This window comes from Dendrobates tinctorius, unplaced genomic scaffold (assembly GCF_039654945.1).
Source record: "Dendrobates tinctorius isolate UK_male_01 unplaced genomic scaffold, ASM3965494v1 ptg000022l, whole genome shotgun sequence".
NCBI lineage: Eukaryota > Metazoa > Chordata > Amphibia > Anura > Dendrobatidae > Dendrobates > Dendrobates tinctorius.
The window spans coordinates 96,550,332-96,694,510 of record NW_027361690.1 but is presented as its reverse complement, the minus strand read 5'-3'; the positions used below and the strand labels follow the sequence as shown (position 1 = coordinate 96,694,510).

General features: G+C 47.2%; 1 protein-coding gene across 6 annotated transcripts; it reads left to right on the top strand.

Annotated features, from left to right (window-relative positions):
- Nucleotides 1-60,303: 60,303 nt before the first annotated feature.
- Nucleotides 60,304-143,857, top strand: BLM (BLM RecQ like helicase). Of its 6 annotated transcripts, none has more exons than XM_073569003.1 (23): nucleotides 62,500-62,600; nucleotides 63,400-63,562; nucleotides 63,667-63,765; nucleotides 67,323-67,912; nucleotides 80,940-81,102; nucleotides 81,246-81,334; nucleotides 81,423-81,549; nucleotides 81,630-82,225; nucleotides 92,672-92,860; nucleotides 109,907-110,025; nucleotides 114,212-114,325; nucleotides 115,407-115,505; nucleotides 119,177-119,325; nucleotides 120,605-120,711; nucleotides 121,683-121,843; nucleotides 121,982-122,177; nucleotides 129,107-129,297; nucleotides 133,140-133,275; nucleotides 133,356-133,555; nucleotides 135,216-135,411; nucleotides 142,768-142,890; nucleotides 142,998-143,205; nucleotides 143,582-143,857. In XM_073569003.1, exons 2-23 carry the CDS (start codon nucleotides 63,486-63,488, stop codon nucleotides 143,754-143,756), a joined length of 4,104 nt encoding a protein of 1,367 aa, XP_073425104.1. In that variant the 5' UTR covers nucleotides 62,500-62,600; nucleotides 63,400-63,485; the 3' UTR covers nucleotides 143,757-143,857. The 6 variants fall into 6 exon arrangements, with proteins under 6 accessions (XP_073425106.1, XP_073425105.1, XP_073425107.1 ...); XM_073569002.1 differs by having other exon boundaries at nucleotides 62,502-62,600; nucleotides 143,579-143,857; XM_073569005.1 differs by lacking the exons at nucleotides 62,500-62,600; nucleotides 63,400-63,562 and adding an exon at nucleotides 60,304-60,422 and having other exon boundaries at nucleotides 143,579-143,857.
- The last annotated feature ends 322 nt before the right edge of the window (nucleotides 143,858-144,179 follow it).

The window sequence follows — 144,179 nt, the reverse complement described above, 5'->3', positions numbered from 1 at the left end:
AGGGGTGAGCAGAGAGTAGTCAGGTCACAGGCAATGAGTCATACACAGATAGCTGCAAGGTACATGAGGGGCAAGCAGAGAGTAGTCAGGTCACAGGCAATGAGTCATACACAGATAATAACGCGGTACAAAAACAACAGGCAAACTCACAACAGGAAACAGAATCGGGTCAGAACCATATAAACAAGCTATAGCAACAAACAGGCACACGGGGGTCAGCACACTAGGCCAAAGGCAAAAGTATAACTGGCAGGGATTGAAGCTACCCAGAGGTTTATGAACCTCTCCCAGAACCAGAAAGAGGCCACAATCATTAACCCCAAGTGTACAGGTCAAAACCTGCACAGAGCTCCAGACATTAACCCCCGGTGTGCAGCTCAAAAACCTGCACTGGGATCATGACAGTGGGGGCAGACTTGGTTGCCTGTAGCCTCCACTTCGGCACCCATTAGGAGCATTCCTCTTCCAAAACCCAAAACGGGCGCTCCCAGGACTTGCAGTGCGTGGTCCTTTTTTGACACAGTTGCAGATGGCATTTGCTTTGTCAAATACGAGCTGTGTAATCAGAAAGTCAAAAGAGGGAAAAGTGCCAGCAACCTCAATACCACAAATATGTGGAAACATGTGCGGACCAAGCACGTGGTGGAGTTACAAAGACACACTGAAGACATAGGCCAACCTACAGCACCACCTACCACCTCTTCAGCTCGTGTTGTAGCCTCTTCCTCCAGCTCACACAGCTGGTTTGGCTTCCTCACAGGATCGCCATGGAAGAACCTCTGGCACTGTTGTCCAGAGACCCAGTGACATTCCATCCACAGCACCACGTTCCCTGTCATCCTCACACTCTCAGGCCACTCTACAGCCATCGGTAGCACAGGCATGGGAGAAAAGGCGGCCATACTCGGCAAACCATCCCCGAGCACAGGCTCTGAATGCTGGCATTGCAAAACTACTGGTCCTTGAAATGCTCTTATTCAGGCTGGTGGAGACTTACACCTTCCGTAACTTCATGGCATTGGCAGTCCCACAATACACCGTGCCCAGCCGCTTTTATTTCAGCAGGCAAGCCGTCCCTGCCCTGCAAAAGCATGTGGAGGGAAAAATTAAACATGTGCTACTAAACGCCGTCAGTAGCAAGGTCCACCTGACCACCGATGCGTGGACCAGTAACCATGGACAGGGACGATACCTTTCCCTCACTGCCTATTGGGTCAATGTTGTGGAGCCGGGTACAGATCTTGAAAGTGGCGCTGTACGTGTTCTGCCAACTCCAAGGATTGCAGGAATCCAGTCTGTACACATTGACTCGTCCTCATACTCCAGTTGCTCAGAATCAGCGCTGCAGGAGCCGTCACTGTCTACCGCCACATGGACCCGTGAACGCTTACCCGATATGAGTACAGCCGTGGCCAAACATCAACAGGCCATACTGAAATTAATTTCTTTAGGGAATCGAAGCCACGCAGCGCAGGAGCTTTGGAATGCCATCAAGCAGGAGAGCGACGTGTGGTTTGTACCAGCGAATCTTCAGCCAGGCTTGGTAGTGTGTGACAATGGCCGAAATCTGGTGGCAGCTCTGGGCCTAGGCAACCTCACTCACATCCCATGTCTGGCACATGTGCTCATCTTGGTCTTGGTCGTGCAGAGCTTTCTGAGGGACTATCCGGATCTTGATGCACTGCTGCACAAGGTCCGCATAGAGTACGCTCACTTGCGGCATTCCAGCATGGCTAGATCGCGCATTGAGGCTCTGCAGCGCCGATTCCGCCTTCCGGAACATCGCATCATATGTGACCTACCCACCAGGTGGAATTCAACGTTACATATGTTGGAGCGGTTGTTTGAGCAGCAGGCAGCAGTAATGGAGTACCAGCTGCATCAGGCGCAAACAAGTCGCACTGTGCGCCGTTCACACTTCAGCACCACTGAGTGGGCCTCTATGAAGGACATCTGCCACGTTTTGCGTGCCTTCGATGATTCCACGCAGATGGCGAGTGCAGATGATGCACTAGTCAGCATGACTGTCCCCCTTATCTGCCTGCTTCAAAACACACTGCAAGCACTAAGGGAGGAGGTTTTGGAAGAGGTGGAGGATGAGGAGTCACAAATGCCATCTGCTTTTGGACAGTCTGCGCAACGTGGTTCCTCACAAAGGCCTAGGCAGGGGACACTTTGTGAGGAGGATGAGGAGGAGTCAATGGAGGAGGAAGACATCTCTCCAGAGGAGGAAGGTACACAATGCTCTAGTAGTCAGTATGTAGAGCGAGGGTGGGGTGATGCAGAGCAGGCAGAGATGACGCCTCAAGCAGGGGACAGCGTTTCTTGGGCAGTAGGGAGTCTGCAGCACATGGTTGATTTCATGCTGCAGTGCCTGAGAAATGACCACCGCATCACCCACATTCTCAACACGGCTGATTATTGGGTGTACACCCTCCTAGATCCTCGCTACCGGGACAACTTACAAAGCCTCATAACACCGTTGAACCGGGAGTGTAAAATGCGGGAGTACCAAGACACACTGGTGCATTCCATCATGTTCTCCATTCCACCCGAGAGCAGTGCTGCAAGTGCTTTACAAAGCAGCTCTGTGCGTCGAGGCAGTGGAGGAAGCTCTGCACAAAGAGCGAGCAGAGGCAGCGCCTCAGCACAAGGTAAGACCAGTATGGCTCAAATGTGGCAAAGTTTTGTGTGCCCGCCACAAATGTCTACACCATCACAGACGGCTCCAGTCAGCAGGAGGCAACGTTTCCGTCAGATGGTGACAGACTACATGTCTTGCCCTCTCAGTGTACTCCAAGATGGCTCTTCCCCTTTCAAGTTTTGGGTCTCTAAGCTGGATACATGGCCAGAGCTTAGCCAGCATGCATTGGAGGTGCTGGCTTGCCCTGCTGCTAGTGTATTATCGGAACGCGTCTTTAGTGCCGCAGGTGGTGTACTAACAGACCGTCGCACACGACTATCCTCCAATAACGTTGACCGGCTTACTTTTCTGAAAATGAACAAGGCCTTGATCTCGCCGGAATTTGCCAGTCCTCTTCCAGAATAAATAATTGATTGGCAACAGTATCCAGGTCTCCTGTTGTGTTCATGTTTCTACCACCTGAACTGTAATCCCTGGGCTACAACACCGCCAGTTGTTGCTCAGAAGTGTCGTCTGCACAGAGAAAAACACATGCTCCAGTGTTAGTGGGGTTCAGTAACGCCAGCTGCTCCCCTGCTGTGTGTCCGGCAATATCTCCTGCTCCCTCCACATTCATCCTAACATCAGATATTAAACTTGCTCCAATTCGGCCTTAGCCTACTCCATGAATGACCCTGGGCTCCAACACCGCCAGTTGTTGCTCAGAAGTGCCGTCTGCACAGAGAAAAACACTAGCTCCTGTGTTAGTGGGGTTCAGTAACAACAGCTGCTCCCCTGCTGTGTGTCCAGCAAAGTCTCCTGCTGCCTCCACATTCAAACTACATCAGATATAAAACTTGCTCCAATTAGGCCTCAGCCTAAACCCTGATTGAACCTGGGCTCCAACACCGCCAGTTGCTGCTCAGACGTGCCGTCTGCACAGAGAAAAACACTAGCTCCTGTGTTAGTGGGGTTCAGTAACGCCAGCTGCTCCCCTGCTGTATGTCTGGCAAAGTCTCTTGCTGCCTCCACATTCATCCCAACATCAGATATTAAACTTGCTCCAATTCGGCCTTAGCCTACTGCATGAATGACCCTGGGCTCTAACACCGCCAGTTGTTGCTCAGAAGTGCCGTCTGCACAGAGAAAAACACTAGCTCCTGTGTTAGTGGGGTTCAGTAACGCCAGCTGCTCCCCTGCTGTGTGTCTGGCAAAGTCTCCTGCTGCCTCCACATTCATCCCAACATCAGATATAAAACTTGCTCCAATTAGGCCTCAGCCTAAACCCTGATTGAACCTGGGCTCCAACACCTCCAGTTGCTGCTCAGAAGTGCAGTCTGCACAGAGAAAAACACATGCTCCAGTGTTAGTGGGTTCAGTACCGCCAGTTGCTCCCCTGCTGTGTGTCCGGCAATATCTCCTGCTCCCTCCACATTCATCCCAACATCAGATATAAAACTTGCTCCAATTCGGCCTTAGCCTACTCCATGAATGACCCTGGGCTCCAACACCGCCAGTTGTTGTTCAGAAGTTCCGTCTGCACAGAGAAAAACACTAGCTTCTGTGTTAGTGGAGTTCAGTAACGCCAGCTGCTCCCCTGCTGTGTGTCCGGCAAAGTCTCCTGCTGCCTCCACATTCAAACTACATCAGATATAAAACTTGCTCCAAGTAGGCCTCAGCCTACTCCATGATTGACCCTTGGCTCCAACACTGCCAGTTGCTGCTCAGAAGTGCCGTCTGTACAAGGTGACGGTCTCATACAAGGTGACGGCCGTGCACCATGCACAGCTCCCGGCCCCGGCCTGATAGACTGTGATGCGGGCGGCTGTCAGCTGCCGGCGGCATCACAGCGTCACAGTACAGAGCAGAGGGCACGGCCGCCCACAATTTGCTGTGCGGCCGGCCCTGTACAGGTGCTGGGGGAGCGGCCCGGGGAAAATTTGCCTCTCTGCCACCAGGCCCAGCCCGCCCCTGGTACTTCCCAAGGTTTTATATTATTTTCGTTGCATCCCTGTCCAGATTCCTCTTAGGATAATTAAATCCCTTAAAAAAATAGCTAATGACTTCATTTGGGCATATAAAAAACCAAGAGTGGCTGGTAGGTTACTATATTATCCTTATGAATTTGGGGGGATGGGTGCCCCTAACTTACATGCCTATCATAAAGTGGCGGTATTAAAGGGTATTAGAGACTGGTGGTTATTGGATAAGACACAATAAGTGGCTTCAGATTGAGTCATTTTATTCTAAATTGAACGCGATGTGGCTTACGTTGAAAATGGAAGCTATTAAATTTAGTAACTACACCCCGTGTCTACCTACCGCATCAACGTTATTGGAGAAAATTTGCTTCAAGCCTTCTAAATATTCCTTTAACAAATATTTATCCCCTTTATTAACTTACAACGCTGGTCCACTGCAGGAGTTGAATCCCTCCAGGACCTGATAGATGGCTCTCTTGTCATCCCATTCGATCAACTCTGTTCCAAATTCCCTAGTATTAGGCGTCTTTTTTACCAATACCTACAGATCAGACATCTGCTCCAAACTGTGCCAGATTCCCTCTTCCTTAAACCCCCTGTGAATCACAAAGCCATGAGATTCCTCCTACGACCTGAATCAGGCCCCAAAGGTGCTTCAATCCTCTATAGGGTATTAAATGATCCAGAGGTGGATGCTAAATTATCATATATGCTAAAATGAGGAGGAATTGGGAACAACGTGGGATCCAGAGGAATGGAGGGATAGTTTAAGAGAAATACGTAGAGTGTCATCTTGTATTGGTCACCTAGAACAGTTAAAGAAGATGCATCTTAGGTGGTATAGGTGTCCAAGAAAACTGGTACATTATGGGCCAAACCAGACTTTGGCTTGCTGGAGAGGTTGCGGTGGTTTGGGGTCGTTGAGCCACATATGGTGGTCCTGTCCGGTGGCGATCGGTTTTTGGAATACTATAAATATGTTGTTAAGGGAGGTGACTTGGATTTAGGTTAACTTGACACCATCAATGGGACTGTTGCATATAGGGACAACTGATTTTCCTTTAAATATCAGGGGTATAGTGTCACATATTCTAATTGCGGCTAGGCTCACCTTTGCTGCTAAATGGAAGGGGATGTCTCTTCCCACCATGAGAGAAGTGGGGGACAAAATTAATATACATTGTCAATATGAACAAACTCTGGCGCACTCATCAGTTGCCAAGAAAAAGGTTGATCGAATATGAGAACTGTGGTTACTTAGTCAGAGGTCTGCCCCTTTGCATTGAAGAAATATATCTTTTCATATGATTTATTTTATGCAAGTGTCGATATGTTTTCTGTTTTATACATTATGTCAATCTATGACTATGCGCATTTATGCTTGTTTCCCTTGTTTAAACCCCTACGTTGGGGGTGTTGTTACTTACGTGTTTTCTTTTTCGAAAATATGCAATAAAAATTTATTGAAGTAAAAAAAAAAAACTGATATGAAATCAGCATTTAGACTACTCCTTATTAATCCCAAAGGTTTTAATTCCATTGTATTTCAGTTTATTGGTGAATACTACTTAGAAAATATTTGGCCTTGGGATTTTTGTTATCATGCTATTATTTTGAAGCATTTTCAACATTTAGTCAAATGGATGTTACAATCTTCAGATATTAATGGAGGAATGCTGCACTAGATGTTTTATTGCTTGTGAGTAGCGCTGAAAACAGTTGCGAGGTGTTATTAACCCTGCTATTCTGTTAGGTCAAAAATCAACTAGACTTGAGAGATGAAGTCAAGTTTCTGCAATCTAAAATGACGGACCTGGAAGACAGGAGCTGTCGTAACAACCTTAAACTCAGATGGATCCCAGAAAACATATTACAAGATGACCTCTTTGATTATGCTAAATAAAGCCCTCTTTAAAAAGGCAATCCCCTCATTACCAGGCATCCAATTGACCATCGACACAATCCACAGGCTGCTGCGTCCGAAAGGTATTCCCCCAGACAAACCCAGGGATACCAACTTACGACTGCTCTTTTTTGAGACAAAAGAAAAAATCTTAAAGTATTTGAGAGATAAACATGCTTTCCCAGCTCGCTATGACAATATTAAAGTCTTTTCAGACTTTTCAAAAAATACAATGGAAGCCAGAAAATCGTTCAGGGAGATTACTTCTAAATTGAGACCTAGAAATCACATATAGGTGGGGGTTTCCCACCAGAATTATAGTCTGGTATAAAGGCAAGAATGTCCCACTGTTTAATGTGGAAGAAGGACGGGATTTTCTAGTCTTTCTCCAAAGTGACCTTAAAGACAAAGGTTGAACCGTTATTTTAATATGTTATTGAGGCCTCTCTTTGGAAACATTATCCTATTAATGTTATAGAAGGTATTGATAGTCTTGATAGAACAGTGGTTGGTCATGTGGGACCTTTGCCACTTTTTTTCCCCCGATTTCAGGAGATAACCACTATCGGTGGTTCCCTCCAGGAGATCTTCGCTGAGTATTATTTATTCTTTTCTTTTGTTTCTTTGTTTTTTCTTTGTACTTCCAGACTTCTTGGTGTTCTAATTCCTAGAGTGGGAATAAATGGACATTAAAATTCTTTCATATAATGTTAGAGGCCTCAACAGCCCCTATAAGAGGTATACCACATGGAAAGAGATCAGATTGTATCAGGCTGATATTATTTGCTTGCTGGAAGTGAAATTGACCAAGGATAACCACCCTAATTTTCAAAATAAAAATTACCCTAACATGTTTAAAGCGCTAAAAACAAAAAAGAAAGCGGGAGTTATAACCATTATTAGTAACAGAATTTCATTCAAGTTGATTGGCAAAGAAATAGATCCCAGGGGAAGATTTCATATTTTAGTTTGTAACCTTAATGGCAAAACTTTTACAAATGTCAATATAAATGCCCCGAATAAGAAACAATTTCCATTTTTTAACAAATTTATCAAAAAAATTGACAAGATCAAAAGGGGAGAACTAATGCTTGTGGGAGATTTTAACATTATACCCAATACTAATTTGGACTCATCTTCGAGGGCTCGTTTGTCATCCATATCTTTAGATAAATGGATATCTAACAACGAATTGTACGATGTCTTTAGATGCCTCTAGAGAATACACTCATTGCTCTGAGGTACACAAGTCCTCATCGAGAATAGACCTCTTTCTTACGAATATTTTCTCTCTGTCTAAATTTAGGAAACTTGAAATTCTTAAATCATTCTCTGACCACTCTCCACTTAGAGCAGAATTTATAATAGGTCCTCCATCTCACAGCACTTTCCTCTGGAAAACCAATTTAACTGTACTAACAACGCAGAAATGTATAAACAATAGAAGAGGCAATGAACAATTATTTTAAAGAAAATGCCACAGAAAATATAGACCCAATTATATTGTGGAAAGCCCATAAGGCTGTTATTAAAAAGGGCCACTTCAGCACCAACGATGATGAACGTCCTAAACGACTGAAAGTGGTTGTTTTTCTGGAGATCGTCGATGCTGTGCACAACCTCATACTGGAAAATCTGCGAATTTCAGCTAAAGCAATAGCAGACATCATGGGGATTTCCCGTGAACGTCTTTGTGTAATTATCCATGAACATTAGGACATGAAGAAGCCATCTGCAAAGTGGTTCCCTAAATGTTTGACAACAGATCAGAAAAGCATGCGTGTGAAAACTTCCCAGTCCATTTGTCAGCATTTCCAGACTGATAAGAACTTCCTGGATTGACGGGTCACTCTGGACGAGAACTGGATTTATTTCTATGAGCCTGCAACGAAGGAGCTGTCAAGAGTGAAGGCACAGTGGATCTCCTCGTCCAAAGAAGTTCAGGGTGCAAAAATCAGCCACTAAGGTGATGGCATTTGTTCTGGGATAAGGAGGGTGTGATGCTAGTGGACTACCTTCAAAAGAGTATTATATTGAACTTTTGGACCAATTGAAGCAAGTTCTGAAGGCCAAAAGGCGCAGCATGCTGTCCAAAGGAATCTTGTGGCTGCAAGACAATGCCTCCCCTCACACTGCACAAGTAACCAAGGCAAAACTGGCAGAGCTGGGCTTCCAGCTGGTTGAGCACCTATCTTATTCACCAGATCTGGCTCCCTCCGACTATCATCTGTTTCCAAACATGAAGAAACACCTCAAAGGTACCAAATGTCACACCATTTCTGATGCCATGGCTGTTACGGATGACTGGTTTGAGGCACAACCGAAATCCTTCTTTTTGAAAGGCTTACAGAACTTGGAAAACCGATGTAAGAAGTGTATTGACATCAATGGAGTGTATGTGGAATAAATGTAAAGTTTCATCTTCCTATCTTATCAGCAGCCCCAGAGGTCACTTAATTGCCTATTCAACACAAGGCAATATTGTAATAATGCCGTGTTTTGTAAAATTACTTTAGAATATGGGATGAACTCCCACTCCTTCTTAAAAAAAACTATAACTACAGTAAACCCAGACAATGAAATAAATACATAAAGCACATTATTATGGTTGTCAAAATGGCCACCGTTTTATTTAACCTCTTAGTGACAGAGCCAAATTTTTTAAATCTGACCAATGTCAATTTATCTGGTAATAACTCTGGAACGCTTCAACAAATCCCAGTGATTTTGAGATTGTTTTTTTCATGACACATTATATTTTATGATAATGGTAAATTTAGGTCGATATGTTTTGTGTTTATTTATGAAAAAAAATCAGAAATTTAAAAAAAGTTAAAAAAATAGTAGTTTTCAAACTTTGAATGATTATCCCTTTAATTCAGATAGTCATAGCACAGCAAAACATTAATAAATTACATTTTCCACATGTCTGCCTTACATCAGCACCATTTGTAAAATGTTCTTTTATTTTCTTAGCATTTAAAGAGGTTTAAAAATGTAGCACTAATTTTTCGTATTTTCAAGGAAATTTACAAAATTTATTTTTTTATGGACCTATCCAGGTTTGAAGTGACTTTGGGGGTCCCATATATTAGGAAACCCCCAAAAGTTATACCATTTTAAAAACAGCACCCACTGACATATTGAAAACTGCAGTCAGGTATTTTATTAACCCTTCAGGTAATTTTCAGGAATTAATGCAAAGTGGCATGACAGAAATGAAAATCTGTATTTTTACCACCTAAACGCTGCTAACTTCTGAACAGGTTACAACAGCCATCAGACTCTAATGCCCCTATTCGGCTGTGCATTGCCATGACAAACATCAGGATAACACAATCATGATCTGAGGGCACCAATTGGGATAAAGAGGAAGTCTCCACACTCTGTTAACCATTTATATGATGTAGTCACTATTGACAGCAGCATCTAAGTGATTAAACAGATTTGGACGGTGCAGACACTGATCGTGGCTGATGCAGCAAGTTGTCAGCTATAGTGTACAGCCAACAGCTGCTGGACTGTCACATGTATGAGGCAGCTATTCTCTTATCGCTCAGGTCGATTAAAAGACGTATTGGCTGTCATTAAGGGGTTAAATCACAGGACTAAAACAATCAAAGTAGGAGTCAGATGAGGTGCTAGTACATTGGGATTCACAAGTGCTAATACCCCCAGCTGCCTGACAAACAGCACCAGGAAAGACAGCCATAAAGGGGCAGAGCGCACTGGCTTGTGTTAGGTGTCGGGTTCCGGTCGCTGCACAGCATGAATCCCGAGCCTTGCATTTGGTGGTCTCCCATTCCTCTCCGGCCGCACAGGAGTCTGCTCAGCAGACTCGTCGATCCAGGCACTCTGGTCAGAACAGCTCTGTAGGTTCGGTTGCTCCTGCCACCTCTGGCCCAGCTATAGCAACGCATGATGGTCAGTAACGAGCTACTCCATGGACTAAGTCCTCCTTCCGGTCCACTGAGCATGCCTGTGGGACGATCTCTCATTGGAGATTGGAGGTCACATGCTCAGGTCCTTCTCCAGCTCGGATTGGACCATCAGGAGGGTCAGGAAGGTCACGGAAGGACGCGGCTATAAAAGAGCCGAATGGCCGCACGGCCATGCGCTAGTATAGACTCTTATGCTAAAGGTGTGTATGATGATGGATGCATGTTTCTGGTGACTGACTCATTTGAAACCCCTACCCTCGGTTGTGTATGTGTTAGGGTCTAGTGGTTAGAGTCAGTGCCTGTCAGTGGCTAGGCTATATGCCACACTGCACGGCAGTCCTCTACACTTGCTTGCGTCCAACTGTGCCTCCCTGCTCAGGGCACTGTCGTACCTCGCCAGGTAGCAGTAGCCGCCAGTGCGGCACCGTGAGCATCTCTAGCGCTTTCCTCCCCACTCTGGGTGGTTAGTGGTGTCCGCCAGAGCAGTGCAGTGCACACTGGTGCGTTATCTCTCGTTTAGTCCTCCCGCGGCGCCGAGGGCTGGTGAGTCTAGAGGGACTCCGACCCTGTGTCTTGGGGCAGAGTTCTTTGACTTTACACCAGCGCTCACTTTGCCAAGCTCTGTGAGCATAACAGGCTTCGGCATCTTTATTCAGTGGTAGTGCTGCTCTGTGAGGCAACAGAGTCCACTTCGTTCACACCGGGTGACGTTAACCCGCGTGCGTTCACTTATCATACCGCCATATAGTATCTGCCATTACTTAGCAGCAGTATCCCATCTCTGCACGGTGGACCCCAAGCTGCGAACGCACCCCAATATTATTTTATTATTTGGTGCATTCTGCCAGCCTAACAGCTTGCCATTCAAGCAGAGCCAGTAGTCATTCAGGGCACCAAAGACCCTATCATCCTCACTTCTGTGCTTAACCGTGCCCGCCCCCGACTGACGTTATAATTACAACATCCTTGAAGCTGGCCACCAAAACCAAACCATGAGGTTTTACATCTATTAGTTAAAATGAGTCCACCTTAATTTCCACTTGATTCCTGTGAGCACAACCCCCATCTGTGTACATCGGGCACTCAGACCATCCTCATGGAGTCGGTTTCTGTTTGTACAGACACATGCACATTTGTGGCCTGCTGGAGGTCATTTTTCAGGGCTCTGGCAGAGCTCCTCCTGTTCCTCCTTGCACAAAGGCTGAGGTAGCGGTCCTGCTGCTGGGTTGTTGCCCTCCTACGGCCCTCTCCACGTCTCCTGGTGTACTGGCCTGTCTCCTGGTAGCACCTCCAGCCTCTGGACACAACGCTGACAGACACAGCAAACCTTCTTGCCACAGCTCGCATTGATGTGCCACCCTGGATGAGCTGCACTACCTGAGCCACTTATGTGGGTTGTAGAGTCTGTCTCATGCTACCACGACTATGAAAGCACAACCAACATTCAAAAATGACCAAAACATCAGCCAGAAAGCATTGGTACTGAGATGTGGTCTGTGGTCCCCCCCACCTACAGAACCACTCCTTTATTGAGGGTGTCTTGATAATTGCCAATAATTTCCATCTGCTGTCTATTCCATTTGCACAACAGCATGTGAAATTGATTGTCAAACAGTGAAAAGAAAAAAATGATAAACGTTCTTAGACATGGCACCGCAATCTTCCAACCCATGATGGACACCGCAGACCCCCAGGTGAGAATGGTTACTTGAACTTTGTTTTGGATAGATGTAGGAAGCAGTGCCTCGACCAGATTATAGGAAAACTAAAGTATAATAAAATATTGGTAAAAAAATTAAAAAAATGGAATAAAATTGCTTTATAATTATCACAGAGATAACTCAAACAAGATAGCATTTTAAAAGAAAGCACTGAAGCCTAAATTTTCATTTAACCCCTGTGGTTGCAAGGTGTGTCTATGTTCTAATATACTTTGTTCAATTAATTTAAAGAAATGACTGTTACCGACCAAAGTGTATGATGACTAATATGTCCACAAATAGACCCTGTATATCAGAAACAACGAGTATATATTGGGCAAAACATAAATCACACATTTAAATAACAGTTTTATTTTTAACAAGTGTAAGTTGTATTATAAAAAAGTCATATTAAAATCATATGGCAACTTAGGATAATATTCCATGGAAACATGAAACAAACAATCAAGGACATTACCCATGAAAATACAATTTTTTTTAACAAATTCTAATAGGAAGGTGGAGATGCTGACACCAGCACATCATGACTTGTTTGTTGATTTTGGTTTCTTACATGTTTGGGCCCCTGAGAGGTGGATAAGACAGGATTCTGGGACAATGGAGGGCTCTGTTGTGGGACATGGCATTGGCTAATTGGGTAATGGTATCCATACTCATGTGGATTTGTGTTTGGCATTTGGCTAGCTACCCCCAGAATGACCATATCAACCATACTATTGTTGAAACCAGTCTCCTACAGTGGGTATGTTCAAATGGCCATATTGGGCAGGTGCAGCTGGATTTGAGAAGTGTGCTTGTCGTTGGCGGTGTTGGTATGGGGTTTGATGTGGCTGAGGATATGGGATCCGTGGTGGAGGTGGTTCTGAAAGAACTATAGGGTGGTAATCATGGCTTCCAGGCATGTGTAGGTGATTGTCTGTGGACTTCTGCCATCTTTCATGGAAGTTGAAAACTAGCCTTGGATTGTTAGGTTCTGTGCAGGAATCAATCACAATTTGTAACGGCACCTCTGGCACGTAGCCTCACCTCGCGGGAAATTGTGCGCATATACCGAGCAAGACTCCAACCATATGCCTCCTCATTGTTAACAGCGGGCGATAGATATTCCAAAACACCAGTGTCTACTTGGCGCCTGTTACCGGTGATGGGAAGCTCCCTCTTGTGCCGGCCTCAGTGTTGAATGGCTGCAGCCTGTGGTGAGGTATCCAGGGGGAGCGTAGGACTACTGCTATGTCAACGTTTATCCTCATCTCAGTTGGCGTCATGTCCTGCCGAAGGTCGTGGTGGTGGTGGTTGGTCTGTTGCTGATGGTGCAGAAGAAGGTCCAGCTTCCTCTTCAACATCGACCACAGGTACCAAAGTTGATCTGGGAATCCGAAGCTGTTTCCCTGTTCAGTAATGTTGGATTCAGTTCTGTTATTTGCACAAATTCAAAGGAAACTAAATATTAATTTATATAATTTAAGACCAAGTTTAAACATGTATGTCAAGCATGCCCTTACGAACGGAGATCCAGAAAGGGAGCAAGGAAATTCAAATGGTCATAATATACAGCTCTGGTAATAATTAAGAGACCACTTTCAAATGTTCACTTTGTCTGATTTTTCTCTTTATAGGTATGTTTTTGAGTAAAATGTAAATTGTTCTTTTAGTCTATAAACCTCTGACAACATGTCTACGAATTTCCAAGCAATAAATTTTGTATTTTTTTCTGACAAAGAAAAATGGTCAAAATGTAAAAAACAAACAGTGCTTTCAGACCTCAAATAATGAAAAGAAAACAAGTTCATAACCATTTAGAAACAACAATACTAATGTTTTAACTCAGGAAGAGTTCTGAAATCAATATTTTGTAGAATAACCATGATTTTTTAAAAACAGCTTTCATGCGTCTTGGCATGCTTTCCACCAGTCTTCCACACTGGCGCAAAAATTTAAGCAGTTCTTCTTTGTTTGATGGCTTGTGACTATCCATTATCCTCTTGATTACATTCCAGACGTTTTCAATGAGGTTCAGGTATTGAGAATGGGCTGCCCATGACAGGGTTTTGATGTGGTGGTTTCTTAATTTTTGCCAGGGTTGTATGTGCTTCTGCTTTTTACTGGCTGCTGCACCACACCTGGTCTACTGCTGGTGCTATTGATCCCGTCAGCTGCGCCACCGTCTTGTGACATCAATCACTGCAAAGTGACATAATAAATAAATTAAGTATGATCACCTTGTTTGCGTTTTTATAGATAGGTAACAGTATAAACTTGCTCTCAGTTTTCCAAGTGTGCATTACCAAACATGTCAGATATTCGAAATAATATCATGTGGAATAATGAATTTACACTTTTTTAACTTACTAATGTCCTGCTGCACCTCCAGTGGACTTTCCTCATAATTGGGATTCATACGAGTGTCCAAGCTGCAGCCTTTTTATTGCGGTTCGCATAGCTGGCGTCACGTTGGTTCCAGAATTCAGGCCACTCCTGCACACTTGATTAGTAGTACATGAGCAGCTGTATACACACATGTGGCTAGTAGTATCTGAGCAGCTGTATACACTTGGCTAGTAGTATCTGAGCAGCTGTATACACTGGGCTGGTAGTATCTGAGCAGCTGTATACACTTGGCTGGTAGTATCTGCCCAGCTGTATACACTTGACTATTAGTATCTGAGCAGCTGTATACACACATGTGGCTAGTAGTATCTGAGCAGCTGTATACACTTGGCTAGTAGTATCTGAGCAGCTGTATACACTTGGCTGGTAGTAACTGAGCAACTGTATACACTTGACTATTAGTATCTGAGCAGCTGTATACACACATGTGGCTAGTAGTATCTGAGCAGCTGTATACACTTGGCTAGTAGTATCTGAGCAGCTGTATACACTTGGCTGGTAGTAACTGAGCAACTGTATACACTTGACTGGTAGTATCTGAGCAGCTATATACACATGGCTGGTAGTAGGTGACCATCTGTATTCACTTGGCTGGTAGTACCTGACCAGCTGTATTCACTTGGCTGGTAGTACCTGACCAGCTGTATACACTTGGCTGGTAGTATCTGAGCAGCTGTATACACTTGGCTAGTAATATCTGACCAGCTGTATACACTTGGCTGGTAGTATCTGACCAGCTGTATACACTTGGCTAGTAGTTTCTGAGCAGCTGTATACACACTTGTGGCTGGTAGTATCTGAGAAGCTGTATACACTTGGCTAGTAGTATCTGAGCAGCTGTATACACTGGGCTGGTAGTATCTGACCAGCTGTATACACTTGGCTGGTAGTATCTGACCAGCTGTATACATTTGGCTATTAGTATCTGAGCAGCTGTATACAATTGACTGGTAGTATCTGAGCAGCTGTATTCACTTAGCTGGTAGTATTTGAGCAGCTGTATACACTTGGCTAGTAGTTTCTGAGCTGCAGCATACATTTGGCTGGTAGTATCTGAGCAGCTGTATATACTTGGCTGGTAGTAACTGAGCAGCTGTATACACTTGGCTAGTAGTTTCTGAGCTGCTGCATACATTTGGCTGGAAGTATCTGATCAGCTGTATACACTTGGCTGGTAGTATCTGAGCTGCTCTATACACTTGGCTGGTAATATCTGACCAGCTGTATACACGTGGCTAGTAGTATCTGAGCAGCTGTATACACACACACGTGGCTAGTAGTATTGGTGCTGCTGTATACACTTGGCTAGTAGTATCTGAGCAGCTGTATACACTTGGCTGGTAGTATCTGAGCAGCTGTATACATTTGGCTGGTAGTATCTGAGCAACTGTATACACTTGGCAGGTAGTATCTGAGCTGCTGCATACACACACGTGGCTAGTAGTTTCTGAGCCACTGTATACACTTGGCTAGTAGTATATGAGCAGCTGTATACACTAGGCTAGTATTATTTGAGGAGCTGTATACACTGGGCTGGTAGCATCTGACCATCTGTATACACTTGGCTGGTAGTATCTGACCAGCTGTATACACTTGGCTGGTAGTATCTGACCGGCTGTATACACTTGGCTGGTCGTATCTGATCAGCTGTATACAACTTGGCTGGTAGTATCCGAGCAGCTGTATACACACACGTGGCTAGTAGTACCTGAGCAGCTGTAGACACTTGGCTAGTATTAGTGGTGGACAGCGAGTCGGAGGACACTGCACAGCCACCCATTGGGTCCATGGATCACATTTCGCTGCTGGAAACACAGATGCAGAGGCTGTCACTGGAGGAGCAGGCTCCTACTGTGGAGGACTCTGTACATCTTCATGTAGAGAGTCTTCTTCATCTATAGGCAAAGAAGAAGTCATCCAAGTGTGGGGAGGTTGGTCTGACGGACGGATCTGCCTAAGTACAGAGGCAGAGTAGCAGCGCAGTGTAGGCTGAGATATAGAGCCAGGGGCGACATTTGGCCGTTTGACCATTAGAGAGCAGTGGGGAGTGTAGGAGAGAGTGGTTATGTAACTGCCATGGGTCAAGGTCACTGCCATTGGTTAAAGGTTACTGTCAGGTGATAGTGGGTGGAGCTACTGGGACTGGAGAGTATACTGGGACTGGAGAGTGTAAGAGGTCAGGGAAGGTTCTGGAAGTTCCAGTCAGCCAAGGGAGCTCATTAGAGAGGAGAGTTTGCTGTAGGTAGAAAGACGGAAAAGACCTACAGAGAGCTACTGACAGTGGAAACGGTCACGGGGGGTGACCCAAAAAGGACAGTGGCTGCGGACAGAGACTGACTGTGAGTGTCAGGTGGACGGGGTACTCTAAAGGGTGAAACGCTGTGGTGAAAGTGCTTAGGGCAGCCATAGCGGAGAAGAGCCATAGAGGACACCACGAACGGTGACAAACGAATAAGAGAAGGTACCCGGGTCTGTGTGTAAAAGTGAATTGTGGACTATTCCTGTGAAGAAGTACGGTGGTCGTCCGAAAAGCGGCCAATAAAATCTGAACTGTTGGGCACAACCCTTGTCTCAGTCTCATGTCTGCCGGCGCCACGAAGTGGGTCACCCCCCAGTCCTATTGGATCAGCACCACCTAATCCACTCCCCTCGCCCATCCTACATTTGGCGTAGTTGGCAGGATCGCTGCCGCAAAGACAACATCTTCAGCGACAAGCCTGCCAGCGAGTACCAGAGGACCCCCAAGCTGTACGGGGTGAAGAATTATAATCTCCCTGTGGATTACAATTTGGGACTGAGCTTCGAGTTTCTGGCTGTCAAAAAGTGAAAACCAGAGCAGAAAAGTGGACTGTTAATATGGCTGTGACGTATCAGCGGCAAGAAGAAACACAGGAGTTTGAAGCTGTAACTGACAATCCAGGACTGTGTCACATCCACCCCCGGGGGGAACGGCTTATATCAGGAGGCAGCCGCCCTCCCATGCTGGCCCTTGGAAAACCGAACAACGCCCCACCCTCGAGCGGAAATGGCCCTGGTGAAGAGACAGAGTGTAGCTGTTTGGCCCCATTGAGCCTCGGAAACTTGGGCGAAATGCGGCGTTGCAGCTGTCGTGGCCTCGGACGCCTAGAATGGAGATGGCGTCAGGAAGTTGAAGCCCGCCGGGAGACCTGTTCCTGGGAGCCAGTCTCAGTGCCCCGTGCCCTGATGCAGCTGCCGATGGAAGATCTATGGCGATTGGAGGAAAAGTGGGACAACCTGCTGGGAGCTGCGACGCCGGGGAAGGTGAGCGTTCCCCCGGCCCAATCGGCGGCATCGCTGACAGAGCCTGCCCCCATGCCCAGCGCAACAGACGGGTCCCCGGGTCTGGACATCGGTCCTGAACCTCCCCGGACGACTCCCGGCTCTACAGTGACTACGACCCTGGATGAGCTCACGGCTCTTGCTGACCATTCCGAGCCGCTTCGCCCGGTGGCGCCGGCGCGGAACCAACCCACGACCGCCCCTGCCGTGCTCTGGCGTCCGGTTGCGGCCTGTTCATCAGAACCTGCCGTCATCACGGGCCCGCCACAGAAAACCGCGGCCTACGGACTAACACCCGTGTTGTGAGTTCATTTTCCCCTTCATTACTGAGGCCCGAGGAACTCCCTCTTCTGGTAAAGAAAGGTAGTGAGCCTGATTGTCAGACACCTGAGGCTGATGATTGTGACTGGCTGAGTGGAGTTACGGACTGGATATAATGCTGCCGACGCCCTTCTGCCCTGCGGGTGATTTCTCTGTGGGCTCCTTGGAGACCAGTCTGAATTCTTGCTCCTCCAAAGCTAAGTTTGCTGCTCGGCCTTTTGCTTTTGTGCTTTGACTTTGTTTTTGCTTTGTTTTTCTGGATTTCTGCCATTCCCTGCTGGGGTGTGCTGAATTCATTTAGCTCTGTCTTCTGAAAATACCTGAGTGCTGATTCAGTTTTTGAAGCCTAGCTGCTTCAGGGCCTTTTTCATATCAGCTGGTTGGCTTATGTTTTTGATAGGGTTTTGGCAGATTGCAGACAGCAGCCTTCCTGTCCTTTCCTATCTAGGTAGTTTTGGGGCCCCGTCTTTGCTCAGTCTATCTTTCTGTCTGTGTTAGTATTTTCATCTTGCTTCACCGTCATTATATGTTGGGGGCTGCCTATTGCTTTGGGGTCTGCTCTGGGGCAGTTTAGATTTCCCCTTTCTTTCTTTAGGCCTATGTATCTCTCCGGCTGTGATCGAGGGGTCTAGGGCATCGTAGGAACCCCCAATGGCTACTGCTAGTTGTGTTGATCGGTTCAGGGGTCTGCAATCTGATAGTTGCCAACTTCTCTGGTTTTCTGGACTTAGCTTGTATTTCTGCTTTTGCCTCCTACGGTGACTCATTCATAACAACCCGTGGCTGCCATTGTTGCATCCGCAGCCATGGCTGCGGCCTATTTACCGGAGCCCACGGCCGCCTTGATTCCGGTTGTGACCGACTCCCCAACTTATCTGAAGATGCCCGCGGCCTCCTCAGTCCCGCCTGTTACTTCGGTGGCGGCCTGCTTCCCCTTGTCCGCGGCCGCTTCTGCTCCACCCTGGGCTGCGGGCTGCCCACCGGACTTTGCAGCCTATACAGGACCCTCCGTTTGGGTTGCGGAGATAATGGCAAAGAAAAAGGCCAAAGAGCGGGAGGTGTGGGCGCTGCTCCATAAGAAAGGAGAGGCCGCCATGTCTGTTCCACGATCATACAGGCGGCTGGTACACCTGAACAAGGGAAAAGGATATGGTTTCATTCGGGACCTTGCCACCGGCTATAAGATCTACCTAAATGTAGCCTCCATCCAGAATGAACATGACCTGTGGGAGGGAGGCTTGGTTTCGTATTATAAGGAACACTGTCTCCGTGGCCTCTACGCCATAGCGGTCATTGTTTACCCTGAGGGGTATATGAGCCCCCAAAATAGAGACACTACTGGCATCCCAGAGACTCTACGGCGGTGGAGTCCCCTGTGACCGCAAGCCAACGGCCGCCAGGAGGTGGCCAGGAGGGTCTATACAATGGACTGCCGGGACTGCACTGCATCGCTGCACAAACAGGGGACTGTTCGCGTCCTCATAGAAAGCATACCCTCCTCCTCATGTAACAGGAATCATAGAATCATAGAATCATAGAATCATAGAGTTGGAAGGGACCTCCTGGGCCATCTGGTCCAACCCCCTGCTCAAAGCAGGATTCGCTAAATCATCCCAGTCAGATGTCTGTCCAGCCTCTGTTTGAAGACTTCCATTGAAGGAGAACTCACCACTTCTCGTGGCAGCCTGTTCCACTCATTGATCACTCTAACTGTCAAAAAGTTTTTTCTAATATCTAATCTGTGTCTCTTCCCATTCAGTTTCATCCCATTGCTTCTAGTCTTTCCTTGTGCAAATGAGAATAAAGTTGATCCTTCTACAATGTGACAGCCCTTTAGATATTTGTAGACAGCTATTAAGTCTCCTCTCAGTCTTCTCTTTTGCAAACTAAACATTCCCAAATCCTGCAACCTTTCCTCATAAGACAGGGTTTGCAGACCGGTCACCATTCTGGTCGCTCTTTTCTGAACTTGCTCCAGTTTGTTGATGTCTTTTTTAAAATGTGGTGCCCAAAACTGGACACAATATTCCAGATGAGGTCTGACCAAAGAGGAGTAGAGGGAAATAATGACTTCACGTGATCTAGACTGTATGCTTCTGTTAATACATCCTAGAATTGCATTTGCCTTTTTTGCTGCTGCATCACACTGTTGACTCATATTCAGTCTGTGATCTATTAGTATACCCAAGTCTTTTTCACATGTGCTGTCACTTAGCCCTATTCCTCCCATTCTATATATGCTTTTTTCATTTTTATTGCCTAGATGTAGTACTTTGCATTTCTCCCTGTTAAAAACCATTCTGTTAGTTGCTGCCCACTTCTCCAGTTTATTTAAATCTTTTTGAATCCTCTCTCTCTCCTCTCTAGTATTAGCTATCCCTCCCTGCCAGTGGAGGTGTTGTTCGTAAAGGAAGGGGGAGCACCCCTGTTCTCATGCTGTTAACATTTTATTTTTATTTTTTTTGTTTTGTGCTTGCTTGGTTTGTTTGTTTAAAGAGTATTGTTTTAAAAAGGAAACGTGTTGCAGTAAACCTGTTGAGGTGTGTGATGAAATTGATATGTTGAAATGTTAAAAAAAAAATGTGTATTCAACAGGTTCCGGGTGCATACAGTATGACGACCACGACGTAATTAAGAAGACAGGACGACAAGACAGGAAGAGTGTAGACAGACCGGGGTACATGAGTCAGGCCCCAGTACCACACATCCCTCAGAGTAAGATTGTCGAGGACGACAATAGACAAAGGAAGGGGAATGTGGGGAGGTTCGTCTGACGGACGGATCTGCCTAAGGAGAGGCAGAGTAGCAGAGCAGTGTAGGCTGAGATATAGAGCCAGGGGCGACAGTTGGCCGTTTGACCATTAGAGGGCAGTGGGGAGCATAGGAGAGAGTGGTTATGTAACTGCCATGGGTCAATGTCACTGCCATTGGTTAAAGGTTACTGTCAGGTGATAGTGGACGGAGTTACTGAAATTGGAGAGTATAAGAGGTCAGGGAAGGTTCTGGAAGTTCCAGTCAGCCAAGGGAGCTCATTAGAGAGGAGAGTTTGCTGTAGGTAGAAAAACGGGAAAGGCCTACAGAGAGCTTCTGACAGTGGAGACGGTCACGGGGGGTGGCCCAAAAAGGACAGTGGCTGCGGACAGAGACAGACTGTGAGTGTCAGGTGGACGGCGTACTCTAAAGGGTGAAACGCTGTGGTGAAAGTGCTTAGGGCAGCCACAGCGGAGAAGAGCCATAGAGGACGCCACGAACAGAGACAAACTAAGAAGAGAAGGTACCCGGGTCTGTGTGTAATAGTGAATTGTGGACTATTCCTGTGATGAAGTACGGTGGTCATCCGAAAAGCGGCCAATAAAATCTGAACTGTTGGGCACAACCCTTGACTCAGTCTCATGTCTGCCGGCGTCACGAAGTGGGTCACCCCCCAGTCCTGTTGGATCAGCACCACCTGATCCACTCCCCTCGCCCATCCTACACAAGGAAACTCAGAGATCAGATTCCTTCTGTGAGCCCAATAAGATGTCTTACCAGCCTAAACTTTTCCCAAGGACGAACATACCATGGCTGAAGATTTCTCAGCCCGAATGTAATCCTAGGATAGGATTAGACCAAACATGCGATCCTCATGTAGAGAGTCCTCATCATCCGCAGGCAAAGAAGATGTCATCCAAGCCACCTCATCAAAGATCAGATTCCTTCTGTGAGCTCAATAAGATGTCTTACCAGCGTAAACTGGGGATAAATGTAATGTCATGCACTTGGGTAGAACAAACAAGATGCATAATTATGTGCTTAATTGTAAAACACTGGGCAAAACTGTCACTGAAAAAGACCTGGGTGTATGGGTGGACGACAAACTCACATTTAGTGGCCAGTGTCAGGCAGCTGCTGCAAAGGCAAATAAAATAATGGGATGCATTAAAAGAGGCATAGATGCTCATGAGGAGAACATAATTTTACCTCTATATAAGTCACTAGTGCGATCACACTTAGAATACTGTGTACAGTTCTGGTCTCCGGTGTATAAGAAAGACATAGCTGAAGTGGAGCGGGTGCAGAGAAGAGCAACCAAGGTTATTAGAGAAACTGAGGGGGTCTGCAATACCAAGACAGGTTATTACACTTGTGGTTATTTCGTTTGGAAAATCGAAGGCTTAGGGGTGATCTTATTACAATGTATAAATATATGCGGGGACAGTACAAAGACCTTTCTAATGATCTTTTTACTCTTAGACCTGTGACGGGGACAAGGGGGCATCCTCTACGTCTGGAGGAAAGAAGGTTTAAGCATAATCGCAGACGCGGATTCTTTACTGTAAGAGCAGTGAGACTATGGAACTCTGCCGTATGATGTTGTAATCCGTGACTCCCTACTAAAATTTAAGAGGGGCCTCGATGCCTTTCTTGAAAAATATAATATTACAGGTTATATACACTAGTTTCCTTGATATTGCGTTGATCCAGGGAGCTAGTCTGATTGCCGCATGTGGAGTCGGGAAGGAATTTCTTTCCCCAATGTGAAGCTTACTATTTGACACATGGTTTTTTTTTGCCTTCCTCTGGATCAACATGTTAGGGCAGGTTAGGATAGGATATGGGTTGAACTACATGGACTTAAAGTCTTCCTTCAACCTTAATAACCATGTTACTATGTTACTTGTCCCAAGCACGAACATACCATGGCTGAAGATTTCTCAGCCCAAATGTAATCCTAGGATAGGATTACACTAAACATACGATCTTCATGTAGAGAGTTCTCATCATCCGCAGGCAAAGAACACGTCATCCAAGCCACCTCAAAGATCATATTCCTTCTGTGAGCCCAATAAGATGTCTTACCAGCATAAATTTGTCCCAAGCACGAACATACCATGGCTGAAGATTTCTCAGCCCGAATGTAATCCTAGGATAGGATTAGACCAAACATGCGATCTTCATGTCGAGAGTCCTGATCATCCGCAGGCAAAGAAGACGTCATCCAAGCCACCTCAAAGATCAGTTTTATATTAATCGCATCAAAACGTGCAAAGAACAGTTAATTTTGATGCACCGGACACTTTTACACATGCCATAAAAATCAAAAAAATCAACCAGATTTTGCTTATTTTGTCACAGGGCGGAAGACAGGTGGAGTCTTGCTGGAAGTGGAAGGTTACATAATTGTACATATACTATATATCTAGCCTAGAGTACTTGGTTTCCCCATGCATAACTCGATGACTCAATAATGAACGGATGTACACTGATTCATTCATAAAGAAAGCATTGGATGGGTTTGGTTTGCATTGTATCCTGCAACCAGCACTGTAGATTGAATTGTGTATTTGGAATAAGTATATCTAGAATGATGAATGACTCAAAGGCTTGTTCATGGATGGGTGCCCACGGATTCATTTGGAAAGGAAACGTGAAGATTAGGAACGATACTGTTTCTTGCTGAATTGGGAATTCCCCCATGCAGTCTATATACAGTACTGTGCAGATTGGCTGCTGTAGCTAACTTTTCAGTGGCCCCTAGGCAGATTCCTAGGGACCGCAAATGTACAGGCCAGCAGCCACATTTTTTGATATCTATGCCCCCCTTTCTGAAGAAGACAATTGACGAAATGTCCATCAGAGGGACCAGTGCTGGTGGAAAAATATTATATATATATAATATGTGCTATATTATTAACCATATCTTGATTGGTTCAGATCTGCACTGTATCCTGCAACCAACTTGATTGGATAACAGCTTAGATGACATATACATATAAGCTGGGCAGATTCCCTCTACACCTAATGGTTCTAAAAAGGGCACTGTCATTCTGGGCTCAACCATATAGGAGCAATCCAAGCTCTCATCACCATAAAGCCCTGACACATGTACGTGAAACAGAAAAACCAGGACCCTCGGAACAGCCCACCCAAACCCAACCTGACCAGAACACCAATTACAACAACCGGAATCAGGTAGACAATGGCAAGGAGAGGTATGTCAGTGACTGGAAGAACGACATCATCAGCTCACAGAAACTGACCATGTACCGGAGTCTACATACTGGCCACATACCTGAAGAAACTCCCAGACCCCAGAGACCGCAAGATCCTGAGCCGATATAGACTCGGTGCCCACAGTCTGGCCATTGAATCTGGCCGACACAGGCAAAGCTACAAGCCCAGGGAGGAAAGACTGTGCCAACGAGGTCCTGGAGGACAAAACCCACTTCCTGCTACACATACTCAGCAGTGAGGGACACTCACTTCAGGAGACTCTGTTAGGCGTCGGGTCCCTGTCGCTGCACAGCAGGAATCCCGAGCTTTGCCTTCGGCAGTCTCCCATTCCTCTCCGGCGGCAGTGGAGCCTGCTCAGCGGACTCTTCAATCCCTGCGCTCTGCTCACACCAGCATTGTAGGTTTGGTTGCTGCTGCCACCTCTGGTCCAGCTATAGCAACGCATGCTGGTCAGCAGTGAACGACTCCAGGGACTAAGTCCTCCTTTTGGTCCACTGAGCATGCCCGTGGGACAATCTCATTGGAGATCGGAGATCACATGTTCAGGTCCTTCTCCAGCTTGGATTGGACCATCAGGAGGGTCCCGGAAGGACGCTGCTATAAAAGGTTCGCATGGCCGCCCCACCATGCGCTATAATAGACACTGAGTCTTTTGCTTTAGTGGTGTGTCTGATGATGGATGTATGATTCTGGTGACTGACTCATTAAGATCCCCCTCCTCGGTTGTGTAAGAGTTAGGGCCCTAGAGTTAGTCTCTGCATCTAGCACTAGTACTGCTTAGCGCCGCAGTGCAGTTAGCTCTGGTTCCATTTGCACCAGTGGGCGCCAGACTGTGCAGACACCACAACTCCGCAGTTACCGCAGCGGCTGTCCGTGTGGCGCCGTGCGCAATTATTAGCACTTTCCAGCACTGCTCTCACGCTGGCTAGTGGCAACCGCCAGGGTAGTCGTAGCATCCGCTCTGTGCGGTGTACAACTCCCAGTCGTGTCCTGTGCAGCTTAACAGGGCACGGTTATATGCCAGCTAGTGCGGACTCCGTGAGGTAACAGAGTCCGCTCTTGCAAGCACCGGGTCAGTGGTTACCCACCAGTGCCTGGCTTCCACCTGTTATATCGTATCCGTCATTGTCTAGCAGCAGTTTCCATCGCTGCACGGTGGACCCCAGGCTGCGAACGCACCTCATTAACATCTTTATTATTAGGTGCGTTCAGCCAGCCTAACACTCTCAAATCTCCTCTGGATTTCATCACCATGAAGAAGGAAGAGAAAACATATATCCTGCTGGGGGAAGAAGAGAGAGCAGTGGAGATAGCAGCGTGGTATGTGAGCGAATGTCATAGACTGCGAGAAAGAGAACTATGATATGACATGGACTTCTATAGCCCCCACCTTGGATCTGCCCCCATCCCCCCATCCACATTCCCTATGCCATGGACTTCTATAGACCCCATCCATTGTTCTTACAACGCTCATCTGGATCTGCCCCGATCGACCTTTCCTACAGCCCCTACCCAACATCCCTAGAGTCCCTATCCCTATTCCCTTAGTACACTTGCTTTCGCAAAACTAACGTGTATTTAGTCCAGCCAATAAAGCTTCTATGAATTGAATTGAATTGTATTATCTGAGAAGCTGTATACGCTTGGCTGGTAGTATCTGAGCAGCTGTATACACTTGGCTAGTAGTATCTGAGCAGCTGTAAACAAACATGTGGCTAGTAGTACCTGAACAGCTGTATACCCTTGGCTAGTAGTATCTGAGCAGCTTTATACACTTGGCAGGTAGTATCTGATCAGCTGTATACATTTGGCAGGTAGTATCGGACCAGCTGTATACACTTAGTAGTTTCTGAGCTGCTGTATACACACAAGTGGCTAGTAGTATCTGAACAGCTATATACACACACTTGGCTAGTAGAATCTGAGCAGCTGTATACACTTGGCTAGTAGTATTTGAGCAGCTGTATACACTTGGCTGGTAGTTTCTGAGCAGCTGTATACACTTGGATGGTAGTATCTGAGCAGTAGTATACACACACGTGGCTAGTAGTATCTGAGCAGCTGTATACATTTGGCTGGTAGTATCTGAGCAGCAGTATACACACATGTGGCTAGTAGTATCTGAGCAGCTGTATACACATGGCTGGTAGGATCTGAGCAGTTGTATAAACATGGCTAGTAGTATCTGAGCAGTTGTATAAACATGGCTAGTAGTATCTGAGAAGCTGTATACACACACGAGGTGTTAGGGCTGGTGGAACGCACCAAATAATGAAATGATAGTAAGGTGCGTTCGCAGCCCGAGGTCCACCGTGCAGAGGTGGTAAACTGCTGCTCAGTAATGGCGGATGTATATAGCGGTATACAAAAGGTCACACGCGGGTTGACGTCACCCGGTGTGAACAGGAGCGGACTCTGTTACGTCACAATACCGCGGAACAAAAATGCCGGAGCCTCTTAAAACACACAGCACTCGGCAAGAGAGTGCTCAGTATATGGTCACAGAACTCAGCCCCAAGGACAAGAGGTCTGAGTCCCTCTAGACGTACTGAGCGTGCGGCGTCGCACCTGCGGATGCCTCTAATGAACGCTGACCACCGAGGAGTGCAGACTATGTGTACCGTGGCGTACAGACAAAGCCACCGGTGGATGCTGATGTCAGTCTCTGACTATGCCTCTACCTGGACCTCAGCCTGGGCGCTAGCAGGCTAGGCTACACAACACATGTGTACCAAGGGTAGGGGTTTCATAATGAGTCTTTCACCAGAGACATTCATATGTGCATGCAACACTCACTCCACATAGTCTAATCTTTTTCTATATTAGCGCATGGCCGTGCGATCCTTTTATAGACACAGCCTTCCGGGACCTTCCAGATGGCCCAATCCGTGATGCAATAGGACCTGAACATGCGACCTCCGACCTCCAATGAGAGGTCATCCCACGGGCATGCTCAGTAGGAGAAAAGCAGGACTCGCCGCTGACTCATGCATGGTACAATAGCTGAGCCTGGAGTAGCAACCAGACGACTAACATTAGCCTGGGCAAGATGCTGGGACCGACGTCTCTGCTGAGCAGGAACCTCTGCCGCCATAGAGGAATGGAAGACCGCAGAGGACATGGCTTGAGATTGCCCCTGTGAAGTGGGAGAATCTCGGCGCCTAACACGTGGCTAGTAGTTTCTGAGCTGCTGTATACACGTGGCTGGTAGTACCTGACCAGCTATATACTCTTGGCTCATAGTATCTGAGCAGCTGCATACACTTGGCTGGTAGTTGCTGAGCAGCTGTATACATTTGGCAGGTAGTATCTTACCAGCTCTATACACTTGGCTGGTAGTTTCTGAGCTGCTGTATACACACACGTGGCTAGTGGTATCTGAGCAGCTGTATACACATACATGGCTAGTAGTATCTGAGCAGCTGTATACACTTTGCTAGTAGAATCTGAGCAGCTGTATACACTTTGCTAGTAGTATCTGAGCAGCTGTATACACTTGGCTGGTAGTTTCTGAGCTGCTGTATACACACACGTGGCTAGTTTTATCTGAGCTGCTGTATACACTTGGCTAGCAGTATCTGAGCAGCTGTATACACTTGGCTGGTAGTTTCTGAGCTGCTGTATACACACACGTGGCTAGTTTTATCTGAGCTGCTGTATACACTTGGCTAGTAGTATCTGAGCAGCTGTATACACTTAGCTGTTAGTATCTGAACAGATGTATACAAACACGTGGCTAGTAGTACCTGAGCAGCTACACTTTGCTAGTAGTATCTGAGCAGCTGTATACACTTGGCTATTAGTATTTGAGCAGCTGTATACACTTGGCTGGTAGTATCTGACCAGCTGTATACACTTGGCTAGTAGTATCAGAGAAGATGTATACAAACACTATATTAGTATCTGAGCAGCTGTATACACTTGGCTATTAGTATTTGACCAGCTGTATACACTTGGCTGGTAGTATCTGACCAGCTGTATACATTTGGCTAGTAGTATCAGAGAAGATGTATACAAACACTATATTAGTATCTGAGCAGCTGTATACACTTGGTAGTTTCTGAGCTGCTGTATAGACACATGTGGCTAGTATTATCTGAGCTGCTGTATACACTTGGCTAGTAGTATCTGAGCAGCTGTATACACTTGGATGGTAGTATCTGATCAGATGTATACAAACACGTGGCTAGTAGTACCTGAGCAGCTGTATACAAATACGTGGCTAGTAGTACCTGAGCAGCTGTATACTCTTGGCTGTTAGTTGCTAGTAGTATCTGAGTAGCTGTACACACTGGGCTGGTAGTATCTGACCAGCTGTATACACTTGGCTGGTAGTATCTGATCAGTTGTATACACTTGGCTACTAGTATCTGAGCAGCTGCATACAAACACGTGATTAGTAGTACCTGAGCAGCTGTAGACACGTGGCTAGTAGTATCTGAGCTGCTGTATACACACATGTGGCTAGTAGTACCTGAGCAGCTGTATACACATGTGGCTGGTAGTAGTATTTGAGCAGCTGTATACACTTGGCTAGTAGTATCGGACCAGCTGTATACACCTGGCTAGTAGTATCTGACCAGTTGTGTACACTTGGCTGGTAGTATCTGAGCAGCTGTATACACTTGGCTAGTAGTTTCTGAGCTGCTGTATACACACACATGGTGTTAGGGCTGGCGGAACACACCAAATAATATGAACATGGTAAAAATTTGCGTTCGTAGCCAGGGGTCCACCGTGCAGAGATGTTAACTGTTGCTCCACAAAATGGTGGTATCCCCCTGGACACATGTGGGTTAAATGCCACCCAGTGTGTAGTAGCGATGGGCTCTGTTGCTTCATAGAGCCACGGAAATGCAGAACACAGAGGCCGCACCCTGTTGACTGTCACAGGGCACAGCTGAGTCCGCGCTAGTGTACGGTCACAAGACTTTGCCCAAGGACGCGGGGTAAGAGCCTCTCTAGACCCACTAAGCGCACGGTGTCGCACTTGCGAATGCCACTAATAGACGCTGGCTACCATGGAGTGCAGACCAAGTGCACAGTGGCGTACAGGCAAGCCACTACTTGGCGCTGATGCTAATCCCTGACTCTGCCTCCTACCTGCCCTATCAGCTTAGGCAGTAACTGGCAAGGCTGCACAACACATGCGTACCAAGGGTAGGGGTTTCATAATGAGTCATTCACCAGAGACAATCATACGTGCACACAACACTCACGCCACATGGTGTATACTAGCACGCGGCCATCCGATCCTTTTATAGCCGCAGCCTTCCAGGACCTTGCTGATGGCCCAATCCGAGCTGCTGGAGGACCTGAGCATGTGACCTCCAGCCACCAATGAGTGGTCGTCTCACGGGCATGTTCAGATGGAGAAATGCAGGACATAATCCCAGGAGCGTCTGCTCGCTGCTAATACTGGATGCTATAGCTGAACCTGGGGCGACAGCATTAACCAGACGCATAGCATTAGCCTGAGCAAGATGCTGGGACCGCCGCCTCTGCTGAGCAGGATCCTCTGCGGCTGAAGAATGGAAGACCGCAGAGGACATGGCTTGAGATTCCCCCTGCGCAATGGCGGGAACTCGACGCCTAAGGCCTGTTTCACACTTCAGGTTTTTGACGTCAGTGAAAATCCGCCAATTTCCAAAAAAAAACGGATCCGCCAAAAAAGGGGCGTGTCTGTTTTTTCCCCCATAGACTTACTTTAGTGGCGGATCTTGACTGACAGTCGTCCGTCACACCCGTTTTTTGACGGATCCGCCAAAATTTTACCGTCTCCCGGGCTGATGAGACGGACTCTGCAATATTTTTTTTTGTTGGCGGTCCGCTATTTTGAAATGCGCATATCTCTCTCTCTCTCCTTTTTTCCAGGCAGCGGTCTTTTTTCTAGGCAGCGGTTCCTTTAAAATTCAGCCTTCGCCGGATCCGTCCAAACAACGGTCCGGTGGCACACGTTGGTATGCAGAGACGATCCGTTTTCCACCAGTTTCGCGGATTACAACTGACATCAAAAAACGTATGTGTGAAACAGGCCTAACAAATGGCTACTAGTATCTGAGCAGCTGTATAAACTTGGCTAGTAGTATCTGAGCAGCTGCATACACTTGGCTGGTAGTATCTGAGCAGCTGTATACACTTGGCTGGTAGTATCTGAGCAGCTGTATACACTTGGCTGGTAGTACAGTATCTGAGCAGCTGTATAAACTTGGCTAATAGTATCTGAGCAGCTGTATACACTTGTCTAGTAGTATCTGAGCAGCTCTATACACTTGGCTGGTAGTATCTGAGCAGCTGTATACACTTGGCTGGTAGGATCTGAGTGGCAGTATACACGTGGCTGGTAGTATCTGAGCAGCTGTATACACTTGGCTGGTAGTATTTGACCAGCTGTATACACTCGGCTGGTAGTATCTGACCAACTGTATACACTTGGCTGGTAGTATCTGAGCAGCTAATACACTTGGCTGGTAGTATCTGACCAGCTGTATACACTTGGCTTGTAGTATCTGACCAGCTGTATACATTTGGCTGGTAGTATCTGAGCAGCTGTATACAATTGGCTAGTAGTATTTGAGCAGCTGTATACACTTGACTAGTAGTTTCTGAGCCGCTGTATACACACACGTGGTGTCAGGGCTGGTGGAACACACCAAATAATATGAACATGGTAATAAGGTGCGTTCTCAGCCCGGGGTCCACCGTGCAGAGACGTTAAGGCTAAGTGCACACGTTGCAGAAAATTTCTGCTCAAAAACCTGAATCCCTTCCCAGAAACCGCACCTATTTTTCCGCGGCGGTTTTTGTGCGTTTTTTGCGCGGTTTTGATGCGTTTTTTTCCGCAGCAGTTTCAAACCGCATGGAAGAAGCCAAAACCGCGGAAAAATCTGCAAAATTAATGAGCATGCTGCATTTTTTACCGCGATGCGGTTTTTTCGCGGTAAAAAACGCATCAATGTGCACAAAAAGTGCAAAATGCATAGAAATGACTGGGAAGCTTATTTTTAGCGGTTTTATAGCGGTTTCATAGTGAAAACCGCAGTAAAAACCGCTAAAAAATGCTGTGTGTGAACACAGCCTAACTGTTGCTCGGTAATGGCGGACACAAAATGGCTGTATCGCGCTTGACACACGTGGGCTAAACGCCACCCAGTGTGTAGTAGCGACGGTGTCATGGTTAGGACATGGTTAATGTCCTGTTCTCACAGGGTTAACTTTTGCTAGCCTCTCTTTGGATCTGGGAGGGGTATTTATACTCACTCCAGACTAGCATTCTCTGTCACCTATACTGTTATTCTGGCTGGGTGTCTGACCGACCACCCCTGGTGTGCGTGTACTGCATTGCTTGTTTGATTACCGTGTATGACCCTGCCTGTCCCCTCACTCTGAACTCCGTCTAACGTTTTAGGTACTATTGTCTTCTCTGTGTTAGGAGTCAGATTTCTGCCCGTACTATGCAGGAATCTAGACCCTCACATTCTGCAGTCTCCTGCTCATTGTCTACTGCAGAAGATATTGCAGAGGAGATTGCCTTGCAGCATATCTCTCTGGAGGCTAAGTCCTTCTTTCCATCTTCTGAGCATGCTCGTGGAACGAGCCCCCATTGGTGTTCGGGAGTCAGGTGCTCAGGTCCTGCTCCTAATCCCATTGGTTCAGCTCAGAGTTCTGGAGACTTCCGGAAGGTCCCGTTTGCTATAAAAAGTGCGCATGGCTGTTCCGCCATGCGCTAGTATAGTCATACTTGCTGCTGTGTGTATGTTGATGGATGCATGATCTGGTGAATGACTCATTTGAAACCCCATTCATATGATATTACGTCTGTGTGAGGGAATGAGTTATAGCCAGTATTAACGCCAGCGCGCCATTGCTCCACAAGCACACCTGCTAGCATCCAACATCGCGCCTGCGTTACTGCGGTGTTATCTGGCGGCAAGTACTACGCCGCGCTGCTGTAGCAGCTTTAGTGCACGTTCGCAGTTGCAACGCTGTGCACATGAGTGTTTACGGTAGGTCTTGGCGGATGTAGTGCCGTCATCTTGAACTACTCCGGTGACCATTTGCCGCTGAGTCTCTGTGCCTCTAACAGGCTCAGCGCAATTATATTTATTATTTGTGTTAGCAGCTCTGTGAGTACAACAGAGATTGCTTTTGTGCACCTGGGTGATATCTAGCCCTGTGCACACTACCTACCGCCTGATTGCTCTGCCACCACCTAGCAGCGGTTTAAACATCTACTGCACGGTGGACCCCGAGTGGCGAACGCACTTTATTTATATTTTTTTATTTAGTGCATTCCGCCACTCCTAATACTCTGGTTCTGACCTCCTGGCTTGGCTATTCTTACTCCGCTACCGTTTGCCCCTATTGTACCATCTATTTCCCGTTCTGGTTTTCTGATCTTTTGCTACGCCCTGACTATCCGCTCTGTCTAACCCTTTGGTACTGTCCTGCTATCTCGTGAATTGACCCCGGCTTGATCTGGTTTCCGCCCGTCTATGCGCCTTGGTAACTTGTCCCGTAGTTGCCTTTCTAGGAGTTTCCCTGCAGCTGCTAGCTCTGTGAAGCTTAGGCCACACCCCCAGCTGTCACATGCTTCAGGTCCTGATAGTTTGAAGCACGCATTGTCACCGCTGCTGCCTTGCTCCACAGGTATCTTTGAGCACTGTTATTGTACTCAGGACATGCGCACTGGCTCAGTGAGCGAGTGTAGTGCGGTGTTCCTGACAGATGGGCTCTGTTGCTTCATAGAGACATGGAACCGCAGAACACAGATGCCGCACCCTGTTGACTATCACAGGGCACAGCGGAGTCCGGGTGCATACAGTATGACGACCATGACGTATTTAAGAAGACAGGACGTCAAGACAGGATGAGTGTAGACAGACTGGGGTACATGAGTCAGGCCCCCAGTACCATGCATCCCTCAGAGTAAGGTTGTTGAGGACAACAATAGACAAAGGAAGGGAGAATGTGGGGATGTTCGTCTGACGGACGGATCTGCCTAAGGAGAGAGGCAGAGTAGCAGCGCAGTGTAGGCTGAGATATAGAGCCAGGGGCGACAGTTGGCCGCTTGACCATTAGAGGGCAGTGGGGAGCGTAGGAGAGAGTGGTTATGTGACTGCCATGGGTCAATGTCACTGCCATTGGTTAAAGGTTACTGTCAGGTGATAGTGGGCGGAGCTACTGGGACTGGAGAGTATAAGAGGTCAGGGAAGGTTCTGGAAGTTCCAGTCAGCCAAGGGAGCTCATTAGAGAGGAGAGTTTGCTGTAGGTAGAAAGATGGAAAAGGCCTACAGAGAGCTACTGACAGTGGAGACGGTCACGGGGGGTGGCCCAAAAAGGACAGTGACTGCGGACAGAGACAGACTGTGAGTGTCAGGTGGACGGCGTACTCTAAAGAGTGAAACGCTGTGGTGAAAGTGCTTAGGGCAGCCACAGCGGAGAAGAGCCATAGAGGACGCCACGAACGGTGACAAACTAAGAAGAGAAGGTACCCGGGTCTGTGTGTAAAAGTGAATTGTGGACTATTCCTGTGATGAAGTACGGTGGTCGTCCGAAAAGCGGCCAATAAAATCTGAACTATTAGACACAACCCTTGTCTCAGTCTCATGTCTGCCGGCGTCACGAAGTGGGTCACCCCTCAGTCCTGTTGGATCAGCACCACCTAATCCACTCCCCTCGCCCATCCTACACAAGCAACCTCAAAGATCAGATTTCTTCTGTGAGCCCAATATGATGTCTTACCAGCCTAAACTTTTCCCAAGGACGAACATACCATGGCTGAAGATTTCTCAGCCCGAATGTAATCCTAGGATAGGATTAGACCAAACATGCGATCTTCATGCAGAGAGTCCTTATCATCCGCAGGCAAAGAAGACGTCATCCAAGCCACATCAAAGATCAGATTCCTTCTGTGAGCCCAGTAAGATGTCTTACCAGCGTAAGCTTGTCCCAAGCACGAACATACCATGGCTGAAGATTTCTCAGCCCGAATGTAATCCTAGGATAGGATTAGACCAAACATGCGATCTTCATGTAGAGAGTCCTGATCATCCGCAGGCAAAAAAGATGTCATGCAAGCCACCTCATCAAAGATCAAATTCCTTCTGTGAGCTCAATAAGATGTCTTAACAGCGTAAACTGGGGATAAATGTAATGTCATGCACTTGGGTAGAACAAACAAGATGCATAATTATGTGCTTAATTGTAAAACACTGGGCAAAACTGTCACTGAAAAAGACCTGGGTGTATGGGTGGATGACAAACTCACATTTAGTGGCCACTGTCAGGCAGCTGCTGCAAAAGCAAATAAAATAATGGGATGCATTAAAAGAGGCATATATGCTCATGAGGAGAACATAATTTTACCTCTATATAAGTCACTAGTGCGATCACACTTAGAATACTGTGTGCAGTTCTGGTCTCCGGTGTATAAGAAAGACATAGCTGAAGTGGAGCGGGTGCAGAGAAGAGCAAGCAAGGTTATTAGAGAAACGGGGGGGTCTGCAATACCAAGAAGGTTTAAGCATAATCGCAGATGCGGATTCTTTACTGTAAGAGCAGTGAGACTATGGAACTCTGCCGTATGATGTTGTAATCACTGCTTCCCTACTAAAATTTAAGAGGGGCCTGGATGCGTTTCTTGAAAAATATAATATTACAGGTTATATACACTAGTTTCCTTGATATTGCGTTGATCCAGGGAACTAGTTTGATTGCCGTATGTGGAGTCGGGAAGAAATTTTTTTCCCCAATGTGAAGCTTACTATTTGACACATGGTTTTTTTTTGCCTTCCTCTGGATCAACATGTTAGGGCAGGTTAGGATAGGATATGGGTTGAACTAGATGGACTTAAAGTCTTCTTTCAACCTTAATAACCATGTTACTATGTTACTTGTCGCAAGCACGAACATACCATGGCTGAAGATTTCTCAGCCCAAATGTAATCCTAGGATAGGATTACACTAAACATGCGATCTTCATGTAGAGAGTTCTCATCATCCGCAGGCAAAGAACACGTCATCCAAGCCACCTCAAAGATCAGTTTTATATTAATCGCATCAAAACATGCAAAGAACAGTTACTTTTGATGCACCGGACACTTTTACACATGCCATAAAAATCCAAAAAATCAACCAGATTTTGGCTTATTTTGTCACAGCACAGAAGACAGGTGGAGTCTTGCTGGAAGTGGAAGGTTACATAATTGTACATATACTATATATCTAGCCTAGAGTACTTGGCTTCCCCATGCATAACTCGATGACTCAATAATGAACGGATGTACACTGATTCATTCATAAAGAAAGCATTGGATGGGTTTGGTTTGCATTGTATCCTGCAACCAGCACTGTAGATTGAATTGTGTATTTGGAATAAGTATATCTAGAATGATGAATGACTCAAAGGCTTGTTCATGGATGGGTGACCACGGATTCATTTGGAAAGGAAACGTTAAGATTGGGAACGATGCTGTTTCTTGCTGAATTGGGAATTCCCCCATGCAGTTTATATACAGTACTGTGCAGATTGGCTACTGTAGCTAACTTTTCAGTGGCCCTAGGCAGATTCCTAGGGACCGCAGTGTACAGGCCAGCAGCCACATTTTTTGATATTTATGCCCCCCTTTCTGAAGAAGACAATTGACGAAATGTCCGTCAGAGGGACCAGTGCTGGTGGAAAAAATAGGTATTAGACCTACCGGTAATGATGTTTCCAGGAGTCCATCCTGACAGCACCATGGAGGACGTCCTCCTCCTCCTTACAGGGACAGGAAACACACGAGAGGTTAAAGGTCACGTCCCACCCCCTCTTCCTCAGTGATTTGACAAGTACCGCAAGGTGAATGATGCTAATAACAGTTTAATGAAATAATCATATTACAGCATATGACATGTCGAAATACAACATAGCATAACATAACAGGGAGGGAAGTACCCGTGCTGTCAGGATGGACTCCTGGAAACATCATTACCGGTAGGTCTAATACCTATTTTCCAGGACGTCCACCTGACAGCACCATGGAGAGTACCAAAGCACCTCCTCAGGGTGGGATTACCGCCTGGAGAACTTTTCTCCCGAAAGCGGTCTGCTGACCAGCCAGCACGTCAAGCTTATAGTGCTTGCAGAATGTATTTAGATTGGCCCAGGTTGCTGCTCTACAGATTTGGTCAACCGAGGCCCCCGCCCGTTCCGCCCATGAGGCTGATACCGCCCTTGTAGAGTGGGCTTTTATGGACCCTGGCGGGCTAACGCCTTCGGCTTGGTAGGCGTCAGAGATTACCGAGGTAATCCAGCGCGCGATAGACGCCTTAGAGGCTTTCTTCCCCTTATTTTTACCCCCAAAGAGGATGAACAAGTTTGGGTCGATGCGCCAGCTATTGGTGGCTTCTAGATAGTCTAGCACCGCGCGCCTCACGTCCAGCGAGTGAAGGCGCTGTTCTTTTTTATTACGGGGATTGTCGCAGAACGATGGTAACACTACCTCCTGGTTTAGATTCTTTGAGGAGACTACCTTCGGGGTAAATGCCGGGTCTAACCTTAGGATTATACTATCCTCTCTTATCTGTAAATATGGGTCCTTAGTGGACAGGGCCTGGATCTCCCCTATTCTTTTGGCCGTGGTAATGGCTACTAGGAAGGCCGTTTTACGGGTAAGGGCAGAGATGGTTATTTTCTCGTCTAGAGCATAGGGGTCTGTACAGAGAAACCTGAGTACCAGGCCCAGGTCCCAAGGCGGGGTGAGCTGCCTAATCGTGGGGCGCAGGCGCTGCGTGGCTTTTATAAATCTTATTACCCAGGGATGTGAAGCTAGCTGGTAATCGAAGAAGGCGCTTAAGGCTGAAATCTGGACCTTTAGAGTACTAGGTTTAAGGCCTTTATTAAAACCTGCCTGCAAAAAACTTAGTATGCTAGGGAGGTCAGGGCTGCCTGCCACGAGATCGGACCTGCCGCCTTCCAGACAGAATCTTTTCCATATCCTTCTATAGATTGCGGATGTCACCGGTTTCCTACTGGCCAGTAGGGTGGATATGACCTGGTCCGACAGTCCTTTTGACTTCAGGATGTCCCTCTCAGGATCCAAGCCGATAGATGAAGTCTTGCTGGGTTTGGATGGTAGATCGGGCCCTGGTGGATGATGTCCTTCCACAGGGGTAGCTCGACTGGATTTCCGACTGCCATGGCTCCTAGAAGGGGAAACCAGCTTCTCTTTGGCCAGTATGGAGCGATCAGCATCACTCGCGCGTGGTCCTCGCGTATCTTCCTGAGCACTGCCGGTATGAGGGCCAGTGGCGGGAATGCGTAGGAGAGGGATTCTCCCCAGGTCTGACTCAGGGCATCCACACCCTCTGGGTGGTCCGTCGGATTCAGGGAATAGAACCTGGGGACTTTTGAATTCTTTCGGCTTGCGAAGAGATCTATGCTGGGGGTCCCCCAACGCTGACAGAGATGGTTGAAGATCTCTTCGTTCAGTTCCCATTCCGTCGAGCGGATCCGTTGTCTGCTCAAGTAGTCTGCTACTTCGTTTTGGGAACCCTCTAGGTGTACCGCGGTCACTGATTGGACTGTTCTTTCTGCCCAAGCGAATATTTTTTCCGCTAGGTCCTGTAGTGGTTGATGTCTGGGCCCTCCCTGGTGCTTCAGGAATGCCACTGTCGTCATATTGTCGGATAGAATACGGACGTGACGATTCACTAGTATCGACCGGTTCCGCCGTAGCGCTTCCCAGACCGCGTAGAGTTCTCTGAAATTGGAGGATCTGGTCTTGATGTCTACTGGCCATTTCCCCTGGAAGATTCTCCCTTCTATGTGGGCTCCCCAGCCCCACACACTGGCGTCCGTGGTGACTACCACGTATGGAGAGGCTGTCCAAAGTACGCCCACCTGAAGGTTTCTGGACCGTGTCCACCACCGAAGGGACTCTCTTACTTGTTCTGGCAGCCTTAGGGGTCTGTCTAGCGAGGCCTGACTTCTGTCCCACCTCGCAAGGATCTCTTTCTGCAGTGATCTTGAGTGGAATTGTGCCCATCGGACGCACTGGATGCAGGCCGTCATGAGGCCCAGGACCTCCATCGCCTCTCTTATGGAGCACTGACGTCTCAGCAGGTTTCTGGTTCTGGTCTGAATAATCTTCTGCTTCTGTTCGGGTAGCCAGGATATTCTGTCGGTTGAGTCTAGGAGGACCCCGAGAAATATTTTCCTGGTTTCTGGCCTGATGTTCGACTTCTCCCAATTGATCACCCATCCAAGGAACTCCATTACCGTAGTCGCTCGGTTTCTGTCGCGAACAAGCGCTTCCCTGGATCTTGCCACCAGTAGGAAGTCGTCTAGATAGGGTATGATCACAATACCCTGATCTCTCAGGTAGGCCACTACTTCTCCCACCAGCTTTGTAAAGATTCTGGGAGCGGAGGCCAACCCGAATGGAAGACACTGAAACTGGAAGTGGCAGGTCCGGGCTGGTAAACTGACCGCAAACCTTAGCAGCCTCTGGGATGAAGGATGGATAGGGACCTGGTAGTAGGCCTTCTTTAGGTCTAGGGTGCACATGACGGCGTCCCGATCTATCAGCAGGGTTGCGGATCGGACCGATTCCATCCGGAATCTCTTGTACCTGACCCAGGCATTCAGTGGTTTCAGGTTTATGATGGTACGGGCCTCGCCGGACGGCTTTGTGATCGAGAACAGGGACGAATAGTGCCCTTTCCCTCTTTCTGACGGGGGAACTGGTACTATGACCTTTGATTTTACCATGTCCTGAAGATCCGTCCACATTGCGGAGTCTTCCAGGACGACAGTGGGGGTAATATATCTTTCGGGGGGAGGCGAATAAAGTTCTATGTTGTAGCCTTTCGCGATGGTTTTGAGAACCCACTGATTGTGGGTAACTCGGGACCAGTTTGTTGCGAAGTGGCGAAGTCTCCCCCCAATGCCTATGGCGTCATTGCCTCCCTGATCTAGAGGTTGATGAGAATGGGGGACCTCTGTCCCTTCCGGTCTGGCTGAAGGAGCCTTTATAGGAGCCTCTTCTAGACCTTGCCCGACCCCTGAACTCGGTCTGCCTCCTAGGAAAGGGGCCTCTCCGAAAGGGCTGGGGCCGCCTGGGTTTTTCCTCCGGGAATCCCTTCTTTTTATCGGACACCGACTCTAGAATGTTATCTAGGGCTGGCCCGAATACCCTCAGGCCCGAGAAGGGGATGGCGCATAACTTAGTTTTTGAAGCGTTGTCCCCTGACCAGGATTTGAGCCAGACTGCTCTTCGGGCCGCGTTGGAGAGGGAGCTGTTTCTGGCTGCAAATCTTACCGATTCGGCCGATGTATCGGATAGGAACGCCGTAGCCGATTTCATGAGCGGAAGGGATGCTAGGATGTCTGATCTAGGGGTCTTGTTGGTTAGATGCTCTTCCAACTGCCCCATCCACAAAAACATAGATCTGGCCACCGAGGTGGCTGCTATGTTGGCCCTAATAAGAGCCGCCGACGTCTCCCACGCTCTTTTTAATAAGACGTCTGCCTTCCTATCCATCGGGTCTCGAAGACCTGATGAGTCCTCGAATGGGATAGCCGTCTTTTTGGTAACTTTAGCGACTGGGACGTCTATTTTAGGAATTTCCTCCCATGCCCGGGTTTCCTCAGGATCAAAAGGCAGTCTGCTTCTAAAGTCTCGGGAGAGTGTCAGTCGACGCTCTGCCTCCTTCCACTCCTCCTGGACCATCGTTTTGATGTGTTCACTTACAGGGAACACTACCTGTCTCCGGGCCACCAGTCCTCCGAACATTAAGTCCTGTCTGGACTGTGGTTTAGGGACCTCCTCTATCTGCATAGTATCTCTGACTGCTTGGACCAACCCGTCTGTGTCCTCCAGTCTGAATAGGTATTTCCTGCTCTGATCCTGTCTATCCCCCCGGATCTCGCCTTCTTCTCCCTGATCCGAATCCCGGAATTCGGACTCCTCACTAGGGCTTTCTTCCGACTCTGGGTCCGCTTCCCACCTTGGACGTTTGCGACTCGGCCCTGGGCTGGGAGACTGACGCCGTGCGAGGCTGGATGTAGAGGCCCGAACTTCCTCCCTTATCAGCGATCTCATTTCGGCTAGGAGGGATGGCTGTTCCTCGCCTACGACCCTTGAGGTACAGGGTCCGCATAGGGTCTTGTTATATGCGTCTGGCAGCTTTACCCTGCATACTGGGCACTTGACCGATTTGGAGGTGGCCTTTGCCGGGTCCTTCGTCCCCGAGGGGGATTCTGTCGGGGCTCCCCTCTCCTAATAATACAGAAGGGGCACCTATTCAGATCTGGGTTGGGGTAATGGGCGGGGGAGGGTGGTCTGCGCTATGCGCACTTACCCCTCCACCTGCTGGAGCGACCCCTTCCATCCTGGCGCAGTCACCGAAGCTTTCTCCCTGGTTCTCCAGAAGCGCGCTCTGCCTTAGGAGCACGCGATGTGGACCCCCCAGGCGAGCGGTCTGTGGTTCAGTGGCGAGTCTCGATAGCGAGCGCTGTCTGGCTGTCTGGCCTTCAGGGGCGAGCGCTCAGTGGCTGTCAGAAGCGCGCGCCAGGATCCAGGGGGCGGCGTCTGACGTCACCGGATGTGACGCGCGGCCTCTCGCGCTAGGCCGCCTCCCCCACCTCCTGTTCTGCGCGCGACTATGGCGGCCTCCTCTGTCCTGCGCCGTGGGGAGCCGACCCCCATCTGTCAGCGTCAGACTGCCGCTTCGGCCTCTTTGCCTGCAGTGGCGGACTGCGGGGGCCTCGTTCCTGCCTCCCAGTGCCGCTGCGCCGGTCGCCCGTCGGTGCCCGCCTCGCCTGCAGCCTGCGGGGAGCCGACCATCACCTGCCATGCGGTGAGTCCTTGGAGCCGAGAGCCTCCCATAGGGAGGAACGGTTCCCTCCAGGAGCGTCGTCCTGCTCCTGGCCTTTGGGGCAGAGGGACTCCCCCCTGGAGAGTTTCGGCCCCGGGACCTCTTGACAGGGGAAGGCTTGGACTGGCCGTACGATCCCCTGAGCCCCTCCGGTAGCTTCTCGTGTGTCCCTCCGTGCAGGGACAGGAAAAAACACTGAGGAAGAGGGGGTGGGACGTGACCTTTAACCTCTCGTGTGTTTCCTGTCCCTGTAAGGAGGAGGAGGACGTCCTCCATGGTGCTGTCAGGTGGACGTCCTGGAAATATTATATATATATATAATATGCGCTATATTATTAACCATATCTTGATTGGTTCAGATCTGCACTGTATCCTGCAACCAACTTGATTGGATAACAGCTTAGATGACATATACATATAAGCTGGGCAGATTCCCTCTACACCTAATGGTTCTAAAGAGGGCACTGTCATTCTGGGCTCACCCATATAGGAGCAATCCAAGCTCTCATCACCATAAAGCCCTGACACATGTACGTGAAACAGAAAAACCAGGACCCTCAGAACAGCCCACCCAAACCCAACCAGAACACCAATTACAACAACCTGACAAAAGCCAGAATCAGGTAGACAAAGGCCAGGAGGGGTATGTCAGTGACAGGAAGCATCATCAGCTCACAGAAACTGACCATGTACCGGAGTCTACAGAGAGACTACATACTGGCCCCATACCTGGAGAAACTCCTGGACCCCAGAGACCGCAAGTTCCTGAGCCGATATAGACTCAGTGCCCACAGTCTGGCCATCAAATCCGGCCGACACAGGCAGAGCTACAAGCCCAGGGAGGAAAGACTGTGCCAACACTGTGACCAGGAGGTCCTGGAGGACAAAACCCACTTCCTGCTACACTGCTCCAAATACTCAGCAGTGAGGGACACTCACTTCAGGAGACTCTTGTTAGGCATCGGGTTCCTGTCGCTGTACAGCAGAAATCCCGAGCTTTGCCTTCTGCAGTCTCCCATTCCTCTCCGGCCACAGTGGAGCCTGCTCAACAGACTCGTCGATCCCTGCGCTCTGCTCATACCAGCATTGTAGGTTTGGTTGCTGCTGCCACCTCTGGTCCAGCTATAGCAACGCATGCTGGTCAGCAGAGAACGACTCCAGGGACTAAGTCCTCCTTTTGGTCCATTGAGCATGCCCGTGGGACAATCTCATTGGAGATCGGAGGTCACATGTTCAGGTCCTGCTCCAGCTCGGATTGGACCATCAGGAGGGTCCCGGAAGGACGCTGCTATAAAAGGTTTGCATGGCTGCCCCACCATGCGCTTTGATAGACATTGAGTCTTTTGCTTTAGTGGTGTATCTGATGATGGATGTATGATTCTGGTGACTGACTCATTAAGATCCCCCTCCTCGGTTGTGTATGAGTTAGGGCCGTAGAGTTAGTCTCTGCATCTAGAACTAGTACTGCTTAGCGCCGCAGTGCATTTAGCTCTGGTTCCATTTGCGCCAGTGGGCGCCAGACTGTGCAAACTCCGCAGTTACCGCAGCGGCTATCCGTGCGGCGCTGTGCGCAGTTACTAGCGCTTTCCAGCACTGTTCTCACGCTGGTTAGTGGTGACCGCCAGGGTAGTCGTAGCATCCGCTCTGTGTGGTGTACAACTCCCAGTCGTGTCCTGTGTAGCTTAACAGGGCACGGTTATATGCCGGCTAGTGCGGACTCCGTGAGGTAACAGAGTCCGCTCTCTGGCAAGCACCGGGTCAGTGGTTACCCACCAGTGCCTGGCTTCCACCTGTTATATCGTATCCGTCATTGTCTAGCAGCAGTTTCCATCGCTGCACGGTGGACCCCAGGCTGCGAATGCACCTCATCAACATCTTTATTATTAGGTGCGTTCAGCCAGCCTAACACTCTCAAATCTCCTCCGGATTTCATCACCATGAAGAAGGAAGAGAAAACATATATCCTGCTGGGGGAAGAAGAGAGAGCAGTGGAGATAGCAGCGTGTATGTGAGCGAATGTCATAGACTGCGAGAAAGAGAACTATGATATGACATGGACTTCTATAGCCCCCACCTTGGATCTGCTCCCATCCCCCCATCCACCTTCCCTATGCCATGGATTTCTATAGACCCCATACATTGTTCTTACAATGCTCATCCGGATGTGCCCCGATCCACCTTTCCTACAGCCCCTACCCAACATCCCTAGAGTCCCTATCCCTATTCCCTTAGTACACTTGCTTTCGCAAAACTAACGTGTATTTAGTCCTGCCAATAAAGCTTCTATGAATTGAATTGAATTGTATTATCTGAGCAGCTGTATACACTTGACTAGTAGTATCTGAGCAGCTTTATACACTTGGCAGGTAGTATCGGACCAGCTGTATACACTTGGCTGGTAGTTTCTGAGCAGCTGTATACACTTGGATGGTAGTATCTGAGCAGCTGTAAACAAACATGTGGCTATAGTACCTGAACAGCTGTATACCCTTGGCTAGTAGTATTTGAGCAGCTGTATACACTTGGCTGGTAGTTTCTGAGCAGCTGTATACACTTGGCTGGTAGTTTCTGAGCAGCTGTATACACTTGGATGGTAGTATCTGAGCAGCTGTAAACAAACATGTGGCTAGTAGTACCTGAACAGCTGTATACCCTTAGCTAGTAGTATCTGAGCAGCTTTATACACTTGGCAGGTAGTATCTGATCAGCTGTATACATTTGGCAGGTAGTATCGGACCAGCTGTATACACTTAGTAGTTTATGAACAGCTATATACACACACTTGGCTAGTAGTATCTGAGCAGCTGTATACACTTGGCTAGTAGTATTTGAGCAGCTGTATACACTTTGCTGGTTGTTTCTGAGCAGCTGTATACACTTGGATGGTAGTATCTGAGCAGCAGTATACACACACGTGGCTAGTAGTATCTGAGCAGCTGTATACATTTGGCTGGTAGTATCTGAGCAGTTGTATAAACATGGCTAGTAGTATCTGAGCAGTTGTATAAACATGGCTAGTAGTATCTGAGCAGCTGTATACACACACGAGGTGTTAGGGCTGGCGGAAAGCACCAAATAATAAAATGATAGTAAGGTGCGTTCGCAGCCCGGGGTCCACCGTGCAGAGGTGGTAAACTGCTGCTTAGTAATGGCGGATGTATATAGCGGTATACAAAAGGTCACACGCGGGTTGACGTCACCCGGTGTGAACAGGAGCGGACTCTGTTACATCACAGTACCGCGGAACATAAATCCCGGAGCCTCTTAAAACACACAGCACTCGGCAAGAGAGCGCTGAGTATATGGTCACAGAACTCAGCCCCAAGGACAAGAGGTCTGAGTCCCTCTAGACGTACTGAGTGTGCGGCGTCGCACCTGCGGACGCCTCTAATGAACGCTGACCACCGAGGAGTGCAGACTATGTGTACCGTGGCGTACAGACAAAGCCACCGGTGGATGCTGATGCCAGTCTCTGACTATGCCTCTACCTGGACCTCAGCCTGACTATCCCTCTACCTGGACCTCAGAATGGGCGCTAGCAGGCTAGGCTACACAACACATGCATACCAAGGGTAGGGGTTTCATAATGAGTCTTTCACCAGTGACATTCATACGTGCATGCAACACTCACTCCACATAGTCTAATCTTTTTCTATATTAGCGCACGGCCGTGCGATCCTTTTATAGACACAGCCTTCCAGGACCTTCCCGATGGCCCAATCCGTGATGCAATAGGACCTGAACATGCGACCTCCGACCTCCAATGAGAGGTCATCCCACGGGCATGCTCAGTAGGAGAAAAGCAGGACTCGCCGCCGACTCATGCATGGTACAATAGCTGAGACTGGAGTAGCAACCAGATGACTAACATTAGCCTGGGCAAGATGCTGGGACCGACGTCTCTGCTGAGCAGGAACCTCTGCCGCCATAGAGGAATGGAAGACCGCAGAGGACATGGCTTGAGATTCCCCCGTGAAGTGGGAGAACCTCGGCGCCTAACACGTGGCTAGTAGTTTCTGAGCTGCTGTATACACGTGGCTGGTAGTACCTGACCAGCTATATACGCTTGGCTGGTAGTATCTGAGCAGCTGCATACACTTGGCTGGTAGTTGCTGAGCAGCTCTATATGCTTGGCTAGTAGTTTCTGAGCTGCTGTATACACACACATGGCTAGTAGGATCTGAGCAGCTGTATACACATACATGGCTAGTAGCATCTGAGCAGCTGTATACACTTTGCTAGTAGTATCTGAGCAGCTGTATACACTTGGCTATTAGTATTTGAGCAGCTGTATACACTTGGCTGGTAGTTTCTGAGCTGCTGTATACACACACGTGGCTAGTTTTATCTGAGCTGCTGTATACACTTGGATAGTAGTATCTGAGCAGCTGTATACACTTGGCTGGTAGTATCTGAACAGATGTATACAAACATGTGGCTAGTAGTACCTGAGCAGCTACACTTTGCTAGTAGTATCTGAGCAGCTGTACACACTTGGCTATTAGTATTTGAGCAGCTGTATACACTTGGCTGGTAGTATCTGACCAGCTGTATACACTTGGCTAGTAGTATCAGAGAAGATGTATACAAACACTATATTAGTATCTGAGCAGCTGTATACACTTGGTTGGTAGTTTCTGAGCTGCTGTACAGACACATGTGGCTAGTATTATCTGAGCTGCTGTATACACTTGGCTAGTAGTATCTGAACAGATGTATACAAACACGTGGCTAGTAGTACCTGAGCAGCTGTATACACACACGCGGCTAGTAGTATCTGAGCAGCTGTATACTCTTGGCTGGTAGTTGCTAGTAGTATCTGAGTAGCTGTACACACTGGGCTGGTAGTATCTGACCAGCTGTATACACTTGGCTGGTAGTATCTGATCAGTTGTATACACTTGGCTACTAGTATCTGAGCTGCTGTATACACACACGTGGCTAGTAGTATTTGAGCAGCTGTATACACTTGGCTAGTAGTATTTGAGCAGCTGTACTGTATACACATACATGGCTAGTAGTATCTGACCAGCTGTATACACCTGGCTAGTAGTATCTGACCAGTTGTATACACTTGGCTGGTAGTATCTGAGCAGCTGTATACACTTGGCTAGTAGTATTTGAGCAGCTGTATACACTTGACTAGTAGTTTCTGAGCTGCTGTATACACACACGTGGTGTTAGGGCTGGCGGAACACACCAAATAATATGAACATGGTAATAAGGTGCGTTCGCAGCCAGGGGTCCACCGTGCAGAGATGTTAACTGTTGCTCGGTAATGGCGGACACAAAATGGTGGTATCGCCCTGGACACATGTGGGTTAAATGCCACCCAGTGTGTAGTAGCGACGGGCTCTGTTGCTTCATAGAGCCACGGAAATGCAGAACACAGATGCCGCACCCAGCTGACTGTCACAGGGCACAGCTGAGTCTGCACTAGTGTACGGTCACAAGACTTTGCCCAAGGACGCGGGGTAAGAGCCTCTCTAGACCCACTAAACGCACGGTGTCGCACTTGCGAACGCCACTAATAGACGCTGGCTACCATGGAGTGCAGACCAAGTGCACAGTGGCGTACAGGCAAGCCACTACTTGGCGCTCATGCTAATCCCTGACTCTGCCTCCTACCTGCCCTATCAGCTTAGGCACTAACTGGCAAGGCTGCACAACACATGCGTACCAAGGGTAGGGGTTTCATAATGAGTCATTCACCAGAGACAATCATACGTGCACACACCACTCACGCCACATGGTGTATACTAGCACATGGCCGTGCGGCCATCCAATCCTTTTATAGCCGCAGCCTTCCAGAACCTTGCTGATGACCCAATCCGAGCTGCTGGAGGACCTGAGCATGTGACCTCCAACCACCAATGAGTGGTCGTCTCACGGGCATGCTCAGATGGAGAAATGCAGGACATAATCCCAGGAGCGTCTGCTCGCTGCTAATACTGGATGCTATAGCTGAACCTGGGGCGGCAGCATTAACCAGACGCATAGTATTAGCCTGAGCAAGATGCTGGGACCGCCGCCTCTGCTGAGCAGGATGCTCTGCGGCTGAAGAATGGAAGACGGCAGAGGACATGGCTTGAGATTCCCCCTGCGCAGTGGCGGGAACTCGACGCCTAAGGCCTGTTTCACACTTGTTTTTTTACGTCAGTCAAAATCCGCCAATTTCCGAAAAAAACGGATCTGCCAAAAAGGGGCGTGTCCGTTTTTTCCCCCCTAGACTTACTTTAGTGGCGGATCTTGACTGACGGTCATCCGTCACACCCGTTTTTTGACGGATCCGCCAAAATTTGACTGTCTCCCAGGCGGATGAGACGGGCTCTGCAACGTTTTTTTTTGTTAACGGTCCGCTATTTTGAACTGCGCATGTCTCTCTCTCTCCTTTTTTCCAGGCAGAGGTCTTTTTTCTAGGCAGCGGTTCCTTTAAAATTCAGCCTTCGCCGGATCCGTCCAAACAACGGTCCGGTGGCACACGTTGGTATGCAAACAGAGACGATCCGTTTTCCGCCATTTTCGCGGATTACAACTGACATCAAAAAACGTATGTGTGAAACAGGCCTAACACATGGCTAGTAGTATCTGAGCAGCTGTATAAACTTGGCTAGTAGTATCTGAGCAGCTATATACACTTGGCTAGTAGTATCTGAGCAGCTGCATACACTTGGCTGGTAGTATCTGAGCAGCTGCATACACTTGGCTGGTAGTATCTGAGCAGCTGTAGACACTTGGCTGGTAGTACAGTATCTGAGCAGCTTTATAAACTTGGCTAGCAGTATCTGAGCAGCTGTATACACTTGTCTAATAGTATCTGAGCAGCTGTATACACTTGGCTGGTAGTATCTGAGCAGCTGTATACACTTGTCTAGTAGTATCTGAGCAGCTGTATACACTTGGCTGGTAGTACAGTATCTGAGCAGCTGTATAAACTTGGCTAGTAGTATCTGAGCAGCTGTATACACTTGTCTAGTAGTATCTGAGCAGCTCTATACACTTGGCTGGTAGTATCTGAGTGGCTGTATACACTCGGCTGGTAGTATCTGAGCAGCTGTATACACTTGTCTAGTAGTATCTGAGCAGCTGTACACACTTGGCTGGTAGTACAGTATCTGAGCAGCTATATACACTTGTCTAGTAGTATCTGAGCAGCTCTATACACTTGGCTGGTTGTATCTGAGCAGCTGTATACACTTGGCTGGTAGTATCTGAGCAGCTGTATACACTTGGCTGGTAGTATGTGAGCAGCTGCATACACTTGGCTGGTAAGATCTGAGCCGCTGTATACACATGGCTAGCAGTTTCTGAGCCGCTGTATACACTTGGCTGGTAGGATCTGATTGGCAGTATACACGTGGCTGGTAGTATCTGAGCAGCTGTACACACTTGGCTGGTAGTATCTGAGCAGCTTATACACTTGGCTGGTAGTATCTGACCAGCTGTATACATTTGGCTGGTAGTATCTGACCAGCTGTATACACCTGGCTGGTAGTATCTGACCAGCTGTATACAATTGGCTAGTCGTATTTGAGCAGCTGTATACACTTGACTAGTAGTTTCTGAGCCACTGTATACACACACGTGGTGTCAGGGCTGGCGGAACACACCAAATAATATGAACATGGTAATAAGGTGCGTTCTCAGCCCGGGGTCCACCGTGCAGAGACGTTAACTGTTGCTCGGTAATGGCGGACACAAAATGGCTGTATCGCGCTTGACACACGTGGGTTAAACGCCACCCAGTGTGTAGTAGCGACTGTGTCATGGTTAGGACATGGTTAATGTCCTGTTCTCACAGGGTTAACTTTTGCTAGCCTCTCTTTGGATCTGGGAGGGGTATTTATACTCACTCCAGACTAGCATTCTCTGTCACCTATACTGTTATTCTGGCTGTGTGTCTGACCGACCCCCCCCTGGTGTGCATGTACTGCATTGCTTGCTTGATTCCCGTGTATGACCCTGCCTGTCCCCTCACTCTGAACGCCGTCTCACGTTTTAGGTACTATTGTCTTCTCTGTGTTAGGAGTCAGATTTCTGCCCGTACTATGCAGGAATCTAGACCCTCACATTCTGCAGTCTCCTGCTCATTGTCTACTGCAGAAGATATTGCAGAGGAGATTGCCTTGCAGCATCTCTCTCCGGAGGCTAAGTCCTTCTTTCCATCTTCTGAGCATGCTCGTGGAACGAGCACCCATTGGTGTTCGGGAGTCAGGTGCTCAGGTCCTGCTCCTAATCCCATTGGTTCAGCTCAGAGTTCTGGAGACTTCCGGAAGGTCCCGTTTGCTATAAAAAATGCGCATGGCTGTTCCGCCATGCGCTAGTATAGTCATACTTGCTGCTGTGTGTATGTTGATGGATGATCTGGTTAATGACTCATTTGAAACCCCATTCCTATATTACGTCTGTGTGAGGGAATGAGTTATAGCCAGTATTAGCGCCAGCGCGCCATTGCTCCACAAGCACACCTGCTAGCGTCCAACATCGCGCCTGCGTTACTGCGGTGTTATCTGGCGGCAAGCCCTACGCCGCGCTGCTATAGCAACTTTAGTGCGCGTTCACAGTTGCAACGCTGTGCACACGAGTGTTTACGGTAGGTCTTGGCGGATGTAGTGCCGTCATCTTGAACTACTCCGGTGACCATTTACCGCTTATGTGCCGCTGAGTCTCTGTGCCTCTAACAGGCTTAGCGCAGTTATATTTATTATTTGTGTTAGCAGCTCTGTGAGTACAACAGAGATTGCTTTTGTGCACCTGGGTGATATCTAGTCCTGTGCACACTACCGCCTAATTGCTCTGCCACCACCTAGCAGCGGTTTAAACATCTACTGCACGGTGGACCCCGAGTGGCGAACGCACTTTATTTATATTTTTTATTTAGTGCATTCCGCCACTCCTAACATTATACTAGCGCCAGGGTCTGGCTTGTGATGGCAGAACAGCAGCAACTCTTACAGTGCATTCGCCAGCTAGAGGGTCGCATGGCCACTCTTGAGAGGGCACTCTCTGCTGCGCAGTCCACTGAAGCTGCTGTAAATGCACTCACAGATGCGGTTGGTCGCATGTCCATGACCTCCCTCGCGCCGACAGTTACCCGCCTCCCGTTGCCCGATAAATGTTCCGGTGATGGTGCCTCCTGTAGAGGTTTCATCAGCCAGTGCTCAATCCAGCTGGAGCTGCTGGCTGAGCAGTTCCCTACGGAATGGGCCAAGGTGGCATTTATTGTTTCCCTACTGTCGGGCAAGGCGTTGGAATGGGCTACACCTTTATGGGAGGGTGGTGACCTCGAGATTTGGACCGCAGCTCACCTGCTAACAGCCATCAAGCAGGTCTTCCTCGGTCCACGGGTCACACACGACACCTCTCTGCAGCTGCTTGCTCTAACCCAGGGATCCCTCTCGGTTATCCAGTACGCCGTCCGTTTTTGGACACTGGCGTCCGAGCTGGAGTGGTCCGATAAGGCCCTTATCCCTGTTTTTTGGAGAGGTTTAGCCGAGCACGTAAAGGATGCTCTCTCTACTAGAGAGATTCCTGCCAGTTTGGAGGAGTTAATTTCCATTTCTACCCGTATTGATCTCCGTCTTTCGGAGCGCGGTATGGAGCGTGCTCACTCCAAACGGAGAGTTACTCCGGCTCCCAATTTTTTTGAGCCTCTAGAGCTGCCTGAGCCAGAGGTTCTATCCCCAGAGCCCATGGAGGTGTCTCGCACCATTTTTGAGACACGCCCGGCTCAAGATCCCATTCGCGGTTGTCACCGTCTACACGCTGCTTCTCAGGATGACAACGTTCCGCAATGGTCAGAGTCTGTGCCGGTCGGCGAGACCTTTGTTCCTCCTTGCCTTAGGCCAAAGATTCTCGCCTGGGAATACGCGTCCGGTGCGGACGGCCATCGTGGCTATATGCAGACCATGAAACTTCTGGCTTGGTCGTATTGGTGGCCACACAGGGCTCGGGATATAAAAAAATTAATTCGGGCATGCACCTCATGTGCTCGGGATAGCCTTCCCAGATGGAGTGGGGCGACGGCCGCCGACACACGGCGGCGTTCCACTGTAACTCCCGCTCCCATCGTCTCCCGGGTGTCCCTTTTGAAACCTGGTGATCTTGCTTCCCCTAACGCCTTCCTTGTGTCCCGGATGTCTGTGTCACCTACCAGGACACCAGGCTCATCTTCGGACGAGTCTGAGGCCTATGCCACAGTTGGGCACAGGTTGGTGGGTCAGAAGGCTCAGGGAGGAGGGGGGTTAATGTTAGGAGTCAGATTTCTGCCCGTACTATGCAGGAATCTAGACCCTCACATTCTGCAGTCTCCTGCTCATTGTCTACTGCAGAAGATATTGCAGAGGAGATTGCCTTGCAGCGCATCTCTCTGGAGGCTAAGTCCTTCTTTCCATCTTCTGAGCATGCTCGTGGAACGAGCCCCCATTGGTGTTCGGGAGTCAGGTGCTCAGGTCCTGCTCCTAATCCCATTGGTTCAGCTCAGAGTTCTGGAGACTTCCGGAAGGTCCCATTTGCTATAAAAAGTGCGCATGGCTGTTCCGCCATGCGCTAGTATAGTCATACTTGCTGCTGTATGTTGATGGATGCATGATCTGGTGAATGACTCATTTGAAACCCCATTCCTATATTACGTCTGTGTGAGGGAATGAGTTATAGCCAGTATTAGCGCAGCGCGCCATTGCTCCACAAGCACACCTGCTAGCGTCCAACATCGCGCCTGCGTTACTGCGGTGTTATCTGGCGGCAAGCCCTACGCCGCGCTGCTATAGCAACTTTAGTGCGCGTTCACAGTTGCAACGCTGTGCACACGAGTGTTTACGGTAGGTCTTGGCGGATGTAGTGCCGTCATCTTGAACTACTCCGGTGACCATTTACCGCTTATGTGCCGCTGAGTCTCTGTGCCTCTAACAGGCTTAGCGCAGTTATATTTATTATTTGTGTTAGCAGCTCTGTGAGTACAACAGAGATTGTTTTTGTGCACCTGGGTGATATCTAGCCCTGTGCACACTACCGCCTGATTGCTCTGCCACCACCTAGCAGCGGTTTAAACATCTACTGCACGGTGGACCCCGAGTGGCGAACGCACTTTATTTATATTTTTTATTTAGTGCATTCCGCCACTCCTAACACTCTGATTCTGACCTCCTGCCTTGGCTATTGTTACTCCGCTACCGTTTGCCCCTATTGTACCGTCTATTGCCCGTTCTGGTTTTCTGATCTATTGCTACGTACTGACTATCCGCTCTGTCTAACCCTTTGGTAGTGTCCTGCTATCTCGTGCATTGACCTCGGCTTGATCTGGTTTCCGCCCCTGTCTATGCCCCTTGGTAACTTGTCCCGTAGTTACCTTTCTAGGAATTTCCCTGCAGCTCCTAGCTCTGTGAAGCTTGGGCCACGCTCCCCAGCAGTCACATGCTTCAGGTCCTGATAGTTTGAAGCACGCATTGTCACCGCTGCTGCCCTGCTCCACAGGTATCTTTGAGCACTGTTTTTGTACTCAGGACATACGCACTGGCTTAGTGAGCAAGTGTAGTGCAGTGTTCCTGACAGACGGGCTCTGTTGCTTCATAGAGCCATGGAACCGCAGAACACAGATGCTGCACCCTGTTGACTATCACAGGGCACAGCTGAGTCCGGGTGCATACAGTATGATGACCACGACGTATTTAAGAAGACAGGATGTCAAGACAGGAAGAGTGTAGACAGACTGGGGTACATGAGTCAGGCCCTCTGTACCACGCATCCCTCAGAGTAAGATTGTCGAGGACAACAATAGACAAAGGAAGGGGAATGTGGGGAGGTTCATCTGATGGACGGATCTGCCTAAGTACAGTGGCAGAGTAGCAGCGCAGTGTAGGCTGAGATATAGAGCCAGGGGCGACAGTTGGCCGTTTGACCATTAGAGGGCAGTGGGGAGCGTAGGAGGGAGTGATTATGTAACTGCCATGGGTCAGTGTCACTGCCATTGGTTAAGGGTTACTGTCAGGTGATAGTGGGCGGAGCTACTGGGACTGGAGAGTATAAGAGGTCAGGGAAGGTTCTGGAAGTTCCAGTCAGCCAAGGGAGCTCATTAGAGAGGAGTGTTTGCTGTAGGTAGAAAGACGGAAAAGGCCTACAGAGAGCTACTTACAGTGGAGGCGGTCATGGGGGAGGCCCAAAAAGGACAGTGGCTGCGGACAGAGACAGACTGTGAGTGTCAGGTGGACGGTGTACTCTAAAGGGTGAAACACTGTGGTGAAAGTGCTTAGGGCAGCTACAGCGGAGAAGAGCCATAGAGGACACCACGAACGGTGACAAACTAAGAAGAGAAGGTACCCGGGTCTGTGTGTAAAAGTGAATTGTGGACTATTCCTGTGATGAAGTAAGGTGGTTGTCCGAAAAGCGGCCAATAAAATCTGAACTGTTGGACACAACCCTTGTCTCAGTCTCATGTCTGCCGGCGTCATGAAGTGGGTCAACCCCCAGTCCTGTTGGATCAGCACCACCTAATCCACTCCCCTCGCCCATCCTACACAAGCAACCTCAAAGATCAGATTCCTTCTGTGAGCCCAATAAGATGTCTTACCAGCGTAAACTTGTCCCAAGCACGAACATACCATGGCTGAACATTTCTCAGCCTGAATGTAATCATAGGATAGGATTAGACCAAACATGCGATCTTCATGTAGAGAGTCCTCATCATCCGCAGGCAAAGAAGATGTCATCCAAGCCACCTCATCAAAGATCAGATTGCTTCTGTGAGCTCAATAAGATGTCTTACCAGCGTAAAATGGGGATAAATGTAATGTCATGCACTTGGGTAGAACAAACAAGATGTATAATTATGTGCTTAATTGTAAAACACTGGGCAAAACTGTCACTGAAAAAGACCTGGGTGTATGGGTGGACGACAAACTCACATTTAGTGGCCAGTGTCAGGCAGCTGCTGCAAAGGCAAATAAAATAATGGGATGCATTAAAAGAGGCATAGAAGCTCATGAGGAGAACATAATTTTACCTCTATATAAGTCACTAGTGCGATCACACTTAGAATACTGTGTACAGTTCTGGTCTCCGGTGTATAAGAAAGACAAAGCTGAGGTGGAGCTGGTGCAGAGAAGAGCAACCAAGGTAATTAGAGAAACTGGGGGGTCTGCAATACCAAGACAGGTTATTACACTTGGGGTTTTTTCATTTGGAAAATCGAAGGCTTAGGAGTGATCTTATTACAATGTATAAATATATGTGTGGACAGTACAAAGACCTTTCTAATGATCTTTTTACTCTTAGACCTGTGACGGGGACAAGGGGGCATCCTCTACGTCTGGAGGAAAGAAGGTTTAAGCATACTCACAGACGCGGATTCTTTACTTTAAGAGCAGTGAGACTATGGAAATCTGCCGTATGATGTTGTAATCAGTGATTCCCTACTAAAATTTAAGAGGGGCCTGGATGCCTTTCTTGAAAAATATAATATTACAGGTTATATACACTAGTTTCCTTGATATTGCGTTGATCCAGGGAGCTAGTCTGATTGCTGTATGTGGAGTCGGGAAGGAATTTTTTTCCCCAATGTGAAGCTTACTATTTGACACATGGTTTTTTTTTGCCTTCCTCTGGATCAACATGTTAGGGCAGGTTAGGATAGGATATGGGTTGAACTAGATGGACTTAAAGTCTTCCTTCAACCTTAATAACTATGTTACTATGTTACTTGTCCCAAGCACGAACATACCATGGCTGAAGATTTCTCAGCCCAAATGTAATCCTAGGATAGGATTACACTAAACATGCGATCTTCATGTAGAGAGTTCTCATCATCCGTAGGCAAAGAACACGTCATCCAAGCCACCTCAAAGATCAGATTCCTTCTGTGAGCCCAATAAGATGTCTTACCAGCATAAACTTGTCCCAAGCACAAACATATCATGGCTGAAGATTTCTCAGCCGGAATGTAATCCTAGGATAGGATTAGACCAAACATGCGATCTTCATGTAGAGAGTCCTGATCATCCGCAGGCAAAGAAGACGTCATCCAAGCCACCTCAAAGATCAGTTTTATATTAATCGCATCAAAACGTGCAAAGAACAGTTAATTTTGATGCACCGGACACTTTTACACATGCCATAAAAATCAAAAAAATCAACCAGATTTTGGCTTATTTTGTCACAGCGCGGAAGACAGGTGGAGTCTTGCTGGAAGTGGAAGGTTACATAATTGTACATATACTATATATCTAGCCTAGAGTACTTGGCTTCCCCATGCATAACTCAATGACTCAATAATGAACGGATGTACACTGATTCATTCATAAAGAAAGCATTGGATGGGTTTGGTTTGCATTGTATCCTGCAACCAGCACTGTAGATTGAATTGTGTATTTGGAATAAGTATATCTAGAATGATGAATGACTCAAAGGCTTGTTCATGGATGGGTGACCACGGATTCATTTGGAAAGGAAACATGTGAAGATTGGGAACGATGCTGTTTCTTGCTGAATTGGGAATTCCCCCATGGAGTCTATATACAGTACTGTGCAGATTGGCTACTGCAGCTAACTTTTCAGTGGCCCCTAGGCAGATTCCTAGGGACCGCAGTGTACAGGCCAGCAGCCACATTTTTTGATATCTATGCCCCCCTTTCTGAAGAAAATTGACAAAATGTCCATCAGAGGGACCAGTGCTGGTGGAAAAATATTATATATATATATGCGCTATATTATTAACCATATCTTGATTGGTTCAGATCTGCACTGTATCCTGCAACCAACTTGATTGGATAACAGCTTATATGACATATACATATAAGCTGGGCAGATTCCCTCTACACCTAACGGTTCTAAAGAGGGCACTGTCATTCCGGGCTCACCCATATAGGAGCAATCCAAGCTCTCATCACCATAAAGCCCTGAAACATGTACGTGAAACAGAAAAACCAGGACCCTCAGAAGAGCCCACCCAAACCCAACCTGACCAGAACACCAACCTGACGAAAGCCGGAATCAGGTAGACGAAGGCCAGGAGAGGTATGTCAGTGACTGGAAGAACAACATCATCAGCTCACAGAAACTGACCAAGTACTGGAGTCTACAGAGAGACTACATACTGGCCCCATACCTGGAGAAACTCCCGGACCCCAGAATCCTGAGCTGATACAGACTCAGGGCCCACAGTCTGGCCATTGAATCTGGCTGACACAGGCAAAGCTACAAGCCCAGGGAGGAAAGACTGTGCCAACACTGTGACCAGGAGACCCTGGAGGACAAAACCCACTTCCTGCTACAAATACTCAGCAGTGAGGGACACTCACTTCAGGAGACTCTGTTAGGCGTCGGGTTCCTGTCGCTGCACAGCAGGAATCCCGAGCATTGCCTTCTGCAGTCTCCCATTCCTCTCCAGCCACGGTGGAGCCTGCTCAGCGGACTCATCAATCCCTGCGCTTTGCTCACACCAGCATTGTAGGTTTGGTTGCTGCTGCCACCTCTGGTCCAGCTATAGCAACACAAGCTGGTCAGCAGTGAACGACTCCAGGGACTAAGTCCTCCTTTTGGTCCTCTGAGCATGCCCGTGGGACAATCTCATTGGAGATCGGAGGTCACATGTTCAGGTCCTGCTCCAGCTCGGATTGGACCATCAGGAGGGTCCCGGAAGGACGCTGCTATAAAAGCTTCGCATGGCCGCCCCACCATGCGCTTTGATAGACATTGAGTCTTTTGCTTTAGTGGTGTGTCTGATGATGGATGTATGATTCTGGTGACTGACTCATTAAGATCCCCCTCCTCGGTTGTGTATGAGTTAGGGCCGTAGAGTTAGTCTCTGCATATAGCACTAGTACTGCTTAGCGCCGCAGTGCAGTTAGCTCTGGTTCCATTTGCGCCAGTGGGCGCCAAACATTGCAGACACCACAACTCCGCAGTTACCGCAGCGGCTATCCGTGCGGCGCTGTGCGCAGTTACTAGCGCTTTCCAGCACTGTTCTCACGCTGGTTAGTGGCGACCGCCAGGGTAGTCGTAGCATCCGCTCTGTGCGGTGTACAACTCCCAGTCGTGTCCTGTGTAGCTTAACAGGGCACGGTTATATGCCGGGTAGTGCGGACTCCGTGAGGTAACAGAGTCCGCTCTTGCAAGCACCGGGTCAGTGGTTAACCACCAGTGCCTGGCTTTCACCTGTTATATCGTATCCGTCATTGTCTAGCAGCAGTTTCCATCGCTGCACGGTGGACCCCAGGCTGCGAACGCACTTAACATCTTTATTATTAGGTGCGTTCAGCCAAATTGCAACCTGTTGCGTTTGGCGCTGGTTGGCGCAGCGTCAAAAGGACGCATGCGCCTCCAAACGCATGCCTGCGCACGGCCTGTGTCCCCAGTGCTAAAGATAGGGGACACAGGACGCATGCAGCGTCATGCGTCCGTAGGCGGAGCTACAGGCGGAGGCACGGCAGGGGGCAGGGTTTAGCAGCGGCCGTGCGCAGGCCGACGCTGCGGCCTTAAATGCAAATGTGAAACCACCCTAACACTCTCAAATCTCATCCGGATTTCATCACCATGAAGAAGGAAGAGAAAACATATCCTGCTGGGGGAAGAAGACAGAGCAGTGGAGATAGCAGCGTGGTATGTGAGCGAATGTCATAGACTGCGAGAAAGAGAACTATGATATGACATGGATTTCTATAGCCACCTTGGATCTGTCCCCATCCACCTTCCCTATGCCATGGACTTCTATAGACCCCATCCTGCCAATAAAGCTTCTATGAATTGAATTGTATTATCTGAGCAGCTGTATACGCTTGGCTGGTAGTATCTGATCAACTGTATACACTTGGCTAGTAGTATCTGAGCATCTGTAAACAAACATGTGGCTAGTAGTACCTGAACAGCTGTATACCCTTGGCTAGTAGTATCTGAGCAGCTTTATATACTTGGCAGGTAGTATCGGATCAGCTGTATACATTTGGCAGGTAGTTTCGGACCAGCTGTATACACTTAGTAGTTTCTGAGCTGCTGTATACACACAAGTGGCTAGTAGTATCTGAACAGCTATATACACACACTTCGCTAGTATCTGAGCAGCTGTATACACTTGGCTAGTAGTATTTGAGCAGCTGTATACACTTGGCTGGTAGTTTCTGCGCAGCTGCATACACTTGGATGGTAGTATCTGAGCAGCAGTATACACATGGCTGGTAGTATCTGAGCAGTTGTATAAACAAGGCTAGTAGTATCTGAGCAGCTGTATACACACACGAGGTGTTAGGGCTGGCGGAATGCACCAAATAATAAAATGATAGTAAGGTGCGTTCGCAGCCTGGGGTCCACCGTGCAGAGGTGGTAAACTGCTGCTTAGTAATGGTGGATGTATATAGCGGTATACAAAAGGTCACACTTGGGTTGACGTCACCCGGTGTGAACAGGAGCGGACTCTGTTACGTCACAGTACCGCGGAACATAAATGCCGGAGCCTCTTAAAACACACAGCACGAGAGCGCTCAGTATATGGTCACAGAACTCAGCCCCAAGGACAAGAGGTCTGAGTCCCTCTAGACGTACTGAGCGTGCGGCATCGCACCTGCGGACGCCTCTAATGAACGCTGACCACCGAGGAGTGCAGACTATGTGTACCGTGGCGTACAGACAAAGCCCCGGTGGATGCTGATGCCTGTCTCTGACTCTGCCTCTACCTGGACCTCAGCCTGGGTGCTAGCAGGCTAGGCTACACAACACATGCGTACCAAGGGTAGGGGTTTCATAATGAGTCTTTCACCAGAGACATTCATACGTGCATGCAACACTCACTCCACATAGTCTAATCTTTTTCTATATTAGCGCACGGCCGTGCGATCCTTTTATAGACACAGCCTTCCGGGACCTTCCAGATGGCCCAATCCGTGATGCAAGAGGACCTGAACATGCGACCTCCAATGAGAGGTCATCCCACGGGCATGCTCAATAGGAGGAAAGCAGGACTCGCCGCTGACTCATGCATGGTACAATAGCTGAGCCTGCAGTAGCAACCAGACGACTAACATTATCCTGGGCAAGATGCTGGGACCAACGTCTCTGCTGAGCAGGAACCTCTGCGGCCATAGAGGAATGGGAGACTGCAGAGGACATGGTTTGAGATTCCCCCTGTGCAGTGGGAGAACCTTCGCGCCTAACATGTGGCTAGTAGTATCTGAGCAGCTGTATACAGTATGCTAGTAGTATCTGAGCAGTTGTATACACTTGGTTGGTAGTTTCTGAGCTGCTGTATGGACACATGTGGCTAGTATTATCTGAGCTGCTGTATACACTTGTCTAGTAGTTTCTGAGCCGCTGTACACACTTGGCTAGTAGTATTTGAGCAGCTTGTATACACTGGACTAGTAGTTTCTGAGCCACTGTATACACACGTGGTGTTAGGGCTGGCGAAACACACCAAATAATATGAAGATGGTAATAAGGTGCGTTCTCAGCCTGGAGTCCACTGTGCAGAGACGTTAACTGTTGCTTGGTAATGGCGGACACAAAATGGCTGTATCGCGCTTGACACACGTGGGTTAAACGCCACCCAGTGTGTAGTAGCGACGGTGTCATGGTTAGAACCAGGGCTGTGGAGTCGGTAAGCCAAACCTGCGACTCTGACACCTCAATTTCCCCGACTCCCACACATATTGCTTATATTTAAGTGAAAAATTTATTGTAGTACAATGTGAACCTCAGACATTTAATCATTTTTATGATCCAATAATCAAGATATTTAGATAGAACAGAATATACATTGGTGTACTACCCGATTTTCATTCTTTTTGGTACAGATACGATATGGATAGACAGATATGGATAAATGGATAGATAGAGCAGATTTCTAATCTGCTTTTGCTATTGAAAACATTATCTATGAGCTCAAAAACCTTTCAGGTGATGCAGTTTTTTAAAAAGATGATCAGCTTTTGCAGCTGAAAAACATATCCTCAAAAAACACAGGAAAAACGCTGTGTGTGAATGTAGCCTTAGATCAGGAATATAACAGCCATTTATAGGACATTTCATAACTTTCCCAAACTCCTATGAAAAAATATTCAGCACATCCTGCATTGAACTACTGTACCCAATTTATTATATATTTTAGGAGTCGGAGTCGGTCCATTTTATACCGACTCCAACTCCGACTCCACCAAAATGAGCACCGACTCCACAGCCCTGGTTAGAACATGGTTAATGTCCTGTTCTCACAGGGTTAACTTTTGCCGGCCTCTCTTTGGATCTGGGAGGGGTATTTATACTCACTCCAGACTAGCATTCTCTGTCAGCTATACTGTTATTCTGGCTGTGTGTCTGACCCCTGGTGTGCGTTTACTGCATTGCTTGTTTGATTCCTGTGTATGACCCGGCCTGTTTCCTCACTCTGAACTCCGTCTCACGTTTTAGGTACCATTGTCTTCTCTGGTTCTGACCTCCTGGCTTGGCTATTGTTGCTCCGCTACCGTAGGCCCCTATCGTACCGTCTATTGCCCGTTCTGGTTTTCTGATCTATTGCTACGTCCTCACTATCCGCTGTGTCTAACCCTTTGGTACTGTTCTGCTATCTCGTGCATTGACCCCGGCTTGATCTGGTTTCCGCCCGTCTATGCGCCTTGGTAACTTGTCCCGTAGTTACCTTTCTAGGAGTTTCCCTGCAGCTCCTAGCTCTGTAAAGCTTAGGCCATGCCCCCAGCAGTCACATGCTTCAGGTCCTGATAGTTTGAAGCACACATTGTCACCGCTGCTGCCCTGCTCCACAGGTATCTTTGAGCAGTTTTTGTACTCAGGACATGCGCACTGGCTCAGTGAGCGAGTGTAGTGTGCTGTTCCTGACAGACGGGCTCTGTTGCTTCATAGAGCCATGGAACCGCAGAACACAGAAGCCGCACCCTGTTGACTATCACAGGGCACAGCGGAGTCCGCGCTAGCGTACGGTCACAAGACTCTGCACAAGGACGTGGGGTAAGAGCCTCTCTAGACCCACTAAGCACACGGCGTCGCACCTGCGAACGCCACTAATAGACGCTGGCTACCATGGAGTGCAGCTTAGGCACTAACTGGCAAGGCTGCACTACACATGCGTACCAAGGGTAGGGGTTTCATAATGAGTCATTCACCAGAGACAATCATACGTGCATACACCACTCAATCCACAGTCTATACTAGTACATGGCCGTGCGGCCATCCGATCCTTTTATAACCGCAGCCTTCCAGGACCTTGCTGATGGCCCAATCCGAGCTACTTGAGGACCTGAGCAGCTGTATACACTCGGCTGGTAGTATCTGAGCAGCTGTATACACTGGGCTAGTAGTATCTGAGTAGCTGTATACACTGGGCTAGTAGTATCTGAGCAGCTGTATACACTTGGCTGGCAGTATCTGAGCAGCTGTATACACTCGGCTGGCAGTATCTGAGAAGCTGTATACACTCGGCTGGCAGTATCTGAGCAGCTGTATACACTCGGCTGGTAGTATCTGAGCAGCTGTATACACTCGGCTGGTAGTATCTGAGCAGCTGTATACACTCGGCTGGTAGTATCTGAGCAGCTGTATACACTCGGCTGGTAGTATCTGAGCAGCTGTATACACTCGGCTGGTAGTATCTGAGCAGCTGCATACACTTGGCAGGTAGTAGCTGTATACACTCGGCTGGTAGTAGCTGAGCAGCTGTATACACTCGGCAGGTAGTAGCTGAGCAGCTGTATACACTCGGCAGGTAGTATCTGAGCAGCTGTATACACTCGGCTGGTAGTAACTGAGCAGCTGTATACACTCGGCTGGTAGTAGCTGAGCAGCTGTATACACTGGGCTGGTAGTATCTGAGCAGCTGTATACACTCGGCTGGTAGTATCTGAGCAGCTGTATACACTCGGCTGGTAGTATCTGAGCAGCTGTATACACTCGGCAGGTAGTATCTGAGCAGCTGTATACACTCGGCAGGTAGTATCTGAGCAGCTGTATACACTCGGCAGGTAGTATCTGAGCAGCTGTATACACTCGGCAGGTAGTATCTGAGCAGCTGTATACACTCGGCTGGTAGTATCTGAGCAGCTGTATACACGCACACGTCCAGTAGTGTCCGTAGTCTGTGGGGCGCGGGGCAGACATTATGAGGCCTGACCCCACCACGGCAGAGGCAAACTAGTGTGTGCGCCGGCCGCCCGTCTGGTATCTTTCGCGCCAGTGAGGCAGTGACTGGAGCTCGGCATTCTGCGCTGTTTCTAGGCGACGTTGCCACAGACTGAGTTGCAGATTGATGACGTCAGAGCTTTTGGAATCGGCGCGAAAACACGAGGAGAGGAAACAAGATGTCCGCATGTGTGATGTGACGAGACCGGGAGAAACAGAGGTACCGCGATGGCCACCATTACGTCATGACTTCCCCCTTTGTACGTTTAGCACATCGGCGAGGCGTGCGTGTATTGTATTTCCCCGTGACATCCGAGCCCCGCTGTGAGCGCGCAGTGAGTGTAGCGTGTACCGCACAGACGAAACTTGCGCCATACAGGACATGCGCCCACGTGACTCCGCGCTGCGCTGTGATTCGTTGGCTGGGCATGGAGCTGTGTGGATGGTTTGTGTGAGGTAAAGCCTGCCAGTGCAGGCTCCTCAGTAGTGTCAGTACAGGGACCTCAGTGTCACTCAGTGCAGGCCCCTCAGTGTCACTCTGTGCAGGTCCCTCTGTGTCACTCTGTGCAGGCCCCTCTGTGTCACTCTGTGCAGGCCCCTCTGTGTCACTCTGTGCAGGCCCCTCTGTGTCACTCTGTGCAGGCCCCTCTGTGTCACTCTGTGCAGGCCCCTCAGTGTCACTCTGTGCAGGCCCCTCAGTGTCACTCTGTGCAGGCCCCTCAGTGTCACTCTGTGCAGGCCCCTCAGTGTCACTCTGTGCAGGCCCCTCAGTGTCACTCTGTGCAGGCCCCTCAGTGTCACTCTGTGCAGGCCCCTCAGTGTCACTCTGTGCAGGCTCTTCAGTGTCAGGGCATGCTCCTCAGTGTCAGGGCAGGCCACTCAGTGTAGGACCCTCATTGTTATTGCAGGGTCAGTGTACTAGAAGTGGTGTGTAATACACAGGGCTGGTGACAACATTTTTCTAGCTCTAATAAACTATTGAAAAATGTAATACCATAATGTTTTCTTTCCCCTTTCTGATGTTGGTTCTCTGTGCAGCAGCTTTTCCCCAGCATTAGGAATTCAATTGTGCTATTAAGGTACAATAACAGATAAACAAGATCTATGAGGGTAACGGGTCAGTCATATACTGAGCACAGGGACAGACCGACCCCATGGACTACAATGGGATCTGTCGGCTGTCTACCTGTCTGTCCTCTTACCGTAAAATATACCTCATCATGCTGTCCTTTTTTTTTTCTTGTGAAAATGACAGAACTTGCAACCTAAAAAGGGACTGAAATGCTGTTGTGGGAAAAAAAAGCCTAAATCTTGCAAAACACTTCTACAAAGCGACATGTGATGCCAAACGGCGCGCAGTACAGTAGTTTAAAGCATGGTGCAATTGCAGGAAAGCTGCCGAAACCTCGGACAGGACAGTACGTGGATTCCAGACTTCTGAGTCGCAGTCACAGAGCGAGATACTAATGTAACATGATTGGAGTTGCTTGTTTCGTTCACTGTTGCGTTTGCTTTCTCACAGCATGGCGGCTTTACCGCAGAACAACCTCCAGGAGCAGCTGGAATTATTCTCTTCCAAACTTGATGGGAATAAGCTTTCTCTGCAGAAGAATAAACCTGGGTGAGTAACCTTCAGTTAATTGCTGCGATATCGGAGTAGAAATATCTGCTCTATGCTTTCCAACAAAACCTGCTAATTGTTGAACAGATCATTTGACAGCTTTCTGCGTGGGGGTCTCTGTTCTGTCCCAAAACTCTGTATTGACAAATCTAGATAGGATGAATTGCATATATGAAGCTGTCATTCTCTGGTCAGGGATCTGCAGCCAGTCCATGATTGGACCGAAATCCACAGACGGTCGCGTGACCCGATAGGGTGTCTGCAGTCAAGCATGCGACAAATCGTCCGAGTTTTATCTAGAAAACCAGGATGATTTTTTTTTTTTCTACTTTTCATTCATGTGCCATCTGTGTTTTTTTACGTCCGTGTGATAACCATTTTCATACAACAGCATTAAATCGTACATGATCACATATAGTTTTCTAGGTTTATAATAGATATCTATCCGTAAAAATCGGATTTCAATCTGATGGTCCATGTGAGATCTAGTTTCTTTTTTTCTTGCACCCATAGACTTGAATATGTGAGACTCAGATGAAAGTAGTACATGCTGCGATTTGTTTCTCACGGACACTCGTACCGAGAGAAATAGCATTCATCTGAACAGCCCTATTGAATAACATGGGTCAGTCTGCTGTCCGCGTGTTATCCAAATCGGACAGCACACATCCAATTTATACGCTGATAGCACACAGTGTCTGTGCTCAGTGCAGGGTTTTTTGATGGTAACATCAAAATCATATGAAGGCTACAATGCAACTTTGACCATAACACACATCAAGCAGCTAAAGATTGCAGCAAGGCGATGCTACATAGCAACATAATGATATGAAAATGCATCTGGTCCCTTTGTGACCAGTAGGTCGGCTGCTTCACCCCGAGGAAGCCTGCAGAGTGCCTGCGATACATATGAGATCTTTCTTACCTTCCATGCCCAAATTTCTTCCAGAGTTCGCCTTTGTCACCATGTATCTGAACTGTACATAATATGACTTGTTTGGTATAACTTATTCTCTCATTACTTACTCATCCACTCACAGGACTATGCTATTTCTTCCATGTACTTTATTTGATTTCTTGTTAATATTCCGAGCCTGACTTTCATTATACCTATTCTTTATTGTGGCTATTAATGTAGTTCTGCTTATGTGGATTGTTACAGGACATCTAAATTAATTACGAGTGTTTTATGCTTATATTCCATACATGTATTTTACAATTTTCCATATATTTTGGAGTAATTTCTCTGGCATTATGTGGGTAGATTTTGGCATAGCATGGGAGTTTCTTATGGATTTCCCCTTGTTTTTTCATGTTTTTGATTGTCTGGCTTTTTTTAATATTTACCTCCATATACAACTGTTTCTTGCTTGTTTCTATAAATTGGCTGGACATGTAAGTTGCAAGAAACCTGAAGGATTTCTCACAACTTCTGTGCCACGATAGCGGCACTTCGACAGCCTCAATGTGTTCGGACATAGCAATGTCATGCTAAGAATTTTAGGAGTGTGATGTTTAGCTACAACCGTAAAGTGGTGTCCACTACTGGATAACCACATATTAATTGCTCCAGGTGCTGCATTACTTAAAAACATTTCTGTACTTACCTCCCAGACTGGCGACGCTCCTCAATCTTGACTCTTCATTCCCCGGTGGTCTCCTAATATGAGCAGTGTCACGTGACATCTGCATCATTCAAATTTATGTCGGAAGAAGTCAGATATAGACTTTTAGATACAGGTTTGTTTTATTTATGCAGCATTCTGGGGAAATTAATAAGGGGTCGTCATCTAGTGGACCAACCTCTTAATTTTTAAGGCTGGAATTTTTTGTTAAGTAGATTAAATAAATTAAGATATACTTTAAAATATTAGATTTAATGCAAAACAAGTTTTGTAGGAAATTCCACACAAATTTCTGTGTATTCTGATTTACCTTGAACTAACAGGGTTGTCCAGGCTTTAGGGGTTAAAGTCTGTAGTCACTCTATGTGAGAGTGACTGCAGACTTGTGAATCTTCCATGCAGTGTGCGTGCTGTCAGTGGTCTCTGGTGCCGGGAGTGGGTGGGTGCGTGACCGCAAACATGCAGATTAGAAGTGCGCCACATCGCTCACTACAAGTGAATTGAGCGAGGCCAGACACGTCTAGTCGTAATGTGACCAGAGGTATGTAAATCACATACTTGCGGTGGTAACATGACCACTCCCGGCGCCAGCTGTAGAGAATCCTGACAGCACTCACTGTATGTGACTGCAGACTTGAGCCCCAAGCCATAACGACACCTTTTAAAGACCACCCTTTTATTGCAGCTAATTTTGTAATTGGCTTATTTCCGCAGAACCCGGCACTGAGGTCAAACAGCTGATTATTCCTTTAATATTATGAAGTCACAAGTATTCAAAGACTACTGAAGAGACAGTCACTGTGTCATATACTGGCCCCCAGACTCTTTACTGAGCATAACAAGTTGATGTGTTTTGCCCTGATTGTTCCTTTAACCTCTTTCAAATATAGCCACTATGTGTCAGACAGAAAACCAAAAGCAAAACACAAAACAAATATCCTGGAATAAAAAAGTAAAAAAATATATTGCAAAAATTGCATGAAGGTAGTAATAATAGTAATAATAAGGGTATTTAGTTAACATAATTTTGATCAAAATAATGTAGAAGCCATCCCGCCACGTCACGGCAACCCTTGTGGGACAGTCCTAACTCTTGTATTTAAAACCTTTCCACTTGTCAAGTGACGTAAATGTGAACAAGGACAGAGGGACTGAACCACCAGTAATAGTATAGGCCAGACAGGATGGATTTTCCAACTCTGAAACAGGGAGGTCACACCCTTATATGCACAGAATGCACAATAAAACAAATGAGAAACTGGGTCTGAGCAGAAAAAGTAAATTAATGTGCATGCAAAATGTAATTGCATATGAACACATGACCTTTACACAGAGAAAAGCAAAACACAAAACAAATATCCTGGAATAAAAAAGTAAAAAAATATATTGCAAAAATTGCATGAAGGTAGTAATAATAGTAATTTGTTTTATTGTGCATTCTGTGCATATAAGGGTGTGACCGCCCTGTTTCAGAGTTGGAAAATCCATCCTGTCTGGCCTATACTATTACTGGTGGTTCGGTCCCTCTGTCCTTGTTCACATTTACGTCACTTGACAAGTGGAAAGGTTTTAAATACAAGAGTTAGGACTGTCCCACAAGGGTTGCCGTGACGTGGCGGGATGGCCTCTACATTATTTTGATCAAAATTATGTTAACTAAATACCCTTATTATTATTATTACTACCTTCATGCAATTTTTGCAATATATTTTTTTACTTTTTTATTCCAGGATATTTGTTTTGTGTTTTGCTTTTGGTTTTCTCTGTGTAAAGGTCATGTGTTCATATGCAATTACATTTTGCATGCACATTAATTTACTTTTTCTGCTCAGACCCAGTTTCTCATATGTGTCAGTCAGATTTGTTCTCTAACTTGTATGGTTCACCTGTTTACACGTGATCGTTACCTTTTTTTTCTCTCCTCTTTTAAAGTGTTTTTACCTTTAAAAAGAAGAGCTCTCCTGATGGATCCACATCTACTAGTGTCATTCAAGCAAAGCAGCAAGTGCCTCTGAAGGACAAAAATGTGTACGTTTCAGTTGGCGACCCATCAAAAAGCCACTTGTCAGTTTTATCCTCCAAGGAAAGTGATAAAACCAATCGATTTTCTACTCCTAGTTGCCTGAAACTAACTGAGACGTCTCCAAAACGAACTTTTAACGGTGTCCAGCTTAGTACAGGCCAACAGAATGACCATGTTCCTCCAGTAAATTCTTCATCAAAGACTAAAAAAGACTGTAATACCTCTGTTAGCTCTGTTCTCAGCCTGGAAGATTGGGATGATATAAATGATTTTGACACCTCTTTATCACCAGTATTTCATACAAGGAAATTTGGAAAGACACCACAGAAATGCAGCAAAACAAAGTCCGAGACTTCTTCCAAATCACTGTTTACTACTGAAGTGGACCCCTGTAATAGTAAAGACAATATAAGGACTTCTGGTTCTGATCAGCTTGTGGATGCCAAGAAGCCTGATGTTGTGTCTGCCGCAGTCTCTACAGAAGCAATGGTGTGCCCAGGTCAGTTCTCTAGAATGGACAGTAATTAAGTCTCTGTTCACATTGGAGAGTTCATTAGGACTCATGGCTGAGACAGAATACTGATGCTGTGTGTCAAATTGATGCAATCTAGTATGAAACTTAGTAGACCCCTTGAGTTAGGTCCATCGAGCACTCTCCTTAATACCACATGCCTGGCAGAGGTTTGTGGTTTTCGTTCTAAGTAGAGGCTAGAGTGTGAATATGGGCCAAGCTGATCTTTTACTTACTGACCTGATCTGGCCAGTGTTTCAGTACTTTTCTCCATTTGTACTTTTTTTTTGTTATAGAATATAAATAGCAAAATATTGTGAATGTTATCTCTGCATGAACAATATTTCCTGCTCTTAAAAATACAGTTCATGTGCTTGTAGTCATTCATAGAGTAGAAGGGGACAGCACTTGGTGACAGGATGTCACAGTTTAGGGATGTAATTATTTTTACATAGAATTGTATTATTCACAAATTAAAGGGGTTCTGCGGAAATGTGATAAAAATGGTTGCTGTCACATATTTCATGCTGCAACTTGCCCTAGTCACGTGTTGGGATGGATTGCAATCTCAAGACATACCACTCGAGAGGTGTCTCTACTGTCAGAGGAGCAATATCATGAGCAAAAATATCTGATATCGTCACTCAGCCATGGAACAGGGCTGTGAAAGGAGAAAACTTCTTGACTGACAAAGCATAGCGGGTTTATCTTTCTACACCCTCACTTCTGCTGCTTGCTTGCTCAGTCAGTCTCCATGATGTCTTGTAAAGCTGTCAGACTGACTAGGCAGAGTGGGTTTATAAATGTGCATGGAGCTGGATGAAGCTGGAAAAAAATAACCCTTGTGCTCAGTCAGCCAAGGAGATGTTTGTGTTTGTTTTTTTCTTTATCGTCTTATTGGGGGACACAGATTACCATGGGTGCTGCTGCTGCTAGGAGGCTGACACTATGCAAAAAACAAGAAAATTGGCTCCTCTCCGGCAGTATACACCCACCGACAGATACCAAGTACCTCAGTTTGTGCTTAGTGTCTGTAGGAGGCGGACCGGGATCTCCCCAGATCCGCATCTAACCATTTTCTTTTAGGTTTTGTGTGTGTGTGTATTAATCTTTTCCCATTTATTTTCCAGATTCTACACCGGGAAACGGGGTAAATGTTCACCCTGCTTTCCCATATCATGCGGCTGAGCGAGCAATGTGGTGTTACCCACATCGCAACTCTCAGGACCGCAGACAGGACCCTTCCCCTATCACCCTCGGGTGCTACTGGCTGACTTCAGGTGGCGGGTCCTAGCCAATTCCCCTCCTCACCCCTCTCCCGGGACAGGGCTGAGAGGAAGACTGCGGTCACCGGCGGTGACTATCCCTTGCAGGCAGAAAGGTTTGGCGTCGTCTTCTGCACTATTCAGAGAGAGTGCGGGGCAGAGGACATTCATTCCCAGCGGCACCCCCTCATCGCGGGCCCCTGTGGTCATCCTCTTCAGGAAGCATGTGGACGTCAGGTAAGCAGCCAAAAGGGCTGCCATCAGTCCCATGCACGCTCCTTACAGTCTGGTAGCAGAGTTTCCTTTGAATTTCCCGCCCATTCTCAGCTCCCACGCCGGGTGCCCTTCCCTGAAGCAGCAGGCAGCGGGGCCTCTCTCCCTTACCTCCCTCATCCACCGCGGCGTCACGGGCTCATTGCGCCAGGATCAGGGCTGCGGGGGCAGAAACCGGCGCGGTCCTGATTTTACTTTTACTTTCTGTTCTGCTCCGGTGGGCGCCCACTGCAGAGCGCACACTTTGTTGGCGCCATTCCTCAGCCTGTCACAGGACTGCGCTCTGTTCATGGATCCTCTCCTTATGACCCGCCCCCCCCCCCGCAGGTCTCAGCCAATCGCGCAGCGCTGCCCCCCATCTCTAAGGTCCTGTGCCTCCCTGATTCCTCGTGTGACACACGTCAGGGATCTCAGCTTGGGGGACTCTTCTGCTGCACATGAGATAACGGTGCTGGTGATGGTAGGCTCTTATTTTTTTTTCTAAGCGCCTAATTTTAGCCCCCGCCGCAGTACTCCCTATTCAGATACTAGCCGCAGTAATTCTGCAGTCCTTGCATATGTCCTACTCTGCAGGGGCTCCTTACCCTAGATCCACCACTACCCACTACGCCTGCGTGTGCTGCAAAAAGAAGTGGGCGTCAGGGCAGTTGTCTCCCTTCTGCCCGTCCTGCAGTCCTTCCGTGATGTCTGCTCCACCGGAGCACCCCGAGTCCCAGGATGAGCGCACCCCCCCTCCTCCAGAGTGGGCTGCTGCAATGTCTCTCAGTCCCTGGTCCAGGTCTCGGTACGTCTTACGCAACTATCTTCAGCCACCTGTGCTCTGACCGCCTCTCACGGTGAGTCGTCTGCAACTGACCGCGACCTCCACAGGGACAGGCCGGGTAGGATTGCTAGGAAGCGCGTTAACTCTAGCTCGTCTTCCAGCTCGCAAGGTCCGTCCTCTCCACCCAGGCTGCTTTCCTCGTCTCCCTCGTCAGAAAACGACGGGATCTGACTCAGACATGTTCAAGTCTCAGGACATGGTCGATAGTGTCATATCGGCCATTTTCAAAACGCTCGAAATAAAGGAAGATAAAGCTCCTCTTCAGGACGGCTCTGTCCCCTTTAAACGAGCGAAACCTTCCTCCCAAACCTTTCCTAACCACAAGGAGTTCGAGACCACTTTATCCAAACACTGGGAGCCCCCTGAGAAGCGCTTCTCAAGCCGCAGTTACTTAGACGTCCTGTATCCATTCGATGCGGACCTTCTTACAAAATGGACGAAAACTCCCGAAGTGCACCCACCAGTTTCTCTTCTATCCTCTTTGAAGCATCCGGCGCCTCTTTCTGCCCTATTTTTTTGCTTCTGCCTGGGTGGCAAAAGTCATTTCAGCTTGGGCAAAAATTCTTCGCAGGAGCATTCTGTCGGCTGCCCCTCAGGATGAGTTGGCAGATCTGGCAGACCAAATTAAACATGCGGGTAAATACCTTTTGGCCGCCGCTTTACAGGCAGCCGGGTGTGTAGCAAGAGCTAACAGCAACATAGTAGCTATACGCCGTATTCTTTGGTTGAAGTCTTGGAGTGCGGTTACCACCTCCAAGAAGTCGCTCACTAACCTGGCATCTCACGGCTCTAGACTCTTTGTCGCCAAGCTGGAACAGAATAATCTCCGATGCCACAGGTGGTAAAAGTACAGCTCTCTTCCCCAGTCTCAGCCTAGACTTTTTTTTTCAACAGAAAGGCTCCGCGGCCGTTTAGGTCCTTTCGTCCCTTCCCTTCAGCAGAAGGATCAACCCAGCAGGACCGGTCCTCTGTCTCCAGAGATATCAGAAAACCATCGTATACACACGCTCCCTGCTGGAGATCAAGAGGCCAACCCTCCAGGTCCTCTGGCTCCCGTTCTGGTAGATTTTCCTCAAATTGACGGGTCACCCCCACCTGGAAATTCTTCCAGGGTGGGAGGCAGACTTTCCTCTTTCATGGACGCATGGCCGTCTGTTGTCGACGTCGCTTGGGTCAGGGAAGTCATCATGTCCGGATACAAATCAAATTTTCTTCCCCCCCCAAACTGGCGCTTCTTCCTGTCGCGATCAACAAGACAGGGGTCCCAAATCCCAGGGTTTCTTCAAGCCATTTTCCTCCCTTATCTCCGCCGGAGTTACCGTCCCCGTTCTTTCAAACGAACGGTTTTCAGGGTTCTACTCAAATCTTTTCGTAGTTCCCAAAAAAAAAAAAAAAAAAACGGCTCACTTCGTCCAATCTTGGACCTCCAGTTGCTCAACCGCCACGTAAGGGTCCTTCACTTCAAGATGGAGTCCCTGCGCTCGATGATAGCCTCAATGGAACCCGGGGAGTTTCTCTGTTCTGTGGACATACAGGATGCATATCTTCACATTTCTGTGTGTTTGCAACATCAGAGATATCTCCGCTTTGCGATTCAGGAGAACCACTATCGGCTCACGGCCCTCCCCTTCGGCCTAGTTTCCGCTCCCCGGGTATTTACGAAGGTGAGGGCAACAGTCATGGCTATTCTTCGCTCCAGGGGGATTCTCATCATCCCTTATCTGGACGACCTCTTGATCTAAGGCTCGTCCCGCCAGGACTATCTTCAGAGTCTTCAGATAACCCTGAATACTCTCGGCCGCCTCGGATGGATAGTCAACAAAGAGAAGTCTATCCTGCATCCTGCTCAGCGTCTGACCTTTCTGGGCATGGAATTCGACACGAATCGAGCCCGGGTGTTTCTTCCGAACGACAAATTTTCGGCTCTTTGCAAGGGAATGCAATCCATAAAACGCTCAGAGCCCATTCCCCTTCGATTCTGTATGAGGGTCCTGGGGAAGATGATAGCTTCCATGGAAGCAGTGCCTTTCGCACTGTTTCACACTCGCCCTCTACAGCAGTTCATCCTTTCACTCTGGGACAAGACCTCACTTTCTCTGGACCTTCCCATTCTCCTTCCACTCAGAGTAAGGCAATTGCTGACTTGGTGGACATTGCCGGCGTCAGTTCTCCAGGGAAGGTCCTTTCTTCTGCCTCAGTGGCAAGTCATCATCACCGATGCCAGTCTCCTAGGATGGGGGGGCGGTTTTCCAGCGGAAACGGCTCAAGGGCGCTGGAACACCCAGGAGACTCTTCTTCCCATCAACCTTCTGGAAATCGGAGCAATTTTTCCAGGACGTCCACCTGACAGCACCATGGAGGACGTCCTCCTCCTCCTTACAGGGACAGGAAACACACGAGAGGTTAAAGGTCACGTCCCACCCCCTCTTCCTCAGTGTTTTTCCTGTCCCTGCACGGAGGGACACACGAGAAGCTACTGGAGGGGCTCAGGGGATCGTACGGCCAGTCCAAGCCTTCCCCTGTCAAGAGGTCCCGGGGCCGAAACTCTCCAGGGGGGAGTCCCTCTGCCCCAAAGGCCAGGAGCAGGACGACGCTCCTGGAGGGAACCGTTCCTCCCTATGGGAGGCTCTCGGCTCCAAGGACTCACCGCATGGCAGGTGATGGTCGGCTCCCCGCAGGCTGCAGGCGAGGCGGGCACCGACGGGCGACCGGCGCAGCGGCACTGGGAGGCAGGAACGAGGCCCCCGCAGTCCGCCACTGCAGGCAAAGAGGCCGAAGCGGCAGTCTGACGCTGACAGATGGGGGTCGGCTCCCCACGGCGCAGGACAGAGGAGGCCGCCATAGTCGCGCGTAGAACAGGAAGTGGGGGAGGCGGCCTAGCGCGAGAGGCCGCGCGTCACATCCGGTGACGTCAGACGCCGCCCCCTGAATCCTGGCGCGCGCTTCTGACAGCCACTGAGCGCTCGCCCCTGAAGGCCAGACAGCGCTCGCTATCGAGACTCGCCACTGAACCACAGACCGCTCGCCTGGGGGGTCCACATCGCGTGCTCCTAAGGCAGAGCGCGCTTCTGGAGAACCAGGGAGAAAGCTTCGGTGACTGCGCCAGGATGGAAGGGGTCGCTCCAGCAGGTGGAGGGGTAAGTGCGCATAGCGCAGACCACCCTCCCCCGCCCATTACCCCAACCCAGATCTGAATAGGTGCCCCTTCTGTATTATTAGGAGAGGGGAGCCCCGACAGAATCCCCCTCGGGGACGAAGGACCCGGCAAAGGCCACCTCCAAATCGGTCAAGTGCCCAGTATGCAGGGTAAAGCTGCCAGACGCATATAACAAGACCCTATGCGGACCCTGTACCTCAAGGGTCGTAGGCGAGGAACAGCCATCCCTCCTAGCCGAAATGAGATCGCTGATAAGGGAGGAAGTTCGGGCCTCTACATCCAGCCTCGCACGGCGTCAGTCTCCCAGCCCAGGGCCGAGTCGCAAACGTCCAAGGTGGGAAGCGGACCCAGAGTCGGAAGAAAGCCCTAGTGAGGAGTCCGAATTCCGGGATTCGGATCAGGGAGAAGAAGGCGAGATCCGGGGGGATAGACAGGATCAGAGCAGGAAATACCTATTCAGACTGGAGGACACAGACGGGTTGGTCCAAGCAGTCAGAGATACTATGCAGATAGAGGAGGTCCCTAAACCACAGTCCAGACAGGACTTAATGTTCGGAGGACTGGTGGCCCGGAGACAGGTAGTGTTCCCTGTAAGTGAACACATCAAAACGATGGTCCAGGAGGAGTGGAAGGAGGCAGAGCGTCGACTGACACTCTCCCGAGACTTTAGAAGCAGACTGCCTTTTGATCCTGAGGAAACCCGGGCATGGGAGGAAATTCCTAAAATAGACGTCCCAGTCGCTAAAGTTACCAAAAAGACGGCTATCCCATTCGAGGACTCATCAGGTCTTCGAGACCCGATGGATAGGAAAGCAGATGTCTTACTTAAAAGAGCGTGGGAGACGTCGGCGGCTCTTATTAGGGCCAACATAGCAGCCACCTCGGTGGCCAGATCTATGTTTTTGTGGATGGGGCAGTTGGAAGAGCATCTAACCAACAAGACCCCTAGATCAGACATCCTAGCATCCCTTCCGCTCATGAAATCGGCTACGGCGTTCCTATCCGATACATCGGCCGAATCGGTAAGATTTGCAGCCAGAAACAGCTCCCTCTCCAACGCGGCCCGAAGAGCAGTCTGGCTCAAATCCTGGTCAGGGGACAACGCTTCAAAAACTAGGTTATGCGCCATCCCCTTCTCGGGCCTGAGGGTATTCGGGCCAGCCCTAGATAACATTCTAGAGTCGGTGTCCGATAAAAAGAAGGGATTCCCGGAGGAAAAACCCAGGCGGCCCCAGCCCTTTCGGAGAGGCCCCTTTCCTAGGAGGCAGACCGAGTTCAAGGGTCGGGCAAGGTCCAGAAGAGGCTCCTATAAAGGCTCCTTCAGCCAGACCGGAAGGGACAGAGGTCCCCCATTCTCATCAACCTCTAGATCAGGGAGGCAATGACGCCATAGGCATTGGGGGGAGACTTCGCCACTTCGCAACAAACTGGTCCCGAGTTACCCACAATCAGTGGGTTCTCAAGACCATCGCGAAAGGCTACAACATAGAACTTTATTCGCCTCCCCCCGAAAGATATATTACCCCCACCGTCGTCCTGGAAGACTCCGCAATGTGGACGGATCTTCAGGACATGGTAAAATCAAAGGTCATAGTACCAGTTCCCCCGTCAGAAAGAGGGAAAGGGCACTATTCGTCCCTGTTCTCGATCACAAAGCCGTCCGGCGAGGCCCGTACCATCATAAACCTGAAACCACTGAATGCCTGGGTCAGGTACAAGAGATTCCGGATGGAATCGGTCCGATCCGCAACCCTGCTGATAGATCGGGACGCCGTCATGTGCACCCTAGACCTAAAGAAGGCCTACTACCAGGTCCCTATCCATCCTTCATCCCAGAGGCTGCTAAGGTTTGCGGTCAGTTTACCAGCCCGGACCTGCCACTTCCAGTTTCAGTGTCTTCCATTCGGGTTGGCCTCCGCTCCCAGAATCTTTACAAAGCTGGTGGGAGAAGTAGTGGCCTACCTGAGAGATCAGGGTATTGTGATCATACCCTATCTAGACGACTTCTTACTGGTGGCAAGATCCAGGGAAGCGCTTGTTCGCGACAGAAACCGAGCGACTACGGTAATGGAGTTCCTTGGATGGGTGATCAATTGGGAGAAGTCGAACATCAGGCCAGAAACCAGGAAAATATTTCTCGGGGTCCTCCTAGACTCAACCGACAGAATATCCTGGCTACCCGAACAGAAGCAGAAGATTATTCAGACCAGAACCAGAAACCTGCTGAGACGTCAGTGCTCCATAAGAGAGGCGATGGAGGTCCTGGGCCTCATGACGGCCTGCATCCAGTGCGTCCGATGGGCACAATTCCACTCAAGACCACTGCAGAAAGAGATCCTTGCGAGGTGGGACAGAAGTCAGGCCTCGCTAGACAGACCCCTAAGGCTGCCAGAACAAGTAAGAGAGTCCCTTCGGTGGTGGACACGGTCCAGAAACCTTCAGGTGGGCGTACTTTGGACAGCCTCTCCATACGTGGTAGTCACCACGGACGCCAGTGTGTGGGGCTGGGGAGCCCACATAGAAGGGAGAATCTTCCAGGGGAAATGGCCAGTAGACATCAAGACCAGATCCTCCAATTTCAGAGAACTCTACGCGGTCTGGGAAGCGCTACGGCGGAACCGGTCGATACTAGTGAATCGTCACGTCCGTATTCTATCCGACAATATGACGACAGTGGCATTCCTGAAGCACCAGGGAGGGCCCAGACATCAACCACTACAGGACCTAGCGGAAAAAATATTCGCTTGGGCAGAAAGAACAGTCCAATCAGTGACCGCGGTACACCTAGAGGGTTCCCAAAACGAAGTAGCAGACTACTTGAGCAGACAACGGATCCGCTCGACGGAATGGGAACTGAACGAAGAGATCTTCAACCATCTCTGTCAGCGTTGGGGGACCCCCAGCATAGATCTCTTCGCAAGCCGAAAGAATTCAAAAGTCCCCAGGTTCTATTCCCTGAATCCGACGGACCACCCAGAGGGTGTGGATGCCCTGAGTCAGACCTGGGGAGAATCCCTCTCCTACGCATTCCCGCCACTGGCCCTCATACCGGCAGTGCTCAGGAAGATACGCGAGGACCACGCGCGAGTGATGCTGATCGCTCCATACTGGCCAAAGAGAAGCTGGTTTCCCCTTCTAGGAGCCATGGCAGTCGGAAATCCAGTCGAGCTACCCCTGTGGAAGGACATCATCCACCAGGGCCCGATCTACCATCCAAACCCAGCAAGACTTCATCTATCGGCTTGGATCCTGAGAGGGACATCCTGAAGTCAAAAGGACTGTCGGACCAGGTCATATCCACCCTACTGGCCAGTAGGAAACCAGTGACATCCGCAATCTATAGAAGGATATGGAAAAGATTCTGTCTGGAAGGCGGCAGGTCCGATCTCGTGGCAGGCAGCCCTGACCTCCCTAGCATACTAAGTTTTTTGCAGGCAGGTTTTAATAAAGGCCTTAAACCTAGTACTCTAAAGGTCCAGATTTCAGCCTTAAGCGCCTTCTTCGACTACCAGCTAGCTTCACATCCCTGGGTAATAAGATTTATAAAAGCCACGCAGCGCCTGCGCCCCACGATTAGGCAGCTCACCCCGCCTTGGGACCTGGGCCTGGTTCTCAGGTTTCTCTGTACAGACCCCTATGCTCTAGACGAGAAAATAACCATCTCTGCCCTTACCCGTAAAACGGCCTTCCTAGTAGCCATTACCACGGCCAAAAGAATAGGGGAGATCCAGGCCCTGTCCACTAAGGACCCATATTTACAGATAAGAGAGGATAGTATAATCCTAAGGTTAGACCCGGCATTTACCCCGAAGGTAGTCTCCTCAAAGAATCTAAACCAGGAGGTAGTGTTACCATCGTTCTGCGACAATCCCCGTAATAAAAAAGAACAGCGCCTTCACTCGCTGGACGTGAGGCGCGCGGTGCTAGACTATCTAGAAGCCACCAATAGCTGGCGCATCGACCCAAACTTGTTCATCCTCTTTGGGGGTAAAAATAAGGGGAAGAAAGCCTCTAAGGCGTCTATCGCGCGCTGGATTACCTCGGTAATCTCTGACGCCTACCAAGCCGAAGGCGTTAGCCCGCCAGGGTCCATAAAAGCCCACTCTACAAGGGCGGTATCAGCCTCATGGGCGGAACGGGCGGGGGCCTCGGTTGACCAAATCTGTAGAGCAGCAACCTGGGCCAATCTAAATACATTCTGCAAGCACTATAAGCTTGACGTGCTGGCTGGTCAGCAGACCGCTTTCGGGAGAAAAGTTCTCCAGGCGGTAATCCCACCCTGAGGAGGTGCTTTGGTACTCTCCATGGTGCTGTCAGGTGGACGTCCTGGAAAATAGGTATTAGACCTACCGGTAATGATGTTTCCAGGAGTCCATCCTGACAGCACGGGTAGTTCCCTCCCTGTTATGTTATACTATGTTGTATTATGTTATGTCATATGCTGTAATATGATTATTTCATTAAACTGTTATTAGCATCATTCACCTTGCGGTACTTGTCAAATCACTGAGGAAGAGGGGGTGGGACGTGACCTTTAACCTCTCGTGTGTTTCCTGTCCCTGTAAGGAGGAGGAGGACGTCCTCCATGGTGCTGTCAGGATGGACTCCTGGAAACATCATTACCGGTAGGTCTAATACCTATTTTCTTGCTCTCCTCCGTTGGCAGCCTCTCCTCGTAGGCAAACCAGTCCGCATTCAATCAGACAACGCCACGGCCGTGGTGTACATAAACCTTCAGGGCGGTACTCACAGCAAGCAGGTAATGTCAGAAATGGCAAAGATACTGCGTTGGGCAGAGCGTCACGTTCCGGCGATCTTCGCCGTTCACGTTCCAGGGGTGGAAAATTGGGCAGCCGACTTTGAGTCGTCAAGGCCTAGCATCCGGCGAATGGGCTCTTCATCCCACAGTCTTCAATCAGATATGCCAGCGCTGGGGCTCGCTGGATGTCGATCTCATGGCATCTCGGATGAACCACAAAGTTCCGCGCTTCGTAACCAGGTCCAGGGACCCTCTAGCCGTCGCTTGCGACGCCCTAGTAATTCCGTGGTCCCAGTTCCATCTTCCTTATCTGTTTCCGCCTCTTGCCTTGATCCCTCGAGTGGTCAAAAAGATAAAATTGGAAGGCGTGCCAGTGATTCTAGTGGCGCCAGACTGAGCGAGACTGCCTTGGTACGCGGAACTGGTGAACATGCTCGCGGACGTTCCCTGGAGGCTTCTAGACTGTCCGGATCTTCTCTCGCAAGGCCCCCTTTACCACGAGAATTCTCAGTCTCTGAGTTTAACGGCATGGCCATTGAGGCCGCAATCCTGAGAGAATCAGGTTTGTCCAACCAGGTGATCCAGACTATGATCAGGGCCAGAAAACCGGCCTCTTCCCGCATTTACCATAGGTACTGGAAGGCTTTTTTCCGTTGGTGCGACGGTAAAAAAAAAAAAAAAAGTCTTTCCGATGTCCTTTTCTATTCCATCCATACTTGAGGTCCTCCAGTCTGGTTTGGAGGCGGGTCTGTCCCTCAGTACCCTCAAGGGCCAGGTTTCTGCTCTATCTATCCTCTTCCAAACAGAGCTTGCTTCCTTGTCGCAGGATAAAACCTTTCTCCAAGGGGTCGCCCACGTGGCTCCTCCTCATCTTTCGCCGATAGAACCGTGGGATCTCAATCTCGTTCTTGGCGCTCTTCAAGAGGCGCCGTTCGAACCTATCCAGGACATTCCGTTATCCTTTCTCTCATGGAAGGTAACTTTCTTGATTGCCATTACATCCATCAGAAGAGTTTCTGAGTTGGCGACCTTGTCATGTTGTTCCCCTTATCTGGTTCTCCACCAGGTTAAGGTCGTCCTCAGGCCCGTTCCTTCTTTTCTTCCAAAGGTGGTATCCTCTTTCCACATTACTGAGGATATCGTCCTCCTATCTTTTTGTCCCACTTCTTCTCACCCTCTTGAGAAGTCTCTCCACAAACTAGATGTAGTTCAAGCCTTGAGGGTCAGTCTCGCCAGGACTGCTTCACTTCCCCAGTCCGATTCCTTGCTGGTCATCTCTGAAGGTCGCCGGAAAGGGCTTCCGGCATCCAAATCCACGATCACTCGCTGGATTCGTTCTACCATTCTGGAAGCGTTCCGACTTCAGGAAAAACGGCCCCCTCTGGGAGTGAGGGCTCACTCCACCCGGACTGTGGCAGCTTCGTGGGCCGTTTGACACCAGGCTTCGGCCTTGCAAATTTGCAGGGCCGCGACCTGGTCGTCTTTGCACATGTTTGTGAGGTTCTACAGGGTTCATACCCAGGCCTCGTCTGATGCAGTCGTTGGTAGGAAGGTCCTGCAGGCGGCGGTAGCGCACCAGCCGACCTAAGCCCTTCCTGTTCTTTCGTTCCTTATTGCTGTTCCCGCCCTTGGGACTGCTTTGGAACGTCCCATGGTAATCTGTGTCCCCCAATAAGGCGATAAAGAAAGATAGATTTTTGGTTCTTACCGTAAAATCTCTTTCTTGGAGCCTTCATTGGGGGACACGGCACCCCCTCCTGTTTAAGTTGTACCGTGTTGGGTTTTTGAGCCCCTTGTTGGGTTTGTACATACATTTAAAGTTGCCTGGCTTCTCCTACTGCTTTTCACCAACTGAGGTACTTGGTATCTGTCGGTGGGTGTATACTGCCGGGGAGGAGCCAATTTTCTTGTTTTTTGCATAGTGTCAGCCTCCTAGCAGCAGCAGCATACACCCATGGTAATCTGTGTCCCCCAATGAAGGCTCCAAGAAAAAGATTTTACAGTAAGAACCAAAAATCTATCTTTTCATGCTATAACAGTTCTGTTCCACAGCTGAGTGAGGAGATTAGGTATATTTGTTCATGATGCCGCTTTTCTGACAGATGAGACACATGTCTCAAGCAGCGTTTTTTCTGGCTGCATGCTTGAAATATGTGATGGCAGCCATTTTTGTCACATTTTCGGAGAACTCCTTTAATAAACCAACTGCATTTGCTCAATATATCTTCCAGGCTGTGGGAGATGCACCTGCTGGGCGAGTCCTCCTCTCCCCTGTCTTGTTTAGTATGATGGACAGATCTCTTCCTGTCTGCGCCTAGATAAATAGTAGGGATTGCTAATATTGCAGTTCTCTAAATTACCTGTTCAGCTGACCCTCCAGACCCAATGCTTCTGGGCACTGGTGATCTCTGACAGCTCTGAATTCATTTTTGCCTAGTGCCAGCAATGGGCAATTGAGGCACTGCAGAAACTTTGTTTTAGTCTGGAAAAACCACTTTAACCACTTTCTGTAATAAATTCTGTAAATAATAAAAATGGACGACCTAGGGGAGAAGGGGCATTCTCTTGCCCGGAGCATAACCTGTAACATCTGCTACTGTCAGCAGTATCGTTGTAGCTCAGTAGAATGGTTTTATTTTCTGTATTGATTTAGATTAGAACTAGACTGTAGACTAGACTCAATTTAGATATTTTGCCATTGAACTCTGATACATTATCATAACTTTGCTGCTTCTTAGATGACAATTCAAAAGTCACTCTGGATGCCATTTGTGATGATGACATTGATGCAGCGGCCTTGGCCGAGGTGATACTTCCTGAGGTTGAGTGTGATGAGGATTTTATTCCTCCATCTCCAACTGATAGCAGTCTATCCTCCCCGCCGGCGCTCAGGGGTATCTGGTAGGTAGTACCTAGTAATGTGTGGATGCAGTAGTTCCTGAGATAAATATATGTATAAGCTTTGTAAATTGATTATCGCCCAAATATTGCTGCCTTTTTTTTAATGTCATGATCCATTTTCTACACCCATGGTTTCACTAAAGTTTTCTGGGGAAGTCATCAGTCAGCTCTGAGACTGCGGAGGAGAATACGACAGAACATCTCCAAAAGGATTTTGTGTCCGCAACACAGGGTAGGTCGCATCCTATGCTGGTTCCAGAACACAATGTTTTGTTGGTAAAGACTTAAGTTGTTTTTCCTTGGATGATTCCTTACACTAGGACAAGCAGTGTCACCTGAACTCTACACTGTGATGCTTGATATCTGTAAATTGATTGATCAGATTCCCACATCTGAGCTGCTGTTCCTGTCTTGTAGAAAGGAGCTCTTGAAGCAGATGGACATTTGGTAAGTAAGTCAGTTGTTCTTTATATGTTCAATTTTTTTTTTTTAATTTCTGTTATTTACTTTGACCTTTAATTGGACAGGAAAAGGCACTCGTCGAATGATTCTGTGCTGAAATCCTCACTGGTCGAGGCTCCTTGCTTCTCCATTGGTTCAAAACCATCAGTTTATAAAGTGGATTCGGCGCCAGGCTTTTTGGGCACTCCAGTCTCAGATGCAACAGTACAACGCCCGTTAGGGAATGTTTTTAAATTTACCTCGCTTGCTCCTGACAAGCCAAAGCCAAAAGACGTTACTACGGATTGTGGAAATATGAGTGACTTTTGGAGAGAAAACAAATTGTTTTCCTTCAAGGCTTATGACTGTACTAGTAAAGATTCCTCCAGTTGTTTCAATACTCCATACACTGAAAAGCCCCTCACTTCTAGTACATGTGCCAAAGCGCCTGCACCGCAGCTGAATACCTCAGACATGGATGACATGTACTTTGATATTGACAATTTTGACATTGAAGATTTCGATGATGATGTGCAGTGCTTGGACAGCCCAGCCGCACCACCTACTAACAAACCGTTACCCTCACCATACCCCACAATACGGGAAGCTCCAGCTGTACAGAAGAGCAACAGAGTTTCATTACCATCTTCTGGATTCACCTCTAAACCAACTGGGACAGCAGGTAAATAATTATAGAAATAAAAAACAAAGGAGATCTCATTGTGAAAACCCTTTATGGAAGTGTAGCTATTCATTGAAAGATCGGCTCATGAAATCTCTGAAACCGTTCTGGTATTATCAGGAAGATTGTGTTAAGCAAAATCTAACAAATAATTTTACCATTTTATTGAGCACCATATGCTAGATCAAAGTATTATATATTAATAAATACACAATATAAGTTCCCAGTGTGCGACCTCTACCCCCACGCATCATCTATTTTGCAATTTAATATTCTATATGTGGTAACAAGTACATTTACTATATTCTGAAACTGATGTAAATATTAAAGGGGTTTTCTGGTTTAAAAAAAAAAAAGACCACCTGTCCTCCGGCTACAATTTTTATTTTTTTTTTTAAACTGATGTATACTCTCCTTCACCGGGTCCAGCGCTGAGTCTGTGCTGCTTCTGTTATTGACTGCAGCATTGAGATCACCTCGACAGCCAAGCAGTGCGCTCAGCAGCTTATGTCATCAATTTGGGCAGAGCTACTAAGCTCACTTATTGGCTTCAGTGTTGTCAAAGTAATTTCAATGTTTCTCACAAGCAGAGACTCCGGGAGCAGCAGAGATTCTATGCTGGACCTAAGGAAGGTGAGGAAAGATCAGTTGTTTTTTTTTTTGTTTTTTTTTTTAACAAACTTCACCCGGAAGTTTTCCAAATCCTGAAAGTCCCTTTAAAGGATATGGACACCTATCAGAGTAATTTTTTAATATAAATATTTTTTTCTTAAATTCATGTAGTTTAGGCTAAATTAAGATTTTGGTACTCACTGTAAAATCATTCTCATAGTTGTCTTCATAGAGGGACACAGAAACCATGGGATGTCACAAGTCTGTCCCTGGGGTGGGGATAAACTAAATATTGTACTGTTACCACAGAATTTTCCACTCTTGTTTAAGCCATCGCTTGAGCAACTGCAGCCTGCAGTGTCCGCCTCCCAAGACTTGCATCTGCAGAAGGAAGGGTGTGGACCCTATACAACTTATGCCCCTATGAGCATGTAGCTGCCTTACATAGTGGCAGAACTGATGCCTGATGAGGAATGGCCCAGTAAACTCTTAGAGCGCTCTCTCTGTGTGGGCTGTAACACTGAATACGGTAGCGCTGGCCTTGCCTTACAAGCCTCCATTACGTCTGATCTAATCCTGCGAGCGATGGTCACCCTCGAGGGGGTCTGACCTCTGCCAGAGCTTACCGGGATGACCACAGGACAACCAAACAGCTGTAAGAGACAGAGAAGCACAGCTTTGACCACATCTGATTATGCGAGAACCCCTCAAGGAGATGAGAGGCAAAGTACCTAAAGGAATGAGAGCCATCGCCTCATTAAAATGAAAGGAGGGAGCCGAATGTCAGACTACTCTGTCCCAGACAAGGAGAGAGACAGGACAGAGCATCGCCTGATGGAGGGGATCGCTAAAGAGAAGAAAAATCATTAAAAAGCTGAAATGAAGAGATCTTTCTGACTTGCTCCAAGTGAGAGGTCCGAAGGGTGAAACGACCCAGTAGAGTTTTCTCGGATCCCGGGGGATATGTTGGTCTCAAGATCGCCCTGCCTGGACTGGCAGTCCTGACCCATGAACTACAATCTAAATTTTACTGAACCAGGATAATCAAGGCAGCAACCTGGCTCTTGGGAATCTACCCTAGCTCAATAGAGGCCTGCAAAAATTAAAATGGAGGATATTGTCAGATGAGCACTGCCCATAGGCACTCGCCAATGAAAAAGGTGCTAAGAGTGGTCTGAGACTCGGACCCATGTTACCTCCAGCTGACACTGTAGAAAACTGAGGAGGCCTGATGCTAGCAGGCGATGTATAGTCTACTGGGGAGGAGACAGTTTTCATTTAGGATGTAATTATAATGTCATCCTCCAGGTGGTGGCAGACTAACCCATGGTTTCTGTGTCTCCCAGTGAAGCGACCAAGAAAAGTCATTTTTCTCTATCGCTTCATTGGGGGACACAGAGACCATGGGTGTACGCTGCTGCCACTAGGAGGCTGACACTCTGCACAAAAAAAGGTTAGCTCCTCCTCCGCAGTGTACACCCCACCGACCGGCAGGAAATTCCTCAGTTTAGCTTAGTGTCAGTAGGAGGTGGACACGGGTATTTCATTAGACCCTTATCTACCTCGATGTGCGTTGTTCCCTTTCACGTTCCGGAGGGATACAGTGTGAATAGTCACAACTGTACTCCCACAAAGAGACTGAGTACGGCGTGTACTGCCACCCCGTATCCTCATAGCTCTCTACAGCAGGACCAAGAGCTCGGCACGGATGCGTGCCAGCGATCCAGATGGTCCTCGCTCCCCGTCTCCCACCCACTCGCCCACCAGAGCCTGTCGGTTTGGATGAGATGCGGACACTACAAAAGACGGATCAGACAGCGAGGGATAATGAGGTACCTTTATTGAATGCAAGACGGAGGTAAGTATCGGGGCCGAGTCGCGTCCTCCTCATCCCTAGATGGGCATCTCGGCGGCTCCATTATTATTCAAAGCGGCCACTGCGGCCGCCGCAATTACTCCTGGCCCTGGCGTCAGTGGGGGCCTTGCGCGGCGTTTTCCCCCCCGCCTTCAGTCCTTGGCGCAGCAGATATCAGCGGCGCTCTGCAGAACAGTTGCTGCGGCAGCGCTGCGGGACCTCCGCGCCGCCCCGCGCTGACAGGCAGCCTCCACTATTAACTTTGGGCCTTCTTCTGCGTCGCGGCCACGCCCCCCGCCCCTTTCTTCTAAGCGGGCTTCTCTCCCGCCCGTTCTAGGCCCGCCCACCGCTCTCTTTGATCCTAGCCTGTTCTTGGCCAGCGGGCGGTGCCTTCCTTCAGCTTCGGCGGCTAGCTCCGCCCTTCTTCCTCTGAAAGCGCACGTTCCTGCTGCTCCTCTTAGGCGGCCGCCATCTTCGCAGCCTGTCAGCCGGACACCGCTCTCCGCTGCCCTACATCTTCCGACAAGTCGTGTGGCACGTTTTCTAAGGACACCGGACCGTGAGTAGCTCTGCATCTGCAGACTGACGCCCTCCTCTGCCTTTCTGTCCCCCAACCTTCCGGCAGTTCTTCAGGGTCCTTATTTCCTTCCTTCATTATGCCTAACTCTAAGGCTGAGCGTGGCCGTCCGCCGGTCCCCACGGGCTCTTTAGTCCAGTTCTTCGCATGCTCCTCTTGCAATCGCAAACTTCCCTCAGGTCAGTCTACTCCCCTCTGCCTGGACTGCAGCAATCCCATTCAGCAAGACCCCGTCCAGGAGCCATCTATTGTGCCACGTGGAAGCGAACCCCCCCATTCCTGGTTGGGCCTCGTCTCTTTCACAATCTGTGGCAGACCTCACCAAGGTGTCTCAGTCCCTAGTAGCCGTCCTTGATAAGTTGCCCCTTGACACTTCTGCAGGGTCCAGCAGGTCACATGATGCTCCATCTGAGCCAGCCAGCAGAAGCCGCAAAAGGCCCAGACAGGACCTCCGGCCGGGTTCCCTTCCTGGCCTCACATCCCCACATAGTCCTTCCCAGCAGTCGCCCTCCCGTGCCTCTTCACCCGTGCCAGGTGAAGCGCTCTCGGATGTGTCATCCGAAGTGATCTTAGAGCTGGATTCGGACCAGGACGCGGACATGAAGGTTACAGTACAGAACCTCATTGCGGCGATTAACCACACCTTCGCATTCTCAGACTCCCCTGCGAAATCCTCAGAACAGGAGGTTTCGTTCAGACGGGCAGAAACACCTTCCAGGGTCTTCGCCTCCCACTCTGAGTTTGGCAAGATCCTTACCAGGGAAAGAGAAAATCCGACCAGGCGCTTTCAAAGAGGGAAGCGCCTCGGTGTGCTGTACCCGTTTGCCAAGGAGCTCACCAACAACTGGTCCGCTTCCCCCTCGGTAGATGCACCCATGTCCAGACTTTCTAACAACACGGTCCTCCCGATTTCAGGTGTGGCGTCACTAAAGGATTCTAATGATAGAATTATAGAATCTTTAGCAAAGTCAACATTCGAAGCGGCTGCAGCAGTGCTAAGCCCAGCCTTCGCTTCATCTTGGGTAGCGAAGGCCATAGCCACTTGGGCAGAGGATCTCCGCAAGGGCATCATAGATAAAGCCCAACCAGAGCAATTGGCCGAACTGGCCACCCAGATATCTCATGCAGGGGATTATCTGCTTTCTGCCTCCTTGGATGCCGCGTCTTGCGCAGATCAGGCGTCAAGCAACGTGGTAGCGATCCGACGTACAATTTGCCTCAAGGCTTGGCAGGCAGATTTGTCTTCAAAAAAGTCCCTTACCAATCTGCCTTTTCAGGGAGTGCGTCTCTTCGGATCCCAGCTGGACCAGATTATTAAGGACGTCACTGGAGGCACGAGTTCCCTCCTCCCTCAGTCCAAGCCTCGCAGACCTCCGCTAAGACGTCAGTTTCGGCCCTTTCGGACTTCAATGCAGCAGACATCTTCTCTAACCAACAGAGACCGCAGGCATGCCAGGATAGAAAAAAGGTGTCCTTCAGACCCACTGCCTCCTGGCGATCTCACAACTCCCAGGGCAGATCCTCCAGATCCAGATCTGGACGGTCCACATCAGCATGACTATCAACGAACTCCCGAGGGTCCTTCCCAATTAGGAGGTCGACTCCTTTTCTTCAGAGACATCTGGCTTGCCTCAGTAGAGGACGCTTGGGTCAGGGAGGTTGTATCATCAGGATACAAGATAGAGTTTGTTTCTCGTCCCCGGGATCGTTTCTTCGAGTCCCGACCTCCAAAAGATTCCGCCTTAGTTCCGGGGTTCTTTGCGTCCATCACCTTTCTCCTCCGTTCCGGAGTGATTGTGCCTGTTCCCGAATCAGAACGTTTCACAGGGTTTTATTCAAACCTGTTCGTGGTGCCGAAAAAAGGCGGTACAGTTCGCCCCATCTTGGACCTCAAGTTACTCAACAAGAGAGTCCGACTGCGTCATTTCCAAATGGAGTCTCTTCGGTCGGTAATCGCTTCCATGGAAACGCAGGAGTTCATGTGTTCAATAGACATCCAAGATGCCTATCTACATGTTCCCATACTCTCCGACCATCAGAAATTCCTGCGTTTCGCGATTCGCCAGGAACATTACCAGTTTGTTGCACTGCCATTCGGTCTCGCCACCAAACCCAGAGTGTTTACAAAGATCATGGCGGCTTTGATGGCCTTGTTGAGAATCAGAGGTCTCGTTCTTTTTTTGTACCTCGACGACGTTCTGATCAAAGCTCCGTCCTTTCATCAAGCTCACCAAAGTCTTACCATCGTCCTCGACACCCTGTCCAATTTCGGGTGGCTCATCAACAAAAAGAAGTCCTGTATTGTTCCGACACAACGTCTTGTGTTTCTGGGTCTATTGTTCGACACTCGTCGATCGAGGGTTTTTCTCCCACAAGAAAAGATTTGCTCCCTGCAGCGGGATGTACGATCGCTACAGATCTTACGACTTCCATCTCTCCGGACAACAATGAAAGTCCTGGGAAAGATGGTGGCGGCGACAGAGGCGGTTCCCTTTACCCAATTTCACACCAGACCTCTCCAACACGCCATCCTGTCTCGGTGGAACAGGTCTGTTCTTTCTCTGGACAGCCCATTTCGTCTTTCATACCGGGTCAAGCAGTCCCTCAATTGGTGGCTGACGTCTCCTCTCATCTCCCTAGGACGGTCTTTTCTCCCCATTCACTGGCAGATTGTGACGACGGATGCCAGCCTCCTCGGCTGGGGAGCAGTGTTCCGCGATCACACTGTTCAGGGTCGATGGTCGACGCAGGAGTCAACCCCTGCCGATCAACGTTCTCGAGATGCGAGCGATTTATCTGTCTCTCGTTCACTGGGAGAGACTTCTCAGGGGCCTGCCTATCCGGATTCAGACAGACAATGCCACAATTGTGGCATATGTCAACCGCCAGGGGGGACACGGAGTGTCTCAGCCCTGGCAGAGGTGTCCAAGATTCTTCATTGGGCAGAGGTTTCAGTCCCGGCAATATCCGCGGTGCACATTCCCGGCATGGACAACTGGGCCGCCGATTTTCTCAGCCGCGAGGGTCTTGCCGCGGGAGAGTGGTCCCTACATCCGGAGGTATTTCTTCAGCTTTACCGTCGTTGGGGAACCCCGGACGTAGATCTGCTAGCTTCTCGCCTCAACAGGAAAGTCCCACAGTTTGTATCCAGGGCTCGAGATCCCCTCGCAGTGGGCGCCGACGCTCTGGCCATTCCTTGGTCGCAGTTCGAGCTCCCCTTCCTGTTCCCTCCCCTGCCTCTTCTTCCCAGGCTGTGGAGGAAAATCAAGGCGGAAGGAATTCCAGTCATCCTCATCGCCCCGAATTGGCCCAGAAGGTCTTGGTTCGCGGACGTCGTCAACCTTCTCGCGGACGCCAACTGGAAGCTTCCAGACAGGGCAGATCTGCTGTCTCAAGGTCCGATTTGCCACCCCAATTCTCGGACTCTCAATTTAACGGCGTGGCTGTTGAGACCGAGGTTTTGAAACGACCAGGCTTTTCGGATCGAGTTATTCAGACCATGATCCGGGCCAGAAAGCCATCGTCTTCCAAAATTTATTACCGTACTTGGAAGGCCTATTTCACTTGGTGCGAGGCTACCGACATTCAGCCCATGCGTTTTTTCGCTCCCTTCTGTCCTGGCGTTTCTTCAGGCAGGGCTTGATGCAGGCCTTGCCCTCAGCTCTTTAATAGGTCACGTTTCGGCGCTGTCCGTTTTATTTCAGAAGACGTTGGCCTCCCGTCCTCAGGTCAAAACCTTCCTTCAAGGTGTGGCTCATGCGGCTCCTCCGTTCCGAGTGCCCGTAGATCCTTGGGATCTTAATTTGGTTCTCGAGGTTCTGCAAGGTCCTCCCTTTGAACCTCTCAGGGAAGTTTCCCTATCTCTCCTTTCATGGAAAGTAGCCTTCCTAGTAGCCATCACCTCCATCCGGCGCGTGTCGGAATTTGTGGCCCCCTCTTGCCGCTCTCCTTTCTTGGTACTCCACCAGGACAAGGTAGTTCTGCGGTCTCCGCCCTCTTTCCTTCCTAAGGTGGTGTCCACTTTCCACCTGAATGAGGACATTGTTCTCCCGTCCTTTTGTCCGGGTCCAGCTCACCCTCGGGAGCGGTCCTTGAACAAGCTGGACTTGGTCAGGGCGATGAAGGTCTACCTAGCTAGGATGACTCCTTTGCGGAAGACAGACTCTCTCTTCATCATTCCAGAGGGGGCGCGGAAAGGTCAGCCGGCCTCCAAAGCTACTATGGCTCGCTGGATCAGATCGGCAATTTTGGAGGCCTACCGGGTCAAACATCGATTGGCCCCTCCGGGAATTAGAGCCCACTCTACCCGGGCAGTGGGTGCCTCCTGGGCGGTGCGCCACAGAGCTTCCGCGCTGCAGCTTTGCAAAGCTGCAACCTGGTCATCGGTTCACACGTTTGTGAAATTCTACAAAGTCCACACCTACGCTTCGGCAGATGCCAGCCTAGGTAGAAACATTCTGCAGGCAGCGGTGGTGAGTCCGCTGGCCTGATGGAAGTTTATTCTCCCTCCCCAGGGACTGCTTTGGGACGTCCCATGGTCTCTGTGTCCCCCAATGAAGCGATAGAGAAAACAGGATTTTTGGGTTGCTTACCGTAAAATCTGTTTCTCGGAGCCTTCATTGGGGGACACAGCACCCTCCCATGTTCTACAACTCCTGTTCTTATGTTTTGTTAGTTATCTACAGTTGAGTTGTCCTGTTTTTCAATCTATTCTGTTACTTCTCCTACTGCTTTCTCACTAACTGAGGAATTTCCTGCCGGTCGGTGGGGTGTACACTGCGGAGGAGGAGCTAACCTTTTTTTGTGCATAGTGTCAGCCTCCTAGTGGCAGCAGCATACACCCATGGTCTCTGTGTCCCCCAATGAAGGCTCCTAGAAACAGATTTTACGGTAAGCAACCCAAAAATCCTGTTTTTAATTGCGTCTCGTGAAACATTTTTCTCCGTTTGCCTTCTGTTGTCTCTTTGTTGTGCTCTTTATTGCAGGCTACAGAATCAATTGAAGCTTAACAGATTTTGGTCTCGGTGTCAAATAGAGAATACAGCCGACAGCACACGGACTTATAGAATGCACGCTCCAAGGATCCCATGACCTGATAGGATCAACAGCATACATAAGACCATGAAGAAGGAGCAGCATCCGTTCCAGGTGAAAAAACCTTATAGCTTTATTCTGCCATCAATAGATGTATCTATTGATGGCAGAATAAAGCTAAAGGTTTTTTTCACCTGGAACGGATGCTGCTCCTTCTTCATGGTCTATGTTTGCTCCCGATGTCGTGATCGAGAACAAAAATTAGAAGTGACCGAAATGGATATTTTTAGTTATAAAAACGTAATGTTTATTTGATGATAAAATAAATCACATAAAATTTCAGGAATAGGTGCTGGAATGTAGAGATATAGGTAGTGGAAAAGTTTATAGATAGCAGCAAGGTATACAATGTTACTTTTCTCTAGATCTATTAAAAATCATGTACCGCAATTTATAAGGTAGATTATAAATAATTAATCCAGATAATTTTTAATGTGCCGATGCATATGAAGAAAATTATACAATGAAACAAAAAATTCTTTGAAGTGCTGATACTGGTCAAGTGCTCATTAATTTCAGGAATAACTTGATTAAAATAAGTCAAGTGGTGTTAAAAAAGACAGGTGCAATTTAAGTGATTGACCACTTGATGGCACTGCAATATTCTAAAATGCATTGTGCATAAATCCCAGAAACTGTGTTTTCTTGGAAACAACCAAAATTGTGATCTATCTGGTCACTGTAGCCTATATTAAATAAGACATAATAGTTGCAATACACGTATACACCTGTCTATAGCAATCAATATAGTGGGAAAGCCATGATTAAACAGTGGAGATGAGAAAGCACAGAATACCTTGAATTTGCTGCAGTATGGAGCTGTTGTGAGACTATAACCTCCTGGCCAGGAGGCCTATAGAGAGGAGATCCTGTATTAGATCACAATTTTAGTTGTTTCCAAGAAAATACATTTTCTGGGGTTTATGCACAATGCGTTTTAGAATAATGATATAGCAGTGTCATCTAGTGGTGAATCACTCAAAATGCACCTTGTGTCTTTCTTTTTGACACCACTTGGCTTACCGTATTTTTTGCTTTATAAGACGCAACCCAAATTTTGAGGAGAAAAATAGGAAAAAACTTTTTTTTAATAAAATGGTGGTGCTTATAATCCAGGCGTCTTATTGCTTACCTGGGGTGGTGGGAAGTGGGGTCCCAGGGTTGGAAGAGGCAGGAGTGGAACGTTGCTGCTAGGATGAGGGGGCGTTTTGATGTGCGGCTAGCCGCTGCTGGTGGCCGATGCTGCCGCTGTGCTATGTCCCCGCGCTCTGTCCCCCGGTGCTGCCGCCCGCTCTGTCCCCCGGTGCTGCCGCCTGCTCTGTCTGCTGGGTGCTGCCGCCCGCTCTGTCCTCCGGTGCTGCCAGGTGCTGTCGCCGTGCTTTGTCCCCCTGGTGCTTGCCACCGCGCTCTGTCCTGTGCTGCGTGGGGGGGATTTGCCGTTCCATCCATGCTTTCTTGTCTGTGCGGTGGATTGCTTCCTGGAAAATGCGCAAGGGCAGATGGAGATCTCGGGAAAAAAAGTGCTTCTTGCAAAGCGGAAAATACGGTATTTTAATCAGGTTATTCCTGAAATTAATGAGTACTTTACCAGTATCAGCACTTATAAAGAATTTTTCCTTTCATTGTATAATTTTCTTCATTATCTGGATTAAATATTATTTATAATCTACCTTATAAATTGTGGTACATGATTTTTTAATAGATATAGAGATAAGTAACATTGTATACCTTGCTGCCATTTATAAACTTTTCCACTACCTATACCTCTATATTCCAGCAGCTATTCCTGAAATTTTGTGTTTTTATTTTATCATCAAATAAACATTGTGTTTTTATAACTAAAAATATCCTTTTTGGTAACTTCAAATGTTTGTTCCCGATCACGAAATCTGGAGCAAATCCTGTTTAGCATAGATTTCTCCAAGAAGTGCAGCCCACTATTTATGGGCATATTATATATTTATGGACAATTTGAGATATGTGAAGAATCAATTGAAGGTAGCCATGCAGCATTAATCACAGCCAGGCTCAGAGTTTGACAGCAGCCACTTGACAGATTAACAATCACGGGTAGAGTAAATTGTTAGAGTCAGGTCCTGAATAATACACAGACATCACCTGCCCAGTTCTGCTTCATACGTCTGCTTCTGATTGCACTGTATGTGTACGGCTGATGTTGTCTTAATCTGTGTTTTCCAGCTTTTTCAGATATTTTGCTACATTCCAGATCTGTTATACCTTTCATTATTTACTTTGCTTATACATTATTTTTTTCATCTGTAAAAATATTCTCTCATGTCTTGCGTAGATTCTTTTATAAAGCCACCAATAGAGAACCCGGCTCATGAGCGATTTCGAGGTTTCAACTTTTCCCACTCGAAAGAAATGATGAAGATTTTCCATAAGAAATTTGGGTTGCACCGCTTCCGTATGAACCAGCTGGAAGCCATCAATGCTTCCTTGTGTGGCGAGGATTGCTTCATTCTGATGCCAACAGGTAAGTCTTCTTCTAAAGAGGGACTGATTACTGATGAAGGAATTTGTTTGGAAAACGATCAAACAAATTCGGTACGAATATGGCACATTTGGATTTGTGATCGGAAACACAAGCAAAATTTTATATAATCGGTAAAAAGTGCGGGAAAATGTTGGCGTTGCCACAAAAGTATTTTCAGCACTTTAGCAAAGATAATGGTGTATCATGAGCATTTGGCGCATTTTTGATGAGGGCAGGGGGTTTGCAGAGCTCAGAGGCGCAGTGTTCTGTTAAACAGTCTTTTTTTTTTTTTTTTTTTTTTTTCTTCCTAACTTCTTGTGTGCACATTGCGGCTAGCCAATCTATGTGCACAATGTCCTGACACAACGGCTTGTGTCATTGGCTGCTGAAATCAATTTATTTCCATATAATTAGCGGACATCTTGTTTTAGTACCATTTTGACACTGTAACAACGCAGAGAAGCTGCTCTTGACGCTGCCACTGTTTGAATCAAGATTTTAGCTAGATAGCTAGGTGCTTGTATACCAGTCAGATAGTGTAACTAGTTAGTGTACAGTGTGGCTGTTAAATATACCTTCTTTTTTTTTTTTTTTTTGCCATTACTGAGGTCCACAGACAAAGCCAGCAGGGCACATGTCCTACATTCGTGTTGTGAACTGCTTCTATTGTGCTCCATGTACGAGTATAGCGTTCTAAATCTTATTTTTTCACTAGCTAATTGTTAAACAGCATGCCATATCTCAACTTGTCACTTAGTGCTGTGGTGATATGAACCTGTCTGCGTACCTAACGCGCATTAAAAAAAAATCATAATTTTTTTTCTATTGCTGAATGTGATACAGCCCACTGTATCCCACGTTGTCATGTTGTGGTGGTGATATGAAGCTGTCTGCAGACCTCACGCACATTAAAATATTAATTTTTTTCTGTTGATTAACGTGATACAGCCCGCTATATCCAGCATTTTCATTTAGTGGCGTTGAAATTGTTCTGTGTGCAGAGCTGTTTCACATTAAAATTAATTTATTTTATTTTTCTTTTTACAAACAAGATACCGCAGCTGAGATCTGAGTTTGAAACTGTTTTTAGCCTGTCTTCTAGATTATGTGCATCTTTGGCATCCAATTTCTCACGGGCATCTTTTATGCCTAGCTTGAGACGCGCATCTGTTACACTTATCTTCTGAAAAGCATCAATCGCTCTCTAATAATAATTGGTGTTGGGTAAATGAGTAATCGTCATAGGCTGGATCCTGGATTCGTACCTCCCATAGCCATCTTGTTATTAATCCCATTCCCGCCATCGTCATGCCCTTTTTCCTGATCTTTTCATGTAACGACGCGTCGGCCATATTTCTGCTGCAATCCTGCACCTTACCTGCAGCAAATGTAGGAAAGAGGGTGTTCCAATGCCACGTACAATCTTCGAGATTATACAGGCCTCATCCACACTAACAATATTTTTTTTTTTATGTTAATAACGAGATTCAGAAGGGAAGATCTCAGTTTGAAATTGTTTTGAACATCTAGTCTATGTTATACAGGCCTCATCTACATGCTCAAAAAATAATTCTGTTACTATCGTAATACAGTAGGGGACATCTCACTTTGAAATTTTTTGGAGCAGATCTTCTTTGTCATATACACCTCATCCACACTGAAACAATTCTTTCTTCTGTGAGTAACGTGATTCATCACGCCATATTTCACCTTCTAATTTTGTGCCGCTGAAATTCAGCTGTGTGCAGAGTAAAAAAAATCTCTTTTTAGTTGCTAATAGTGTGTTCCTAGCACACTCTCTGAGCAACATGACTGGGAAAAAGCGAGGTCATGATGGAAGAGGGATTAGGCTTGGTGTTTGAGGTGGGGTAGGTGTTAATGCAACAGCCCTGGTTTGGGGCCATTCCTTTCACGGTTATCCACCCCCACGCAGTGTCCACAGCCGATTGAATAACCACAGACAACAGGTCTCGGGATAACAGCTGCTTTATTTACTTCAGCAGAACAGGGAGATATAACATGGAGTTATGGTAACAGTTCATGTGGGGAATCCACGGCCTGTACAGATCAGAATTGGATTCTGACACAGAATTGAGGTTCTGGAGCTTTAAGAACCTTTATTAGTTAGGAGCAGTACTTGCAGGTAATTATAAAAAGTTCAAAGTCTCTTGGTGACATAAAGGCAGAAGAGGGAATATATGGCAATATTTACAGACCTGAAATCCCGTATTCATTTTCTCAGCTGGTCACGGTACGTTCAGAAATATACTTGAAGTAAATAACGGATAATTTGCGGTGAGGCGGGGGTCCCTCGATTTCTTCAACACACAGAGCAATAGGTTCTTCTGTACACATTTAGTGGGACCTAATACTGGAGAAGCACGCCTTAAACCGGGCAGCAGGGATCCAGGGTTAAAAAAAAAAAAAATTAAGTCTTCAGCCACCTTGGCTGTAGAAGTCAGGGAAAGATCCAAGGCCTTAGGCCTGGCTAGAAGTCTTGAGATGAAGAGAAAGATGAACCTCCAGGCTTGGAGCCTGGAGGAGGATCTGGAGACCCCTCACATGAGGTCTGCTCTGGGTCACATCTTGAACCAGACTCCTCAGGGAACCGTCCAGAACCCTGTCTTGTCTCCGCAGAGGCTGGAGGTAGCCCCTACCATTGAACCTTGGTCACCGACCAATAGGATAACACTCAATTCTTGTGTCAGACTTCACATTGTGAGATTAATATATAAATCATGAATATATGAGATTAGTGAGTAGTGGTTTCATTTAAACCATATAACTGTAAAAGGATAACTTAGGGGTGAGTTGAGGTTTACAAAAGCTACTCACAGTCCAGGGTTACCTAAAGGGACATACCCAGTCTGGACCGGGTCACTACATTAATGTTTCTGAAAGCATTAGTGAACCATTAATGTGACGTCCGATCCAAAGACAACTGACAACTTCTGTTACTGGATGTTGTAGTTTTTAGTGTGCTGCATTGTACTTGCGTAATTGCAGTCTCTAATATCTTTAATGGGGCTTATGTGCCTGCTGTTGCTGGAGATGTTAACACTAATTTGTGGAAATGTGAACAGTCCTGCTTGGGAGTTCATCTGCTGGGTTGATGTAGTGGAAGACCTGTCGGTCCCTATTAGACTATTTCTAATGTGGTGAAATTGATGTCGCTTTGTTGGTGTGTGCAAATACATTTTTGTAAATGTGTAGATTCCGCATTGGGTCTCCTTCATGTGTGTTGCATGTAGCAGTAGGCCTCAGATATCGGCATTCCCCCACTGTCTTTGAGTCAACTACCCGTGTTACTCTCCTTACATTTTTCTGACAATAGTAATCTACGAAACTGATATGTGTGCCACCTGAGTGTGGCTGAGCATCTCTTACAATTTTTTGAGGGGTTTTATCACTATATAGAGCCAATAATTCAACATTTGCTTTACTGACATTTACAGACATTACTGGCACTGTCACTATTGGGACTCACAATCTAAATTTACTATCTGTTTGTCTTTGTAGCAGGGGTTGAAAAATAATTACTTGGAGTAAACCCTCACAAACACAAGTAGAACATACAAACTCTGCAAGGTTGCTAATGTTTTTGCTCTGAGAACTGAACGTTTCTGTGGTTGTAAGGCTACCACTGCAATGCAAACTGTGTACCTCACTTCTGTGTTGGGGAAAATCACTGTCAAGATTGTCTTCCAGTATGTTTTGATCATGTTGCAAGGGCGCGTCCCTTTTTTTGGGGGAAGCAACTGGCAAAATTTACTTTACCACTGTATTGTGGCTAGAATACACTGGCAACCCAGTAGTCAGCATTATTTGGAATCATAACTATACGGGTAACAATCATGTTGAAGATAGTGCTGCAAGAAGGCGCTCATGGGCTGGTCTCTTTCATGAGGTCCAACTCCACAGTTGGTGGTGGGATAACACTCAAGCTTTCTTCCTCCATCCCCTCCTGACAACCACTGACAACAGAGGGAATCATTATCGTCGTCATCTCCTAACTGTTGCGCGTCCATCACCTCTTCCTTCTCGTCCTTTTCATGGTCCTTCTCCATTTGTTCCTCCCATGGCAAATGTCTGTGAGATGACAGACCTGAACTTATAGATATTGTTAACCCTAAAAGTATCCTCCTCTGCTTCCTCCTCTTCCCCGAGGACCAACACCACCACCTACTCACCCACATTATATAAAGTGTGCTCCAGCATGTAGATGACAGTAATAGGGATGCTGATGACTACATCATCACCGATAACCATCTTAGTAGCCATTAAGAAAACGTGCAGAAGGGTGCAGAGGTCCTTCATCTGTGTCCACTACGCAAGTGTGAATTGCACCACATCCGTACTGCGTTGTCAGACTATGAAAAATGTCAAACTGCACTATGTCTCGGCGCTGCTGCCAGAGTCGCTGTGACATGTGCAGAGGTGAATTCCACTGTGTGGTCATATCGCATATCAACCGGTGAACCGGTAGTCCGAAAGATCTCTATACCAACTGAAGTGGAATGGTGGAAGTCAGCACGACAGTGGTTTCTGCAGCAGCGCATCCAGCCTGGGACAATGGCGGAGGAATTGCTGTACTATCAGATCAAGGATGCGAGCCATGCAAGGCACATGTGTAAGGTTGGCCCAGTGTAGGGCAGCCACCAAGTTTGCACCTTTATCGAACACGGCCTTCCCTGGCTCCAGGTTGAGTGTAGACAGCCATTGCTCAAACTCGGCCTGGATAGCTGTCCACAACTGTTGATCTGTATGACTGCTATCTCCAAGTCATATTAATGTAAGCACTCCCTGATTACGGTGAGCCCTGGCTGCGCAGTACGGAGGTATCCTCTCTGCAGTGTAGGAATGTGTGTTTAATTAAGGCAAAGGTTGATGGCTCAGGTGGAGACCCTAGAGGAGGTGGAGGAGGCAGAAGCACTGCAGGAACTGTTACATACAGAGGTTTGTTCCGCAAGCCCTAGGGACTCCAAGACTTGGTGTCTAGTGACACCTTGGTGTCTTCTGCTTTAGTTCTCCATCCCCTGATGTGTACTAGTTTAGTTCTTCAACCCCTGTTGTCTGTTAGCTTAGTTCTCCATGTTTTGGTGTGTATTTTTTTTCCTTCTGCAATCCTTTCTGTTTAATACTCCAACCTCTGTTGTCTGTTAGTTTAGTTATCCATCGTATGGTATGTAGTGGTTTAGTCTTACAACCCTACCTGTTTAGTAGTTTAGTTCTCTAACCCCTGTTGTCTAGCAGTTTAGTTATCCATCTTATGGTATGTAGTGGCTTATTTCTCCATCCTCAAGCGCCCTGCAAGCCTTGGAGATTGCAAGACTTGTGGAGCAGCCCCTTCCCCAACTGCCCCTACAGCCACCATAGTCGCCCAGTCATCGAGATGTAACTCCCATGTCCATGCTTGCTCATCCAGGTGTCATTGTTGAAATGCACCCTGGCAGACATAGAATTTTTCAGGGAATGGGTGATGTTGTCTGCCGACTCCGTGGTATATGACTCGAGTATAAGCCGAGAGGGGGCACTTTCAGCCATAAAAAATGGGCTAAAAATCTCGGCTTATGTTCGAGTATATACGGTATTTGGTCATTAACAAAAGTTCATCTCAATATTTTGTTATATATCCTTTGTTCGTAATGACAGAAGTCAAACGTTTTCTGTAAGTCTTCACAAAGTTGGCACACACTGTTGGTTGTATGTTGGCCCATTCCTCCATGCAGATCTCCTCTAGAGCAATGATGTTTTGGGCCTGTTACTGGACAACATGGACTTTCAAATCCCTCTAAAGGTTTTCTATGAGGTTGAGATCTGGAGACTGGCTAGGCCACTCCAGGACCTTCATATGCTTCTTACGATGCCACTCCTTCATTGCCCTGGCAGTGTGCTTGAGATCATTATCATGCTCAAACCCCCATCCACGTTTCATCTTCAATGCCCTTGCTGATGGAAGGAGGTTTGCACTCAAAATCTCACGATACATGGACCCATTCATTCTTTCATGTACACGGATCAGTCTTCCTGGTCCCTTTGCAGAGAAAGAGCCCCAAAGCATGATGCCACCCCTATGCTTCAGAGTCGGTATGGTGTTCTTTGGATGCAACTCAGCATTCTGTCTCCTTCAAACACGATGAGTTTTGTTTCTACCAAACAGTTCTACTTTGGTTTCATCAGACCATATGACATTCTCCCAATACTCTTCTGGATAATCCAGATGCTCTCTAGCAAACTTCGGATGGGCCCAGACATGTACTGCCTTAAGCAGGGGGATCTGAGTCCCTGGCGGCGTAGTGTGTTACTGATGGTAGTCTTTGTTACGGTGGTCCCAACTCTTCGCAGGTCATTCATTCTTGTGATCATTTTGACACCACAGGTTGAGATCTTGTGTGGAGCCCCAGATCGAGGGAGATTATCAGTGGTCTTGTATGTCTTCCATTTCCTTATTATTGCTCCCACAGTTGATTCACACCAAGCTGCTTGCCTATTGCAGATTCAGTGCAGGGCTGCAATTTTGTTTCTGGTGTCCTTCCACAGCTCTTTAAACTGCACTATGGTGAAGACCAGAGTGTGACTGTTTGAGATTGTGGACAGGTGTCTTTTATACTGATAACAAGTTCAAACAGGTGCCATTACTACAGGTAATGAGTGGAGGACAGAGGAGTCTCTTAAAGAAGTTGTTACAGGTCTGAAAGTTCAAGAAATCTTGCTTGTTTTTAGGTGACCAAATACTTATTTTCCACCATAATTTGCTAAATAAATCTTGCCAAATCAGACGAGGTGATTTTCTAGATTTATTTTCTCATTCTGACTCTAATAGTTGTGGTCTACCTATGATGTCAATTACAGGCCTCTCTCATCTTTTTAAGTGGGAGAACTTGCACAGTTGGTGGCTGAGTAAATACTTTTTTCCCCACTGTGTATGTGTGTATGTGTACATATATACTGTATATATTGTATATAATACACTGCTCCAAAAAATAAAGGGAGCACTAAAATACCACATCCTAGATATCACTGAATGAAATACTGTATTCCAGTTGCAAATCTTTATTCATTACATGGTGGCATGCATTGAGAACAATAAAACATAGAAATGATCAATTTTAAATCAAAATTAATATCCCTTGGAGGTCTGCATTTGGAAGGATTCTGAAAATTACAGTGGAAAATCAAATTACAGGCTGATCCAATTTCAGTAGAAATGCTTGAAGACAAGGAAATGATGCTCAGTAGTGTGGGTGGCCTCCACGTGCCTGTATGACCTCCCTACAACGCCTGGGCATGCTACTGATGAGGTGGTGGATGTTCTCTTGAGGGATCTCCTCCCAGACCTGATTAAAGATTCAGTCAACTCCTGTACAGTCTGTGGTGCAATGTCGCGTTGGTGGATGAAACGAGACATGATGTCCCGGATGTGCTCGATTGAATTCAGGTCTGGGGAACTGGCAAGCTAGTCCATAGCATCAATGCCCTCATCATGCATTAACTGCTGACACACTCCAGCCACATGAGGTTTGGCCTTGTCCTGCATTAGGAGGAACCCAAGGCCAGCCGCACCAGCATATGGTCTCACAAGGGGTCTGAAGATCTCATCTCGGTACCTAATGGCAGTCAGGCTACCTCTGGCGAGCATATGGAGGGCTGAACCAAATCTTATTTATCGAAGGACAGTATAAAAAACCCTGCTGTGGTGTTCACAATCCTCTTGCAATAGGACAAGCTGGATGGCAAAACAAGTGCTAGTAATATCCCAAAAGTAATAGGAATGAAAAAATAACTTTTAACCATGCCAAAGGAGTTGAAAAGAAAAGTCTTGAGTGAGTAAAAGAAGGGCTCAATTTTGGCTTTACTAGCAGAGGGATACAGTGTGAGCGTAATGTTGCCTCCATCCTTAAAATTTCTAAGACGGCAGTCCATTACAACAAGGCAAAGCAGCAGACATTGGGGACAACAAAGCTGCAGACCGGCAGAGGGCGAAAACGACTCACCACTTACTGGGATGACCGTCATCTTATTCGAGTGTCACTCAGCAACCGCAGGATGCCATCAAGTGACCTACAAAAGGAATGACAAATGGCAGCTGGGGTGAGGTGCGTGACAAGAACAGTTCGTAACAGTCTCCTAGAGGCAGGGCTCAAGTCTTGTAAAGCTAGAAAAACAACTTTCATCAATGAGAAGCAAAGGAAAGCCAGGCTGAAGTTTGCCAAAGACCATAAGGATTGGACCATAGAGGGATGGAGTAAGGTAATCTTCTCTGATAAGTCTAATTTTCAGCTTTGCCCAACATCTGGTCGTCTAATGGTTAGACGGAGACCTGGAGAGGCGTACAAGCCACAGTGTCTTGCACCCACTGTGACATTTGGTGGAGGATCGGTGATCTGTGGATGCTTCAGCAAGGATGGAATTGGGCAGGTTATTCTTTGCTAAGGACATATGAATCAAACCGCATACAAAGTTATCCTGGAAAAACAGTTGATTCCTTCTGCTCAGGCAATGTTCCCCAACTCCGAGGACTGGTTTTTCCAGCAGGACAATAAACCATGCCACACTGCTAGGTCAATGTGTGAATGAAGGACCAGTACATCAAATCCCTGTCATGGCCAGCCCAATCTCCAGACCTTAACCCCATTGAAAACCTCTGGAAAGTTATCAAGAGGAAGATTGATAGTCACAAGCCATCAAACAAAGAAGAACTGCTTAAATTTTTGTACCAGGAGTGGCATAAGGTCATCCAAAAGCAGTGTGAAAGACTAGTGGAAAGCATGCCAAGACGCATGCAAGCTGTGGTTAAAAATCATGGTTATTCCTCCAGCTGTGAAGCGGCCGTGAACGGCCTCTCGTGCTCCCGGCGTCTGTGTGCACCTCCAGGCGTCCAGGACCTTCGTGACGTGAGTCAACACGTGACCCTGCCGGCTTCACTAGCTAGTGGTTACCGCGGGGACCAAAAAACTTTTCAACGGGTTTCAAAGACTGACTTTCTTCTTCCTCAGAGATGGTCCCCCTCACCATAACAGGTTTATTTATGCAGTCCCGCCGTTTAAGCTGATTTCAACCTAACTCTGTGACAAGTTTCTTAGTGTTTGCAGCTGGAAACTATTCTTTTGCACTAAAGCGCCATTGTATTGTATCTGCGAGTTCCCAGAGATGCTTAGCACTAGGACTTTAAAAAAAAAAAAAAAAAAAAGTTGACAGCTAACCTGATTTTTTTAGATTTTTGCTGGTCTGAAAAAAAGACCCAAGATATTCAACTGCAAACACTACTGTCCACTACCAGAGTTGGGGCTCAGTATGCCTTGGTTGTCGTGGTTGCAAAACACTGTCTACGTAACCTCCTAGTTTTCCTCTGCTAAGCTACTCAGTTGCATGCCTCTGGGTTTTCACCAAGTGTGATCTACTACCTCATTGTCTACCTCTCTGTTCTCACACTCCTTGCCCTGAGTTACCCTACTCCTCTTCCTGTCTTGACAGCACAGTACAGTCCGCGGACACCTCAAGTATCGGAGTTTCATCACAAATTGATCACGTTCACCCAACGGGGTTAACGTCTGTTGACGAGGGTTTGGTTTATGCTCAGACCCAACTTCGTCTGGCCATGGATCAAACAGACACAAAATTTGGCTATTGGTGCAGATGATTTCCTCCTATTGACTCTGTGAATCTTTAGAGTAGATCTCTGATACCAATGCACTGGAATGTGTGAACAGCTCTGCAGAATGGGCCATCTGTGGTTCCCCACAGTCAGTTGGGCACTTGGAGAGTTGTGATGTGGGGGGAAAATGAGGGTAATTGGGGTGCCACCACTGATGACTGTACTGTGTGTGATGTTAAAGTGGAGGAAGAGGTGCAGAGGCTGCTTGATGCAGCGCTTGCCATCTACTGAAGGACATATTCTTTCTGGCCCTCGTATACAAAGCGTACCGCTGTACAGCTGCCAAAGAAAGGGAGCGGAGTTGACTGTCCAGTAATAGAAGTTGTAAAAATGCTGCGCAAAGGCTCACTGCAGTAAAACAAACCGACTTCTCCCCCCTCATACCTGTCTCATAGCCCTAAACAGCTATTCAGTACTTTCAATTCTCTTTTGCGTCCACCAGCTCCCTCTCATCTCAGCTGAAGACTTTGCCTCACCACCTGTGAACTCCAAACTTTACCACAGTCTTCATCACAAGCCTAACCCACCGCTTCAAGTTGTCACTAACTGGTATCTTCCATCCTGATTGAAACATACCTCGATCACACCCATCCTCAAAAAACCCACTCTTGACCCATCCTCTGTCTACCTATTGCCCCATATAATTTTTCCCCTATGCCTCCAAACTACTGGAACAACACGTGCGTTTTGAACTGTTCTTCCACCTCTCCTCTTGCTCCCTTTTTGACCACTTACAATCTGGCTTCAGACCGCACCATTCCTCTGAAACTGCCTTGACTAAAATCACCAACGACCTACTAACCGCCAAATTTTAACCGACCAAGTTTGTCCTTCTCCTGGACCAGGCATGTGCCTTAGACACAGTGCACCTTTCCTTCTTATTACAGACTTTATCTGATGACATTACACTTGGCCCTTTGTTGGCTCGCCTCATACCTAACACACAGGACATTCAGTGTATCCCACTCACACCCGCATCAACCTAAGGTATTCCCAGCCTATAGCTGGGCGACACCTTCTATTTAAGGCTTCTCCAATATGGAGGTGCCTGAGCTACGTTGTTAGTTTGCCTTGCATGCTTGCTAGTATCAGGTACCCCAGGTCCGCCTGTCTGCTTGTCTACCCTGTACCCGTCTGCTCTTACCTGTCTGTGCCCATCTGATCGTATCTGTCTGTGCTCTTCTGTCCATCAGCTGGTCCGGATCGCACCTACCAGCGCCCATCTGTCTAATACCCAGCCCAGCCCGCACCTGCCAGTGCTTTTCTGTTTCTCAACCAGGTCCTATCTGCACCCATAGTTCCAGAGTCCTTACAGTACCTGCCTGCATTTTTCATCCCTCCTTCCGGCCGTAACAGCTTACTCGCTGTAGGGGGTCAGCTGCCACCTTCTGTAGTTCAGCCATGGAGTAGCACTTGGTGCCACCTCTTTGTCCTTCCTTGGGTCGCAGTTTCGCCTGCTGCCACTTGTCCGAGTAGGCATTTGGTAGGCCACCTAGTTACGCCCCTTCCAGGCTTTCAGAGGAATTATTATTATGCATTTATATAGCGCCATTTATTCCATGGCGCTTTACATGTCAAAAGGGGAAATATAGACAGGTACAATAAACATGTGTAAGACAAGGGACACACAAGTACATAAGGAGAGGGGACCCTGCCCGCGAGGGCTCAGAGTCTACAGGGATGGGTGAGGATACAGTAGGAGAGGGTAGAGCAGGTCGTGCGGTGGTTCAGTAGACCGTGGATCATTGCAGGCTGTAGGCTTGTCGGAACAGGTGGGTCTTCAGGTTCTTCTTGAAGGTTTCCGTTGATAGTGAAAGTCTGATGTGTTGCGGCAGAGAGTTCCAGAGTATGGGGAAAGCACGGGAGAAGTCTTGTATTCGGTTGTGGGAAGAAGAGATAAGGGGGGAGTAGAGAAGGAGATCTTGAGATGATCGAAGGTTGCGTGTGGGTAGGTACCGTACCTAGAGACCATGTCACAGATGTATGGAGGAGACAGGTTGTGGATGGCTTTGTATGTCATGGTTAGGGTTTTGAATTGGAGCCTCTGGGCAATAGGAAGCCAGTGAAGGGCCTGGCATAGGGGGGAGGCTGGGGAATAGCGGGGAGACAGGTCGATTAGTCGGGCAGCAGAGTGTAGGATGGACTGGAGTGGAGCCACAGTGCTAGAGGGGAGGCCAGAGAGTAGGAGGTTGCAGTGGTCAAGGCGGGAGATAAGAGCATGCACTAGTGGTTTTGTGGCTTCGTGGTTGAGGAATGAGCGGATCTGGGAAATATTGAGTTTGAGGCAGCAGGAGGAAGCGAGGGCTTGGATATGTGGTTTGAAAGAGAGTGCAGAGTCGAGGATCACCCCAAGGCACCGAGCGTGCAGGACTGGGGAAAGAGAGCAGCCATTGACATTGATGAATAGGTCTGGTGGAGGGGTAGAGTGAGATGGGGGAAAGATGATGAATTCTGTTTTGTCCATGTTCAGTTTGAGAAAGCGAGCAGAGAAGAAGGCTGAGATAGCAGACAGCCATTGTGGGATTTCAGTCAGTAAGGAGGCGAGGTTGGGTCCAGATAGGTAGATCTGCGTGTCATCGGCATAGAGGTGGTAGTGCAAACCGTGGGATTCTATGAGCTGTCCCAAGCCAAAGGTGTAGATGGAGAATAGTAGGGGTCCTAGGACAGAGCCTTGAGGAACACCGACAGACGGGGGCGAGGTGAGGAGGTGGTGTTTGAGAGGGAGACATTAAATGTTCGGTCTGTTAGGTATGATGAGATCCAGGATAGGGCCAAGTCTGTGATGCCAAGAGATGAGTCTGTAGCAGGAGGGAATGGTCTACGGTGTCGAAGGCAGAGGACAGGTGCAGGAGATGGAGGACAGAGTAGTGTCGCTTGCTCTTGGCGGTTAGTAAGTCGTTAGTGACTTAGGGCAGTTTCAGTTGAGTGATGCGGTCGGAAGCCAGATTGTAACCGGTCAAAGAGGGAACAGGAGGACAGGTGGGAGGACAGTTCTAGATATACATGCTGTTCCAGTAGTTTTGAGGCGTAAGGGAGAAGAGATATCGGGCGATAGACACAGAGGATGGGTCAAGGGAGGGCTTTTTGAGGATGGATGTGATTGAGGCATGTTTGAATGATGAGGGAAGACACCATTTGTAAGTGAAAGGTTGAAGAGGTGTGTTAGAGATGGGATGAAGACTGTGGCCAAGTTAGGGATGAAGTGAGACGGGAGTGGGTCGAGGGCACAAGTGGTGAGGTGTGATATTGACAGAAGGGTGGAGAGCTGATATTCTGTCATGGTGGAGAACCTGGCTTTTGCAGAACAGGGCTGAGGGGCATTTGGGGCTGCGGGCCAACGTTTTGTCTGATCGTCTCGATCTTCTGCTTGAAGGAGTCAAAGTCTTCAGCAGAAATTAGAGGAGGGGGAGGAGGTGCTGTGGGACGGAGTAGAGAATTGAAAGAGTTGAAGAGCTGTTTAGGGTTGTGAGACAGGGAGGATATGAGAGATGCAAAGTAAGTTTGTTTTGCGGCAGAGAGCGTGGACTTAAAGCTGGCAACGAATACGGAACAGTGATTCCACCAACTTATTTCTTACAGTCTCCCATCTACTGGGTTAGCTGTAGTAGAAGAGGTGTCGATCCCCGCTATACTAGTTCTATTCTATTGCAATTAATGCCACTTTGTTGGCATCTGCCAATAATTTTTGTAAATATGTAGACTCCTGGTTGGATCTCCTTCATGCTTGTTGCCTGTAGCAGTAGGCCTCCAAGACCATCAGGCCTCCACCTCCTTGGAGTCAACTACCCGTGTTACTATCCTTATACATTTTGTAGCCTACTGTTGTCAGAAAAATGATATTTGTATATTTGTGCCACCTGAGTGTGGCTGAATATGAAAGCAGGTTGAGCTTTTGCATGTGGTATTGGGGCTCCCAGCAAAGGAGACTTACACCGATCCCTCACCGACCTCGTCTTACTGTGATGTTCAACTGAAAGCTGTAAATGCTGTCCCAGACCCCTGATACCTCATACCTGGCTGATTGCTGAATTTCCATGCTACAGTTTGTACTGTGGGTGAATTGAGGCCACTTTCCTGGTGTCTGTCCCTCATTTGATGTGTTTTGGCAGGATTTGGGGCCGTTATAAGGTGTTGTGCATGCGTTTTGTTTGTGCCTCCCATTGATATGAATGGCGTTTGGCGAATATTGGACAAATTAATCGGTGAATATTGCAAATTCGGCGATCGTAAACCGAGCCGAACATTGAAATATTTGCTCGTCTCTAGGTCTGACGCCTTCATATAGCTTCAGCTGATTTTTTTTTCGTCTGTTATAGCTGCAGACACTAAGTACTTAAGTGTTTGCTACTTCCTCCAGCTATTCCGCTCTTGCAGGCTCTGAGCTATTGACCCCTGCCCTCCCGAGCCTATTTTCACCTTCATGACCACGCCAAATTTTACAATTTTGACCAGTGTCTCCCGAGATCTTGGTGCCGAGATCTCCATCTGCGCATGTGCTGCCCCCGGCAGCCATTTTCCTGGAGTCCATTGCACAGTGAACCATGTAAGTGCGGGGGCTCTGGGCTTTCACAAAATTTCGGCAGAGTCCCCGCACCACCGAACACCCGAATAGGCACAAATTGTAACACCCCCTCATCCCAGCCTGCAGCAAAGCTCCACTCTTGCCTCCTCCAGCAGCGACCCTGGCACCCTGCTTCACCGCGGCCGGTAAGGTATATCCGCATTTTATGAGGCACCAGCATTTTCCCCCCAAATTTGGGGGGGAAAAAGTGCGTCTTGTAATCCCAAAAACACGGTAATTACAGACAGCACCAGGGTGTATTCTTTAGTGACCAGGGTCACTGAACAATTACTCGGAGGTAGGCATGTGATCCTAATAGATCCCTCTCCCTTCCTAGGATCTCTCCCTTCCTTATAGCGGAGTTTGACACCCTAATTTGTACTCCATGGTGCCCCCTCTCAACGACAGAAGACAGACAAAGTGGGAAAAATTAATGGTGAAGTGCACCAAGGTTCCTTACTAGGTCTGTTAGGTATTTTTGTAAAAGCAACATGTTTAAATAAAGTCTCTATAGCGTTGTATATGCTATAGTATTGTATATGCATAGAGTTGGTCTATGATTAGCTTAATGTGGTAGGGGATCCAAGAACACAGGGTACCAGGAGGTCACTGATGTATATTTTCTTCAATTATGATACTTAAGTGCATATAGATATATAGATAGAGATATAGATATATATATATATATATATATATATATATATATAGTACTTTTCCAGTTATATCCTATATATTTCAATACCATACAGCACTATCTCATCCTATTATTGTGTATAGTTGTGCAGCATTGGACATGTTTGATCCTTTTGCGCTATAAACGCATTTTATATACACTACCGTTCAAAAGTTTGGGGTCACCCAGACAATTTTGTCTTTTCCATGAAAACTCATACGTTTATTAATCAAATGAGTTGCCAAATGAATTTAAAATTTAGTCCAGACATTGACAAGGTCGGAAAAAAAAGATTTTTATTTGAAATAATAATTTTCTCCTTCAAACACTGCTTTCGTCAAAGAATGATCCCTTTGCAGCAATTCCAACATTGCAGACCTTTGGCATTCTAGCAGTTAATTTGCTGAGGTAATCTGGAGAAATTGCACCCCATGCTTCCAGAAACCCCTCCCACTAGTTGGTTTAGCTTGAGGGGCACTTTTTGCATACCATACGGTCAAGCTGCTCCCAGAACTGCTCAATGGTGTTGAGATCTGGTGACTGCGTTGGCCACTCCATTACAGATAGAATACCAGCTGCCTGCTTCTTCCCTAAATGGTTCTTGCATAATTTGGAGGTGTGCTTTGGGTCATTGTCCTATTGTAGGATGAAATTGGCTCCAAGCGCTGTCCACAGTGAAATTGGCTCCAATCAAGCGCTGTCCATAGGGTATTGAATGACGTTGCAAAATGGAGTGATAGCCTTCCTTATTCAAAATCCCTTTTACCTTGTACAAATCTCCAACTTTACCAGCACCAAAGCAACCCCAGACCATCACATTACCTCTACCATGCTTGACAGATGGCGTCAGGCACTCTTCCAGCATCTTTTCAGTTCTGCATCTCACAAATGTTCTTTTGTGTGATCCAAACACCTCAAACTTGGATTCGTCTTTCCATAACACTTTTTACCAATCTTCCTTTGTCCAATGTCTGTGTTCTTTTGCCCATAATAATCTTTTCCTTTTATTACCCATTCTCAGATATGGCTTTTTCTTTGCCACTCCTCCCTGAAGGCCAGCATCCCGGAGTTGCCTCTTCACTGTAGACGTTGACACTGGCGTTTGCGTGTACTATTTAATGAAGCTGCCAGTTTGAGGACCTGTGAAGCGTCGATTTCTCAAACTACAGACTCTAATGCAGGGTTCCCCAACTCCTGTCTTCAAGGCCCACCAACAGGTCATGTTTTCAGGATTTCCCTTGTATTGTACAGGTGATGCAATTATCACCTGGGCAGTACTAAGGAAATCCTGAAAAATGACCTGTTGGTGGGCCTTGAGGACTGGAGTTGGGGAACCCTGCTCTAATGTACTTGTCTTGTTACTCACTTGTGCAGCGGGGCCTCCCATCTCTTTCTACTCTGGTTAGAGCCTGTTTGTGCTCTCCTCTGAAGGGAGTAGTACACACAGTTGTAGGAAATCTTCAGTTTCTTGGCACTTTTTCGCATGGAATAGCCTTCATTTCTAAGAACAAGAATAGACTGTCGAGTTTCACATAAAAGTTATTTTTTTTCTGGCCATTTTGAGAGTTTAATCGAACCAACAAATGTAATGCTCCAGATTCTCAACTAGCTCAAAGGAAGGTCAGGTTTATAGCTTCTCTAATTAGCCAAACTATTTTCAGCTGTGCTAACATACATGCACAAGGGTTTTCAAGAGTATTCTAACCATCTATTAGCCTTCTTACACAGTTGGCAAACACAAAGTAGCATAAGAACACTGGAGTGATGGTTGTTGGAAATAGGCCTCTATACACCTATGAAGATATTGCATTACAAACCAGACGTTTGCAGCTAGAATAGTCATTTACCACATTAACAATGTATAGTGTATTTCTGAATCATTTAATGTTAGCTTCATTGGAAAAAGACTGCTTTTCTTTCAAAAATAAGGACATTTCTAAGTGACCCTAAACTTTTGAACGATAGTGTAAATATCTGTGATTGTGATTATGAGTTTGTATATTATACACCAAGATTAGGACACACCAGGGATTCCAAGGACAGCCACCAAGGAGCGGTGGCACCATTGTTGAACTCCATTAGAGTGCATTAACATTGTTTTTGTTTAAAGAATGTTATTTTTCAATTGATAATGATAAAAATCTAAATTAATTCCAGGTGGCGGGAAGAGTTTGTGTTACCAGCTGCCAGGTTGCGTGTCCCCCGGTGTCACTATTGTCATCTCCCCCCTCCGTTCCTTGATAATTGACCAGGTTCAGAAGCTCACCACTCTAGACGTAAGCATTTGGTATTGTTCCTCTGTGTGTCCATCTATGACAGACCTGGTAAAGTGAGTTGTAATAGTAAGGAGTAAGGGTACTGTCACACTTAGCGATGCACCAGCGATCCCGACCAGCGATATGACGCGGTCAGGATCGCTGGTACATCGCTAAGTGGTCGCTAGTGAGCTGCCACACAGGCATATCTCACCAGCGACATCGCTGGGGTCGGGGGTCGCTACTTACCTGTCACACCAGGTGATCCTGCGTCCTCCCGCCCGGCTCCACGCGTCGCTCGTCGTCACAGCAGGAAGCGCCGCAGGAAGCTGACGACGAGAAACAGTCCAGGACGTTCTCGCGCGATCAGCGATAAGCAGCGGGGGAGCGGGTTATAGGTAAGTATCACACATAGCGATATCGCTAGCAATATCGCTATAACGTCACAAGTTATAGCGATATTGCTAGCGATATCTCTTAGTGTGACATGCCCTTAATTCTAGCCCACAAAATAGCCAAATAGGTAGCGTGTACAGATGTAATAATCAGTTTTATTTATGGTTTGAACAAAAAGGTGACATTATAGTATATGTTTCCCTGTTTTTGATAATCATGTCCTTTTCAGTCCAGAATGATTTTGAAGACACCTGATATTTCGTTTGCACAAGGTTGCTTAGAATACATCATTGCTACTTACAATTTCATTTGGCCCGATAGGTTTCTATTAGTGGAGGAAATGTGATATTCGTGGTTTAGAAAATCACTGTTCAAAGTCTTACAAATATTTGGGGTCCTCCAATTAAGATTTTAACCTGTTGCTTTATCCAGAGAAAACAGGTAGAAAATGTGACTTGGGATCCAATTTAATTGAGGGGCTGGACATTTGGGCATAAACCATCTCTTGTCTATATTTCACCTACATAAGATGGAAAACTTCTACCCCAGTATAAATAAATATGTAAAATATTAAACAATGATCAAGTAGCTACAATACAGATAAAAACAAAAACTATTTGAAAGGTATGAATGAAACTACAAAATTTATAATTAATTACCGTATATACTCGTGTATAAGCCGACCTGTGTATAAGCTGACCCCCCTAATTTTGCCACAAAAAACTGTGAAAACTTATTGACTCGCGTATAAGCCGAGGGTGGAAAATACAGTAGCCACTGGTAAATTTCAAAAATAAAAATAGATACCAATAAAAGTAAAATAAATTATAACATCAGTAGGTTAAATGTTTTTGAATATCCATATTGAATCAGGAGCCCCATATAATGGCCCCATAAGATGTTCCATACAAAATACACCCCATATGCAGCACAATGGTTAATAATGCCCCCATAAGATGCTCCATAGACTATGCCCCCATGAGATGCTCCATAGATAATGCCCCCATATGCATCCCCCATAAGATGCTCCATAGAATATGCCCCCATAAGATGATCCATAGACTATGCCCCCATGAGATGCTCCATAGATAATGCCCCCATATGCATCCCCCATAAGATGCTCCATAGAATATGCCCCCATAAGATGCTCCATATATGCTGCCCCCATAAGATGCTCTATATATTATGCCCCCATATGCTGCCCCCATAAGATGCTCAATAGATTATGCCCCCATATGCTGCCCCCATAAGATGCTCCATAGAATATGCCCCCATATGCAGCTCCCATAAAATGCTCCATAGATTATGCCCCCATAAGATGCTCCGTAGATTATGCCCCCATAAGATGCTCCATAGATTATGCCCCATAAGATGCTCCATAGATTAAGCCCCCATAAGATGCTCCATAGATTAAGCCCCCATATGCAGCCCCCATAAGATGATGCTCCATAGATTATGCCCCCATATGCAGCCCCCATAAGATGCTCCATAGGTAATGCCCCCATATGCAGCCCACATAAGATGATGCTCCATAGATTATGCCCCCATATGCATCCCCCATAAGATGATGCTCCATAGATTATGTCCCCATATGCAGCCCCCATAAAATGATGCTCCATAGATTATGCCTCCATATGCAGCCCCCATAAAATGATGCTCCATAGATTATGCCCCCATAAGATGCTCCATAGATTATGCCCCCATATGCAGCCCCCATAAGATGATGCTCCATAGATTATGCCTCCATATGCAGCCCCCATAAAATGCTCCATAGATTAGGCCCCCATATGCTGCCCCCATGAGATGATGCTCCATAGATTATGCCCCCATAAGATGATGCTCCATAGATTATGCCCCCATATGCAGCCCCCATAAGATGATGCTCCATAGATTATGCCCCGTATGCTGCCCCCATGAGATGATGCTCCATAGATTATGCCCCCGTATGCAGCCCCCATAAAATGATGCTCCATAGATTATGCCCCCATATGCTGCCCCCATAAAATGATGCTCCATAGATTATGCCCCCGTATGCTGCCCCATAAGACGATGCTCCATAGATTATGCCCCCGTATGCAGCCCCCATGAGATGATGCTCCATAGATTATGCCCCCATATGCAGCCCCCATAAGATGATGCTCCATAGATTTTGCCCCCATATGCAGCCCCCATAAGATGATGCTCCATAGATTATGCTCCCATATGCTGCCCCCATAAGATGCTCCATAGATTATGCCCCCTTATGCAGCCCCATAAAATGATGCTCCATAGATTATGCCCCCATATGCTGCCCCCATAAAATGATGCTCCATAGATTATGCCCCCATATGCAGCCCCCATAAGATGATGCTCCATAGATTATGCCACCATATGCAGCCCCCTTAAAATGATGCTCCATAGATTATGCCCCCATATGCTGCCCCCATAAGATGCTCCATAGATTATGCCCCCATATGCAGCCCCCATAAGATGATGCCCCCATATGCAACCCCCATAAGATGATGCTCCATAGATTATGACCCCATATGCAGCCCCCATAAGATGATGCTCCATAGATTATGCCCCCATAAGATGATGCTCCATAGATTATGCCCCCATAAGATGATGCTCCATAGATTATGCCCCCATGAGATGATGCTCCATAGATTATGCCCCCGTATGCAGCCCCCATAAAATGATGCTCCATAGATTATGCCCCCATAAAATGATGCTCCATAGATTATGCCCCCATATGCAGCCCCCACAAAATGATGCTCCATAGATTATGCCCCCATATGCAGCCCCCATAAAATGATGCTCCATAGATTATGCCCCCATATGCTGCCCCCATAAGATGCTGCATAGATTATGCCCCCATATGCTGCCTCCATGAGATGATGCTCCATAGATTATGCCCCCATAAGATGATGCTCCATAGATTATGCCCCCATATGCAGCCCCCATAAGATGATGCTCCATAGATTATGCCCCCATATGCAGCCCGCATAAAATGATGCTCCATAGATTATGCCCCCATATGCTGCCGCTGCTGCAACAAAAATGACATACTCAGCTCTCCTCCCTGGGGGCCAGGTGCCGGGTCCTGAGCAGGCGGAGACACAAGCGCGCTATGGGGACAGGTGCCGGTGTTGCCGCTGGCTCAGGACCCGGAACCTGAGATATTCACATGTCCCGGGTCCATCGCTGCTGTCTGCCGCATCCTGTGTCAGTGACTATTCAGCCAGCAGGTGTCGCGGTGCGCACTAACCACGTCACCGCTCCCTCTGCTGGCTGAATGTCACTGACACAGGACGCAGCAGCAAACAGCGATGAACCGGGAACAGGTGGATTTCTTACCGCCTCCTGGCGCGGTCTCTGCAGCCCGGCTTCTCCCACGGTCTCCCTTCCTTCAGTGGTCATGTGGTACCGCTCATTAAACTCATGAATATGCGCATATTCATGAGTTTAATGAGCCGTACCACGTGACCGCTGAAGGAAGGAGCCTGAGACCGGGAGAAGCGAGGGGGCTGCAGAGACCGCGCCAGGAGGGGGTAAGTATGATCGCCGACCCCAGGTATATGACTCGTGTATAAGCCGAGAGGGGAACTTTCAGCCCAAAAAAATGGGCTGAAAATCTCGGCTTATACACGAGTATATACGGTAATATAATAAAATAATGTTATTGATCCTTGCCAATTTTGTGGTTTCATTCATACCTTTCAAGTAGTTTTTGTTGTTGTTTTCATCTCCTGTCTATAGCTTGTACGGATTTAATGCCTCAAAAGACAAATAGACCTGATATTTTGTCATATTGCCTGTTCTGTTCAACTAGATTCCAGCCACGTATCTCACAGGAGATAAGACTGATTCTGAAGCTTCCAGCATTTACTTGCAGCTCTCTAAAAAAGATCCAATTATAAAACTGCTATATGTCACTCCAGAGAAGGTAATAATAATGTGTTTTGAATTGCCTGTAAAAAAAAAAAAAAAAAAATTAAAATTAAAAAAATATTGCCTTTTTCAAGCATATTACATGGCGGGGTTTTTTTTTTTTTGTTTTTTTGTTTTTTTAAGTCCTACTGAAAAGCCAATGGAAACTCAAAAACTACCAGTCTTATTTCAGCAGTCAGTCTTGTGATGCATTTTTTTTTTGTCATGGTGAGATATTTTGTCTATTCCATTGTCTTTTTAACTTCCCAAGCTGCCAATAGCTTGTGCTCAAAATCAGACTGAGCATAAAAATTGCCCTAAAACAATGGGGAATTCTAAAAAGTTACATAGGCATAAGTCACTAAAGTATAAATACCCTTAGGGCCCATTCATTATTGTATTTTTGCCTTTTTTTCACTTGTGCCTTAGTATTCTTTTTAATTTGTGCCTTTTTTCTATACTGTATTATGAAGTGTTTGCCTGTAGTTATGTTTTTTTAATGTTTGACATTATGGGCAGCGTTAAGAATGTACTCTAGTCCCGAACCCCCAATGTAGTGATTACATGGATAACTGAGTTTATGGGTCAGATTTTGGTAAAATTTGATTTAGTGCAAAATTCTTCAACCCCGTGCACAATTTTGAAGAATTTGGAGCAAAAAAAAAGCCAACAAATACCATAAGAGAAAAAAAATATAACATTTTGTATTTAAATAATACAAAATTCAGAATTAGGAAAATGAATGACTTGGTACAAATCACTAAAATAATACTTTCTTGTCTTCCAGAAATTCAGTTTTTGGGCATTGTCTCACCATGATATCCCATTTTTAATTTACAGCCAGCTTTAAGATCAATCCAAGAAAAAAATGGGGCCAACTTTACATTTCCAGTGTACTGAAATTGTATTAGTACAAGTAAATGGCAAGATCAGCCAGACCTGCAGCTACACATTGTTTTTGTATTTTCTCAGCAATAGGGGGAACTATGCGAGAAATGTGGTATTCTAGTGGTTACCCTAATACTTAGTAAATGCATAAATTATATTAAGGGCCCAATTCATCATTTACAGGGTTTTTTTTTTTGTCTGTACAAAAGGTTTGCGCAAGCCCCAGACTTATTACCACAATGGAAAATTTGTATGAGCGTCAGCTGCTGGCACGATTTGTCATTGATGAGGCTCACTGTGTAAGCCAGGTAAGCTGTTCTGTGCTCTGACTAGTGGGTTGTTCCATTACTAAGATTATTATTTTGTAAAAAAAAATGAATTATTGCGCTAATAATATTGTACTCAGGACTGCAAGGTGAACAGTGCCGTCACAGGGTCAGCACTGGTAACCTGCACTCAGCCTCTGTCTTTGAGCTGTAGTAGGACATGCTCTCCATGTTTAGAATACAAATCTTAAAAAAAAAAAAAACACAATTAAAAATGTTTTGTTTTTTTTCCCCAAGTTTGAAAGCAACAGAAAGTATACTGTATTTTTCGCTTTATAAGACGCTCCTGATTATAAGACGCACACCCAAAATTGAAGAAAGAGAAATTTTTTTATGTTAAATGGGGGTCTGTCTTATAATGCCAGTGTCCGTCTTACAAGTCATATATATGTCCTTTATCCTGGTATCTATTAAACCCCCATCCTGGCACATGGCCCCCTTCTGCTGTCACATGGCCCCCCTGTGTTGCTGGCACATTGCCCCCTTGTTCTGCTACACTGGCTCATTGCTCCACTGTGCTGCTGGCACTGCCCCGCTGTGCTTCTGGCATGCACATGGCTCCCCCATCCCATCCTGGATATGCCCCCCTGTGCTGCTAGCACACACATGCCCCCCAAACCCCATCCTGGATATGCCCCCCTGTGCTGCTGGCACGCACATGGCCCCCCATCCCATCCTGGATATGCACCCCTGTGCTGCTGGCATACACATGGGCCCCCCATCCCATCCTGGATATGCCCCCCTGTGCTGCTGGCACGCACATGGGCCCCCCCATCCCATCCTGGATATGCCCCCCTGTGCTGCTGGCACGCACAAGGCCCCCCCATCCCATCCTGGATATGCCCCCTGTGCTGCTCCCATCCTGGATATGCCCCCCTGTGCTGCTGGCACACACACGGCCCCCACATCACATCCTGGATATGCCCCCCTGTGCTGCTGGCACGCACATGGCCCCCCCATTCCATCCTGGATATGCCCCCCCTGTGCTGCTGCCACGCACAAGCCCCCCCCATTCCATCCTGGATATGTCCCCCTGTGCTGCTGGCACACACATGGCCCCCATCCTGGATATGCCCCCCTGTGCTGCTGGCACACACATGGCCCCCACATCACATCCTGGATATGCCCCCCTGTGCTCTGGCACGCACATGGCCCCCACATCATACCCTGGATATGCCCCCCTGTGCTCTGGCACGCACATGCCCTCCCATTCTGAATATGCCCCCCTGTGCTGCTGGCACGCCCATGGCCCCCACATCACATCCTGAATATGCCCCCCTGTGCTGCTGGCACACACATGGCCCCCACATCACATCCTGAATATGCCCCCCTGTGCTGCTGGCACACACATGGCCCCCACATCACATCCTGGATATGCCCCCCTGTGCTCTGGCACACACATGCCCTCCCATCCTGGATATGCCCCCCCTGTGCAGCTGGCACGCACATGGCCCCCAAATCACATCCTGGATATGCCCCCATGTGCTGCTGGCACACACATGGCTCCCCATCCCATCCTGGATATGCCCCCCTGTGCTCTGGCACGCACTTGCCCTCCCATCCTGAATATGCCCCCCTGTGCTGCTGGCACACACATGGCCCCCACATCACATCCTGGATATGCCACCCTGAGCTCTGGCACGCACATGCCCCCCCATCCCATCCTGAATATGCCCCCCTGTGCTGCTGGCACGCACATGGCCCCCACATCACATCCTGGATATGCGCCTCTGCTCTGGCACGCACATGGCCCCACATCACATCCCCCCATATCTCACCTTCCAATGATGGCTCCTGCTCCCAGCTCCCCCACTGCTCTTCCTGTGTCTGTGCTGACATTAAGGAGCTGCTCATACAGGCATTTCATTGTAGCTGCAGGACCTTCCATCACATGAACACAGTGCTGCACACTGGAAGTCACGTGACCGCAGGTCCTATTGACACAGACACAGGAAGAGCCAGGGGGAGCAGGGAGCACGGAGACATCATCAGAAGGTGACTATAGTGACGGGGCAGTTGGGGGAGAATGCAGGCACATGCAATATGCGCTGCTCCGAGCGTTAAATCATATATATCCCTACAAATGATCTTTATTGATTAATATGTGTTGTATCTCGGGTCCTTTATTGACCTGGTTGTAGTTTTAAGTTGGCTTAGCATTTGTACTCATCTGTGCCATTAACAATTGGCATTAAAAAGCAGTATCTATTGCAACAGTTTTTTGAACACAATCTGCATGCTTAGAAACCACTTCCATTTTATACACGTGGTTAATGATGGGGTTATAACTTCTTTTGGGCAACATCATGCAGCATTTTTTGTCACATTTGAAATGTGGCATTGTTGGTCTTTTTGATGCTATTGGAAAGAGTGTGAACATACACAGCAAGCTTAGAAAACACTGATTTAACCAACATTAGGTTTTTCCTACAGTGACCACATCTGAGTTGGTTCTAATAGTTTTCTGAGCACCATTTTTCAGTGTAAGCAGTATCTAATTTCTGTAGCAACTTTTGAAATTTAGTCTGCATGTTAAGAGACTACAGTCTATTTTGGCAAACCAAGGGCCCAAACCCCTGGAATATTGTTATCCTTTGGCCACGTTGTAAAATTATGTCAAACGTCACCAATTGCCTATTGTGTTCTTTTTTGTTTTTAATTGGGGTCTAGGGTCCTCTTAGATATAGGATTGTCTATGTCTATTGATAGGGGTTCCTTTAGGACAGGGTTTCCCAACTCCAGTCCTCAAGGCACACCAACAGATCATGTTTTCAGGATTTCCTTAGTATTGCTCAGGTGATAATTGCTTCACCTGTGCAATACAAAGGAAATCCTGAAAACATGATCTGTTGGTGTGCCTTGAGGACTGGAGTTGGGAAACCCTGCTTTAGGACATCGGGTAGGAGGGTTCCCCAAGTGGCTGCAGGGAATATAGGGCTCCCAGGGTCAGCCATCGTGGAGCGGGGGCGCCACAACGTTCCCCCCTAGGGTGCCAACCTCCACAGCCAGGAAGGCGACAGCCTAGTTGACGTAAAAGGGACTTCTAGCTTACCCATTTTTAATTGGTAATTTTGAAACACGGTTGTTTTTGTTTGTGCATGTTTTTTTTTTTTTTTGGTGTGAACCATTGCATATGGTTTTTTAATCAATAAAGATAATTTGTAGGGATATATATGATTTAACTGTTGGATACCCTTTTTGGATCAATTTTTGATAATTTTTTGAATATTACATGAGCCTAATGAGCGGGAGCACAGGACCTCCCGCTGTCTCTGCAGCCCACAGCCAGCCCACCCCTGCACCACTGCAGAGCTGCCCCCCTCCTCTACATCACACATTCGGATTATAAGACGCACCCCCCACTTTTCCCCAAAATTTGGGGGAACAAAATTGCGTCTTATAATCCGAAAAATACGGTAATTCATTTGTAACTAATACATTTTACTCTGTAGCAATGTGTGAAAACACTTTACAAAGGGCGGAAAAGCTTAGGAAAGCGGTTTTTTTACCCAATATGTGGTATGACTAATTTTAATAATGAAATATCAAGAAATACTGATACACACATTGAAACACCTTGTATAACTTTCAATTTACTAACGGTGCTAATTTTCTTTTTTTTCTTTTACATATTACATTTTTACTTCTAACAGTGGGGCCATGATTTCCGTCCAGACTACAAAAGGCTCAACATATTGCGTCAAAAATTCCCGTCTGTACCAATGATGGCTCTTACAGCAACTGCAAATCCCCGTGTCCAGAAAGACATTCTCAACCAGCTTAAGATGACCAGACCTCAGATGTAAGAATGGCATGAAGATGGATTATGTGTGTTAGTCTATGGAAATAGAGCCTGGCCTGTCCTCACTTTTATTATTTGGTTATTAGTTAGTTGTTGTAGTAGTATTTTCTTCTATACATACCCCATAATATGATGTTGGCTGGACCCTCCTCAAAAGCTTTTGTTTGATCACTTTCTTGAATGTGGCTTACCTAACTCTGTAAAGGCTAATTACACTTAATAATAATGATAATCTTTATTTGTATATAGCGCTAACATGTTCCGCAGAGCTTTACAAGTTTGCACACTTTATCATTGCTGTCCCTGATGGGGCTCACATTCTAAATTCCCTATCAGTATGTCTTTGGAATGTGGGAGGAAACTGGAGAACTCGGAGGAAACCCACGCAAACACGGAGAGAACATACAAACTCCTTTCAGATGTTGTCCTTGGTGGCATTTGAACCCAGGACCCCAGCGCTGCAGTGCTAACCACTGAGCCACCGTGCTGCCCTTTGCATTCACTTGTTTTTTGTTAGCTCCTTAAATGCAATTTTGGCAACTTTCTAGTGTTCATTAAAAATGTCTACCCTTTTCCTTCCGCAGTGTGTCTGTAAATTCTGCATGTATCCAAGTGTTCAGTAAAAATATCACAAATCCATCAAAGTGCCTGCTCATTGTTCTCATGGCTTTTGCTGGTCTTTCTTTCTCTCTTTGCTGCAAAAAGTAGTTTGCTCCCGATTCTCCTACCTGGAGAGGAAAAAAGCATGCACAGTCTCAGGGAGGGCAGAGAGACCAGTCTATAGAAAAGTGTAAATCACTTGAAGAGGAAATAAATTCAGCATTGGAGCAGTGTGATATTTGAGCTTATGAAGAGAGCAGTATACTGTATAAACGCTGAGTTCACATCCAGCCTATATTACTATCACTTCTCCTACAAAAAAAATCTCAAATTTACATTATTCTGCAAATTTCATATTACAGGGGCTGAAAATCAATGTAAGAATGAAGTTTGCCAACTGAAATTTAGTGCAACTACTAGCATGTACAAATATTTTTTTCTATGTCCATAGCCTATAATTTTGTGTGAGCTCAAAGGGGAACAGTCAGAAAGGGTTAAATATCAGCTGATATTGCCCTTGCCTGTACTGGCATCTGCTTGCAAAGAGAGATGCTATTGGGGATTCAGAACAACTACTATGACCTCAAACATTAGTGCTTTGCAGACGTATACATTTTTTCCTAAACCTATTGAATAATATCTGTATTGATGTGGTGTTTTTTTTTTTTTTTTTTTTCAGATTTTCTATGAGCTTCAACAGAGACAATCTTAAGTATGATGTATTACCAAAAAAACCCAAAAAGGTGGCTTATGACTGTGTGGCGTGGATAAAGAAAAATCACCCCAGTGAGTGTCAAAGTAACTTAGTCTTCGAACTTATCATTACATCATGCTTCACTTGCTATGTAAATCTGAGCAGGATAGGAGAAAATTCTATGAGAGGAAGTTTTAGTTAGATCCCAGCGTAGATCCTTTTTAAAATACAGAAACCATGTAAGGCTATGTTCAAGCATTGCGTTTTTACTGCATATTTTTCTGTAGGCAAAACCTGCTCTCTTGGCAGTAAAGAAGCTGCTTACAAAAAAACAGGTTTTGCTGCGTATTTGGTGCAAACTAATGACACAACTTCCTTAAGATTTTTGTACCAAAAATGTAGCAAACCTAATGCATGCGATTTTTGCTACATTTTTTTTGCTGTGTTTTCGCACTTACCCATTATTTTCTGTCGGTGAAAAACACTGAAAGAAGTGATATTCTGCAGTTTTCCAAATCAGTCAGTAAAAAAAAAAGTGTGTGGGTGAGATTTCTTAAATCTGTAAAACGCAGCTTAAATTAGCATAAAAACACAATGTGTGAACATAGCCAAGGTGGAGAAAGCTGTAGTAATAATGATCATCTTTATTTTTATATAGCGCTAACATATTCCGCAGCGCTTTACAGTTTGCACACATCATCATCACTGTCCCTGAGGGGGCTCACAAGCTTAATTTCCCTATCAGTATGTCTTTGGAATGTGGGAGGAAAGCGGAGTGCCCGGAGGAAACCCACGCAAACACGGGGAGAGCATACAAACTCCTGGCAGATGTTGTCCTTGGTGGGATTCGAACCACTGAGCCACCGTGCCGCCCCGCCATCCTGGTCTTGCAGCAATTGTAGTTTTAGATATGTGTAATGTTGGTTCTGTTCATTTTGAACTGATAAATAATAGAATTTGCTATGGAAGTGAGGACATTTTTTTTTGTTTCAGAATTGATTTTACATTTGTTGATGTTAAAATACAGTCTCTTTTGTGTGTAATGCTTAGTTTTATTTTCAAGATGAATCTGGGATAATTTACTGTCTCTCACGATATGAGTGTGACACTATGGCTGAAACCCTGCAGAAGGAGGGTCTGGCCGCTCTGTCCTATCATGCAGGACTCAGTGACTCTAACAGAGACTATGTACAACAGAAGTGGATCAATCAGGATGACTGTCAGGTAAGTCTGTATCGAATGCAATGAATTATATCATATAAAGCTAAAATAGGAGTTTCCTTTATTCATTTTTCTCCCCACTTTACAAGTAAGGTTTAACTTCAATGTCTCCTCATCCTTATTTGTGTCTGCCGGCTCTAGGTGATCTGTGCCACCATTGCTTTTGGAATGGGTATTGATAAGCCAGATGTTAGATATGTCATCCATGCTTCTCTGCCAAAGTCTGTGGAAGGATATTACCAGGAGTCTGGAAGAGCTGGACGAGACGGAGAAATGTCCCACTGCCTTCTTTTCTACAGCTACAGTGATGTAACAAGAATCCGTCGGCTGATACAGAGTGAGTACCTCTGCAGTGTAAAAAGAAAAAAAATCGGCCTTTCAGCTCCTTTTTAGTGATTATATACAGTTTAAAATAAAAAATATTCAAAAGGTCCACCTTACAAGTTAAATACAGTTATAACTTGTTTGAAATATACACTCCTCAACACTGAAAAATATTCAAAAGGTCCACCTTACCAGTTAAATACAGTTAGAACTTGTTTGAAATATACACTCCTCAACAATGAAATTGCAAGACCAAGAAAGACAAGCTGTGAGATTATGCCAATCTAGGATGTAGTGTGTTTCACTGACCTCTGCAAATGATCGCATTTCCAGTCACCTAGCTTCACTCTGTGGCATGGGGTGGGGCATAAAAGCCAGATAACGCTATTTTTTAGCTTGTTTTTACGCCTGAATTTAGACATAAATTACTGCCACTATGGTGTGTTTTATTGGCAATACTCGGAGGCACTCAACAGTGGTAGATGCACCTAAACACCTTTTTTCAAGACTTATATTGTAAAGATTCTCCTGCGCCAGCGCCGAGACTGGGCAGTCCTGTGACTACAATACGGATACTCCCTGCCACATTCCGACTAGATGTGAATTGAGAGAGGTTGCATACTTCTAGTCGAAATGTGCACGCTGTGAGGATTCACAAGTCTAGTCACATACAGTGAATGTAAACTTTTGTGAAAACCTGGACAATCGCTTTAATTCTTTTACCATCTGTTAGTGAACCTTAGTATTGAGGTGGGTGCAAATAGTATTAAGTTACGTACCGGTAACGGTATTTTTCGGAAGCCCATGACAGCACCACGAGAGAAGGGATCCGCCCCATAGGAACAGGAAACCTACAGATACAAAAGGGCGGTACCTCTCCCACGCATCAGTTGGATTACAGAGCTTGAGAGGCTACCATGGTTAGTACACAACATATGATATATACAACCTATCTACCCTATTTAACAGAATTATTTCATACCATCTCCCACATAAGGTGATTCTATGAACAAACTTCTAAGGAGTGCACCCCTATATGTGAACAAGGGAGGGAACTAAGGGTGCTGTCATGGGCTTCCGAAAAATACCGTTACCGGTACGTAACTTAATACTTTATTCGGACTCCCATGACAGCACCACGAGAGAATTACAGAGATGTAAACTAACTTAGGGAGGGACTACAGCCTGCAGCACCCTTAGCCCGAAGGTGAGGTCTGAGGAGGCACCCATGTCTAACCGATAGTGGTTAAAAAAGGTGGAAGGAGATGACCAGGTGGCCGCCTTACATATTTGATCAATTGATACTCCAGATCTCTCTGCCCAGGATGATGCCATGGCCCGAGTGGAATGTGCCCTCAGGTTCTGTGGAGCTGGACCGCCACCTGCTGTGTAGGCAAGAGAGATAACCTCCCTAATCCACCTTGCTAATGTGCGTTTTGATACTCTGTATCCTTTTCTGGAACCTTGGAAGGATAGGAATAATGCGTTCTCCTTCTTCCAAGGATCCGTGGCTGCTAAATATGTCAGTAAGCACCGCCTAATATCTAATGCCTGAAGTTTCTGCTCTTTAGGGTTGGTTGGATTAGGGAGGAAGGAAGGCAGAACTATCTCCTGTGTCCTGTGGAATTGTGTTGCTACCTTGGGAAGGTATGCTGGATCTGGCCTTAGGATCACTCTATCCTGTAAGAACTCTGTGTAAGGAGGCAATCTGGAGAGTGCCTGTATGTCGCTCACCCTACGTGCGGATGTTATTGCTACCAGGAATGCTGTTTTAAGGGATATAATCTTTAGTGAGGCGGAATCTAAAGGTTCAAACGGACTTTCTGTCATGGCTGTAAGGACTAAGTTTAAGTCCCACGGTATGAAAGGTGGATAGGAAGCGTTTCCAGGTCCTAGCATAAATATTAGTGGTGGTTAATTTTCTGCTTCTTAGGAGGGTGTCAATTAAGTTCTTGGAGAACCCTCTATTTTTTAATAGTGACCTTTCAAACACCACGCCGTCAAATGAAGTCTCGCTACTTGTGGGTGGCTGACTGGCCCCTGGTAGAGGAGATCCGGAAGGTTCGGTAGTACCCAGGGATCGCCTACCGACATGGTCCTCAACCACGCGAACCAGGTCCTCCTGGGCCAAAAGGGGGCAATCAGTATGACTCTTGCCTGATCCTCTCTGATCTTCCTGACTACCAGGGGAAGAAGATTCAATGGTGGGAAGGCGTATGCCAGAGAAAAGTCCCATCTTATCAGTAGGGCATCCACCGCCAGGGGATTTTCCCTGGGGTTCAGAGAGCAGAACAATCTTTCTTTTCTGTTTTCTCTGGTGGCAAAGAGGTCTACCTCTGGCTGGCCCCATCTGCGGACAATCTGGCGGTAAATGTCTTTGTTCAAAGCCCATTCTCCTTGTCTTAGAGCCTTGCGGCTTAAAAAGTCTGCTCTTACATTGTCCTTTCCGCTGATGTGGAGCGCGGTCAAAGATAGACAATTTCTCTCTGCTATCTGGAGGAGCCGTTCTGTTATCTGCATCAGAGCGCTGGAGCGGGTTCCACCTTGGTGGTTGACATATGCTACCGCTACCTGGTTGTCCGAGTGTATCCTCACATGATGGCCCTGCAGGTACATAATGAGTTTCTTGACTGCTCGCTCTATCGCCAATAGTTCTCTCTGGTTGGATGAGATTTCAGAATTAGAATCCCACTGGCCCTGTACCACTATGTCCCCCATATGGGCTCCCCAACCAAAGGAACTAGCGTCTGTGGTTATAATACGGGTTATCTGTGCTATCCAGGGCACCCCTGACGCTAGGTTCTCGCTCTGAAGCCACCATCTTAGTGATGTAACAGTTGAGGGGCTTAGACACATCCGACCTTGTAAGGAGCCTCCAAGGGCCCTGCTATTAATCAAGACGTCGTTTTGAAGGGTTCTGGTATGGAACTGTGCCCACCTTACTGCTGGGATGCATGAAGTTAGAGAACCTAACAGGGACATGGCCTGTCTGAGGGTCATAGATGGATTATCCATTGCCCGAAGAACCTGCTCCTGTATCTTTTGTAATTTATCTAGTGGTAGCAGGCACCGCTGAGTGTCTGAATTTAGTATCAATCCTAAAAATTTCTGTATTTTTAAGGGCTGGAGTCGGTATTTCTCGTAGTTTAAAATCCATCCTAGGTTTTCTAACCTGGATCTAGCTTTTTCTATCTGGGATTTACAATGACCCATCGATTTTCCTACAATCAAGAAATCGTCTAAATATGGAATGATTAAGACGTCAACCTCTCGTAAGTGAGCCATAACTTCGGCCACTAATTTTGTAAAAACCCTGGGTGCTGCTGAGAGACCAAAGGGAAGGGCTCTATACTGAAAATGACGTACTGTGCCCTCTACTGAAACTGCCACCCTCAGGAACTGCTGGAAGTCTGTATGGATAGGTACGTGATAGTACGCGTCTTTCAAATCTATGACTGCCATAAAACAACCTTTAAACAATATTTTTATTGTTGTATTAATGGACTCCATTTTGAATTTATGATTAATCAAAAATTCGTTAAGGGAACGAAGGTTTATAATCGTTCTGAATGTGTTATCAGGTTTCTGGATTAGAAACAGGGGAGAGTAAAACCCTCTTCCTCTTTCAGCCTCTGGGACCTCTACCAGAACATTTTTCTGACATAGGCTCAAGACTTCCGCTTCTAAAGCCGCTTGTTCAAGATGAGAAGATCTTAAGGGGGTCAGTTTAAAGGTGTCCCGCGGGATCTGGGTAAATTCCAACCTAAGCCCGGTGGATATTACCTTGCGCGCCCAGTCACTATTCGTAATCTGCGACCATGCCGGGAAGAAGGATGACAGTCTACCCCCTACGGGAACCGCTAGTCATTGATTTGGTTTCTTTTGATCTCTTGACGAGCGTGTAAACATATAGCCCGTACCTCGTCTCCTTCTGTCTTCCCATCTGGGTCGATCTCTAACAGGTGAAGAGTTGCGCCTTCTCCCCTGGCCAAATCTCCTTCTACCAAATGGGCGACGGTAGGACGCTGATGAAAGGTTTGGGAACTTTTTCTTGTCGTCCCCCGCCTTTTCAAGCAGCTCGTCTAGGACAGTTCCAAATAAGTATTCGCCCTCACATGGAATCGCACAGAGCTTTGCTCTGGACTGGATGTCTCCCTGCCAGCACTTTAGCCACAGGACTCTGCGAGCTGCGTTAGAGAGACCTGCTGCTCTGGCGGCCATTCTCATTGCATCCGCTGAGGCATCTGCTAGGAAAGCTGCTCCCTCTTGGATGGTCGGTAGGGCCCCAAGAATTGTTTGTCTTGATGTACCCTGCTTTAGTTGTGACTCCAACTGGTCCAACCAGACCATCATGGACCTGGCCGTGCACGTTGAAGCCACTGCTGGTCTTAAGGACCCGGCCGCCATCTCCCAGGTGTTTTTCAGGAAGGTATCAGCTTTCCTGTCTAAGGGATCTTTAAGGGATCCCATGTCCTCAAAGGGGAGCGAGGATTTTTTGATGCCTTCGCAATGGCAGCGTCTAATTTGGGGGCTCTGTCCCAAGAACTTACTGCCGGATCGTCGAAGGGGTATCTCCTTTTGAGGGCTGGTGGTAGCGACCCTCTTTTGTCCGGTCTTTTCCACTCTCTGTGGATCAGATCCTGTATCTTTTGGTTTAACGGAAAGACTCTCCGCTTCCTCTGTTCCAGCCCACCGAACATGACATCCTGCATGGATAAATGGGGCTTAGGCTCCTCTACCTCCATTGTCCCTCTGACTGCTTTGACCAGCTTGTCTACCCGGTCAAGAGGCAGACAAAATTGCCCCGAGTCCTCTTCTCCTGAAGAGGACGAGGGAGATGAAGCCTGGGAGTCTCTGCTTTTTCTCCACTCTGCTGAGGAATCAGACTCCGCCGGGACCTCGCCCCTTAGACTTTGCGGCTGAGACAAGGACTTTAGGGTTTCCCTCATTTCTACCCTGACAATGTCTCTCAAACTCGCCGCTACTGCAGGCGACTCTTCTGCCACCGTCTGCTGAATACAGGGGGGGCACAATCTTTTGAGGCACGCGTCTGGTAATGGGCATGCACAGAGTGCGCATTCCCTATGTTTATTTTTATTTGTAGCTTTTTTTCCCTAGAAAAAGAAAAACACAGAAGGGGGGTCCCGTCACTGAGTGAACTTTCACGAAGATCACTTACCAGTGCCACAATCAAGTACCGGAGAGCGAGGGGGATTTCTTTCAGCCGATGCTCCTGTCTGCCTGGAGGAGCTTTTCCGAGTGGACTGGTCACTTCGTCCCGCATTACTGTCACGGGACCCTTTCTTTTTCTGTTTGACCTGCCGAAGGTCATCCAGGGGCGGCAGTGATGTCTGCCGCTGCTGCCCTTGCTTCTGTCGCTGCTGCTCTCGATCGCTTTCCATCACCACTGCTGCTGCTGCTGCTGCTGCTGCACACTGCTGCATGTAGTAATGTGGCCAAGGCAAGGCACCCTGCCCGGGTCCCGCCTAAATACCCCTCCTCCGGTCAGCAGTTTCCATGCCGCGCCCCTCCCCCCCCCTTAATGGATCTCCCTACCCCAGCTGGCGCCCCACCGCGCGCCATCGGTGTTTCCGATGGGCGCCGCCATCTTGGGATCGCCGCGCATGCGCAGTAGCGCGCTGACCCGGAAGCGCCTCCTCCGCCCGCCCCCTGACGTCACCGCTACCCCGGAAACGCCGGAAGCTCCGCGGGACGCCCGGGAGCTCCGGAGCAGCGCCCGGTCGCAGCCCTCTGCACAGCGCTGGCAACCTATCTGCGCCGCCGGAGCCGGGAATCCCGGGGGGGAAAATACTTACCGGCGGCAGCTTAATTCCGGAGACGGCCATCCTCCGGACGCCGCTCCCTGCTGTCCACGCCACCGCCGTGATACCCATCCTGGGCCACCGTGGCGTCTTCCAGAAAATCCGAACCAAGCCGAGGTAGGAGACCCCCTCGCTACCGGTGTCGGCTGGCCGGCCTGGGATCCCATTCTTCTGTAGGATCCCGTCCCCTCAGGAACAGGAAACCAACTGATGCGTGGGAGAGGTACCGCCCTTTTGTATCTGTAGGTTTCCTGTTCCTATGGGGCGGATCCCCTCTCTCGTGGTGCTGTCATGGGAGTCCGAATAAACATTAATATGTAAGTATTCAGCTTGGATCTGAGGGTGAATCATAGTACTGCTGAATTTAGTTGGTAGTATAATAAGGGTATTGGCACACAACCAGATTAAAGAGTAACTTTATTGTGTTTGTTCATATATTGTCCACACAGGTTACCAGTAGTTGTGAATAGATTCACACTAGGTCCGGCATCCACTTTAGTACTCTGTGGCAACCGAGCCAGGACATTACAAACTTCGCTAACCAGCACTCAAATGCCAAAATCCTTGTTGCTTCCTACTATTAAAAGGCCAGACAGACCAGTAAAGCCTTTTTAGTAATCTCTAGTTTTCATTTTTATGTAGTCAGTGGAAATATCTCCTTCGTAAAGTGGCATAAATACATGCTCATGTTTAATTTAAAGAAGATTGTGCACAGCCTGTTTCTATATTCATTTATTCTGACTTTCCTTTATAGAATTTGTAGCAAGGTTGAAGTTTATCCCCTATCCATAAAATAAGGAATAACTTTCCAATTGCTGGGTCTCTGAATAGCTTTGTGAAAATGAAGTGGTGGTCGATTATACATACTGCAGCATCGTTCTTTTTTAATCTGAGCATCAAGCGCTGCCCTTGGCCATTTTCAGTGGTGACTTAGATAATGAATGGAGGGGAGGTGCACATTATCAACCACACCTCCTCTTGGTTCTCGACATCTGTAAAAGTCCCAGCACTCAGACCCTTGGCGATCAGAAAGTTATCCTATGGATAGGGAAACCCTCTAAATTCCTTTAAAGCCCTTAATAGATTTTTTTTAACATTAACTGTTATTCTTTTCTATCAGTGGAAAAAGATGGAAACAGTCAGACAAAACAGACACACTTTAATAACCTATACAGCATGGTACATTACTGTGAAAATGTGCTAGAGTGTCGTCGGATGCAACTTCTTGCTTATTTTGGAGAAACTACGTTTAATCCGAAGTTTTGTAAGGAAAATCCAAGAGTTGCATGTGACAACTGCTGCAGAACAACGGTGAGAACTTCTGTCGTTTCCTTATGTGATTTCTTAAATCTGGCCAAAATAATTAAGTGAGACACTCGCTCTTTTCGCAAATATTTTATTAAAGAGATTCTGTTGTCTTATACAAATGGGGTTTAAAAAGAGAATCTTGAAAATTTGTGAAACTAATACTGTTATTAACAATACTCAGACTGTGTTCCTTGGATCAGAAAGGATTACATAAAGATATTGTAAGGCACCCAACACATCAACAAGAACTTTTCCATAGTTCTTAGACAAGTTTCAAAGTCTGGGTCTCACAGTACCATATACAGGCTGCAATTTCCTCTCCTGACCCAACTCTGCAGTCTCGTAGACTTATACGAAGCTGCTAAGATGGGGTAAGACCAGATGTTGGCTCTAATGTGAGAGTAGACATATGTTGGAAAATCAGTAGAGACTCCTTTAACCCTTTCATGACCAAGCCTATTTTGACCTTAATGACCAGGCCATTTTTTGCAATTCTGACCAGTGTCCCTTTGTGAGGTAATAACTCAGGAACGCTTCAACGGATCCTAGCAATTCTGAGATTGTTTTTTCGTGACATATTGGGCTTCATGTTAGTGGTAAATTTAGGTAGATTATTTTTGCGTTTGGGAAAAAAAATGGAAATTTGGCGAAAATTTAGAATTTTTATTCTGTTAAACCAGAGAGGTATGTGGCACAAAGTAGTTACTAAATAACATTTCCCACATGTCTACTTTACTTTACATCAGCACAATTTTGGAAACATTTTTTTTTGTTAGGGAGTTATAAGGGTTAAAAGTTGACCAGCGATTTCTCATTTTTACAACAAAATTTACAAAACCATTTTTTTTGGGGACCACCTCACATTTGAAGTCACTTTGAGGGGTCTATATGGCAGAAAATACCCAAAAGTGACACCATTCTAAAAACTGCACCCCTCAAGCTACTCAAAACTACTTTCAAGAAGATTATTAACCCTTCAGGTGCTTCACAGGAACTAAAGCAACGTGGAAGGAAAAAATGGACGTTTAAATTTTTCCAACAAAAATGTTCTTTTAGCATCAATTTTTTTCATTTTCACGTGGGTAACAGGATAAAATGGATCATAAAATTTGTTGGGCAATTTCTCCTGAGTGCACCGATACCTCATATGTGGTCATAAACCACTGTTTGTGCGCGCAGCAGGGCTCAGAAGGGAAGGAGCGCCATTTGACTTTTTGAATGGAAAATATGCTGGAATATTTATCGGTTGCCATGCCGCGTTTGGAGAGCCCCTGTGTGCCTAAACATTGGAGCTCCCCACAACTGACCCCATTTTGGAAACTAGACCCTCCAAGGAACTTATCTAGATGCATAGTGAGCAATTTGAACCCCCCAGGTGCTTCACAAATTGATCCGTAAAAAAAAAAAAAATTTTCACAAAAATGTTTTTTAGCATCAGTTTTTTCATTTTCACATGGGCAACAGGATAAAATGGATCCTAAAATTTGTTGGTCAATTTCTCCTGAGTACACCGATACCTCATATGCGGTCATAAACCACTGTTTGGGCGCACGGCAGGGCCCGGAAGGGAAGGAGCGCCATTTGACTTTTTGAATGGAAAATTCGCTCCAATCGTTAGCGGACACCATGTCGTGTTTGGAGAGCCCCTGTGTGCCTAAACATTGGAGCTCCCCCACAAGTGACCCCATTTTGGAAACTAGACCCCCTAAGGAGCTTATCTAGATGTGTGGTGAGCACTCTGAACCCCCAAGTGCTTCACAGAAGTTTATAACCCAGAACCGTGAAAATAAAAAATATTTTTTTTTCCCTCAAAAAATTATTTTTAGCCCACTATTTTTTATTTTCACAAGGGTAATAAGATAAATTGGACCCCAAAAGTTGTTGTCCAGTTTGTCCTGAGTACGCTGGTACCCCATAAGTGGGGGGGGGACCACTGTTTGGGCACACGTTGGGGCTCGGAAGGGAAGTAGTGACACTTTGAAATGTCGACTTGATGGAATGGTCTGCGGGCGTCAAGTTACGTTGAAACAGTGGAAACCCCCCACAAATGACCCCATTTTGGAAACTAGACCCCCTAAGGAGCTTATCTAGATGTGTGGTGAGCACGTTGAACCCCCAAGTGCTTCACAGAAGTGTATAACGTAGAACCGTGAAAATAAAAAATACTTTTTTCCCTCAAAAAATGATTTTTAGCCCACTATTTTTTATTTTCACAAGGGTAATAAGATAAATTGGACCCCAAAAGTTGTTGTCCAGTTTGTCCTGAGTACGCTGGTACCCCATAAGTGGGGGGGGGACCACTGTTTGGGCACACGTTGGGGCTCGGAAGGGAAGTAAGGGAAGTAGTGACAGTTTGAAATTTCGACTTGATGGAATGGTCTGCGGGCGTCAAGTTACGTTTGCAGAGCCCCTGATGTACCGAAACAGTGGAAACCCCCCACAAGTGACCCCATTTTGGAAACTAGACCACCCAAGGAACTAATCTAGATTTGTGGTGAGCACGTAGATTTGTGCTTCACAGAAGTGTATAACGCAGAACCGTGAAAATAAAAAATAATTTTTTCTCCCCAAAAATTTTTTTAGCCCCCAATTTTTAATTTTCCCAAGGGTAACAGGAGAAATTAGATGCCCAAAATTCTTGTGCAATTTTTCCTGATTACACTGATACCCATCTCCAACCCTAACCCCAACACACTCCCCTAACCCTAATCCCAACCCTAATCATAACCCCAACACACCCCTAACCCTAATACCAACTCTAACCCTAATCACAAACCTAACCCTAATCCCTTGCCCTAACCCTAGCCCTATGTCTAACCCTAACCCTATTTCTAACCCTAATTGAAAAATAAAAAATATTTTATTTATTTGTCCCTATGGGGGGTGATAAGGGGGGGCGGAGATTTACTTTTTTTTTTTTATTTTGATCACTGTGAGAGTTTATCACAGTGATCAAAATTAAAAAAAATGAATCTGCCGCCGGGAAATGCTGGCGGGCGCACTGCGTATGCGCCCGCCATTTTCCAACAAGGCGGCACCCAAGGACCGGGATGGCGGGACACCGGGACGGCCAGGGGGGTTAGTGAGTATCATGGGGGGGGATCGAAAGGTGGGGGAGGGGGGCAGATTGTGACAGCGGCGGCCGATCGTCGATGGCGGCGCCCAATCGGCGCCGTCAGTCGGCGGGGGGGGGGGTTTAACTTAGTGTCTCCAGCCATGTCCGATGCTATTTCAGCATCAGCCATGGCTGGATTGTAATATTTCATCAATTTTCATTGATGAAATATTACTGTCGCTCTGATAGGCTGTTTCACTTTTAACAGCCAATCAGAGCGATCGTAGCCACGTGGGGGGCGAAGCCACGCCCCCTGTGGTGAAGAACAAAGCCCTCTGTATCTGCGGGTCAGGTGACCTTTCAGTGACCCCGGTCACCCGACCCGCAGGGGGGCTTTAAAGTCATGACGTCACATAGGCATCACTGGTCAGATTGTCACCAGTTTTCATGACGCTTATGTGGCATCATTGGTCGGGAAGGGGTTAAGATCGCGAAAGTAATATGATTGACTGCTAACTCTTCTTAATATGAATATATGTGGGATATAAGCAGCTGCCAGACAAAAATCGAACAACTTGCAGCGCAGATCTGTAACTTCCCACATCGCCAAGCATAAATTACCAGACTGCAAAAATGGAGGCTACATCAAAAAATATAGCACAGAGCTTACCCAATATTCACATATGGAATCTCAGCATATGTATCACATAGTAAATCATGGGATAATTTACCTAATAAGATATAATAATAGAATTGTAACTGTGCACTAGTTTGGGTTTCTGCATTTCAGGAGTACAAGTCCAGAGATGTCACAGAGGAGGTGAAGACCATTGTTAGATTTGTCCAGGAGTACTGCACATCTCAAGGCAGAGGGAAGGGTGGCACGAATCGGTTGACACTCAACATGATGGTGGATATATATTTAGGTAAGTATCCTGTAAATGACCAACTATTGGTGTGTGAAACAGGGTAAGGTATAAGTCATGCATATCCTTTATTTTACCAGGGAGTAAAACTGCAAAGATCCAGACAGGCATATTTGGAAAAGGAGCAGCATATTCACGCCACAATGCAGAGCGATTATTCCGGAAGCTGATTCTGGAAAGGATTCTGGACGAGGAGCTATATATTACAGCCAATGACCAGGCTGTAGCGTACATGAAACTAGGAGAGCGCACTCAGGCTGTGCTGAATGGGTTCTTAAAGGTATTTACTCCTGTATTCTTACTTTGCCAAATTAAGGCATTTGCACAAATTAATTGATATTAAAAATAGTGCACTATAACAGTAAAAAATAAAATATTAACAGGGCCTATAACTCATACACCTGACCGCCGAGGGGATTTTCCACTAAAGTTATTGGACATTTAATTTTAGAACAATATAGCAAATAATTTCTGTGGTTTAAAACATATAACTTTTACTCATTAGTTTCAATAGAAAGGTTTTCTCCTCAATACTTTTTCGTGAACCAATACACTATTGCACAATTACATAACTCAAAACAAATTCTTATTCCCTTTCTGGGTTATATTAGACCTTATAACTCCCTGTTTGGGAAGAGAAGAAAATTTGTGATAATCATCACATCATATTCATTGTGAATCAACAAATAGTCCAAGTTAAAAAATTTTCACAATTGAGCTCATTTTTTATCACATTGTTCACATATATTCATCAAAGATTATAGAAAAAGGAACAATCTCACCAACTGCCAATTTTCCCTAGCCACAACATCAAGGAGTAGGGGTTCCAATATTATCCCTGTCAGTCCCTGTTCTAGTACCGAACCTGGCACCCCAAGACTCCCGCCCTTACAAGGGCAGTCCACAGCTAACCCTGTCACTAGCCAGCCCTGGACTGACCCTATGTCCCTCTCTGAGTCAGTCCAGGGCTGGCTAGTGACAAGGCTAGCTGTGGACTGCCCTTGTAAGGGCGGGAGTCTTGGGGTACCAGGTTTGGTACTAGAACAGGGACTGACAGGGATAATATTGGAACCCCTACTACTTGATGTTGTGGCTAAGGAAAATCGGCAATTGGTGAGATTATTCCTTTTTCTATAATCTTTGATGAATATATGTGAAAAATGTGTTAAAAAATTAGCTCAGTTGTGAAATTTTTTTAACTTGGGCTATTTGTTGATTCACATAAATGAATGATATGATGTGATGATTATCGCAAATTTTCTTCTCTTCCCAATCAGGGAGTTATAAGGTCTAATATATCCCAGAAAGAGAATAAGAATGTGTTTTTAGTTCCCGTATGTATTTGTGCACTAGTGTATTGGTTCAAGAAAAAGTATTGAGGCGAAAACCTTTTTACTGAAACTAACGAGTAAAAGTTATGTTTTAAAACACAGAAATAATTTTGCTATATTGTTCTATTTTTCTCTTGTGGTTTATAGTGGTGGGAGATGGGTATTTTTTAATTCTATGGCTATATGTATTACATGTGTTATTTTAAGCAGATCCGGTTCAAAATCTCTATGTGAACATGCTAGCAATTATTATTTATGCTATTAATTATCTGACTATCAACATTCAGTAACATGGTTAAAAAATGTTAAAAACAAGAAAGTGCATATAAAGATGCAAGCAATGGCTGACCAATTATGGTGGATTATTTGCCATTTTGCACAAGTAAAGGTTTGTTTTATGTCATATATATTTTTCACTATGCACCAGAACCCAGTTTGGCATGTGGGGCTAATGCGAATCATCACTTATAATTGATGTTGCCAATATGTAAAAGAAACCTAATTTTGGAACTGTAGCTATTGCTCTGATTTGTGAGTAATGAGTTGATCTCCAGTGAGTGGCACTCGGAAATCTGACATCTGGTCCTCATGACTTTCTACCTCTCACAGGTTCAGTTCCAAGATACTGAAAATGCCAGCAGCCTCCGGAAACAGAAGGCATCTGTTACGGCTGCTACATCCCAGAGGGAGGAAATGGTTAAGAAATGCCAGGCTGAGGTGACTGAGCTCTGTAAACGCCTGGGGAAAATCTTTGGTGTTCACTACTTCAATATCTTCAATACAGCCACCATACGTAAGATCGCAGGTGAGTCATGGTATAGGCACCTGAATGTAATACTCATCCAGCAATGTGGGAACAATCTTCATGAATCAGAAACTTTACAATTTGTGTGTCACAATGAAATATTAATTTATGATGTCAGTTCGCACAAAAAAAACAGGATTTTTGGGTTGCTTACCGTAAAATCTGTTTCTCAGAGCCTTCATTGGGGGACACAGAGACCATGGGTGTACGCTGCTGCCACTAGGAGGCTGACACTATGCACAAAAAAAGGGTTAGCTCCTCCTCCGCAGTGTACACCCCACCGACCGGCAGGAAATTCCTCAGTTAGTGAGAAAGCAGTAGGAGAAGTAACAGAATAGATTGAAAAACAGAACAGACAACTCAACTGTAAATAACCAACAAACATAAGAACAGGAGTTGCAGAACATGGGAGGGTGCTGTGTCCCCCAATGAAGGCTCCGAGAAACAGATTTTACGGTAAGCAACCCAAAAATCCTGTTTTCTCGTTCGCCTTATTGGGGGACACACAGACCATGGGACGTCCCAAAGCAGTCCCTGGGGCGGGAAAGCAAACTTCCATCAGGCCTGCGGACTCACCACCGCTGCCTGCAGAATCCTTCTACCTAGGCTGGCATCCGCCGGAGCGTAGGTGTGGACCTTGTAGAATTTCACAAATGTGTGAACCGATGACCAGGTTGCAGCTTTGCAAGCTGCAGCGCGGAAGCTCTGTGGCGCACCGACCAGGAGGTACCCACTGCCCGGGTAGAGTGAGCTCTAATTCCCGGAGGGGTCAATCGATGTTTGACCCAGTAGGCCTCCAAAATTGCCGATCTGATTCAGCGAGCAATGGTAGCCTTAGAGGACGGCTGACCTTTCCGCGCTCCATCTGGAATGATGAAGAGAGAGTCTGTCTACCGCAAAGAAGTCGTCCTAGCTAGACCCTCATCGCCCTGACCAAGTCCAGCTTATTCAAGGAGCGCTACCGAGGATGAGTTGGACCCGGACAAAAGGACGGGAGAACAATATCTTCATTCAGGTGGAGAGTGGACACCACTTTAGGAAGGAAAGAGGGCGGAGGCCGCAGAACTACCGTGTCCTGGTGGAGTAGTAAGAAAGGAGAGCGGCAAGAGAGGGCCGCCAATTCCGACACGCGCCGGATGGAGGTGACGGCTACTAGGAAGGCTACTTTCCATGAAAGGAGGGCTAGGGAAACTTCCCTGAGAGGTTCAAAGGGAGGACCTTGCAGAGCCTAAAGAACCAGATTAAGATCCCAAGGATCTACGGGCGCTCGGCATGGAGGAGCTGTATGAGCCACTCCTTGAAGGAAGGTCTTGACCTGAGGACGGGAGGTCAACGTCTTCTGAAATAAAATGAACAGCGCCGAAACTTGACCTTTTAAAGAGCTGAGGGCAAGGCCTGCATCAAGCCCTGCCTGAAGAAACGCCAGGACAGAAGGGAGCGAAAAATGCATGGGCGGAATGTCGTTGGACTCGCACCAAGTGAAATAGGCCTTCCAGGTACGGTAATAAATTTTGGAAGACGATGGCTTTCTGGCCCGGATCATAGTATGAATAACTCGATCCGAAAAGCCTGATCGCTTCAAAACCTCGGTTTCAACAGCCACGCCGTTAAATTGAGTGGCCGAGAATTGGAGTGGCAAATCGGACCTTGAGACAGCAGATCTGCCCTGTCTGGAAGCTTCCAGGGGGCGTCCGCGAGAAGGTTGACGATGTCCGTGAACCAAGCCCTTCTGGGCCAATTCGGGGCGATGAGTGACTGGAATTCCTTCCGCCTTGATTTTCTTCAACAGCCTGGGAAGAGGAGGCAGAGGAGGGAATAGGTAGGGGAGCTTGAACTGCGACCAAGGAATGGCCAGAGCGCTGGCGCCCACTGCGAGAGGATCTCAAGCCCTGGATACAAACTGTGGGACTTTCCTGTTGAGGCGAGAAGCTAGCAGGTCTACGTCCGGGGTTCCCCAACGACGGCAAAGCTGAAGAAATACCTCCGGACGTAGGGACCACTCTCCCGCCACGAGACCCTTGCGGCTGAGAAAATAGGCGGCCCAGTTGTCCACGCCGGGAATGTGCACCGCGGATATTGCCGGGACTGAAAACTCTGCCCAATGAAGAATCTTGGACACTTCTGCCAGGGCTGAGACACTCCGTGTCCCCCCCTGGCGGTTGACATATGCCACCGCTGTGGCATTGTCTGTCTGAATCCGGATAGGCAGGCCCTTGAGAAGCCTCTCCCAGTGAACAAGAGACAGATAAATCGCTCGTATCTCGAGGACGTTGATCGGCAGAGCTGACTCCTGAATCGACCATCGACCGTGAACAGTGTGACTGTGGAACACTGCCCCCGGCCGAGGAGGCTGGCATCCGTTGTCACAATCTGCCAGTGAATGGGAAGGAATGACCGTCCTAGGGAGATGAGAGGAGACATCAGCCACCAATTGAGGGACTGCTTGACCCGGTATGAAAGACGAAATGGGCGGTCCAGGGAAAGAACAGACCTGTTCCACCGAGACAGTATGGCGTGTTGGAGGGGTCTGGAGTGAAATTTGGCAAAGGAAACCGCCTCTGTCACTGCCACCATCTTTCCCAGGACTTTCATGGTTGTCCGGAGAGATGGAAGTCGTAAGATATGCAGCGCTCGCACATCCCGCTGCAGGGAGCAAATCTTTTCTTGTGGGAGAAAACCTTCGATAGACGAGTGCCGAACAATAGACCCAGAAACACAAGACGTTGTGTCGGAAAAAGGCAGGAATTCCTTTTGTTGATGAGCCACCCGAAATTGGACAGGGTGTCGAGGACGATGGTAAGACTTTGGCGAGCTTGATGAAAGGATGGAGCTTCGATCAGTATGTCGTCGAGGTACGGAAAAAGAACGAGACCTTTGATTCTCAGCAAGGCCATCAACGCTGCCATGATCTTCGTAAATACTCTGGGTGCGGTGGCTAGATCGAACGGCAGTGCAACGAATTGGTAATGTTCCTGGCGAATCGCAGGAATTTCTGATGGCCGGAGAATATGGGAACATGTAGATAGGCATCTTGAATGTCTATTTAACACATGAACTCCTGCGTCTCCATGGAAGCGATTACCGACCAGAGACTCCATTTGGAAATGACGCAGTCGGACTGTCTTGTTGAGTAACTTGAGGTCCAAGATGGGGCGAACTGTACCGCTTTTTTTTTTTTTTTTTTTTTGGTACCACAAACAGGTTTGAGTAAAACCCTGTGAACCGTTCTGACTCGGGGACGGGCACGATCACTCCGGAAGTGAAGTTGTCTCCCGTATTGAAACAGTGGAATGTCCGAAAGGGCCGAAACTGACGTTTTAGCGGAGGTCTGCGAGGCTTGGACTGAGGGAGGAGGGAACTCGTGCCTCCAGTGGCGTCCTTAATAATCTGATCCATCTGGGATCCGAAGAGACGGGCTCCCTGAAAAGGCAGATTGGTAAGAGACTTATTTGAATTCAAATCCGCCTGCCAAGCCTTGAGCCAAATTGTACGTCGGATTGCCACAACGCTGCTTGACGCCTGAACTGCGCAAGACGCGGCATCCAAGGAGGCAGAGAGCAGATAATCCCCTGCATGGGAGATCTGGTTGGCCAGTGCGGCCAATTACTCTGGTTGGGCCTTACCTAGGATGCCCTTGCAGAGATCCTCTGCCCAAGTGGTTATGGCCTTCGCTACCCAAGAGGAAGCGAAGGCTGGGCTTAGCACTGCTGCAGCCGCTTCGTATGCTTTGCTAAGGATTCTATAATCCTATCATTTGAATCCTTTAGTGACGCCACACCTGAAATCGGGAGGACCGTGCTGTTACAGTCTGGACATGGGTGCGTCTACCGAGGGGGAAGCAGACCAGTTGTTGGTGAGCTCCTTGGCAAACGGGTACAGCACGCCGAGGCGCTTCCCTCTTTGAAGGCGCCTGGTCGGATTTTCTCTTTCCCTGGTAAGGATCTTGCCAAACTCAGAGTGGGAGGCGAAGAAAAGAAGAAACCTGCGGAAATGCTGGAAGGTTGGGGGACAGAAGGCAGAGAAGGGTGTCAGTCTGCAGTTGCAGAGCTACTCACGATGCGGTGTCCCCAACGGTGCTGATACACGGCTCATCTGAAGATGCAGGGCCCCAGCATGGAATCCCTCTGTGTCCGGCTGACAGGCTGATAAAATGGCGGCAGCCTGAGGGAACCAGGATAAACGCGCGCCTTCAAACGAAGAAGATAGGCGGAGCTAGCTGCTGAGGCAAAGAGGGTACCGCCCGCTGCCCACCGCAGGCTCTGAGAGGCGGTGGGTGGTCCTAGAACGGGCGGGAGAGAAGCCCGCTTATGAGAGAGAGAGCGGGGCGTGGCCGCGACGTCAGAGAAGGCCTGAAATGAAGCCGGGGACTAAATTAATGGCGACGGCCGCCTGTCAGCCCGGGGCGGCGCGGAGGTCTCGCAGCGTCGGCGCCGCCAACTCCCTACCTATCACCTGGATCCCCTGCCGAACGCCGAAGAAAGAAGGAGGTGGAGAGGCTGCAGTCCAGGCAGAGGGGTGGGGGCAGGCGGACGGCCACGCTCAGCCTTAGAGACAAGGCCCGCGCAACAGCCGGGGCCCGTATGAATGCGGCGGCCGCCGGGAGGCGCGGGCGGCGCAGAGACTCCACGGTACTCCCTCGGCAACCGCTCCCAAGAATCCTGAAACCGCCAGGGGGCCGCGTCTTGGACTGCATACTCACCTCCGTTTGCAATAAAGGTACCTGATATATCCCACGCTGTCTGCGTCTTTGTGGTATCCGCGCCTCATCCGACCGACAGGCTCTGGTAGGCGAGTGGGTGGAAGGCGGGGGGCGAGGACTCTCCTGACCGCTGGCACGCACCCGTGCTAAGCTGTGGTCCCGCCACTGAGAGCTATGAGGATACGGGGTGGCAGTACACGCCGTACTCATAGTCTCTTGTGGGAGTACAGTAGTGACCATTCACACTATATCCCTCCGGAAACCTGAAAGGGAACGACGCACATTGAGGTAGATATGGGTCTAATTAAAGACCCGTGTCCACCTCCTACTGACACTAAGCTAAAGTGAGGAATTTCCTGCCGGTCGGTGGGGTGTACACTGCGGAGGAGGAGCTAACCCTTTTTTTGTGCACAGTGTCAGCCTCCTAGTGGCAGCAGCGTACACCCATGGTCTCTGTGTCCCCCAATAAGGCGAACGAGAAACAATTATTTAACTGGAATAATTTAAGAAAATGCTCCTTGGTCTGGTTATCACTGGTATAGACTAGTTATGGCGTCCATTGATGTTCCTCTGATTCTCGCTGGGAGTTTTGCCATATTGTGTTCATTGCTAGAAGCCACTTTTTATGGGCTGTTATCTGGAATAGCATTAAAGGGGTTTTCTACACACACCCCCCTTCAAAGAAAACATGTAAAGAACAATCTGACTTTCACTGTAATGAGTGCCCAGTCCACCTTTACCTTTCCTTTTATTAGCTCTGGTTCAGGCCCCTGCAGCCATTCTTATGGCTTGTGATTGTTTACATCCTAAACTTCCTGCCAGCTCTCTCCCTCTGTGCCTCCAGACAACATTTCCCGGGAGGCAGTGCTGCATCTGTCCCACAATTCTCACACTCCCACCCTTGGTGCCTGCCCACTACACGTACAAAGCACCATGCTGAGACTCCTATACAGTCTGACAATGTATCAATCGCTGCCCACACAGTTTTCCTTTCTTTACGTTCCTCCACACTCAGTATATGGTATCCTGAGACTCTCCTGCAGTCAGTAATGTTAGACAGTATTACAAGTGCTCAAACTGGCACCAGACAGGCTGAGTGTACGGCAGGGGATAAATGAGTATATAATGTATTATAATGTAACCTAGCACTCTGGAAGTCCAGCTCCATCCTCGCTAGCTACAGTCACTAGTTCATGAGATTAGTTATTCTGTGTACAGCTTCCGGTATCCTTTCCCTGCTTTCTATTCCTCCCTGTGCATATCCCATCGCTCACAACTAGTCTAGAGTCACAGGCCTTGCCCACCATTATATCGCTGTCATAAGTGGTCTCGCTCACCATGACATCACCGTCCTGAGCGGTCCCGCCCACCATGATGCCACCATCCTCCTGCGGCCTCGCTCACCATGAAGTCATTGTTTTCCTGCTACCTCACCCACCATGACATCACTTTCCTCCTGCGGCCTCGCCCACCATGACGTCACCTTCCTCCTGCGGCCTCGCCCACCATGACGTCACCGTCCTCCTGCGGCCTCGCCCACCATGATGTCACCGTTCTCGCCCACATGACATCACCATCCTGAGCACATTGCAGAGCTGTTCAAAGCACAGACAGGAAATCTCTGCTCTCTGTGCTTTGAATATACTGCAGCATTAAGTATCAAGCCATCTTCACATGTGACCGCTCAGGAACACAGCAGTATATCAACAGTAAGTACTGTAAATTATGAAGTTTGTTCATTCTTGATAGGTTTTACAATGCTTTAATAATCCGTGTGCAAGACAATTAAGAAGGTTTACCCAGCCAGAAATGCACCTAAAATCGTTAACATGCACATCATTTTTAATCCCTATCGTTCCTGCATACTCAAAAATCCCCTGCTCATCTTCTGTTTACCTAGGCTGCAGTTAATTGCTGGCCTAAGTCTGGTGCTATTGGTTATCTAGGGCCCAGAGTTCCCCAACTCCAGTCCTCAAGGCCCACCAACAGGTCATGTTTTCAGGATTTCCCTTGTATTGTACAGGTGATGCAATTATCACCTGGGCCATACTAAGGAAATCCTGAAAACATGACCTGTTGGTGGGCCTTGAGGACTGGAATTGGGGAACCCTGATCTAGGGTATGCACGACATGATTGCTGCAGCCGTGGTAATTATTCTTTTCTAAGAGGGAATACTGGTTTACATCACATCATTGTAAATCTACCTTGAGCATTTCAAGTGCTTCTCATCATTTATGGAACATTTCATTTCCATTCCTCTATGTAGCCCATTTGTTAGAGTAGACCGTAACATAATGACACACATGGCCATTGTAAGGGCATCTACATAGCAGTAGTATATAGTGAATCAGTCAGGAATGCTGGATATTTTATTATCCATTAATAGCCAAGACAGGGTTAACACTTATATGGTTTTCTGATTGCATTACTGACACATACGTCATTTGAGGAACCCTATAGGGTCTGTCGAATTCCATCAAGGTGCTGGTCATTTTACCTGAAAAAATATTGGTGCATCCTGCACTATGTTTTTCTTTACTTATTTAAGAGTGGAGCCACCGACACTGATGTGAACATAACCAATAGGGGTCATGGCAATATCTACAGTAGTAGTGCAGCAATTAATCTGAGGGTTTGCCTGGTTTGTGTATTTCAGAATCCCTGTCTCCAGAACCTGAAGTTTTATTACAGATTGATGGAGTCACAGAAGATAAGCTTGAGAAATATGGTGCAGAGCTAATAGATCTTCTTCAGAAGTACTCTGAATGGACACTTCCAGGTTTGGCTTGGTGCCCCATATTGATTTGTACCAGATGCTTGCATTTTGTGACACTAGTTTTGTGAATTTTTTAATGGATTTTTTTCCATAATTTGATTCTCTCACAGCTGAGGAAATTTCCCAAAAGTCCAGTGGGTCAGCTTCACACACTGCAAGAATTCATGACCGTGAGGATGAAGAGGAAGATAGAAATACAACTTCCTCTTATTTTAATTCCTCTCGGAAAAATAGCACAAAGAGAAAAAATGGGTCATATAATCGTAAAGCTAAGAAACGAAAGACGTGGGGAGATGGGCAGCAATCTCGATCCAAAAGGTAACGTGCTTATTTCTATTACCCACCAAGAAGGCAGTATATAGCATGGGGGTTCTGTAGCCAATATACAAAAAAAAGTGAACCACCCAACAAAACACATAAACAAATATAACTCTTTATTAGTACAATAATTAAAAACGCATGAAACAGGAGAAAATATGTCCAGAGAATAAATTTGGTGTCCTAGTTACATATGAAATATAGTTTTAGTAATAATTATTGGTAATTCAACTACTTTTCGTTTTTTTGTGTGCTTATTTCTGTCTGTCTGACTATTTTTAATAATGGAGTTGTAATTGTTATTTTTAGGGTGTTGTTCACAATGTGTGAATCGTGGTGTGTAATATGTTTTATTTTTTTTTTACCTTTTTAGCAGCGGTAGCAATGCTTCATACAGAAGAAATAACTCTGGTTCTACTAAAACAGGCAAAGGAAGCAATGTAGATTACAGCAGTGGATCTAGACCAGCAGTAAAGAAGCCTGGCTTCATGGCAGTTCCAATGCCCCAGAGCAACCGAAGTTTCCTGAAACCTTCCTACAGTTTTCTTTGATATTGACTGTATTTGTGAATATGTTATTATTCTTTCTAACAAAGCCTTGTAATATTTGTATTAGGTTTACATAAGTCAATAAATGTTTGAATGTCAGACAATATTTTGTGTATTTTCACACAAGCCAAAAAATGTTATATTTGAGTGTATATACCTAGGAGTCCATATGTCCACACTGTGTATGACTGTGATCCCCAGGGTGCTCTAAGATATGTGCTTTTATACTTTACATGTACTTTAAAATGACCAGGTTTATCTTTGGGACATGTGAACAGAAATGTGCTAAGTGATATTACTCTGTCGCCTCATTGGGAGACACAGAACCATGGGTGTTATGCTGCTGTCCACTAGGAGGTGACACAATGCATAATCTGAAAAAGATTAACTATGGCTCCTCCTCTGCAGTATACACCCCTGGACGGC

Bases quoted from the DNA above. Each gene is read 5' to 3' on its own strand.
- BLM (XM_073569002.1), top strand. From the start codon at position 63,486: ATGCCAAACGGCGCGCAGTACAGTAGTTTAAAGCATGGTGCAATTGCA. The intron at 67,913-80,939 runs GTCAGTTCTCTA...GCTGCTTCTTAG, and splicing joins AGAAGCAATGGTGTGCCCAG to ATGACAATTCAAAAGTCACT. The intron at 114,326-115,406 runs GTAATAATAATG...TCTGTACAAAAG, and splicing joins TATATGTCACTCCAGAGAAG to GTTTGCGCAAGCCCCAGACT.